Below are 122,686 nucleotides of genomic sequence, written 5' to 3' on the forward strand. Positions count from 1 at the left end.
TGCCAGCACCCCAGCAGCTCCCTGTTCTGCTTAATTAACCAGCAATTAAGGGCAGTGCTGGTATCTGCACAGCGTGGCCCCAGTCCTGCACGACCCTGAGCAAGGGCTGGAGCTCCCCAGGACGGGCCAGAGCTGCTCCTGCCCTCCGGCCCCCAGCCCCTCCAGCGCCTTCCCCAGCCTCCCATCAAACATAAACTTTGATCCCAACCAGCCTGCTGGGGAGCTGGGACTCGGTATTGATCCTGGCTGCACTACTGGTGGTGCAAAGGCCAGCAGTGGCCGTGTGCTGGCTACTCAGAGCTGCCCCAGCAGCATCACGCTGGGGCCACCGCACGTTCACCAGCTGGAAAATGCCCAGGCTGCCAAAACAGGGGGGGCTTGGGGACCCCCACTGACTGGGCATCATTGAGGTACCGAAAACACCCTGCCACATCACCCACTGTGATGTCCAGCCTGCAAAGAGGATCGAAATAGATGGAGGGAGGTATCGATGTGCTGCTGTGGAGCCGGAGGGACCCCAGGTCTGGCTGCCCTTGCTGCTCCCAGGCTGGACTGAGTCACAGCTGCAGTGGGCAGGGGCTGTGAGGGCAGTGCTGAACAGCTCAGAGTAAGGCAATTAATTATGCAGATTCCAGCAGGCCACCATCATCTCCCCAGAGAACCCAGTGAGCTCCAGGCATCCCTCTCTGCTCCCAGGGCCAAGCACCACCCCAACCTCACACCAAAGCAAACCAGTCCTTGCTCCTGCCACAGCACCGACTCAGCCCAGCCCAGAACCCTGGCACGGCACCCAGAGCACCCCATGAGCCTGGGATGACACCCCCAGCACCCCATGAGCCCAACAAAGCACCCCCAGCACCCCGTCAGGCCAACACAGCACCCACAGCACCCTGTGAGCTCAACACGGCACCCACAGCACCCCATGAGCCCAACACAGCACCCACAGCACCCTATGAGCTCAGCACGGCACCCACAGCACCCCGTGAGCCCAACACAGCACCTCCAGCACCCCATGAGCCCAACACAGCACCCACAGCACCCTATGAGCTCAGCACGGCACCCCAAGCACCCCATGAGCCCAGCACAGCACCCCAAGCACCCCGTGAGCCCAACACAGCACCTCCAGCACCCTATGAGCTCAGCACGGCACCCAGAGCACCCCATGAGCCCAGCACATCACCCAAAGCACCCTGTGAGCCCGGCCTGGCACCCCCAGCACCCCGTGAGCCCAGCACGGCACCCCCAGCACCCCGTGAGCCCAGCACGGCACCCCCAGCACAGCACCCAGAGCACCCCATGAGCCCGGGCGGGCCCCGCTGAGCGGCAGGAAGGTGAAGGACAAACCTCGGGACACAGGGCTGAGAAAAGCCAGCATAAAGCGTTTTTATTGCAGTAATAAAACTCGATACCTTTTCTGCGGTGGAGAGGGACGTGAACGGCGGCGGTTTCTCTTACCAACTCACTAGGCAGGGAGAGGGGGGCAGACAGGGCAGCAGCAGGGGAAGCTACGCATCGTATGAGACCAGCAAGCAGCGATGACCAGCATCAGGTGTCAGGAGAGAACGGTCAGGTGTGCTCAGACCGGGGACAACTGGGGTCTGATGTTTCCTTTCCAAGAGGGGGGGGAAAGAGGGGATGGGGGTGTTTTCTTTTGAGCTGACTCCCCACCAGCCCTGCCACCTGCCCTGGACACAGCACCTTCCCTTTGTCTGCCGTTTGTTTTTAAAGAAAACCCTGCTGGAAACCCATCTCCGTAAATCCCAAAGCGGGCTGGGGCAGGGAAGGAAGGTCCAGCGTGAGATGGCAGAGTGAAGCAAGGGCAGAGCAGTCCCCTCCTCCTTCTCAGGAGCAAACCCACCGTGCCCATCGGGCTGCTCTGCTGCACCCTCTCTGGAAAGCAGGGAGAGGACACGCTGCTCCCGCGCTGCCCCGGTTCCAGGCAGGGGCCCTAACACACAATCCTAGCGCTACTTTGCTCTCCACATCCATCCAGCCTCACCAGCCTCACTCTGCTATGGCTTTTGCAGCAGCAGCAGCAATTTCTGGTTTGAAAACATCAGAGAGATCTGCACCAAACCGAGTAACTACCAGGTTTCCTTTTGTTCCAGTGACTCCTATCTAAGGTCAGCCCATCTGCGTGCTACCAGTAAAACGTTGCCTACACCTGGAAGGAAAATAAGAGTAAGAACTTGACCCAAAAAGAGTTGAGGTTTACGGCATATAGTTTAAAAAGACATAAAAACACGATACAAGGAGGAAGAGTCAGACGCAAAGCTTAGTGACCAAAGGCATTCAATCGGGGTGTAAGGTTATACAATGAGTGTAGTGGACTATCAGGAAAAGCTCCGTACAAAGTCATGTGCACTCTTCTTGAAGCTGAGATTCTGGGTTCCTCCATGTGCCAAACCTGCTGGGAGAGAGGAGAGGAGGGGCAGGGTCATCACCCTGCCTGTGGAGGAGACCTGGCAGAGGAGGGAGTGTGCTCACCAAAAGGCCGTCCCACTGCAAAGCACGGCTTGCTTAAAGCAGAAGGCGAGCCCCAGTGACAGAGGGGTAACACAGCCCCATCCTGCCTGCACCACAGGACCTGCACAGCCCCATCCTGCCTGCACCACAGGACCCACAGCCCCATCCTGCCTGCACCGCAAGACCCGCACTCCCCCAAAGTACAGCCCTGTCCTGCCTGCACCACAGGACCCACAGCCCCCAGAGCTCAGCCCTGTCCTGCCTGCACCACAGGACCCACAGCCCCCAGAGCACAGCCCTGTCCTGCCTGCACCACAGGACCCACAGCCCCCAGAGCTCAGCTCTGTCCTGCCTGTGCTGCAGGACCCACACCCCCTCCAGAGCAGGACCTACACAGCCCCATCCTGCCTGCACCACAGGACCCGCACCTCCCCAGAGCACAACCTCATCCTGCCTGTGCTGCAGGCCCCACACCCCCCAGAGCTCAGCCCCATCCTGCCTGCACCACAGAACCCACAACCCCCAGAGCACAACCTCATCCTGCCTGTGCTGCAGGCCCCACACCTCCCAAAGCACAGCCCCATCCCCCCTGCTTCTACCCACAGCCAGAACCCTGCCCTATCTCTTTCATACCCCCCACCACCATTGCCTCTATCTCCCATAGCCTGAGGCAAAAGATGGGGGGCCTTAAGTCACACCCAAGCCCCAAAATCCCCCCCCCCAGCAGCTGGTGCCCCTCCTTACCCGAGGACAGGGTGCTGGGGTAGGTCATTCCAATTTCATGAGCTCCACGTCAAAAATTAGAGTGGCGTTTGGTGGGATGATCCCTGGGTGGCCAGTAGAGCCGTAGGCGTAGTCTGGGGAGATGGTCATCTTTGCCCGCTGACCAACACTCATCTGGGGGCAGGAAAGAAGCACAGGGATGTCAGGAGATGTGCACAAGCACCCCGTGAGAGACAGCAAGAGACAAGACCTGTTCTTACTCCTTTGCCTACACTGGGCCAGAGCAGGACCCAGGCTGGACAAGCCAGAGGGGACAGAAAAGGAATAGGAAGGACACAGAATCACAGGGGTGGGAAGGGACCCCCAGAGCTCAAGGGGTCCAACCCCCTGCCAAAGCAGCTCCCCAGCTCATATTGCACAGGGCGGCGTCCAGACGGGGCTGGAATCTCTCCAGAGATGGAGACTCCACACCCCCTGGGCAGCCTGTCCCAGGGCTCCCTCACCCTCCCTGGGGAAAAGTTCTTCCTCTGCTCTAACTTGCAGCCATTGCCCCTTGTCCTGTCCCCACAGACACTGACAAGGGGCTGCCCATTTCCCCCTGCATCCCATCCTTCAGATACTGATAAACATTAATAAGGTCCCCCCTGAGTCTTCTTCTCTCCAGGCTGAACAGCCCCAGCTCCCTCAGCCTTTCCTCATAGGGGAGATGCTCCAGCCCCTTCAGCATCTGTGTCCCTCCTCTGGACTCTCTCCAGGAGATCCCTGGCTGTTTGATCCCAGGGAGCCCAGCACTGGACACAACACTCCAGGTGGGGCCTGACCAGGGCAGAGCAGAGGGGGGAGGATCCCCATCTTCAACCTGCTGGCTGGGAAACGCTGGCATCAGGGGCTGGAAAAGCAGAGCTGGAAGTGTCCTTTCCCCAAGCGCTTTCTAGGACAGGCAGGGAGTGCCAGGCCATTCCTGACAGCCACCAGCATGCCCAGCAGCACGCGGAGCCGGCTGCAGCCAACGTCTGCAGGAGCCCAAGCCCGGCTGTGCCCACCAGCCCTCCCCTCTGCGTGGGCTCCGCAGCCCAGGAGACTGCTCCGTGCTGAGCAGGGGGGGCTGAGCATCCCCCCACCGCCTTTAACTCAGAGCTGACTCAGTGCAGAAATGTCAGCGCTGAGTCACCGCCGTGCTGTAGGTGTTGCTGGGGCCCGGCCCTGCTCCACGCCTGCCAGCTGGCAGGTGGCACTGCAGAAGGTGATATTCACACCCCCGGCTCCCAGCGCCGAGGGGGCGGAGGGAAGGGGGGAAAACACGGGGGGATAATGAGAAAGAAACAACCAGAAAAGCAAAGAACGAGCTGCAGAGAGTGATGATTTCTGCCCACGCCGCAGCTCCCTGGCTGTGCGCGGGGAGGCGGGGAGGAGCCCGGCACCTGAGCGACTCCTTCCTCCCAGCCGCGGATCACCTCCTGCTTGCCCATCACGAACTTGAAGGGCTTGTTCCTGTCACGGGAGGAGTCGAACTTCTTCCCATCCTCCAGCATACCTGGGGAAGAAGAGAGGGAGACGTGGTGACGGTGACACGGGGACAGAGCCAGCGCGCGCCGGCGTGAAGGAGGCTGGGACCTGGCAGCCTGAGCGGGTGACAGTCACCCCTGGGAGAGCTCACACGGGTGTGAGTCAAAGGTGTTTCTCAGCTCAGGCTGCTTTCCCCTGGGGAAACACCTGCACAGGGCAGCCTGGGGCAGGGGGGTGGAAATCCCCACCAGCACCCCCACCCCGGGGCATCATCCCTCTGGGAAGGAGCAGCCCTGGGGCAGGGGAGGATTGCTCCTGGCTGCTTTGCTCTGTGGAGAGAGGTGCTTTTCTGGGCTTGGACCAAGGGCAGATCACAGAATCAGACTGGTCTGGGTTGGTGACAGGGACACCAACCTCCAGGTCTGGAGCTACACAAGGTTGCCCAGGGCCCCAGCCAACCTGGCCTTGAACACCCCCAGGGACGGGGCACCCACCCCCTCTCTGGGCAGCCTGTTCCAGCCCCTCACCACTCTCTCTGCAAAGAACTTCCCCCTAATATCCAATTTAACCCTTCCTTCCTTCAGCTTCACTCCATCCCCCTTGTCCTGCCATTATCTACCCTTTTAACAAGCTGATTCCCCTCCTGTTCCTCTGCTCCATTCAGGGACTGGGAGGCTGCAGTGAGGTCCCCCCACAGCCTTCTCTTCTCCAGGCTGACCCAGCCCAGCTCCCTCAGCCTCTCATGGTGAGGGAAGCAGATGGTGGGGGACAGAGGGAAACATCCCCACCTCAGTGCTGCTGTCAACTGTTTTGCAGGCAGCAGGATCAAGCTGGGTGCTTCCCATCCCACCAGCAAATGCACCCCCCATTCCTCACCACAGTCAGGCATCTGTCCTCAGGCACCCAAAACACAAGCCAAGGGTCCACTGCCCCAGTTTGGCTGTTGTTGGCCTCCAGCCCTTCCCATGCCCCACTATACCCCACTGATCTAGAGGCACATCGCTCCCATACCCAGGAATGATGACGGGGAGAGGCAGCACCAAGTGCTGGCCACATGTGCCCAGGGCAGCCGGTGTTCCCCTGGCACCCAGGGAGGGCTGAGCAAGGCTGATATCCCCAGGGCTAAATATAAATCCTCAACATGAGCAAAGGAGGAATTTCCTCCCCTCCCTTGCTCCCTGCCTGACCTTCTTGGGGAATCTTGGAGCTGGAGCTGCCTTATAGGAGCAGCAACTCCACTGGCCAGGGGAACTGCTGCTCTTGTAAGGCAGATCCTGCTCTGCATTAACACAGCCAAGTGTCCTGTGCAGCAAGAGCAACATTAAACTCTCCTCCAAATGCTTCTCACTTCTTCACTTCCCCAAACAGCCCAAAAATCTGTCTATGTGGCTGGAAACAGCTCTGGAGTCTTGAATAACCAACCTTGCTGAGCAATGCATGGGGCACAGTGGGTTCCCTTCACCAGGGCACTGCCCCTGGGCAAGAGAAAATGTATCTGTGCTGAAGATGGGTCAGGACACCTCAGCCCTGGCTCCTGCTCCAACAGTGGCCAGAGGGAACAGTCAGTCACCAGAGGGAACAGTCACCAGAGGGAACAGTCACCAGAGGGAACAGTCACGGTGATGGGAGGTGCTGACAGAAAGAAGGGAATGGGGAATAAAACCCTTTGCAGGGGCAACAAGCACCAAAACCTCTGGGCTGCTGGAGATGCTGGGGTGGGGGTCAGCAGCCCCACGTTTCAGTCCAGGGGTGGAATTAAGCTCCGAATTTCCCAGAAAGGAAAAATCCTGCGCCTGGGCTCTGAGCATCAGCACCAGCTCAGCCGGTCGGGCTGCAGCCCTGGACTTTGGAATGGTAAGTCTGGAGTTTTCACGTTTCCTCCTTCCAGGATAAACCTCTTTGTGGCTGAACCTGCTTCCAGCTCTGTCTGGCACTGCTCCCCACTCCTGTCCACTGGCCCTGCTCCCACCCGGCGGGGAAGCTGGCAGCAGGGACACGGGGCTGCCCGTGCCGGCTGGCACAGGCAGCGCTGCCTGGCTGGGACATGAGCTGATCCTGAGCTCAGCTCTGAGCCCTCAGGCACCACAACGAGCCAGGGTGGCTGCAGAAGGACAGAGGGGACAGGTTGTGCCTGACACCCTCCTCCCCCAGGCACCCACCGAGGAAAAACCCCGGGGGTCCCACGCTGCACAACCCCCCCCGCTTGCCACAGCACACGGGGAGCTGCAGGGTGCTTGCAGGGCTCTGGGGTAATGCCCATCAGCAACACAGGAGATGCTGCAGACCTCGTGCTGGAGCAGAGAGCACTTCCCAACCCTGCCATGGAGCTCACCTGCCCAAATCCAGCCTCGGGAAGCGTTTCAGAGCTGGCAGCACCCTGCCTACAGAAGAAAGGGACTAAGAGAGTACAGGTGGCTGCAGCAGCCCAAGGAGGTGGATTACTCAGGCGTCCCCTGGGGTCGCACGTGGGTGCTCAGCCCCACTCCCCAGTGTGGGGCTGCTGTGCTCCCCCCACCACGCCAGCAGGGAAAACAAAGAGGCTCTGATGCTCCAGAGACAGCATCCTCATCTCAGGCACTTCCTCTGCCTGCCAGGCTCCCGGGAGATTTCTCTAGCCCCACACAAGTATGAGCAACATTTCCTCATCCCTGCCATCCCCGAACAAGGAGATAACAAGATATTAAAGCTATTATGGAGGCAAAGCATCCTCTGGCAAAAGCAGTTGCCTGGCCAGAGCCCTGGGAGCAGCAGCCAGCACCCAGCACATCCTGATGACTGCAGCCCCTGGCTGGGCCCCTTGCCCACGGCCGACACCAGCCCCACAAGGAGGGCAGAGCCCACTGAGGTGGGTTACAGGGACCCACCTGACACAGCTCCCACCCCGAGTAAAAGATCTGATTCCCCCAGGAGGTCTTGGTTGGGTGATACGGACACCAGGGAGTCATAGAATCATAGAATGGGATGGGTTGGGAGGGACCCCAACGATCACAAAGCTCCAACCCCCTGCCACAGGCAGGAACACCAACCTCCAGGCCTGGAGCTACACAAGGTTGCCCAGGGCCCCATCCAACCCTAATATCCAATTTAACCCTTCCTTCCTTCAGCTTTAATCCACCCCCCTTGTCCTGCCAGTCTCTGCCCTTTAACAAGCTGATTCCCCTCCTGTTCCTCTGCTCCCTTCAGGGACGGGAAGGCTGCAATGAGGTCCCCCCACAGCCTTCTCTTCTCCAGTCCTGGAGGTACCAGAGCAAGGAACGGCACAGCCAGGGCTGTGCGAGGTGGGAGGCTCCAAAAAGCAGCCCCAGCTCCAGCCTGGCAGGCAGCAGGGCCCTGCCAGGTCTCTGCCACACTTGGCAGGCAGCAGCCGGGAGACGCCGGCTGCAACGTGCGACTTGGCTCCGGTCCCCCCCGGGCGGGTAGAGGCAGCAGCGAGCGGTGCTGCAGCAGGCAGAGAGATAAAACCTGAAGGTTTGGGTTTTGCTGGAGGTGCAGAGCCCCACCCGCACCCCTCTTCATCCCCCCTCACCCAGGGTCCCAGATCCATGGCCCAGCCATTGCCCAGGGGTACCTGCTGGCCTCCCCGGGACAGGGAGAGATTGGAGCACTGGACAGGTGCCTCTGCTCCAGCTGGAGGAAGGGGGAGGATGGGAAACCCTTCCCAAAAGCCCTGGGATACCCAGCATGCTCCAGATCCATGTCAGGACAGGGGTGCCCAGCTGAGATTAAGTCCTGCCTCCACCAGCAACCTCTGCCAGATGAGTTATATCCCAGGGCCCAACCTGCCTGCACCAGCAAGGTACCTGCACCCATCACCCAACCCACCCCCACTGCCACCTCCAGATGGACGCAGGAGGGGGCTCTGCCCTCTCCCCTGAAGTGGAGGTGGAGGGATGCTTCAGAAGAAGGCACAGAGCTCCCACAAGCCACCGAAGCAGCAGTCACACGTGTGCCTGGGTAGGAAACGCCTCTCGACCGCAGAGCTGTCGAGCTGCTGTGCAGCGGGGCGGCAGTCACACGGCAGGTGCTGAAAGGACAAGTGGAAGAGCCGAGGCTGCACCCGGGCTGCACTCAGGTGCTGGGCAAGGACGGTGGTTCCCTCTGCACCACCCTGTCACAGAAAGGCAGTTTTCTTGAGCATCCCCCTCTGCCTTTCCATCCCCCTGCTGCGAGCTCACCTCCCCGAGACACAACGAGCTGTGAGGTTTGCTGTTCAGGGAAGGCCATTTGGCTAAGCCCAGTCAGACCTGCTCCCACTTCAGCAGTCCCCAGCACGGCCACAGGCCCCCACTTCCCCCTCCAGAAGCACACCAGGGTGGCTGCACACCCCCTTGGTTGAGTTTCCTTCGCAGCAGACCTCACATCAAAGGCTGTTTTGGGCACCCCACCGTGCAAGCTCCCCAGCAGCCAGCGCTCCCCTGCTCCCCACAGGCTGCAGGCACGACCTCCTGAAGGAGGGGGAAAGGGTCCAACTCCCCCAGCTCCCCCCACACGCCTCCACCACTGCAACCCCCAGCATGAGCAGCCTGTGTCTCCCCAGAGGTTGCTCTGCTCTCCACCTCCCTCCCCACGCTGGGGCTGTCTGTCTGTCTGTCCCTCACTCCTGGGATGAAATGGCTGCTCCCTGTGGGCAGAGACCCCACGGAGCAGGGGTCTGGGCACAGCCAGAAGCAGCAGCAGCCTTTGGATGATGGGTCAGCAGGATTGGTTTTCCCCCAACATGTTTTTTAACCAAGTCACTGCACATCCACAAGGCAGCAGGAGCCAGAGCTGAGCAGCCACACACCCATCACAGTGCACCACGGGCTGCATCTCCCCAGCACCAGCACGTTTCCGCGCGGGAGCAAAGGGCAGCTGGGGATGGAGCTGACACAGGGCTCTAGCAAGAGCCTCGCAGCACATCACCTCCCAGCCCCGATGCTGCTCCGGGCACTGTAACAGGGCTGGGGAATCAAAGGTTTCCAACGCTTCCTGAGAGCAAAGCCCGGCTCTGGCCTCTCACAGGGCAGCGTTCAGCAACCCAAACAGCGTCAGGGCCTGGAGGTGTTTGATTTCTGCTGCCTGCCGAGGCGAGAAGGGGGGGATGGGGGGGCAGAAGCTGCCTGCAGAGAGAACTGGAGGGGGAGGAGGGGGGGGGGGATAAAGGACAAAAGGAGACAATAGCAACAAACAACAAAAAAAGGAAACTAGAGAACCGCTCCCAGCGGATGGAGAGCTGCTGGAGAGGCTCTCAGGAGCCAGTCACCGCGCAGCGCTTCGCCCGAAGCGTGGGGATGGGACCTGGTGACCCACGAGCAGCTCTGCCAGGCTGGGGGCTGGAGCCGGGAGCAGCAGCCGAGCTCCGGCAGCGCTGCGGGAGCGGAGAGCCGGCGCTGGGAGCCGGCGGAGCTGGCAGGCGGCAGGGCTGGCCCACCGGGAGCCTCTTGACTGCCTGCCAGCCTCCCTTTGTTCTTCCACCGGCGGAGGAAACGGGGCGGCCGGGGAGACCGAGTCGCTTCCTCTCCCCCTCCTGACGACGCAGAACAGGCTGTGGGGAGGGGGGAGATGGAGGAGCAGCAGATGGGCTGGATGCCCACCCAGCCCTGCCAGCAGGCAAAGCTGCCCCGGCTGCCTCCCCCCAAGAGAGGGGCACCCTTGGCCTCCCACCGTGGGCGAGGGGAGGGTGTAAAGCACTGGGCTGGGAATGGGAATGGGTTATTACAGCAGGAGCAGCCAGAAATGGGTTGACTCGTTTTTAACCCAGAGGACGATGGCTACCCCGATGAGCAGGAGCTGTTCGAAGGGCGGCCTAAGGAAAGAGGAGACCCCCAAAGCATTTTTGGGGGATCCCAGGGCTGGTTTCTTCTCCCCTCTGAGCTCACAGAGGGCTGCTGGAGGACACTGTGCAGAGTATGAGCTTCCCTGGCTGTTGGGGAGCCCCTCATCAAAATACCACGCCTGAACCCCAAGAAGTGCCCGCATTACCCACACCAGGGGCCCTCTGCCAGAGCGGTGCCCCATACTGCCCAGCCCTAGAAACAGCCGGGGGGTGTCTGTGAGTCTGGGTCTGCCCCACAGACACCCCTGGTGTCACCCCCCCCAAGGGAGAAGGGGCTGGGGAGCAGGGACAGTGTTGGGGAGGGGCTGTACCCCTGCAGCTATCTCCGGCGGGGGGGCCCCGCTCTGACACAGCAAACCCCAAAGCTCCCGGGGCTCTGGCTCACTGGGGGCCCGGGGGGCTGCCAGTGTCCCATGGGACCACCCAACGTGGGGGCTCTGAGCTCAGCCGCTCCACAGCCCGCAGACCTCCGCTGCCCCAGGACCCCCCCGTGGGGTGCTGGGCAGGTGGGCTGCCTACCAGGGGTACCCCTGCCCACCCCTGAGCCGTTTCCTCGGTGGGAAACCACCCCCACCGATGGGGCAGTTGGAGATAGCTCTCACAGCGACCACCGGCACCCCCCCACCCACGGCCACAGGGCACGGCCAGACCCCCGCCCCCGGCCCCAGCCTCCCCCCGGGAGGTGCCTCCTGCCCCCCGGGTCCCACAGGGCGGGGCAGGCCGGACTCCCCCGTTTCCCCGGGGAGCTCCACGGCCCCATCGGGCCGCCCAGACGGGCCGGGCCCGGGGTCCCTACAGGCCGTCGGGGCGGGGGAACCGACCCCGCTCGCCCACGGCGCCCCTGGGTCTCCGGGTCGGGCCCAAACGCCACCCTCCCGCCGTGTGCCGGCGGCGGCCGGGCAGCCCCGCCCCGCAGGGCCCGCGGCGGGCAGCACTCACCCGTGTAATGCACCACGCAGGTCTGGCCGCGCTTGGGGAACGTCCGCCCTGCGGGGAGAGAACGCACCGTCAGCTCGGGACCGGGACCCGGCCCGTTAACCGGGACCGACACCGGAAAGGGCCCGGTCCGGAGAGAGGAGGGAGAGGGAGAGAGGGGAGGGCAGGGCAGGGCAGGCGGCTGCTCACCGTCGCCGGGGGCGATAGTCTCCACATGCACACCCATGCCGGTGCCGGTGCCGTTCGCGCACCCGCAGCGCCCGCAGCCCGAGGGAGGAGGGGCCACGTGTGCGCAGCCTCGGCCGCCGCGCCGCCATAGAGCCCGCCCGCCCGCCGCCCCGGCGGGCCCCGCCCCTCCTCCCCGCCGCCGCCATCTTCCCCGCTCCACCCCCCCCCCGGCACCCCCACCCCCCTTCCTGCCCGGCCCCGGCCGCCATCTTGGCACGCGCAGTTGCCGTGGAAACGCGGCCGTTGCCGTCGGGAGGCAGCGGCGGGACCGGGCCAGCCGCATCCCCGGCGCCCGGCCGGTTCTCCTCCCGAGCGCCCCGGGAAAACCCGCTGAGCTCCGCTCCTCGCGGGTTTTGCCCGTTTATCGGCCCGAGGAGCGCGGGGCCTGGCGGCAGCGAGCGAGCCCGGCCTCGGGTGCCTGGCCCAGCGCAGGCCGCTGCGGAGGCCGCGGGAAGCCTGAGGCGCCAGCGCACCCCGGCCGCGCCCGGGCCCCAGACAAGGCTTTTCATGATTTTAACAGTCCCCAAGGCTGGGCTGAGCCTAAGTGGAGAGTGTGGGGCACATGTAGCCTGCAAGAAGCGGAGATGCGGCGTGGTGGAGCTGCGTTAGAATCAGAGAACCAGCTGGGCTGGAAGAGCCCCTTCAGAGCATGGAGTCCCACCACAGCCTCCCCCTGCCCAGCCCACCTCCAGACCATGTCCCCAAGCACTTCATCCACACACCTTCTAAACCCCTCCAGGGATGGGGACTCCACCACCCCCCTGGGCAGCCTGTCCCAGTGCCTGACAGCCCTTCCAGTGCAGAAACTCTTCCTGATCTCCAATCTGCACCTCCCCGGGGGCAATTTCAAGCCATTCCCTCTCCTCCTGTCACTGGTCACCCCAGAGAAGAGACCGACCCCGACACCTCTGCAGCCGCCTCGCAGGGAGCTGTAGAGAGCGATGAGGTCTCCCCTCAGCCTCCTTCTCTCAAGACTACAAAGCCCCAGTTCCCTCAGCTGCTCCTCACAGGACTCGTGCTCCAGCCCCTTCCCCAGCTCCCTCTCTCTCCTCTGGACGTGCTCCAGCATCTCAACGTCCTTCCTGTAGTGAGGGGCCCAGAGCTGGACACAGCACTGGAGGTGCAGCCTCACCAGAGCAGAAGTATAATGGAACCATCACCATTAACACCACTGCCCACGTTGCTCCTGGTGATGGAGGTCAGCTCCATCCCTCTTCAGCAGAAGACCTGCAGATTCGAACACTCCTGCATCCAAAGGGCCTTTCTTCTGGGAACAACGGCAACCACTTTCTTTTTTTGGTAAAAATAAAGAATTGCTGCAGGCTCAGGCTTTTTTTCCCTCAAAGCGTCCTATTTCCTTACTTCAAGGAGACAAACTCGAGTGTTCACAAGGGAACAGAAGTTCCAAGGACAGCCAAGAGATGAATAAAAAGTCAGTATTCTCAGCAAGGGCGTTAAATGGGACACAAGAGGAGGAGAGTCTTAAAATAACAGATAATGGGATGAAGCAAATTTTAATTGCCTCTATTCCTTGCTTGTATCTTTTAAATACTGAAGTATCGAGGTAATTTTCCCCCCCTTCTTTATGGAAAAGCATTATTTTTTATGGTGAGTCTGCAACACACAGATGGTGCCTGTGGTCCCTGACTTTCCACAAACACACCCGTGAAATGAAAAATAGCAGGAGAAAAAGAGGCACAATCTCACCCCTCCTGATGAATGCTGAGGGACAGTGATAAACAAAGATCTGAAGATACTGCTGGGTGTATGCCCATGCTAGAGCCCCTGCCACGCTCGCTCAGGCATGCTTGTGCCAGTCAGACATGGCAGCTCTCACCCTGGGTGGGGTGTTTTGGGGTTGGTGGGGTTTTTTTTTGCTCCCTGGCATAAACTGCTCATCTCAAGCGAGGTCACCACAACAAAGAGTACATGAGTAGGGCCAAGGAGCTCAGCTAGGCTTGACCACCCCCTCACTGCTCAGGGTCCAGCTCGTCAAGACCCAGGCAAGGTTGAGGTCAGGTTCAGGTGTCTGAACTGTGGAGAAAGCGCAAAAACACTTGGAAAAAAACAAGTGAACTCTGCCCAAAATGCTCCCCGCCCTCTGGATCATTTGCAGAACTCCTGAAACAAGAAATCCCAACAGGGGAAAGCATGACTGTTCAGATTTATAGTAAAAAATAAATGGCATGCTGATACACAGAAGCATTAGCCCAGGCAGCAGCGGAGCTGGCAGGCATCGCGTGCGTCAGCAGCAGCTCCCTGCGCTGCACTGCGTCAGGTCTCGCTTTGCAACGGCCCGTGGTGCGTTCACGGGCCTCACCTCTCTCCCAAGGATTGCCTTTGAAGTCAGTTCAAGCCTTCTGCAGGACTTTCAGCTCTCAGCAGCGCGAGGGATGCTCAAAGGTACTTGCTTGTTCATAAATCCGCAGGCAGTGAGGCTGGAAGCGGCGTGGCGGAGGGCAGCGCATCGCATCCCCTGACGGCACATCCAGTCAGGCGATCCCGAGGAGCATCCTTCACACTCCAGGAAACAAAACATCACACACACAGGGAAAGAAAGAAAAGGAAGAAATTAAAAAGGCACCTGAGAAATCGTTCTGAATCCAGAGGGCTGGAGTGATTGTGCGGGTGACCTGAGGCAGTTCTGAAACACGACGTCCCTCACTGAGCACAGAGCTGCACCACCAGACTTACCCTTTTCAAGCTGAGTCAGTGCACAACTGGGGAGTAATTTGCTCAGCTCCTGCCAGTGTGCACCAGACTGGGGAGCTGCAAGGTCAACCAATGGTCAGATATAGCTCTAGCCCTAAAAATAACCAGCCTCACTCGCTGCCTCTGCACAAGGCTGAACCCGGCTCAGCACTACCAGCCACGGCATGGCTGATTTCTCCTCTCTCCCCCCCTCCTCCATTGTCCCCTCGCTGTTGCCAGGAGAGATGTGGGGGTGCTGAGCAGCTCTTGCAAGATGCTGCTGTAGGAGATGAGGCAACGGGCTACGATTAAAAAGCAACTCAGCTCTTCTTCATATTTATTTGAGGCTTCTGCCATAACCTCCCAACCTGGCAAACACCAGGACAGGCTGCCAGGAACCCGCCCAGCTGCTGAACGGGAGGAAGCACAGGACATGGGAATGGCCTCTTGCACCAAGCAGCTCCGTGTTTCCTCTGAAGTGACTTGGCTAACGAGGCCCAGACAGACAGACAGACGGACAGAGATGGCTGCCACCAGCCCTCTGCCAGGTGTCATTGTTTCCGCACACGCTTTGAAACACCGCTGGCATGAACTTCACCCTCAGTCAAAGACATTCTCCACTGCTCCCTGGGAAATGCTAGTCTAAACACAGAGACGTGCACTGTCTCCACAGTATTTTCCCCTAAAACCTGATCAAAAATAGTTTCCTCTCCAAAACAATCCCTGAGTTCTCTGCACGTGCTTCCCCACAATGTATAGCAACACCTCCGCACCCCAGTGTGCCCGAGCACTGCTCCCAGGCTGGGGGGCAGGGGGGCTTTCCTCCCCAGCACTGCCATCTCTCCCGGGAGGAGAGGATGGATCTGCCTTGCCCAGACCTGCCAGAAGGTTGTTGTGACCAAGCCCTGGAGAAAGCAGCTCTGGCGAGGTGGCAGGACATCCCCCCCCCACCCCCCCAGCCATCCTGTGCCTGCCAGCTGGGAGAGGGAAGGGGTCAGGATGCAAACAAGGCCTTTTGGATAGGAAACAACAGGAAACAATGACATTCCCTGAGAGCAGCACATCCTGACAGCCAGGCGAATCCACATCCTTCCCGATGAACTCACCCACTCCAGGCCTAGGTTAATTCTTGGCTCCTGTGCTGCCCCCGGCGCCTGTAGAAAGGCACAGGAGCGCTCATGAAATCTGGTGTGAAGTCAGCAGCCCCCCCCAAATAACCCCCAGTCCTTTGGGAAAGGCACCCCTGGAGAGGATTGTAGCCCAGCCCTGGGGACCTGGATGGGACACGCAAACTCCCTCCACTGTACCCCACTTCTGTGTCAGGCTGGGACTAAGGTCGGCACCCAGAATAGTGTGATGTGACCTGACTCCCTCCAGCAGCTCAAAGTTACCCTATTGCCTCCATCTCCATTCTCATCTGCTCCCTCCTCTCCTCATTGATGGGATGAAGGCAGAAGATGGTTATGGCAATAAGGAGCAGGCTTATTGGGACTGGAGCCATGAGAAGTTTTAGGGTGAGGATGACAGTGGGGTTGTACCTGCAGTCTCCAGCACGGTAACCTGCAAAACTAAAGAGGAGAATGGGCTTCCTGCCCCCAGACCCACCAGCTCACTGCAGAAAAGCAAGCAGGCACCTCCATTGCTCTCCTCTAGAGTCTATAAAAGGCCCAGTTTTGGGGAATACCAAAACCATTTGGTCCTCTTACTCCCAGTAGATATTGGAAAGGCAAATTTGGATACCCCTGTGACTAATTCCAGCACCTCCTGTCACTCTAGAAAACAGCAGTAGGAAGTGCCCGTGCTGAGCTGATAAAATAGGGGAGGGAGTGTTTGGGGCTTACTGTAAGCTCATTGTCGATATCCCCAAAGCAAGGCCACCTGCAAACTTGTTGAAGAAGACATAAAATGAGTAAAAGAGAGCCTCCAGGTTGAGGCAACTGGGGTTCCTCAGCATGAAGTCATCCACTGCATCCGGCAGCATAGACCTAAGGAGAACCAACCCCACAGACACGTTGGTGACACCCACCCACACTAGCTGAACCCAGCTGCAGCCCCTCCAAGGCATCTTCAGGTGGCAGAGAGACAGAAATCCCTGGCAGAACCCTACCCTGGAGACCGTGTTGTGCCTGTCCTCTGCTGTAGGCAGAGGCTGTCAGCTGCTTCAGAAAGAGAAAGCACCTCGTTCAATGCCTGTGCTGCTGCTGAACTCCATCGCAGATCCCAGAGACACAATGACCAGGTTGGAAAAGACCTTTAATATCATTGAGTCCAACTGTACCTGTCCTCTACTAAACCATATCCCTGAGCACCTCATCTACCTGTCTGTTAAACACACCCAGGGGTGGGGACTCAGCCCCTCCCTGGGCAGCCTGTGCCACAGCCCCACAACTCTTTCAGAGAAGAACTTTGCCCTCCCATCTGCTCTGACCCTGCCCTGGGGCAGCTTGAGCCCATTGCCCCTTGTCCCATCTCCTGGCCCCTGGCTGAAGAGACCATCGCCCACCTCTCTGCACCCTCCTGGCAGGGCAGGGGAGGTGGGGAGAAGGTCTCCCCTCAGCCTCCTCTTCTTCAGGCTGAACACCCCCAGCTCCCTCAGCCACTCCTCATAAGATTTGCTCTCCAGCCCCTTCCCCAGCCTGGTTGCCTTTCTCTGAACACATTCCTGGACCTTGATGCCCTTCTTGTAGTGAGGGGTCCAGAACTGGACACAGTACTCAAGGTGTGACCTCACCAATGCTGAGTACAAGGGCACAATCACCTCCCCAGACCTACTGGCCACACTGCCAGCTGGAACAATGGTGCTGGTGGACCACGGACCACATCTGCATCCCTTTCCAGTCCCACCTCCACATGTCCCTTCGAAGCTGAAAAGCCACCATGCTGAGTAAATGGTCAGTCTTGGCACATCACGGGTGGTGCTTTCCCCAAAACCTTCCCCTCCTCTCCAACTGGCCCGTGGCTCAGAGGTGGCTCTGCTCACCATGGTAAGAGGTAGAGCACAGCCATGCTGCAGCCTGCCATCATCACCAGGAAGACGAAGGCCAGGAAGTTGTGCCTCACCTGCGTGACGGCGACCAGGGTTGGGATCATCAGCTGCAAGAGGGAAAGTAAAAACCAAAACCACACAGGCCCTTCGTGCTGCTCGCAGGCAGCCTGCAGGCACCTGCCCAAGGAAAGGCCACTCTTGCCACAGCAGTGGCCAGGCACAAGGAGTGCAGAACTGCTGTCAACTGCTGGCTTACGTCTTGGTCACCTACAGTGCAGAGGGCACCGCACTTGGGGCCACCTCAGCCAGCTCTTCTCCCCAGAGTGGCTGGGCAAGGCAAGGCTATTTCTTCACAGGGCTTCTCAAGCCACAGCCATAACCATGGGCAAACTCACCGCCAGGCCCACTGAGGCTGCTGTTTTCTTCCCAAATCTCCTCAAAAAAAACTGCCAAGAGGGAACAGAGAGGGAAGCTGCGACCTGAAGAGGCAACGAAAGTAGGGGGGACTTAACAATGCACCCCAGGACTACCCAGTCTCTACCTGGGTGATGTCCTGGCTGATGGGCATAAGCAGCAGTGTGTGACTCTGCGAGGCTGAGCTGCCCACGCCTGAGGGCTGGGGTGACCTGGGGATTAACAGCCCCCCAGAAAGGCCTGCCTGGGGCTCACTTACCAACATGATCAGCACTAAATGCTGGAACTTCCCTGCCAGCCCCGCAGCATGAGTACAGAAGAAGGCAAAGATCCCCTGTGTGATCTAAGAAGGCAACGCAGGGTTTCATGGCTGGGGTCCCTGAGCTCACTGACCGGAGGACTTGCCCATACGTCTCATGCCTTAAGTCTCGCACCTGGAAGGCCAGGGATGCAGAGAGGAAGCCACACAGCAGCTGGGTGTAGGGCTTGTGTCTCATGATCATCCTCAAGCAGGTGGAAAAAGGCAGCTCAACCTTCCCCAGGGGGTTGAGGGGTCCTGAGAGGAGAGACAGCCGGGCTCGCACTGGAGCTGCCACAAACCAATGCAGCAGGGTGGGAGGCAGGGGGGGAATCGTGCTGCTGTGTCTGGGGTGCAGCTCGGGTGGGTGCAGAGCTATTGGGTTCTGACATCTCAGCACAGAGACAGCAGCCGTGGTGTCAGCTCCAGGGAGGGTTTCCCCTCCGTACACCGCGCTCCCGGGCTGGCTGGCCCAGCTCTGCAGGCCATGTGTTGGCGTGAGGCACTGAGCTGCAGGCCCTGGCCGTCTTCTCACAGGAGCTCCCAGGCAGGCAGAGCCTTCCTTCCTCCAGACCATCTCCCCTCTCTGCAGGCAAGATGCTGCCAGCGCAACCCGAGGATGGTCTCAGCATCCAAACGTGTGTTGTGTTTCTGAGCCCCACACCCAGGGAGCCCAGCTCCCTCTGCCCCACACCTTCCTTTGCATCCACATCCTCACCATGCACTGCCACTGGGCACCCTCCAAATCACACCGAAATGGGCCTTACCAGCCTGCTCCCTGACGCCAAAGATGAGAATCAGACAGGACAGGCAATAGATTGAGCTCAGCACCAGGGCTGCATATACATAGGCCATGCGCTGGAAAAGGAGAGGCAGTACACGGTGACAACACAGGCACCATGCCCAGAGCTGGCAGCATGGCCAGCAGCACCTCCCCAGACCTTGCAGGAGGAGCAGAGGGGCAGCCAGGCCAGCCCTTACCGTGTTCTCCAGAGAGTCCATGAGGCTGTAGGTGCTGGTATTGAGCACAGTCGCGTTTGACAAGTAACAGTCGATCACCATGCGGGCATGATACCTGCCCACAATCTGCCCTTGGATTCCTGACCCAAGGAGTGTGCTGAAGACTTCCATCCCCATTCCTGCCAGGAAAACCAGGAGAGAAACCTCAGTCCCACTCTCTGGCTGATAGGACACATCCCTCTGACAGGGGAAGAGACCAGCTTTGGGAATGGAATTGGAGGCACCGACACCCAGACCTGCTGCAGAAGATGATACCTGCTATTTCTACCTGCTCTGATTTGTTTCCCTTGGCTCCAGCAGTAAATGCTGGAACGTTTGGAAACAATAAATCCAGGGCCTGAGTCCTGTAGGGATGATACAGATCTAAGAAATGTTTCTGCAGGTGAATTTGGTGCAGCAGATGACTGGCTTCATCCCTCTTCATGTTCCTGGTTTACTCCATCCACTCTTCAGCATGATCAAGACCAGAGGAACTTACCTCTCTTCTGGGGAGCGTCTCTCAGGGGCGCAGGCACACAGGGCTGCAGGGCACAGCTACTTACTGTAGGCAGTGGCTGAGTCACGGTCTCTCTGGGTTCCTCCCAGGAACATTGTCAGAGAAGTGTAGGGCACATGGTGACACTAGGGAGAGCACAGTTCAAACACAGCTCCCACTGCTGCTTCCCTGCTTGTCTGGTTCTGACCCCCCTTGTCCCTACACAGGGCAGGTACTGCTCCTTTCCTTGCCACCTCTGCACACAGGTGGCTTTTCACCCTCTTGTGTGATTGTCTCTGTTCCCACAAACCAGTGATGGAGAAGTTCACATCATCACATACAGGCAGCCCAGCCAAACCCCCAGCATTAAAGTGCACCTCTGCATCTCACCATCCCTGTGGGGTTGTGACCCTCATCGCTCCCCAGCAAATCTCCCCCAGACTCTGCTCCAGGTCCTTTCCTGGAGAGGCTGAGCCTCCCCCCCCCAAGCTGCCCCTGTTTCTTGCTGTAGAGGATGATGTGTAAGGCAGTTGGCCCCAGGCAGCGTGTTCCTTACAGTAATACAAATCTGGAAGGAGGTGTACATGAACAGGTGCCACAGGAATTTCAGGGAGGTGGGGGTGGTATCCGGGAGCGTGAACCAGGTCATGAGGTAGCAGAACACCCCAAATGGTGTGGACCATGCAACCCTGGGGAAGAAGCAGAGCTGGTCAGATGTGACCCTCAGATAAGGTGGCCGCACTTCTCGTTGCATAAGCTGACCTACGTGACACGGCCTCTTCCCCATCTTCCAAACCACAGCCAAGATACCGAGATCTGCTCAAGTGAGCGTCCATCAGTCAAGCTGGGGTGGCTAAACACAAACCCTGGGACAGAGTAATGTCCAGGTTGTACAACAGTTCATATTGCTGGAGACAGGACAAGGGGCAATGGCTGCAAGTTAGAGCAGAGGAAGAACTTTTCCCCAAGGAGGGTGAGGGAGCCCTGGGACAGGCTGCCCAGGGGGTGTGGAGTCTCCATCTCTGGAGAGATTCCAGCCCCGTCTGGACGCCGCCCTGTGCAATATGAGCTGGGGAGCTGCTTGGGCAGGGGGTTGGACCCCATGGGCTCTCCAGGTCCCTTCCAACTCCTGTGATTCTGTGTGATTCTGTGATTCTCTTGCTTAACTACTTCAAGCCCTTGCCCTGTAGCATCACCCTGGGGGCAGCCCTAACCCTCTGCGTGCAGGATTTGCCCCTGGTTAAAGCCTGGTGGAGACCTGCTGGCACAGCAGGCTGCCAAGCTCTGTACCTGCCACTGCACAGGCCTCACAGAGCATTTAACCCCACAGCCTCCAAACCAGCGAGTGTACAGGTCTGCAGTACATTTCCCCTCATTCACTGTGACGACATACAGACCCCACCACAAGTTATCTGTAAGTGTCCTTGTGACGTTAAGGTTTTGTAATCCTTCACAAGCCACAGGCACGTCAGCCTCTGGTGAGGCAGCCCAGCTACCTGCTCCTGCTAGAACTGAGGAACTTGAGCCCAGCAAAGACCTCATGAGGCTCCAGCTCTGACACTCACCATGGAACCAGCTTGCCGTATTTTCTCCTCGGACTCTTGCTGACCAGGAGGCCAATAGTAGGGTCTGTAACTGCATCCCAAGCTCTCCCAATGATTATGATCAAAGAGACGTAGAATGGCTCCAGCTGGTGGGGAAATGGAAACCACAGCTCAGAAGGGAAAGAAGTCCTGGCAAAAAGCTGCAAACAGACAGCATGATACAGCTTGCTGTAGTTGATGCTTCATCTGCATCCCCTGGAGACCACTCCAAGCATTGGAATGGCCTGAAAATGTCTCCTGCACGCCCACCACCAATATTTACATCCAGTTTGAATGCTTAACTCTGATAAGCCACCCACCAAACTCTACCCTTGCCCCAGTCTGCTGGGCTTATGCTAAACCCCTCTGCAGGTAACCCCATCTCACGTGGCCACTCGCCTGCACAACGTCCAAGAGGAAGATCTGGAGGAAGAACCCAAGGGTGTTTCCTGTCATCTGGTAGGGAATGCCCCCAACAGCATAGCAGATCTTCCTGCAGAGTGGCAGTCCTGGCTTCTCCTGCAGCTGAGACACCAGGGAACAAGCCCACATGAGACACGATGCACACCTCTGGCTGACAGCAAACCTCCAGCCACTGCTTGTCCCAGCCACTGAAGTCTCCAAGTGCTCCTTCAACCCCAAGTCACTTGATAACTCTCACCTCAGACCTCATCAAGACACACATACCTGTCCTTTGGCCGGACATCACTCCATCTGATACCTACAAGCAAGGTGGAAATGACAGTTGGGGTGCTGTAGGGTGCTTCCCCACCTGCTGGTAATTGTGATAGGTGAGGGTACAGTGCTTCCTACACACAACCTGCCCTTGGAGAGCAGAGTGGTTCCTGAGGTCCTCCTCAGGATATAGAAATATAGATTTCATATTCATATTCAGCCTCCCTCCTCACTCCAGCCCCAGCCCACATCCACTCCTCCACCCAAAGCCCTAAGGCAGGAGCTGATCAGCTGGCATCTGTCTTGTTTGCTCCTCTTGTCACCAGGACCACATCCCTGGTGTTTCACCTTGGTTCTCCTTCACAGACTGCAACCCTAAGTGAGATCCAGATCTAATGCCAGGCACAGAGCTATCTGCTGAGCTGGGCTAACACTTCTTCTTTCCTCTTCTGTTGAGCCACAATCCAGTGGTTTGAGTTCTTTAATATTAAAAAGCACAAACTGCAGCAGGGTTACAGTGATGGTAACAGGAGCAGTCCAAGGAGTGAGACTCTTGGACTTCTCAAGGCCAGAGCCCAGGGGATTTCTATAGATCACCAGGGAAAACACAAGAAACATCTCTGCACAGGGAAAGGGCTGATGGCAAAGCCTCTATTTTATTTGGATGTGGTTGGCTTCAGTAAACACCATACCAAGCCTCAAACCTGGCACGTTCCCAGAGGCTACCTACAGCACTGATTTCCTCCCAGCCCTGACATGAACTCGCTGTCTGACACGTTCCAGGACAGGGAGCATCCTGCAGAACACAAGGTGAGAGCACGCAGCAAGCCTGGGCTTGGCTTTCCACTGGCCTGAAGCAGCGTGTGGCCTTGGTTGCAGCTCAGCTTTCCTATGAGCAGACCAGTCATGGTCATTCCTGTCAGGATAGGGCAGGCAGTGGTGGGGTCACAGAGCAGCTGCCTGGAGACCAGGGCTGACCTCCTGTCTCAGCACAGGCTGCTTTGGATGATGCTTGGGGCTGTCAGAGTCATCAGCCACCCAGGTTCCTGGCCCACACCAGGTTTCAGCTTTCCCAGTTGCAGCTCAGAGTGTGGCAGGCAGGTTGATGTCCTGCACCCAAAAAAGCACACAGCCCTTTCTGGAAAGGTTTGGGAGGCTCCCCTGTGCACGTGGGGCAGATGTCCATCCCAGGAGACAAGCCTGGTCCAGGCATGGCTGTAAAAGGCTGTGAGCTCCTCCCTCAAGAGCAGAACAGGGAGGGATGGACACTTGGCATGGGTTAGGCAACAAGAGGCTGGGTGGAGGGAGAGGCTGCAGGCTCACATCCACAGCAGGGTCACCGGGAAGTGAGTCAGGGATTGCTTCAAATTCCCACTCCCCCTCATCTCTCCTGGGGTGTGGGGGCAACCTGCCGGTTCCCCAGCTGTCTGGGCTGAGGTGGCTTGCTGTACCACTGACGTGACAGCCACCCTGGAGGGATGACAGACCTTCACCATGACACTACTTGGAGCAGCTTCCAAAAGCACAGGCACAACCCCAAAAAGCAGCATTCCAGAAAGCACCAAGTGTGTCTCCTTCCTGCAGCGCTCAGCAGGAACTCCTGCACAGCCCACGTCACAGAAAACACCCCGACACCGCTGTGCACAGCAGGCTGGGAGCCCAGCCTCTCCCTGCACAGCCAGGAAGCAGAGTGCCAGCTCTCCCCCGTGCTAGGTACCCACAGCAGCCTGCTCATACCTCTCCTTCCAGCTCTTTCTCTGCCTTTTTACAGCACAGTGAGAGCCGGGACCCTCGTACATCCAATTCCAGACCAACCTTGCCCCAGAGGGATGGCTGAAGCGTTAGGGTTGCACCACCCCTGAGGAGCACTTACTCATACAGCATCTTGCTTCCACAGCAGTTCCTTTTCTAAAATTACAGGGGCAGACTCCCTGGGCTGTGAGGTTTTTGTGGCAGCGTTTTGTTCTCTTCACACTCAGCAGGCAGGACCAGCGCTCCGCACGCCTCTGCCCGATGCGCTTGGGAGAGAAAACCAGCAGCGACAAACCAACCCAAAAGGCAAAGCCTGGCTGTAACAACGTGTTCCTGAGCTTGAGTCACAACCACTTGGTGACACCCCCACAGCCTGCAGCAGGCAGGCTCTGCGTGGGCGGGTGCACTTGTGTTAGCGTGTGCGCACGCGGGGCGCGTGGCTGCGTGGAGGAAAAGCACCCTGGGGCAGGGGTCTTACCTCCCTGCAGACCACGGTCCTCTCTGGAAGGTCAGCTTCTTGGTCTGAGCTGTGCAGCTCGGTGTCTTCGTGACCTTCTGGAAGTGTGACTTCAGACATGATGGTGTCTGTCGGCAGCTCTCAGAAGCTTCCTGGTTCCGGGCTCAGGGTGAGGAAGTTACTTCAGGTCTTATGGAAATTCCTAACAGAGGGTCCTGTATGGCCAAATCCTGGCTATAAAGGCTGGACACGAGACAGGCTGTGCAAGACAAGTGGAGGAATCCAACGCTCCTCAAACGTCAAGCTGGGTCCAGCACATCCACCCTATCCAAGGGCTACTCCCACACTGAGATCTGAGGAGTCTGGGGAAGAAGCCTTTAGCCAGAGCTCCAGATGACTGCAGGAACGCGTTCCAGCCAGCCCAGGACTGCTGCCTCAGCACCAGCAACACCCAGTTGCACAGAGCCAGCATGGAAAGCCCAGAGCGGGCAGCCAGAGCGGCCGGAGCAGCCAGGGAGAGGGCAGGGGGGACAGGCAAGTTCTCACCCCAGCAAAGCTCCTCTCTCCCAATGCAGTCCAGAAAGCCCAGGAGCTCAGCTCCTTATTTGGGGCTGTGAAAACTCCCTGACCCTTTGCTTTGCTGTCTCCTTAAAGGATACAAAACATTGGCACAGCCTTAGCCCAGAACAACATCAGTGGGAGTAGGAGGCGTGGGATACATTTTCCTTTCTCAATTAAGTAAGATCAGGAATTATCAACCACTTTCAGTGCCTGAGCTCCTGAGAGCTCTCCCATGGCAATGCAGACCCCACACAGTATGTTTTAGCTTAGTGACAAGAGCCATGCTTTTCTTAGTCCCCTTTCACAGACCCTTCGTAGCCCACAGAGCCCAGCAGTCTTGGTACCACAAACCACAAATTACTCCTACGTTAAGAGTGGTTGGAGCCTGGTTACTCAGTGCTGCTTGTGTGGGAGCAGCCAAGTTCCCAAGGCAGCGGTGCTCACAGCACACAGCTCCTCACCGTTACAGGCACTCAGCAAAGCAAAGGCAGAGGGAGAAACCTGCTTCAGAAGACAGAAGGCACACAGCAAAGGCTGGCAGGAGAGGGATCAGGCTGGCAGGAGAGGGATCAGGCTGCCCCTCGCCTGCTGATCATCCCTGTGGCACTGCAGGCTCTCTAAAACCAGGCTTGATCAAACTCAGGTCTCCAAGACTGAACTTACCTGCACCAACCAGGGCAGAAAACATGCAAAACGCTCTCCCTGCTCTCCTCCCCAGTTGGGAAAAGCTGCTGGGAGCGTTTGGTCCATGGGATTTCTCTGCACCACCCCTGGTACCCAAGGGAAACACCAGCACCCATTCCACAAGCTGCCTCACAACACCTTCAGCTCAGCCTTGCCTTGTCCAGTGGGGTTTAATCTAAAACCCCACGAATTTCACAGGCTGAGAAGTTAACAAGCCACATTACAACTGAGTCAGTGGCATCTCTCCTCACTGCTATTTTCCTGTCACCCCAGATAACGAGCATCACTCAGCGCTGGGCCGCAGCCAGCGCAGCCGGAGCCAAATCCCCGTCTCCCACCAGCATATCTAAGCACACATCTCTGTAAGAAAACAAACCAGCTCTCTCCCCACCCAAGAGAAAAGTGGAAACGCAAAAGGAAATAGAAAATAATTCATTTCTTTTTTAATTCCCAGGCCAGTTTGTACCCACTCACCCCTCACACTTTCATTTGGTCAGACACAAAGTACCTTTGGAAATTGTACTCAGCACTTAATCCTCTGGCTCTGTGGCATTAATTTACTCCCCAGGTGCAAATAGCTGCGTTTTCTGCTCACAGACAGAAAGCCAATGGATGACCAACAGTTACCTCCTGGAGCAGCAGCGCAGCTCTGGCTCCCTGGCTAGTTCAGCACACAGTTATCTTCAACGCAGGAAAGCTTTACTCCTGCTCTGCTCCTCCCACAGCCCTTTGTCGTGTGGCTCAGTGCCTTACACAGGAGAGCATCACCCTGGGGGTCTAGGCAGGATGTCACGATTGCTGGAGCAGCACGGGGAGCTCTCAGCCCACCTCTGCACAAGAGGTTTGTGCTGGAAAGGCAGATTTTGGTGAAAAGCACCAGTCTGGCTGTCAATCACAGCTATACACCGGGCTACCTGCTGCAAGCAGCCAGCTTTCTAATAACAACACGCACCAAAGCCTGAAATCTAACCAACCCAGCTCCCTGCACGCTGCACACCAGGGGTCTGGAGCAGAAGGATGGTCCCTTGTCCACCACCACGCTGTTGTTTTGCTCTCTGTTGCTTAGAAATCGGTTTTGAAAGCTTAGGGAAGCTGCAACACTGCAGCTACACCCATTTCTCTGTTCCACAAATACTCATCGAAGGGCTCTTGGAGAAGCCAGAGCTCTGCAGTTTAAGGTCGTGCTGGAGTTCACTCACTGCAATGGAAAGGTCCCTTCCCCAGAATTCCCTTCTCTGCCTCAAGAGTGTGACATCTTATCTCCCAAGGCAGCCCAGGGCCCAGGAATGTGTGACACAAACAGCCCCAGTCCCAGCCATGCTCCCTGAACAGCTTTTCTCAGGGTACTGTGACCTGGAGTCGGGCTGCTCGGGCAAGGGAGCCCCAATAAAAAACAAAGAAAGAAACCCCCAAAGATGTCAAAAGCCAGAAAATTGGAGGGTTTTTTGGCACAGAAACAAATAGCAGCATTGGAATACATTCTGCTAGTGAGTCCTCTGAAGGTTTACCCCTCCCTGGCTGCTCTGAGCACGGCCAGCAGCTCTCATGTTCCACCAGCATGGCCAGAAGAAACGTCAACTCGAAGTCCTTTTTCTTGATAAGAAATAATTGGTAAAGCAGTGCTGCCTTCAAAGGAAAACCTTCCTGTCTGAACTCCCAAAGAACATCCCAGGAGCAGAAGGACATCCTTTTGCTCACTCCTCTAAATACAGACACCAGGCAGATGAAGACTCACGAAGCTGCCATGGCCCAAAGGTCGTTTTCTCCTTCTGGAAAGGTTTAGCTTTGTCCATCAGTGAGAAGCAAAGAATAAATTAAATAATAATTAAAGTCCTGGTTCTGGCCAGGCCAGAGTTCACCTCCCCAGGCAGCCAGCACAGGTGAGCTGAGTTACCCCAGGCTGTTTCTACACCACCTGGCATCACTCCCCATAAGAGGGGCTGGTCAGAGCGGGGTGCTCCTGGGTACCTCCAGGGCAGTCTGAGGGTGTCCAGGGCACCCAGTCAGTCCTCACTTCAGTGCAGTTCTCTGTGTAATTTCCCACAGGCTATTATTGTTCCCCTTTCATGGTGATTTTGTCAGCCAACTGTCCTTATCCCACCCCACGGAGGCTCTGCCTGTTTCTCCTCCGGGAGTGAGCGAGCAGCGTGTTTGGGGCTGAACCACCACAACTAAATAACCGATTAAAACCAAAAGCATCGAGGAAAAAGAAACAAACCCCAACATTTACAGTCGCCCTCTTGCAGCTGCAGGTGTGCACTGAGATTTCTTGCTCCTTATCTTGTCACTCAGCTTCTGTTTATGGAAAGAAACAGGGAGCAGGAAACACCCCGCGGCAAAGGCGGCATTACAGAGGGGAGGCAGAGTTCCCAGGAAGCAAACCAGACCCTCAGTGAGGAAACACTATCAGCAAGCACAGGAGCTCAATCTTGGCAGTGAGGGTACGTGTAAAGGAAAGGGGGGGGAAGGAACTGTGTGCAAAGGATAAAAATCCAAGGAAGTGCTACGATTGCCAGTGTGAGGAAAGGAAAACTGTTAAAATACAGCACTCAGGCAGTGAAAGGCATCAGCCCCAGATAGGGCAGCAGAGCTGGCAAACCAGGCTGTGTCTTACCATACAGAAACTGAAGAGAAGCAGGTTTTCCCCTGAGATGTGGAGCACTGCCTGAGCACCCCCTGAGACCGGGAAGACAGGCAAGTCTCCCTGGCTGGGGGGGGAAATCACAGGGAAATAGAGTAAAATCAAGGTGTCAGTGTTTAGAAAAGCCCAAGCTCAGGCTGTGACTGTTGGGACAAAGGAAGGAGATTTTACTAGAGAGAAAGGCAAATTCACTAAGGAACTATAGGAGTGCAAGGAGTGAGCACTTACCTTCCAGCAGCGACACACCAAAGAGCAGCACAAGTGACAAGGAAGGTGCTATTTTTTACAGAAATAGTTATCTCTTTCCACCACCCCCCTTCTTCCTGTTCTGGTGTGTTATCCCCCTTCTTTGTTAATTAGCCTGTTTTTATAACAAAACATCCCAGCAGGAGGAGATAGCTCAGTACAGGAGGTTGCAGGCAGGCTGCTTTCGGGTTGTTCCACAGGCTCTTGTCAGCTTGGGAAGAAGATAAGTGTATCTTGGTTACTGATAGCGCCTCAGTGCTCCATTTGGGCACGCTTCAGATAGGCTGGCGCAGGGCAGAGCAGGTCCTGCTCCCCAGGAGATAAGGACTGCTCATTACTTACAAAAACAAACCACGAGGAAAGGATCAGAGGAAGAAGGAGCCGGGCAGCAGCACCCCAGAGGGGCTCGAAGATACAGGAGGAGAGGTGCAGCTCCTCTGAGACAGCTCCTCTGAGACCTGGCAGAGTTCCTCAGCTGGAGCCTTCGAGGTGGAGAGAGGCTTCTCTGCACCACTGCCACCCTCCGGCTGAGGGGAAAGTCGCTTTTCCTGGCAAAGCATCTGGGAAGCCCTCTGAATTCAGCACCTTTCCGTCCCACTGGCAAGCAAAGAGCTGGGAGGAAACTCAGAGGCGAAACTTCCATGGGTGAGCAGGATCTCCACCACAACCCCCTTGAGGTCAGCAGCTAGAGGAGTTGCATTTAGCTGCCAACCCCCATTTAATCTTGGGGAACCCAGTGCAGCCAGCTCACCCAGCCCAAGCCTGCAGATGTCAGCTAGTCACCACCTCACTCCTCTGGTGCCACCAGCCAGCCCAGGCAGAAGCAGGACACAACCCTTTTGTGTTTTCTCTGCTAGAGAAACTTTCTGGCCCTAGGGATGCATCCTGGCCAGCACTCTACATCCTGTCCCAGGTCCCCAAGATGGCACACGTGGAGAAGATCAGGATACAAGAACTCCTCTCTTGAGCAATGAAGTGACTTCCCACAAGGCAGCAGTGACTATCCTTAGCTCCAAGGGAAATTCCCGTTCTGATTAAGCTGTCACAACATCCATCCAGCCAGCGCTGCAGGCAGGCAACCCCCAAGCCCACCTGTCAGAAGAGACCTTTACAAACACTCCTGAGCTTTCTTCTTCTCACTTAGCTGAAGCCAGCTCAGCTCTGGGTTGCCTGCTCACACCCAACACAGGAAGAGCAGACATCCACACGTGCATCACCCAAAACATGAGACCAGAAGGCGGCTGCTGTTAGAAAGGGTCGAACGCTGGGTTCCTGTTTTGCAGGCTTTTAATGGGAATTTTCACAATCATTTACAGATTGGCTGTTACACACACTATGTATCCATTCAGTAACGAAAAACCTAAGTTAACTCAGCTCTCAGTTGAGAAACTCTTGTAAAAATGCCCTTGCCAAGCTCTGGGAGCTACTCCAGCAGGTTTGTGTTACTACAGGCAGCCAAGCGAGTTTCTCACGCTGAACCTGTGGGACCTGCTGGCCTTCCCCAGCCTCCACCTCCCCTGTTCTCCACTCTCCCACCAAGGTGAGGGCCTGGAAGCTTCAGAGGGCAGGAGAGCAGCCTTACAGCCGCAGGGCTCCAGCGTAACTAAGGCAGGAAGTGGGCAGTGTGCTCCAACCCAGCCTCTCCCAAGGGACGCGGCCGGTGCGGCGCAGCTCCCGGTGAGCTGGTGCCTGGAGGCCCGTGGTTCAGCACAGCAACAAGCTCTGCCCCAAACCCCTGGGCTGAGGCTGGGTTGGTGCAAAGTGCCGTGGCACAACGCTAGATGGCAACTCCTAAGTGTAACAGCTGCACCGCTGTTACCAGGCCCTCACACCTAGGTGTAAGGAATTCACCCACAGGATTCTGTTCAAAGGAAAGACAGACATGGAAACCTGAACCCAAAACACAAGACAACAGAACAGACCAAAGCTGGAGAATTCCAGGTGTTCAGCTAGTTTAGTCCTCAGCAGAGGAGAGGAAATAAATCAAAGGGTACTACAGCCTTGAGTTTTTCCACCTGAGCCATCTCCATCACCCCAAGAATTCACCTCTTAAAATAAAACCTGCTTTCCAGTAAGAGAAACTGTTTAACTTTCAGTCACATCGAAGCTGATTCAGCTTTGTGCCTTCTTGGAAAGAAAGTCAGCAGCAAGTTGGGTTTCTCAGAGAAATGCAGCACAGGGAATTAACACTGCCATCAGTCTGGAGAAAGTGCAGGCACAGCAGGTGGGCACGGCGCTGAACACCCCTACAGATCTGCTGGGGGAAGGAAAGGCAGCACTTTCTCTCTGGAAAAGCCCAAGAAAAGCATTAAACCTTGCACCTGCACACACATATTGGAGTTTTCCCCACGCTGAGCAACAGCTGTTTCACAAAGACTTCCCCCTGACCGCTCGTACAGTAGTGTGACCATTATCCTGACAGTCGGATCACCCATCCTGGTGGAGTTTCTATTTAATGTGAGAAAATACAGGGAGTACTTTGCAGCAGTCCCTGGAGGAGAGAGGAGAGCAGTCGACTGGCAATGGGCAGAAATGACTCCCTGGGAGCTCCCTTCCCCCTTGCCTTCCTCCCCTCTAAAGAGTGCAGTATTGTAATCATCAGAAGTAACTCAACTCTCCTGGGAGAGTCTGTGGCACAATAGGCTGCAGCTCCTTTCAAAACGGATTCGTTTGGTTTATTTATTTTAAAGTCCACTGATCATCATCACAAAAAAAAACAAACCCAAAAAACAAACAAACAAACAAAAAAAAACCCCATGGGAAATGCAACTAAAGAGGAAAAAAAAAAAGTCCAACCAAGACCTAAGAACCCAGAGCTACAAGTAGATGTGAGCCTGTGTCGCACGCACAGGATGAGGACACATGCGCCGTGCGGGCAGGCGTGTGGCCAGAGGTGGGTTCCTTTATGTTAACCGCTGAACAATGACAGCATTGAGCAGGTTGGCTTCCTTCAGGGTCTGGTTCTCATCTGTCAGCTCTTTATTTGGGAAGGTGGTCATGAGGACGAAGCTGGTGGCAGCCATCGCCGGCCGGGCATCGACTATGAAGAGCCGGATGTCTCGGATCCTGTCCGGAGGGATCAAACACACAAGGGTGATGCTGTTACTGAACATCTAGAGGAACACAGGGCAACCACCTAAATTCACCATTCCCAGAGCACACAGTGCTCAGTTGCTGCACTTGCTCTTCAGCTAACAGCAGAGGCTGCAGCCAGGCAAGCCTGATGTAACCTGCTCCTCCACAGGCTTCGTTCAGTGACACAGCACAAGCTGCTCTCTAAGTGACAGACCTTCAGCTCGGTTCTGGAGCCTTTGGGTTGAAGGCAGCTATTTAAACTGAAGAGTTTAAATCCTTCGAGATGAAGGGATTAATAAACTGCTTGGCATGAGCTGCAGGTGACTGAGCTCATCACACACAGAGGAAGCTAGGTGACCTTAACTCCCAGGAGCAGCCACAACAGCCACACCAGATCTACTCCCTGCACCCAATCACAGAAAGTCGTGTTTTGTTTTTAAACTTGTAGCATTGTGCTCAATCCTCTTACAGGAACTGGAGGAGTGGGTATGAACAAACAGCCACGCTCTCCACAGTGAGGAGAAGGACTTCAGGAGGCAAGTCTAACAAAGCAGCTGGGTATACAAGCCAGCTTTCCCTGTCCAAGGGAGCTAATCTGCTGTAAGAGATCCCTTGGGGCTCAGCACAGGGAGAAAAGGCTTGCGTGAGAGTCAGAACAACTGAACCATCTTCCTGATTATCTCACAGGGTTTTTTTAGAAATGATTCAGTTTTTTATAGCTGACATTAAGAAAAAGATCCACGGATGATACTGAAGCTCCCAGGTGCACTATCACTAGCTGTAATCCTTCGCTACTTGGAAAGCAAATCCCATCCTTCCACCACTTAATGACTGCTTTAAAACCTCACAGTAATTTTATTCCTCTTCACCTATATGGAAGGATCCCCAGAGCTCCTTTTAGCAGGCTACCCAGGATTTTAATGTCTGCTCCATCTGTGCAGTTGGCAGTGCCATTAGTGACCTGTGTTTCCTGTTGGGTTTGTACCTGTGGTTGTGGTTAAACTTCTGGACCAGGCGCCCTCCATCCGCAAGACGGATCTGGATGTTGGTGATGGGCTCCGACTCATCGATAGCGATGGCAGAACTGGCTTTGGCTTCATTCTCTGCCTGCTGGGCTGGGGAACTGGTGCCCATCACCTGGGGTGCAGTGCTGAGAACAGGGAGACACAAGGAGAGCTGTTAAAAACCAGAGGACTCACCTGGCTGAGGGTGCCAGGAGCGGGCAGCGAGTTCATCATCTGCTGGGCCCCACTGCCAGGGTTCCCAGTGCACCAACGCAAGCTGGAAGGGAGAATTTAGGAGTCTGCAGGAATTTGAGACTTCAGCCTTTGTCACAGCGTGTCACAGGTCTCCACACACCTGCAGGAACAGGGGCAGTGTCACTTGGAAACACTGCTTCCACGTCACATACCCCAGTGGGTCCAAACCAGGGGTCTGCCTCTGGCCATGAGAGGCTGAGCCATCTCCCAGCACACACCAGGAAGCCTCCTGCCCTCTCAGAGGAACACCACCCACACCACAGGCACCGAGCACCTTTCCTCCAGAACAACACAGCAAAAGGCATCACACATTACACACAGAGCAAACCCACACTGCTGTCTTCTCACCTGCCCAGCTTCTGTCCTTCTCCAGTAAAAGCTTTGAAGACACTTTTAGGCTTCACATACTCCTCATCACGATGATCCTCCATATCCAGGTTCACCTGCCCGCCCCGCGCTAACCTGCGCAGCTCTGCTGGGACCTCCCTGCAAAGACAGCAGCATAAGGCAGCTGCCTGAAGCAGCAGCCAGGAAAGCACAGAGCAAAAGCATCAGCCACAGACCTCTGGAGTTTCAGGAATCACAGCGAGCACTTCCTTAATTAAGAGGGCAGATCCACACCTCCCCATCAGCAGGCACGAACTGAAGGTTACTTCTCCCCAGTCCTCACCAGGAGTGATAGGACATTAGAAATTCCCAGCCAAAGGATAAATGTCGGTTCATTTCCAACTCTGAGGGCCCCAAATGAACCAAGGGCACTTCCCATTTATCTGAAGTAGATGTTCAAGTCTCCCAGAGTTTCCACATGAAGAACCTAGCTCTCATAAGAAAGCTCAGGTGCCACTGATCCAGCACCCTGAATTCCAGAATCGTTTTGTGTTTCAGAGAACAGCTATTTTACTCTCCCCCCTTGCTACATACCCTCTGCGGATATCATCAAGGAACTGGGCATTGGATGGATCCTGGTAGCTCCTCAGTTCTCCACTGTCCAGACTGAATCCACTCTTCCAGAGCTTCAGTACAACGTGCACCTGCAGCAACCCCCAAAACAACAATCAGCATCTCAGTAAGAACAAGGGATGCAAAGTGCCAAGTTCCTGACTGGCAGAGGCACTTCAAGCTGCACAAAACATTCCAGCAAGGTTCCTCTGGGCTGAGGGAAAACCCAAGGCACTGGCTGTGGAATGACCACACATCAGTTCCCAGAAGGTGGCATCACAGACCCTTTTTTGATAGATGTGGTTGAAGAGCCAGGAGCATGCTAGGCAAGGAGCCTGAACCAAGCTCCCACCAAGGCCTAGATGGGTATTTACTCACAAACCAAGGACAACAGAATCTTGTACTGATGCTGCTGGCTCCACAACTCTTCAATGGACAAAGTTAATGTCCCAGTGCTCTTTGCATGCTATTTCTCACTATCTGCACTCCTAAGGAACACTCAGATTCTCAATTAGAAGTTGATCAGGAAACTGCTTACCCAAGACTATTATTTTCTAGCCAGAAATCCCAGGAGAAGCAGGATTTACCATGCTTCTGTCCTCTTCAGGTTCTATCAAGCTTTATAACTCTCTGGGCTCACAAGCTGTGCAGCTACAGCAGGGAATTCCCTCGGGTGACATCTACAAAACAGAAGAGAGAGATACTCACATCCTGAGCTGAGTTCTGTCTCCTCTCTCCTGCCACATAAGCAGATTCCTCCTCTGGAGTAGCCCCGAGGCGATACCCTCCCCCGGCGAAAGGCTGCAAGAGAGAGGGGAGAGCAGAGTGGTTACAGAATGACACAAACCCCAACCAGCTTGTTCCCCTTTCCCCAGCACTGTCATGGGTGAACATAACGTGGCATCAGCGGCATCTATCGTCCTGCAGGCACAGCGACCAGCTTGAACTGGTCATAGGTAAGAAATACAGCCCAAGAAAGCAGCTCTTCCTGCCACTGGGACACAAGGACTAGGGGAGTCCTGACTCAGCAATCCTTTTGGGGTCACTGCAGGACCCCACAGCACCGAGCAGGGTGCTGTCACGGTGGGAGCCACACTGGAACAGGGAGCTGCTCACCTTGGGCTTGCTGGTCTCGCCGCCGCTCTTGGCCGCCCGGTCGACCGCCACAGCCCCGTGCTCCTTGGCCCCCTTGAACAGATCCTCCACCAGCTCGTTGGGACTCTTCTTCCTCGGGGGACCGACGATCTGCTGCCCGCTCCTCTCCGAGCCGCCGGCGTAAAACCTGCCAGGAGGCACAGGGCTTCAGGGAAGGCTGGACCACTGCTCCCCAGGGGTGCCCCTGACTGCACCCAGCACACCAGCTACAGCTGCCACCAGTGTAGCTCCTACTCCAGCCACTCAGGAGCTCCTGTACTGCAGAGGCTTCCTTTTTACATCACTTATCATAAAATTACCCACTGAGCAACAGCAATGAAGTGCTAGTAACTCTCTCAGACCTAGCAAAACAAAGCCCAGCCTGACAAAGCTCGGTTTCAAATGCTAGTACCAGCTCTACTACCAAGCTGGACAAAGCTTCCAGCAAGACTCTGACCTGCCAGGTAGAAGAAAATCTAACAAAGAGGTGTTTTGGGGGCAGGCACGTGCTCATGTCACACTGAAAGATCCACACACACACAGGATGGATCTGAACTGGAAGCAGTGAATGGAAAGGCAGCCAAGCGCAATTAAGCCCTTCTGGAAGGCTGGGTTTATTAGCTTCCAGCTGCCTTGTAACACAGACAGAGCAGGCTCACAGCTGTTTGCAGAAAACCAGGCAGTCTGCCTAGGCTGAGCCACCTTAAGATGCATCAGTTCCATTCAATTTACCTTGCCTGTTAACCTTAAGGGCATTTAACTACTTACAGCTGACACTGTAGATGACTCACGTGCCACATTCCCATTGAAAAGGGGACCTACATTTTAATTTCCACCACCACAATCCTTATTATCTCATTACATTACCCTTAACCAGCATTAAAAAAAACCCCACACAATCAAAAAACCCACAACAGCCCTACCAAAAAACCCCAGCCCCCAAAACCCTAAGCAGGAAGAAAACCAATCCCCACATTACTCCCACGTTTCCATTCTCTACAGACACAACAACGACCTGGGCTTCTTTCTGTTCTCCTAGGGCTTCCACACCCCACTTCAGGCTTTCTCTCAGCAGCACAATCCAGTGCTGATAACTGGGGCTTGTACAGCCACACCAAGCACGTGCTTGTGCACAGACTCAACCTCTCCATGTCAAACCTGGTGTTTTTCACTACAGGGATTTTGTATCAGCTCCAATCTGCTTCAACCCCCCCCCCCCCAAGCATGCACCAGTGGCAAGCCATCACAAAAGGGCAGGGGTACGTGCAGGGGGTTGAAGTCTTTAACTGGAAACTTACCGCTGTCCCTCCTCCTCTTCATCATCATCCTCCTGTGCATGAACGAGGTCTCTGAACGATGTGACTCTGTGGTCACTGCAGAAGTCAATCAGAGAAGTGTGTCAGCCTTGTGACTCGTTTCAACCACTCAGAATCACAGAATCCCAGACTGGTCTGGGTTGGGAGGGACCCCAAGGGTCCCAGAGCTCCAACCCCCTGCCACAGGCAGGGACACCAACCTCCAGGCCTGGAGCTACACAAGGTTGCCCAGGGCCCCAGCCAACTTGGCCTTGAACACCCCCAGGGATGGGGCACCCACCCCCTCTCTGGGCAGCCTGTTCCAGCCCCTCACCAATCTCTCTGCAAAGAACTTCCCCCTAATATCCAATTTAACCCTTCCTTCCTTCAGCTTCACTCCATCCCCCTTGTCCTGCCAGTCTCTGCCCTTTAACAAGCTGATTCCCCTCCTGTTCCTCTGCTCCCTTCAGGGACTGGGAGGCTGCAGTGAGGTCCCCCCACAGCCTTCTCTTCTCCAGGCTGACCCAGCCCAGCTCCCTCAGCCTCTCTCCATAGGGGAGCTGCTCCAGCCCTCTGAGCATCTCCATGGCTCCTCTGACCCCTCTCCAACAGTCCCACGTCTTCCTTGTGTTGGGCCCCAGCTCTGGACACAGGACTCCAGCTGGGGAGGGCAGAGCAGAGAGGGACAATCCCCTCCCTGTCCCTGCTGCCACCCCTCTGCTGATGGAGCCCAGGATCCCATCGCCCTTCCCAGCTGCAGGAGCCACTGCTGCTCAGGGGAAGTTTCTCATCCCCCTGACACCCAGGTCCTGCTCAGCAGGGCTGCTCCCCAGGAGCTCTTCTCCCAGGCTGTTTATCTGTCTGGGATTCTTCCAGCCCAAGTGTTGAACCTCATGAGGTTCACCCAGGCCCCACCTCTCCAGCCTGTCAGAATCCCTCTGGAGAAGCAAAAGCTTCTGAAGGCAGCAATTAGGTTGACTCTGCTCTACTTTTAGAGTCTGATTCATTACTCTATGAAATGCCAGGTCAGTGCTGGGGAGACTGGGTGGAGAATGGAGCTCCCTCCTCTCTGCCAGCTGAGCCAGCAGCAAACAGGAGTGGCCAGGCTGGAGGAGGCTCAGGCAGCAGCTGCAGACACAGCAAGAGCTGTGAGTCCTCAGTCCCCTTCCCTGCTCGTGGTTCTGGGTGTTGTCACCCCTCTGGAAGAGCTGTCACTTCCAAACAAGTACAGGTTTCTCTTCCAGAGCCCAGGGCAGTCCAGTCTGCTCACCCTTCCCCTCCTGTCATTTCTCTGGAGGCTGTTACAAACTGGAGCAGGGTTCTTCTCCAACATGGACTCTTATCTACCAAAGCCTGAACTGAGAGTACTTCTTGTGCAGGATGGTCAGTAACTCCCTCTCTCTCACTCCAGGCAGCGTTTCCCTACAGCACAGGGATTCCATACAGCAAAAACAGCTTCTTTTTGTAAAATGCCCAAACAGCTCAGATCAGGCTTCATACAAAATACTTTCCCTACCATTAACCTGCCCAAGTGAAGCCATCACCAGCTGGCAGGCCTCTAGCCTTAACAGTCAAATCAAGTTTTCCCCAAGCAATGATGCAAGTTGGATCAGTTGTGCAATCACATCTGCCCTTGCAGTGTGTAAAGGCTGAGGCTTTCACAACTCCCAGAGAGCCACAGGAGGGGAGGCTGATCCAAACACAGAGCTGCTTCTCCTGAAAATTAACATACATCCATGCTCTAGATGGACCTTGTGTCTGGACATAAATAGCTTCCACCACCAGGTCTACAAGCTGCCAAGAAAGAAACAGGTCTGAGCTGAAGCTCCCACCTCACCTGGCTGCAGTGCCTCTAGATACAGAGCTGGGTGTTGGCTGGGGCAGAGTCAGGATGTCCTCATCACCCCCGTCCTCGTAGAAGCTGGCAAGTGCAATCTGGAAAGGAACAGCACAGGCGCTTTTCAGGCTGAGAGCAGGCACTCCAGAAAACCAGGAGCAACTCAAACAACTCAGCCAAAGCTCCTGCCCTGCTGGATTTCTTCAGGCACGTCAGTGCTGAAGGTATTTCATGTCATCCCCCCTCTGGAGGCCCCAGCAAAGAGGAGGCCTCACCAGGGCCTGATGTTTCTCTCCAGCAGGCCGCTCACCCCATGGGACAGGCAGCCACAGCACCCTCCCCGGCCCGACACCCTTGTTCTGCCCCGGTTCGACTGGGGCTGTGCCGAAGCCGCCGCCCTGGAACCGCTGCTTGGGGGCCGCACAGGAGCGGGAGGCAGGCAGGGCCCTCGGAGGGGGTGGGAGTCAGGGGTGGAGCAGAGGGGCGGCCGCTCCCCTCCTAGGTTCGGGGCTGCTGGGGCGGCTGCCGGCAGCGCGAAGGAGGCGCCACGCCGGGCACGGCGAGCCCGGCACAGCCCAGGCGCCCTGCGGCGGGACCGGCGCCAGCGAGGGGCGAATTAACGGCAGAACCGGGACGGGCTCCGGCCCACACCGGCCCGCGGGGCCACCGGGGCCCGCCCGCCGCGGCCCAGCCACAGACCGAGCAGGGGCGGCCCGGGCGAGGCCTGACCCCGCGGGACTCCCCGCTGCCGGCCCAGCGCTCCGCCACCGCCACCGGCCTGCAGGCCCGCGGCGCCCACCCGCCGGCCAGGCCGCGCCCCGCCCCGCCGAGACAAGCCCAGGAGGAGCGAGCGGGCCGGGGCCGCGGGGTACCTGGAGGTCCCACCCGGCGGACTCCAGGAAGAAGCGCGCTCGCTCCTCCTCAGCGCCGGTCACGGCCACGAACTCCCGCAGCGCCTCGTCCCTGGCCGCCATCTTGCCGCGGTGCAGCGCCCAAACCCCGCCGGGCCCCGCGCCGGCCCCGCCCCCTGCGCGCCGCCAGCGCCTCCGGGCTGCAACACCGCGCCCGCCCCGCTCCGGCACAGCGCCCCCCTGCGGCGAGGAGGTGCGGATGCTTGCCAGGGCCACGGGCACCAGGCAGCCAGCGAGCGGGACCCCAGTGATGCACCACGCTCCCCCCGGCGTGGCCAGGCGGCAGCTCAGCACCCAGGGGTGTCAGGGGACACCCAGCCCTTGCCGGCAGGAGCGGGACACGGGCTGGTGTCTGCGGTGGAGCCGTGGAGCAGAGCTCGCCCAGGACGGCTTCAGCTGAGCCCCCTGCAGCCAGCTGGGAGCTCCGGCCGGCTCCCGGAACCGGGGCGGGAGGGAGGGAGGGAGGGGGAGCCGCTGCCCTGCCCCGTGCCCCGCTCAGCGCCTCGGGGTCGGGACGGACCCCTCGGGTGACGATGCCCTCGGGTGACGATGCCCTCGCGTGGTGACGATGCCCTCGGTGGGCGCAGCTCCCGGCCGGCTCTGCCGTCGCCCTCCGCCCGCCCCGGGGCCGGCGCTGGAAGCGGGACCAGCCCGCGGCCGCTCGGCTCCACTTCCTGCCCAGCTTCTCCTTTCCCTTTTCCTGCCCTCGGAGCCCAAAGTCGGGGCAGTGCCGATCGCTTGGCGAGCCGCTGCTCGGGCAGCTCAGCCTCTTCCCGCGGCCGCTCTCCGGTGAGTCCGGGGCGGGGCGGCGGCGGCAGCCCCCCGCCAGCCCTCCCGCTCCCCGGCCCCGCTGCCCGCTGCTGCCCGGGGGGGATGGCGGGGCAGAGGCCCGGCCGCCGCAGCAGATCGCCGTGCTGGCGGGCCGGGAGAGAGAAAGAGCGGCGCGGGGTTGGGGAGGGGGGGTCTTTCCTTCCTCCTCCGGCCCCTGCTGGGGCTGCCGGGGCCCGGGCGGGCGGCGTGCGCAGCGCCGAGCCCCGGGGTGCGCAGCGCCCAGCCCGCCGAGCGCGGCCGTGCGAGCCGCGGGCAGCAGCGGGCAAGCGGGAGCGGCGGCGCGGAGCAGCCCACGGCAGCTTGTGCAGCCCACGGCAGCTTGTGCAGCCCAGCCGCTTTATTTCCCGGCGCGCAGGACAAGAGCGGCGGCAGCCGAGCCCCGGGACACGCTCCCGGCGCTGAGCCTGGAGGGGCTGGGGGCTGGCACGGAGCGCTGGGCCGGGGGCGCGGCCCTGGCGAGTCCCTCCTCATGCCCCCCCGCGCTTGAAGAGGAAGAGGAGGAGGCCGCCGAGGAGCCCCTTCTCCAGCAGGATGCCAATCCACAGGACCGGGCTGGACAGGACGTTCACACCTGCGGTGGGCAGAGGGGACCTGAGTGGCCGGGGCTCCAGGACAGGCGTCCTGCAGCCCCCTGACACCGCGGGGACCCACCCTTCCGTGTCCCCACTCACCCAGAGCAGAGCCCACCAGGCTGGGCTGGGCTGGGCTGTGCCCAGCTGGCTGGTTCCCTCTGGGAGCCCCCTCACCGTGTACAGACACCACTGTGCCCTTTCCACGCTGGAACACCTCTACACCTGTCACTGTTCTGCGGAACTTCACACAGTAATAGGTGCCGGAATCCTGGGGTTGAGCGTTGCTGATGGAGATGCTGAAGTCTGTGCTGGACACACTCACTGCCCTCGTCACACGGGGGAAGGAGCCCGTCTCGGCATAGACAGTCTCGTTCCCACTGCCCCAGCCCTTCAGCCACCTCACGGGACCGATGATGGTTTTGTCTCCAGACACAGTGCAGGTCAGGTTGATCATCCCTCCCGCAGTCACCACCACCTTGTCCTGGGGCTGCTCCACCTTGAAGCCCTGACCCGTCTCCTGGGCACCTGCACCTGGTGAACAGGAACAGGAGGTCTGGGGGCTGATGAGGGGCACTGGAGCTCAGGGCAGGGGACAGAGACATGTCCCTGTCCTTCACTCCCCGCTGCTTCAAGCAGTGCTGGGCACTGGGAGGGCCTGTGGTTCCCGGGATTTGCTGGAGAAAACCACACTCTGGTTGGTTGTGGATACAAGCAAGCTGGAAGGGAGGCAGAGAGAAGAGCCCCAGATGTGCACAGGCACAGGGGAGGATTGTCTTCCAGCTGCACAGGGCAGCGTGCCCTGGGAAAGGTGCTGGGGCTCTGCAGGGCCCCCACTTACCTGGAGCTCTCTGGAGCAGGAGCAGCATCCAGCTGGTGAGGAAGAGTGTCCCCAGCACCGGAGCCATGGTGATTGCCAAGTTGTGCTCCCCACTGGCTCAGCTGGTCTCGGCTCTGCACAGCTCGGCTGGGTTAACTCAGCTGGGTGGGATGCTGTGCTCTCTGCTGGCAAAGAGGAAGGAAGGGGCTTATTGCAGGTCAAGTTCCTCCACTGACCACTTGCAGAAGTCGGAACCAGTTCCCCAGTGTTCCCACCATCTTGTGTCACGACACTGGTCCCCAGCAGTGATGTCAGTCCCACTCCCCTGCGGATGTTTGCCAGGGCCACGGGCACCAGGCAGCCAGCGAGCGGGACCCCAGTGATGCACCACGCTCCCCCCGGCGTGGCCAGGCGGCAGCTCAGCACCCAGGGGTGTCAGGGGACACCCAGCCCTTGCCGGCAGGAGCGGGACACGGGCTGGTGTCTGCGGTGGAGCCGTGGAGCAGAGCTCGCCCAGGACGGCTTCAGCTGAGCCCCCTGCAGCCAGCTGGGAGCTCCGGCCGGCTCCCGGAACCGGGGCGGGAGGGAGGGAGGGAGGGGGAGCCGCTGCCCTGCCCCGTGCCCCGCTCAGCGCCTCGGGGTCGGGACGGACCCCTCGGGTGACGATGCCCTCGGGTGCCGATGCCCTCGCGTGGTGACGATGCCCTCGGTGGGCGCAGCTCCCGGCCGGCTCTGCCGTCGCCCTCCGCCCGCCCCGGGGCCGGCGCTGGAAGCGGGACCAGCCCGCGGCCGCTCGGCTCCACTTCCTGCCCAGCTTCTCCTTTCCCTTTTCCTGCCCTCGGAGCCCAAAGTCGGGGCAGTGCCGATCGCTTGGCGAGCCGCTGCTCGGGCAGCTCAGCCTCTTCCCGCGGCCGCTCTCCGGTGAGTCCGGGGCGGGGCGGCGGCGGCAGCCCCCCGCCAGCCCTCCCGCTCCCCGGCCCCGCTGCCCGCTGCTGCCCGGGGGGGATGGCGGGGCAGAGGCCCGGCCGCCGCAGCAGATCGCCGTGCTGGCGGGCCGGGAGAGAGAAAGAGCGGCGCGGGGTTGGGGAGGGGGGGTCTTTCCTTCCTCCTCCGGCCCCTGCTGGGGCTGCCGGGGCCCGGGCGGGCGGCGTGCGCAGCGCCGAGCCCCGGGGTGCGCAGCGCCCAGCCCGCCGAGCGCGGCCGTGCGAGCCGCGGGCAGCAGCGGGCAAGCGGGAGCGGCGGCGCGGAGCAGCCCACGGCAGCTTGTGCAGCCCACGGCAGCTTGTGCAGCCCAGCCGCTTTATTTCCCGGCGCGCAGGACAAGAGCGGCGGCAGCCGAGCCCCGGGACACGCTCCCGGCGCTGAGCCTGGAGGGGCTGGGGGCTGGCACGGAGCGCTGGGCCGGGGGCGCGGCCCTGGCGAGTCCCTCCTCATGCCCCCCCGCGCTTGAAGAGGAAGAGGAGGAGGCCGCCGAGGAGCCCCTTCTCCAGCAGGATGCCAATCCACAGGACCGGGCTGGACAGGACGTTCACACCTGCGGTGGGGAGAGGGGACCTGAGTGGCCGGGGCTCCAGGACAGGCGTCCTGCAGCCCCCTGACACCGCGGGGACCCACCGGCTCTCACCCGGCTCTACCTGGCTGGGACGACCCCCTCGGTCCCTCGTTGCCAGGGGTGATGATCTGCAGGGTGGTTTTCCCATCTATGGGGCTCTGGCCATCGTGCACCACCCGGCAGGTGAACACAGTGCCGCCCTTCTCTGCTGTTGCTTGGACCTCCAACTGGCTCTTCTGCTCAAAGAAGCCCGAGGGGAGCTCCTCTGGCTGGGAGGTGTTTCCTGCCTTCACCTCCGTCCCGTTCTCCAGCCAGGTGATGTTCACGTCTCCTGGGTAAAACCCTTCCACGTGGCAGGTGATGGTCACGGTCTTGTTCACCTCCACAGGGCTCGGTGGGTCAGAGGACACGCGGATGCTGGGGGAGACTGGGAAGAGAGGCAGAGCCTGCTGACAGGGTCCCCCAGCTCCAGTGCCCGCAGGGTGCCCCGGCCCCGCCTCAGGACCCCCAGCCCCACAGGATCTGGACACCCCGAGCGCCGGTCCCCACCCAGCCCTCACCTCGCAGGACTCGGCTGAGCTGGTGCTCTGCCCTCAGCGGGTCCTTCAGCGTCGGGTGCCGCACGTCACAGATGAGCCGCGAGCGGACATCGTCCTTCCGCAGCGTCACCTTCACCGTGCTGGACATGCTGTAGGAGGAGCTTGTCTGCCCAGGGGTGATCTCTGTCTGCTCTCCTGAGATCCCAGACTCGTCCTTGAGCCATTTCACACAGATGTCTTTGGGGAAGAACCCTCCGGCCGTGCAGGTGAAAGTCACCGACTGCCCTGGCTTCACTCTCTGGCTGGGCCCGGACACGACCGGGTGGGTGGGTCTGGCTGCAGGGAGAAGCATGGGGCCATCAGACCAGGCTCTGCCACCCCTCATGGCCCCAAAGCTGAAGGGAGTGCGGTGTCCTGGGTGGGCACAGATGGGCCTGGGCATGGCCCATGGGACCCTCTCCTGGGACCAGCCCCTGAGCCCCTTCCCTGTCCCACTCACCCAGAGCAGAGCCCACCAGGCTGGGCTGGGCTGTGCCCAGCTGGCTGGTTCCCTCTGGGAGCTGCTCTGGGAGCCCCACTCACCGTGTACAGACACCACTGTGCCCTTTCCACGCTGGATCACCTCTACACCTGTCACTGTTCTGCGGAACTTCACACAGTAATAGGTGCCGGAATCCTCGGGTTGAGCGTTGCTGATGGAGATGCTGAAGTCTGTGTCAGACCCACTCACTTCCCTCGTCACTCGGGGGAAGAAGCCACTATTGCCATAGACAGTCTCGCTCCCACTGCCCCAGCCCTTCAGCCACATCACAGGACCGATGATGGTTTTGTCTCCAGACACAGTGCAGGTCAGGTTGATCATCCCTCCCGCAGTCACCACCACCTTGTCCTGGGGCTGCTCCACCTTGAAGCCCTGACCCGTCTCCTGGGCACCTGCACCTGGTAAACAGGAACAGGAGGTCTGGGGGCTGATGAGGGTCACTGGAGCTCAGGGCAGGGGACAGAGACATGTCCCTGTCCTTCACTCCCCGCTGCTTCAAGCAGTGCTGGGCACTGGGAGGGCCTGTGGCTCCCGGGATGTGCTGGAGAAAACCTCACTCTGGTTGGTTGGGGATACAAGCAAGCTGGAAGGGAGGCAGAGAGAAGAGCCCCAGATGTGCACAGGCACAGGGGAGGATTGTCTTGCCAGCTGCACAGGGCAGCGTGCCCTGGGAAAGGTGCTGGGGCTCTGCAGGGCCCCCACTCACCTGGAGCTCTCTGGAGCAGGAGCAGCATCCAGCTGGTGAGGAAGAGTGTCCCCAGCACCGGAGCCATGGTGTTTGCCAAATTCTGCTCCCCACTGGCTCAGCTGGGCTCGCAGCTCAGCTGGGTTAACTCAGCTGGGTGGGATGCTGTGCTCTCTGCTGGCAAAGAGGAAGGAAGGGGCTTATTGCAGGCCAAGTTCCTCCACAGACCCCTTGCACAAGTCAGAACCAGTTCCCCAGTGTTCCCACCATCTTGTGTCACGACACTGGTCCCCAGCAGTGATGTCAGTCCCACTCCCCTGCGGATGTTTGCCAGGGCCACGGGCACCAGGCAGCCAGCGAGCGGGACCCCAGTGATGCACCACGCTCCCCCCGGCGTGGCCAGGCGGCAGCTCAGCACCCAGGGGTGTCAGGGGACACCCAGCCCTTGCCGGCAGGAGCGGGACACGGGCTGGTGTCTGCGGTGGAGCCGTGGAGCAGAGCTCGCCCAGGACGGCTTCAGCTGAGCCCCCTGCAGCCAGCTGGGAGCTCCGGCCGGCTCCCGGAACCGGGGCGGGAGGGAGGGAGGGAGGGGGAGCCGCTGCCCTGCCCCGTGCCCCGCTCAGCGCCTCGGGGTCGGGACGGACCCCTCGGGTGACGATGCCCTCGGGTGACGATGCCCTCGGGTGCCGATGCCCTCGCGTGGTGACGATGCCCTCGGTGGGCGCAGCTCCCGGCCGGCTCTGCCGTCGCCCTCCGCCCGCCCCGGGGCCGGCGCTGGAAGCGGGACCAGCCCGCGGCCGCTCGGCTCCACTTCCTGCCCAGCTTCTCCTTTCCCTTTTCCTGCCCTCGGAGCCCAAAGTCGGGGCAGTGCCGATCGCTTGGCGAGCCGCTGCTCGGGCAGCTCAGCCTCTTCCCGCGGCCGCTCTCCGGTGAGTCCGGGGCGGGGCGGCGGCGGCAGCCCCCCGCCAGCCCTCCCGCTCCCCGGCCCCGCTGCCCGCTGCTGCCCGGGGGGGATGGCGGGGCAGAGGCCCGGCCGCCGCAGCAGATCGCCGTGCTGGCGGGCCGGGAGAGAGAAAGAGCGGCGCGGGGTTGGGGAGGGGGGGTCTTTCCTTCCTCCTCCGGCCCCTGCTGGGGCTGCCGGGGCCCGGGCGGGCGGCGTGCGCAGCGCCGAGCCCCGGGGTGCGCAGCGCCCAGCCCGCCGAGCGCGGCCGTGCGAGCCGCGGGCAGCAGCGGGCAAGCGGGAGCGGCGGCGCGGAGCAGCCCACGGCAGCTTGTGCAGCCCACGGCAGCTTGTGCAGCCCAGCCGCTTTATTTCCCGGCGCGCAGGACAAGAGCGGCGGCAGCCGAGCCCCGGGACACGCTCCCGGCGCTGAGCCTGGAGGGGCTGGGGGCTGGCACGGAGCGCTGGGCCGGGGGCGCGACCCTGGCGAGTCCCTCCTCATGCCCCCCCGCGCTTGAAGAGGAAGAGGAGGAGGCCGCCGAGGAGCCCCTTCTCCAGCAGGATGCCAATCCACAGGACCGGGCTGGACAGGACGTTCACACCTGCGGTGGGGAGAGGGGACCTGAGTGGCCGGGGCTCCAGGACAGGCGTCCTGCAGCCCCCTGACACCGCCGGGACCCACCGGCTCTCGCCCAGCTCTACCTGGCTGGGACAACCCCCTCGGTCCCTCGTTGCCAGGGGTGGTGATCTGCAGGGTGGTTTTCCCATCCATGGGGCTCTGGCCATGGTGCACCACCTGGCAGGTGAACTGGGAGCCGTTTTTCTCCGCTGTTGCTTGGACCTCCAACTGGCTCTTCTGGTCAAAGAAGCCCTGAGGAGGGTCCTGCAACCAGGAGATGTTCTCAGCCTTTATGTCTGTCCCATTCTCCAGCCAGGTGATGCTCACGCGTCCTGGGTAAAACCCTTCCACGTGGCAGGTGATGGTCACGGTCTTGTTCACCTCCACAGGGCTCGGTGGGTCAGAGGACACGCGGATGCTGGGGGAGACTGGGAAGAGAGGCAGAGCCTGCTGACAGGGTCCCCCAGCTCCAGTGCCCGCAGGGTGCCCCGGCCCCGCCTCAGGACCCCCAGCCCCACAGGAACTGGACACCCCGAGCGCCGGTCCCCACCCAGCCCTCACCTCGCAGGACTCGGCTGAGCTGGTACTCTGCCCTCAGCGGGTCCTTCAGCGTCGGGTGCCGCACGTCACAGATGAGCCGCGAGCGGACATCGTCCTTCCGCAGCGTCACCTTCACCGTGCTGGACATGCTGTAGGAGGAGTTTGAGCGCCCAGCAGTGACCTTGAGTGGATTATATGAGATCCCAGACTTGTTCTTGAGCCATTTCACACGGATGTCTTTGGGGAAGAACCCTCCGGCCGTGCAGGTGAAAGTCACCGACTGCCCTGGCCTTGCTCTGCGGGCAGGTCCAGACACGACTGGGTGGGTGGGTCTGGCTGCAGGGAGAAGCATGGGGCCATCAGACCAGGCTCTGCCACCACTCATGGCCCCAAAGCTGCAGGGAGCGGGGTGTCCTGGGTGGGCACAGATGGGCCTGGGCATGGCCCATGGGACCCTCTCCTGGGACCAGCCCCTGAGCCCCTTCCCTGTCCCAATCACCCAGAGCAGAGCCCACCAGGCTGGGCTGGGCTGGGCTGTGCCCAGCTGGCTGGTTCCCTCTGGGAGCTGCTCTGGGAGCCCCACTCACCGTGTACAGACACCTCTGTGCCCTTTCCACGCTGGATCACCTCTTCACCTGTCACTGTTCTGCGGAACTTCACACAGTAATAGGTGCCGGAATCCTGGGGTTGAGCGTTGCTGATGGAGATGTTGAAGTCTGTGCTGGACCCAATTACTGCCTTCGTCACACGGGGGAAGGAGCCCGTCTCGGCATAGACAGTCTCGTTCCCACTGCCCCAGCCCTTCAGCCACCTCACGGGACCGACAATGGTTTTGTCTCTGGACACAGTGCAGGTCAGGTTGATCATCCCTCCTGCAGTCACCACCACCTTGTCCTGGGGCTGCTCCACCTTGAAGCCCTGAACTGTCTCCTGGGCACCTGCACCTGGTGAACAGGAACAGGAGGTCTGGGGTCTGATGAGGGGCACTGGAGCTCAGGGCAGGGGACAGAGACATGTCCCTGTCCTTCACTCCCCGCTGCTTCAAGCAGTGCTGGGCACTGGGAGGGCCTGTGGCTCCCGGGATTTGCTGGAGAAAACCTCACTCTGGTTGGTTGGGGATACAAGCAAGCTGGAAGGGAGGCAGAGAGAAGAGCCCCAGATGTGCACAGGCACAGGGGAGGATTGTCTTCCAGTTGCACAGAGCAGCATGCCGTGGGAAAGGTGCTGGGGCTCTGCAGGGCCCCCACTCACCTGGAGCTCTCTGGAGCAGGAGCAGCATCCAGCTGGTGAGGAAGAGTGTCCCCAGCACCGGAGCCATGGTGATTGCCAAGTTGTGCTCCCCACTGGCTCAGCTGGGCTCGGCTCTGCACAGCTCGGTTGGGTTAACTCAGCTGGGTGGGATGCTGTGCTCTCTGCTGGCAAAGAGGAAGGAAGGGGCTTATCGCTGGCTGAGTTCCTCCACGGAACCGTTGCACAGGTCCTAGTCAGTACCCCAGTGTTTCCAGCACCCTGTGGCACCATGCTGGTCCCCAGCAGTGATGTCAGTCCCACTCCCCTGCGGATGTTTGCCAGGGCCACGGGCACCAGGCAGCCAGCGAGCGGGACCCCAGTGATGCACCACGCTCCCCCCGGCGTGGCCAGGCGGCAGCTCAGCACCCAGGGGTGTCAGGGGACACCCAGCCCTTGCCGGCAGGAGCGGGACACGGGCTGGTGTCTGCGGTGGAGCCGTGGAGCAGAGCTCGCCCAGGACGGCTTCAGCTGAGCCCCCTGCAGCCAGCTGGGAGCTCCGGCCGGCTCCCGGAACCGGGGCGGGAGGGAGGGAGGGAGGGAGGGGGAGCCGCTGCCCTGCCCCGTGCCCCGCTCAGCGCCTCGGGGTCGGGACGGACCCCTCGGGTGACGATGCCCTCGGGTGACGATGCCCTCGGGTGCCGATGCCCTCGCGTGGTGACGATGCCCTCGGTGGGCGCAGCTCCCGGCCGGCTCTGCCGTCGCCCTCCGCCCGCCCCGGGGCCGGCGCTGGAAGCGGGACCAGCCCGCGGCCGCTCGGCTCCACTTCCTGCCCAGCTTCTCCTTTCCCTTTTCCTGCCCTCGGAGCCCAAAGTCGGGGCAGTGCCGATCGCTTGGCGAGCCGCTGCTCGGGCAGCTCAGCCTCTTCCCGCGGCCGCTCTCCGGTGAGTCCGGGGCGGGGCGGCGGCGGCAGCCCCCCGCCAGCCCTCCCGCTCCCCGGCCCCGCTGCCCGCTGCTGCCCGGGGGGGATGGCGGGGCAGAGGCCCGGCCGCCGCAGCAGATCGCCGTGCTGGCGGGCCGGGAGAGAGAAAGAGCGGCGCGGGGTTGGGGAGGGGGGGTCTTTCCTTCCTCCTCCGGCCCCTGCTGGGGCTGCCGGGGCCCGGGCGGGCGGCGTGCGCAGCGCCGAGCCCCGGGGTGCGCAGCCCCGCTGGGCTCTGCTTGGGGCAGAGGGTTTTGGGGGCTGGGACGGAGCTTTCGGGCTGTTCATCCTTGTTGAGAGATGGCTCCTGGCGGGCTGAGCACAGCCCTGGCCTGTGAACCCCCTTTCCTTGCAGACCCCGGTGATCCTGGTTCGTGTTGTTAGCTCAGTGCCGGGGTATTAATGTTTAACAGCGCTTGGGAGTTTTTCCCTGCCTGGAATTCCCCTTGACTCCCTCTATACCGCTCTGAACTACAAACAGCTGCAGTGACTCCTCTTAATACCACGACAGGGGATGCAAATTAGCCCCTTGTTCATTTTTAACCTGGCTTCTGCAGCTCCCAGTCCTGCCTCTTGTGTCTGCCGTATCTCAGCTGCTGCAAGCTCGGAGCAAGCTGGGGCTGCTCTGCCCGTGCCACTCGGGGGGAGTACAACAAGCCCTCACCTCGCTGCATCGCTCAGCCCCTGCCCTCCTGTCGCTGCTGCCAGGTGCAGGTGCCCAGGAGATGGGTCAGGGCTTCAAGGTGGAGCAGCCCCAGGACAAGGTGGTGGTGACTGCGGGAGAGACGATCAACCTGACCTGCACTGTGTCTGGAGACACAACCATCATCGGTCCCGTGAGGTGGCTGAAGGGCTGGGGCAGTGGGAGCGAGACTGTCTATGCCGATCGGGGCTCCTTCCCCCGTGTGACGAGGGCAGTGAATGGGTCCAGCACAGACTTCAACATCTCCATCAGCAACGCTCAACCCGAGGATTCCGGCACCTATTACTGTGTGAAGTTCCGCAAGTCACTGACAGATGGTGTTGATGAGGTGTTCCAGCGTGGAAAGGGCACAGAGGTGTCCCTGCATGGTGAGCGCAGGCCAGCAGGACACTGCTCCTGAGGACCCCTCCCCACGGCCCCCACCCTGCCTGCGGTGGGGTCCCACGCTGCCCTACACCCACCACCCTCTCCTTGCTCTGCCTTGTATCTCCACAGGGTCAGCCCTGGTTCCCATTATGGTGGCTGCAGCTGTACTTCTCTTCCTCCTCCTTGTCCTCTGCACCGTCTTTTACATGCACAGGAGGAAGTGCAGGGACAAGGCAAAGAGACCATGTCCAGCCAGTCCAGCAGCTGTGCGCAACTTCTCCCCGATGCCAAAGCGCCGTGAGACCAACGGCACCCCCAGGTTTGTACCCAGCACCCCCAGGTTCACACCTACCTCATCTTCCTTCTGCACCTTGAGATGTGTGATCTACCTTATCCACCTGCCTTATCTTGGTTTCCTCTCCCTCTGGAGCAGTAATTTTCCCTAGAAATGGTCCTTTACTCACAGGTGCATCACTGTGCTCCTCCTGCTTCTCTCTGTGTTACACAGGAGCACACAGCAGGGAGCACCCAGCACCAGGCAGCTCCCTGCTAGCCCCTCACCACAGTGTCTGAGCCCAGCACAGGCATGCAGACATTGTCCCTCTCTTTTGCCTTCTGTGTGGGTGTCATGTGTGGCCACGTGCTGCAGAGCCCAGCTACAACTCAGGAGGGCAACTGAGGAGTGCTGTGCTGAGTGGCAGGGGGCTGGGAGGGGCAGAGCGGGGGCAGCTGCCTTTAGCTCTAACAGCTTTCCTTCTCTCCCAGCAGCAAAGTCCTGGATGCAGAGACCTCACATCAACCCAGCCAGGTATGAGCTGCCTGTCAGTAGAGGGGAAGAGCAGCCTGTGCTGATGTCCTGCCATACAGGGACTCTGCAAGGCTCTGGGGCCAGGGTGGGCATTGGCTGAGCAGCAAGCGGCCCTGGCATGCTCTGCACCGTGGCACCACTGTCACAGCTCGACCCTGCTGTTAGGGTGATTTTTGCGTGATTTATCTTGGGCCAGCACTAACCATTCGTGTGCACTTCTGCAGCAACGCAGCAAGGAGGACAGTGACATCCAGTATGCCGATCTCCAGCTCCTGCCCCAGGCTGCAGGGCACGGCAGGAGCCCCGGCGCAGCCTGCTCCGAGTACGCCAGCGTCATGGTAGCTGCCAAGTGATGTGTGGCACTGCAGCCTGCGCGGCCACAGAGCCCGTTTCGGGGAGGAGGCAGGGCCGTTTCTGCAGGGGGCAATAAAGATGTAGATCTGTTTGCATGGCATACTCCTGCCCAAGCTTGTCACGCTTGGCAAAACTCCCTCCATTTGTTGCCGTCTCGGTGGCTGCGCAGGGCAGGGTGAGGCTGGGGGCTGGACCTGCCACGCTGGGGCTCAGCAGCAGCTCTCCCAGGACACAGTGGCTGTCTCCAACACAGGATCAGGCCGTAGGGATGAGCACCTCTGCCTTGTGCAAGCTGTGCAGTGCCAGTGGCTCCAGGAGGACTCCAGGTATGCCTTGTCTCTACCAGCACGAGCCACCACTGGCACCTTCCCAGCTCAACCTGCCCATAATTTCTGCTATTTTGTCCTTGCATCAAGCCCACCCTCATTACAGCCAGCAAACAGCCATGCCATCCTGGCACTGTGCTCAGAGCAAGAGCAATAGTGCTCGTCTTCTGGGGTCCTGGGAGACACATGCCCTCTGCAGCCCCGTGCCAGCTCACCCTGTGCTTGTGCAGAGCCCCACGGGCAGCTCCCCCCTCCCAGCCTGTCCCTGGGGCAGGGCAGCTGCCCGGCTCCCACCAAACCCGCATCTTCTGACCATGTGTGGGGCAGTTCTTGGGAACAGCCCTTGGTGTTGCTTTGCTCACGGGAGGAGGACCAGCCCTTGCCTGCCCTCCCAAAGGGGCATGCTCCGTGCATGTTCCCTACTCCATGCAAATCTCCTGCTCTCTGCTCATCCCCTGCTCCACACCCCCTGCTCCGTGCTCCTCCCCTGCTTCATGCACATCTGCTTTGTGCACATCTGTCACGTGTGCATCACATGCCCCATGCACGTCTCCTGCTCTGTGCACTTCTGCTCTCTGCATGTCTCCTGCTCACATCTCCCGCCCCATGCGTGTCTCCTGCTCACATCTCCTGCTCTCTGCATGTCTCCTGCTCACATCTCCTGCCCCATGCGTGTCTCCTGCTCACATCTCCTGCCCCATGCGTGTCTCTTGCTCACATCTCCCGCCCCATGCACGTCTCCTGCTCACATCTCCCGCCCCATGCACGTCTCCTGCTCACATCTCCTGCCCCATGCATGTCTCCTGCTCACATTTCCTGCCCCATGCGTGTCTCCTGCTCACATCTCCTGCCCCGTGCACATCTCCTGCCCCGTGCACATCTCCCTGCAGACATCCTCAGTCCTCACCTCCAAGAGGAGCAGGCCCTTGGCTGAGGATGGACACCCTGGGTTTGCCCGCTCCACACCAGGCTCCGCTGCAGCACCCAGGCACAACCCAGCACGATGGGCTCCCACACACCCACCCGGGGTGGTGGGTGCTCCCGCCGCACGCAGACACCCCCCTTTGCGGGTGTGGGCTGAGGGTGAACCTTGCTTTTCAGGCAGAGGAAGCTGCTCCTCCTGCTGCTGCCCGTAACCTTGAAAGCTGCTGCTCTTGTCAGTTCCCAACTTCAGCTACTTTTTACCATGAAATTAAAAAAAGGAGAAGTGAAACAAGACAGCGTGAAATAGCGTGTGTGAACCCAGGGGAGCCATGTCTGCCAGCACAGACCCTCTCAGAGAGCTCCTACCAGGGGAGAGGAGTCACTACTGAAATTCGTTTGCATGCCTGGGTAAGTGTCCCCTGCTCTGGGGGGGACGTGCCCTGGGGAGAGTTTTGAGTCATTTCTTTCTGGAGGGGGGCACTCAGAACCCCGTGGGGACAGTGGGGAACGGGGCAGGAGGAAGTTTGTGAGGGCAGGGATTTGTCACCCTCAGCACACACTCCCAAGCCTGGTCCCTTCTTGCATCAGCCCCAGCAGAGGGGCTGCAGTGTGGGGATACCAGCGTGAAGCCCCCAGCAGTGCTGCATCCCAAACGGAGCCTCAACCCCACTGGGAAGTGATTCATTTGCTGGTCCAAGGCGGTGGCTGATGGGTCTCTGGGAGGGCAGGACACCGAAGCCGGCACAAAGCTCACGTCAGGCTTGCAAGAGGGAGTATGTAAAATAGGTGGGTGAGACGAAACCAGGGATAGACCTCACAGGCATGGGGAACTGAAATTCAGGGGGATTTAGGACTTTTTAAGTACCGTCTGGCTTGGGGCGGGGCGGGGTGGGGGGAAATCCAGTTTGATATAAGCATATGCAAAGCGAGCAGAGCACCATGGAGCGCTCTGCACCTAGGAAAGGGCCCAGGTCTGCAGCTTACTGCCCAGAGGAGGGATTTGGTGGTTATTATAGGAAAATCCTTTAAGCCACCAGCCCGGGGTGTGCCGGCAGTGAAAGCACAAACAGGCGCCTGAGCGTGGACACAAGGTAGGAGTGTGCTGGGGGGGCACCTGGCTTGGGGGGCACCTCGCTTGGGGGGCACCTGGCTTCGGGGGGAACACCTCTCTTTGGGGGCAGTGCCGGGTGGTGCCAGGGCTGGGGATTGACTGCTTTGTCCATGCTGGTTTCCTGGTGCCGTTGGCTGTCCCGTCCCAGTGAGTCACCCTCCGGCTGCGTGAGCGAGAAGGGCAGGAGCTTGTGCTGTGTGCAGAGCTGCCGTGGCTGGGGTGGGCGTGGGGCAGTGGTGGGGCTGGTACGTGATGGGTTCCTCCTGCCTGCAGCCGGGACCCGGAAAAGGCAGCTTCAGCGTGTGGAGCAGCGGTAGTGGCTGTACATGTGGTGGGGAGAGGCTCAGCGTCCCAGTCAGGGAGGGACACACCAGCTCCAGACAGGGTTTGGGCTGTGTCCCAGCACCAGACCCCCTGCATGGGCACCCCGGAGCAGTGCTGTGCTGGGCCAGGGTACAGTGGAATGGGTGAGGCCGTGGTGGTGTGTCTGGAAAACAGGCCTGGCAGTGCCCACTGCCACGATGAGAAGCTCCCGGCACGGGGGTGGTGTGGGGGGGTTAGCTGGGCTTTTGGGTGAAGGGATGGGACCTTGTGGTCAACCAGAAGGGCTGGGAAGAGGCTGAGCTGGGCTGCACTGTGGTAGGGGTCTGCGTGGCCCCATCCCAGGGAGAGGTAGAGAGTGGGACCCAGGGAAGAGCCAGGGGATGCTCAGGGGCTGCCCGCTCCCAGCGCTGGGAGGTGGGAGGTGGCTCCTGGAAGTTCCAAGGCAGGAGGGCTGGTGGAGGCTGGAAGTGGTGGTGTGTGCCGTGCTGTGCCATGCTGTGCTGTGCCATGCTGTGCCGTGCTGTGCCGTGCTGTGCCGTGCCATGCTGTGCCATGTGATGCTGTGCTGTGCCATGCTGTGCCGTGTTGTGCCATGCCATGCTGTGCTGTGCCATGTGATGCCGTGCTGTGCCGTGCTGTGCCATGCTGTGCTGTGCCATGCTGTGCTGTGCCGTGCTGTGCCATGTTGTGCCATGCTGTGCCATGTTGTGCCGTGCCGTGCTGTGCCATGCTGTGCTGTGCCATGCTGTGCCGTGCCGTGCTGTGCCATGTTGTGCCATGCTGTGCCATGCTGTTCCGTGCCAGGGAGCTGGCGTGGGAGACACAGGCTGTGCCAGCAGGGAGCACAAGCCTCAAATGGAAAACATGGAACAACAGGAGCGATTAGTCTGGAGAGTGTGACTGGTGGATGAGGCTGGCCCTGGCACCAAGGGACGGGGGACAATGGTTTAATTAATGCTGAGAAAGAGCATGGTCTCACCTAGCATGTGGGGTGGCTGAAGCAGGAGGGTGTGGGTGTCTCCTTGGTGTTTGGAGGGACAACAGGAGAGGCCTGGCAGTGCTCACTGGGGAGCAGGACAAAGCTGAGCTTGTGCTGGAGCCAGGGCTGAGCAAGGAGAAAAGGGGAGAGATGGAGATAAATGCCTCATGCCCTGCCCTGGGATGCTCCAGCTCCGTGGCAAGCAGCAGAGCCCCCCAACACTGGCAGTGCCTCTCACAGGGACGGGTGCCCAGGGGCCATCGTGTCTCCCAGTATTGCCTCAGCTTGTTCCCCCCAGCCAGTGACCCAGCCAAGGGCGTGTGGCTCTGTCAGCGAACCACAGGCTGTTTTGGGTTGGCAGGGACCTCAAATCCCATCTGGTACTGGGGACCCAAGAGCTGGATGCTGTGCTGCAGGGGTGTCTCACCAGAGCAGAGCTGAGGGGCAGAATCACCTCCCCTGACCTGCCACCAAATTAGTTAGGCACCCTTAGTGAAGCTATGCTGGCTGTCATCAATCACCTCCTTTCTTTCCATGTGCCTGAGCGTAGTTTCCAGTTGTCCCAAATGCCCTTGTGCTCCTGCTGTGTCCCCATCCCTGTCTCCATCCTTGTCCTTGCCACTGTGAGACCATGGTGGCCACAAGCCCTTCCCAGGGACAGACAGGCTGGTCCCTTTGCACATCAGCACTGGCCAAACAGCCATGGGTCCAAGAGCATCCGATGGCACAGGGACCCCACGGGGCCCACATGATGCCACAGGCACCCAGTGACACCTTGAGCACCCTGTGATGCCACTGGAGACCAGGGGATGCCGTGGGGACCCTAACATGCCATGGGGACCAGGTAATGCCATGGGAGCCCACGATGCCCAGGGGGTTGCTCTGACTGTGCCAGGACACTGATGGGAGCAGCATGAGGAGCTGGAGGAATGCCTGGGGTGCTTTAAGGGGTTTGGAAAGGGCAAGAGGGTCACAGGGACACTGCGAATGTCTCCAAGAGATGCCACACGGGTCTCTCTTGTGCCTGCTGACTGCTCTGAGCTGAACTGGAGAGAGAAGCCCTGGGACACTGCATGGCCAGACCAATTCCAGCCCCACCAGTTCCAAACCCAGCAGCTCATCCCATCCCTCTGCAGATGCCCGTTTCTCCTACTTTCCCTCAGAAGGCAAGGGACGAGGACGAAGTAAAACGGTGACATGCTTTACGCTGCTCCTGATGTATTTCACGTCTTACTTATTGAATCTTATTCCCCAGTTTCATGGTTATGGTGGATTTTTATTAAAGGGGATAAACAGGTCTGGGATTTGGGGTTGTCATAGGAACTGTTTCGGTGCCGCAGCCTCCCTGCCAGCCCTGTCCTTTCCCTGGGTTCCTGATGCAGTGAGGGCTCTCAGCAGCAGAGCAGAGATTTCTCTGGCTGCCCAAATTATGGGACAATCACGGCCTGGCACAGGGGCAGCCTGTGAGACCACCTGGGGAGGGGGTTCTCTGCAGCCTGGCCCTGGGAAGTGAACCAGGGCTTTAGGCTGCAGGCTGCAGTCCAGGGCTTTAAGTGGAAGAGAGGTGGAGGTGTGTGGAGGATGCTGCCTGCCCGTGTGGATTCTCTGGTGTCTAATAGGAGGTTGTGGTATCACAGGCATTGCTTCTGGGAACCCCTCTGCCCCACCTGGCATCATTTCCATTTAACCCTTGGAGCTGAGGGGGGCACGGGGCAGACTGGGAGCTGCCCTCTGCCCATTCCCCATCTCTCCTATCGCAGGCAGTGAAAATGAAAAGTGTCAAAGGCATTTTAAACCTGCAGATTGAAAAGGAAATCCTTTGCACCCAACACTCCTTTGGCCCATGCAGCCCTTCGCTGCAGGATGTTGTGGAGGCCAAAGTTCTGGTAATGATTAAAGAGGGATTTCCAGGACCACGGGATGAACAGGAACATCCATTGCTTAACAAAGACTCGCTTTGTGCTTTTGGTGTTTGACAGGACTTTGCTCAGGGACAATCACCCTCCAGAGCTGGCACGGGGTGAGCAGATCCAGCTGCCACGCTTGGTGCTGCCAGCACCTGAGAGAGAGTCCCAGGGTGGGCAGGAAGAGTGTCCTGCCTGTGCTGGGGATGCCTGGGGGCTTCTCGTGTTGGATCAAACAACGATGGTGTATTTGAGTGGTCCTGGTGCCCTGATATCCACACATGCATCACACCCCAAGCAGGCCACGTGTGCTCCCAGGGATGCTCCAGTGGGTGTCACTGGGGGGGGGGGCGGGGAAAGAGACAGGGGCTGCCTCCCAGGATGGGGAAACTCTTTGGGGGTGCCCCTTCTTGTGGTGGTGCAGGGCAGGGTGCCAGCAAGGGCAGGATGCTGTGGGTTTCCCCAGGGCTCCCCACTCCTCCCGGCACAGAGCGACCTTAAAGCTGAGCTGCGCTTGGCCACAGCCCCGGTGCTGGCAGCGGCCTGAGCGCGGCACAGGCATCGCTCTGAGGAGAAGAGCAGGGAAAGGAAAAAATATTTAGAGAGACAGGAGAAGGGGGAAAGCAGGCGCTGCAGGAGGGAGTCACGGCGCGGCCTGAAAGCGGACTCTCAGTTGGCTTTTGTTCACCCGGGACGTGCCCAGCGGTGCTGCCAGCACCCAGGAGCTGTGCCGGCGCCGGCGGTTCCCAGCATGGTGTGGCCAGGCCAGCCCGCTGCTCCAGCAGCCTGCACGGCGCCTTGGCCCAGCGACCAGGCCCATGGCCAGGCCCGTTACCAGGATGCGGCCCCTGCAGCAGGGAGCTCCATGGGCCCGGCTCGGCCCGGTGCTGCGGGCCATGGGGTGGGCAGTGCGGCAGGATCAACAACGCGCCTGCTAAAATAATTGCTCCTGACAGATCCATTTCTTCCGCAAGCTTCAGCCTTAATTTTATAATGGCACCGGTAACCATGGCAACGTGTAAAAATAACGGATCCCCAAGCCCAGCAGATTCTCCGTAAACAGCTCTGGGAGCCCAGGGAGTCCCTGGCTGGGTGGGCAGCAGCAGCCCCTTGCCCGCGGCGCTGCCATGGCCTGGCTGCCTGTGCCTGGGGTAGTGTTTGGGTTGGGATTCACCCAATGACTAATTAGTAGTGTTAACTGCTTAGGCCCTGGGATGATGATTTCGTTTGCTAATCCTTGAGGCTAGGCAGGGCTCGCAGGGACTAATTGGGTGGATATCATTAATGCTGGCGGTCAGGAGCTGCTGTTAAAGGGCTGCAGTGAAGGCTGGAGCATCCCTCATGCGGGTCGCAGGAGGTGCCTTGCCGCCGGTTCTCCGGGTTCCCTCTTGGCACCCAAGACCCAGCACGGTGCTGGCGGCTGCCGGAGGCTGCGCAGAGCTCAGACCCTGCAGAGCCCAGAGCTCAGACCTTGCCCCGCTGCGCAGGCATGCACATGTGTGCACACACATGCAAACACATACACATGCGTGTGCACACACGTGTATATGCGTGCCCACACATGCCACACGCGTGCACCCTCCCCTTAGCAGACATCAGCTGGTGATGACGCGTACCTCAGCTCAGATGTCTCTGCCCACCACTGCCAGTAGATAATCCCAGGCAATAGTTTCTGCCCTGCAGACCCTCTAGCCCCCTGACCCCCCTCCGCTGCCCAGCCCCATGCTGTGCTGGCCCCGCCAGCCTCCAGGCCCAGCTCCGCAGCAGGATGGCACCGCTTCACAACTCGGATTTGCAGCTCCTTATCGAGGCCAGGCCAGACCCTTGGGACCGCTGCAGGCACCAGCAGCGTGGTGGATCTCGCGGAGCCGGAATTAATTCTTGTGCTTTTTGTGGCCTGCAGCTTAAAAAAACCCCAAACAACCCCCAAAAAAAGGACAAAGCGACACAAGGGCCTTGCAGAAGCATTATCCTCAAGCTCCCAGCAGCAGGACCAGCATGACCCCAGTCCCGCAGAGATGGCAGTGCTGGTTCAAGCAGCATGGATGTGCCTGGTCTCAATGGGGCCAAAACAAACAGCCCCACGCTCTGGCACACGGCCCCAGGCTGCTGCAGGGACAGCATGGGGTCAGGGACAGCACGGGGACAGGCACCATGGGGAAAGCATGTAGACAGGGACAGCATGGGGATGGGGAGAGCATGGGGACAGCCACCACAGGGACAGCCCAGTGTCAGGGCTGGGGCTGGTCCTGGCAGTGCTGGAGGCTGGTCAAGACAGCATCACCTCCCTCCAGGGCTGAGGCTGGCCGTTTTGGGGGGGGGATTCCCCCCTACATCCCAGGTGCTGTGCAGTTGTGGTTTCTGCTTTGACATGTTACATACAGCAACTTTCACACATAACCTCAGTAAAAGCCCTCACTGGCCCACAGCCAGGCTGTTATCTCTCATCACTGTCAGCAGCACCACATCCCCCACACCCAGTTCAGTCTTCCCACCTCCAAAGCAGCGAGTGCCTCGCTGACCAAGGTCCAACAGCACAAATTCCCCCCCCATCTCATTTCCCCCCTTCCCCAGCCTGGGCTTCAAAGCCCCACAGCCACCCCGGTGCCTCCAGCCAGAGCTGTGATGAGCAGGAAGCGATGCCCTGAGATAGCTTAACTTGATAAATCCCCTCACATTAGCATTTTTCTTTCCATCTGCAGCTGCCGCAGGACTTATCAGGCAGCCCAGCCTGCAATGAGTTAGAGCAGCCCTGCCTGGGAGCGTGCAGAGCATTATCTGCTCTTGCAGCACTGGATGCGCTTTCATGATAACAATTTGCAATCAACAAAGAACTATGAGATGATGCAGAAAAAAAAGGAAGAAATAGGCAGAAGAAAGCTGAGATGATATCACTCCTCCTTTGGCCAGGCTCCTCACCCTGCCACGGTCCTAGCAGTGCTGCCAAGGGGAGAGCAAGGTCTTCTCTAGCATCGCTCTGTGAGGCTCCAGGCACCCACCGGTCCCTGGTGCATGCCTGCGCCTGCGTTAAGAGCAGGGGGCAGCTGGAGGAGGATGGGCTGTGTCTGACACAGGGAACCAGCAGCAGCAGGGACCTGGCCTGCTGGGGAGAGCCAGCCCTGCAGGGGCTGGAGAGGGAGGAGGCAGTTTGCCTGGTAGCAGTGTGACAAGGAGTCCTGTTAGCCCCTGGTACACAAATTTGGCTGTGGGGAGCTGCCTGTGCATCATGAGACTTTGGGTACCGGCACTGCCACCGCAGCCCCACGGGGCAGCACGGTGCCCAGCAGAGCTGGGCCCCTCCAGAGCAGGGATGGAGCTTTCAGCCCAAACAGCTCCTAGGAGCCCACCAGCAATGAACACCCAGCTCTGAAATGTCCCCTGCATGGCTGGAGCTCCCTGCCTGCCCTCCTCTCCCCACCACTTTCTCCTCCACAGCACCACTGCTCCTGGTGCTGAGCACCCCCTCCTTGCCCAGCCCAGGGAGGGGAAGGGTCCCAAAGCAGGCACGGGGGCTGCCTGTGGCTCTGGACCCCACGAGAGCTGGGACAAGCCCTAGCCATGCCCCCAGGCACTGCATCCCCCACAACCCCTAAGCTTTGCATCTGCTGACACAAGGGGTGCAGGATTGGGGCCACCCTGTGCCCCGCAGTGAGTTGCCCTGGGTGGGAGCTGCCTCATGCCCTGGTCCCCATCCCTGCACCTTACACACTTTGCAGACACAGGAGGCTGCAGTGTGGGACTGCTTGGGCTTTGCTCAGCTGCTGCACCCATGGCCAGTGAGCAAACAGTCCTCCAGAGCAAGGGGCAGGACCCTGCCTGTGAACAAAGGTCATCACAACCCTCCAAGTACTGACTGCAGCTAACTGGGCAGCACAGCCAGTCCTGCCAGGCCCCATCCTTCCGAGCCCCCCCCCCCCCCCCGCAGCCAGGGCTTCCCAGCCTGTCAGCAGTTTCCCCCTAGACCCCTGTCCCTCTGCCCATCACCTTCAGGTCAACCGGGGCTGCTCCCAGACCAGGCACAGGATATAAACCACCTTTCCTGCTCTGACACAGCCAGGAGGAATTCCCCCCCAGTCGGAAGTGTTCAGGGCTGTGTTAAGGAAGCCTGGCTGAGTTACCAGGTTTGCAGCTCCCTGCGGGGTGCTGCTGCTGAGCAGGAGCAGCCCAGGAGCATTGCATAGCCCTGGGACAGGTGAGCTGCAGTGAGGAAATAGTCCCCACTGCAGCCCACGTGCTTCTTGCTTTGCTCGGTGGATGGTGGTAGATGGTCTGGTGCCAGCTGGGCTCTGCCACCGCTGCCAAATGGGCTTTGGGCAGTGGTGTGTGAATGCCACGAAGGCACTTGGAGCATTGTTCTGCCCCAGTGCAGGTGAGCTCCAGGCAGGCAGTGCTGGCATCCATCCTCCGTCCTCCCCGAGAGTCAGTTTATGGACTTAGAGAGGACCGACTGATGCCAGCAGAGCACTAAAATCAAGTGGGTTGCAATTAGGAACCCCCCATCAAGGAGCCTGTGGTAACAGGCGGTGGGTCCTACCAGCACAGGCAGAGGTGGGCCCCTCAGTAAATCCCCTGCACTCAGGAGGGTCTCCTCCCTGCTCGTCCCCAGCACCATCTGCACCACCGAGGCCCAAGAGTTCAGACAAGGACTGGAGACATCTCAGCTCAGCCCCAAATCGTGCAATAAAAGCTTGACCAAAGCAACCACAGGCAGCTCCCACAAGCACAGCTGCCCCCTCCCCAAAGATCCAGCAGCCCCCACTGCCCTTTCACTGGCAATCACAGCCTTAACGAAGCACTTGCAGCTCGTTCCCCACCCCCAGGGCCTCTCCCATATAAAGGGGTGGCTGGGTGCCCTCCACCTCCAGCTGTGAGGTGTTTGTGGTGGTGGGTCCTGCAGCAGCAGCACCAGCACATGGTGACCAGACAGGTATGAAACACACCTTTCCTAAACCAGTGTTTGCAGGGCTGGGGTGCTCTGGCTGTGGGTGCCTTTGCCCCTTCCCCAGGTCCTGGTCTGGCTGCTCCTCATGAACAGGCTGTGGGTCACTTCTTTCTGTTCTCTGTTAACATATTGCTTGTTACGAGTTAGCATCAGATAAACTAATTTAAGCTCCTTCTGTACTGGATGTCTTGGATTAAATTGGCATGGTACCTAATGAAGCTGAAGCTCCATTTGTTGTGCTGGAAGCCCTAAATATCAGCAGTGTAATTGGTGCTACCTACTTTACAAGACATTTGTGTGGGGTTTTTTTGTTCCCCCAGCTAAAAGCCCTGTGAGGGCGTTGACTCTGAAGCCTGAGGGTTGTAGGATGTGTTCACCTGGCTCAGAGGTTGGAGTGGTCTTGAAATGTGGCTCTGGAGCTGGGGGAATAGGTGGGGTGAGTGTCCCCAGCCCCAGGCATGTGCAGCTCTCTGGTTGTGGGGAGGGTGTGCTGGCTTCTGTGCATGGGAGCAGCCCTCATGTGGGTGCTGAGGCTGAGCTTCCCGCTCTGATGTGGCTTCGCACCTTGTTTGGTTGGGTGAACTATGAAAGCAGCATCTCTTGGGTGCTGGGCCACTGGATGAGATTGGATTTCCCCAGGGCAGCACTGCCTTCATGGGGGTGTGGGGTGGGTTATTTAGGCTTGCTGTGGAGGACTCCTGTGGGTGCTTGCTGCTCACTGGTGCCTGGGCAGGATTCCCCACCCATGGCCCCAGACCAGCACTACTGGATGCTGGATTTAAGGAGCTTTCTAGACCGATGTCCAGAGCATTGCTGTTCTTTCTATGTTGATACCCAGGCTTTCCTTGCTGCTTGGGATTTTGAGGCTGAACTGAGCCCACGAGCTCTACAGTTCAGCTGGTATGACATAGCTGGGGGGTCAGGCCATAGGTAACCTTCCCAGTGTGCTGCACAACGCTGGGTGGGGGAGCAGGGATCCTGAGGGGAAATGTTCTGATGTTCTGGGCAGGGAAAACCACGGTTACCTCCATCCACTCTTAGTGGCTCATTAACAGGCCCAGGTTTGGCTCTGCAGGGCAGGAACTGAAACCTCTCCCATTTCCAGCGCCTGTGAATCCCAGTCTAGCAGAGGAGCCACCTCGGGCTATAGGTGCTGGGAGGGGATCAGACAGGTTGTTAATTAGGGAGATTAAAAAGCAGTCTGGGCAAAACCAGTGCTGCAAGACTTTCAGCTGGGATGGGGGGTGCTGCTGCCCTGGCTGGGGGTCTCTATGTGGGGAAGGATGTTTGCACAACCGGTCTTGCTGCCCATGCACAACTTCCCAGCTGAAAATGGGGAAATGGAAAAACCCTTTGGACCCTGGTTCCTGCAGTGACAGCTCTGGCTGGACCCTGAGGAGTGGACCAGAGCCCTGTGGGGGTGGGTGAGCCCAGCCCACACCACCCGCAGCATGTGCCTTCCCTGAAAAAGTGCTGTCAGCGCCGTGCAAGTTCCTCACTGGGCCTCAAAGCTCTGACAGTCAGCCTGGCCTTAAAAAAATCCCTCCTGAAACGCTGCCCCAGATTCCCTGTGTGTGCTGCTGAGCAGCTCCTGGGGCCAGGGAGACCCGGGCTCCAAAATGGCCCCTGCGGGAGCGGCGGCTTTGATCTGCAGCGTGAAGAGGCCGCGAGCGCGGCCTGGCAGCACCTGGAGCCTGGCAGTGCTGCCCGCCCTGCCAGGCCACACAGCAGCCCCTTGCTCGTGGTGGGTGTTTGGTGCAGAAGGGAGCTGCTAATGATGGTGGCGTGTCTCCCAAAACGCTGCACCCTCCCTCTGGCTCGGGCTAGCGAAGGAGTGGAGCACTCCTCTCGCTGAGGTTCGTCGCCAGCCTGAGGGGGAAAGGGCTGCCCTCCTGGGGTGCAGCCTCCAAATCCCCCTCCCCACCTCCGTGCGTGAGCAGGTCCCCGTGATGCCGAGTGGAAGGGCCGTGGGCAGGAGGGGAGGCAGCTGAGCCTGCCCATATGCTTCCTAATGGGGAGCAGTAGCAGCCTTTGCTGGGAAGCTCACGCCGCACCATCTGCTCTGCTGCGGCACCTTCTCTCACAGAGCCTGCCTGCTTTATTTTTTTCAAGCTCTAACATTCCTTCCCCAGCGCTCTGTGGTGGCTCCTTACGTACAGGCTGGCTGCGCTTCGTAATCGCCTCGAAACAGGTTGCCTGAGCCTTCCGTGCTGAGTGGGAGAACAGCCCAAGCAGGCTGCAGTCGGCCAGGTCTCCAGGAAATGTGCTGACGGAGAAAAACAACCAGGAAAGCAGCGGTGAGCAGCTGCGGCGTGGCCCCACCACCTTCCCCCTCTTGCTGGGCTCCCACTTGGTGCTCCCAGATGCAGGCTAGCTGGGGATGCCCTGCCCACGGCAGCGTAGTTGCAAGGTTACTACTGCTAATCCCACATCCCAACCCAAGTGATGATTTCCACACCGCGCTGTGTGTGCCAAAGGCCAAACCCAACTGCTCCGCTGGGTCCCTGCTGTTTGCTCATGTTCTTGCCAGCTGTGCAAGGGGAAATAAAAGCAACTGCTGCACTGGGCTCCCCAAGAGCAGCACTGGCCTTGAGTGCTTCTACAAGTAGTAGCAGCAGCGCTTGGCTAGTGTAGTTGAGTGCAGCCTCCACTGCACCTCCCTTTGGGACCCCCCCAGTGCAGCCTCCAGCTGCACTGGGGGGGTCCCAAAGGGAGGTGCAGTGGAGATGACTGGGGAAGGAGGCAAGTCCCAGCTCCCAGCAGCAATGTGAGCTAAATTAAGGCTGGATACAACACACGGGCGTAGCTGGGGCTGAGGGGGAGGCTGGTGGGGATGGGAACATGCTCAGGCTGACACTGTGTGCGGGTTGATGGTACCAAGTCTCTCTGGATATCTTTGCTGTTTGTTTGTGAGAAGCTCTAAATAAAGCTGATGGCCCCAGTGCCTGCCTGGGGAAGGAGGAGGAAGCCAGCAGCCAGTCCCCCAGTGTGGCACCCAGTGCTGGCCTCAGGGCCTGGCTCGGTGTGGGAGGGTAGTTGGGTGTGATCTGGGATGCTGTGGTATGGCTGGGTGCTACTGGGTGTGCTGGGAGTCCCTGCTTAGCCTTGGTTTGCAGAGTGTCTACCCTGTCTTGGGGTGGGCAGAGGGGAAAGGTGGGTGGTTTTGGGACCTGCCAGAGCTGTGAGATGCCAGCATCGCATCAGGCTGCATGTGAACGTGCCCATGCAAGGCATGGGGGAACAAGCTTGTCCCTGTCCTGGCCTTGCTAAAATGCTCACAGGTGGTGTGAGAAGCTCCCAGCAGCCACAGGAGAACATGTCCCTGTGCCTACCCTGGGAGGGACTTTGTCAGGGAGAAGTGGGGTGGTACAGACTGGCATCCCATGGGTGCTCATGCCTGGATGCTCTCCCTCAGCCCTATCTCCAGTTGTAGCTGTCTCATCCTCTCCTCTCCCTTCCATCCCACTGTCTCTGCTGCTCTAGAGTCTCCTCCTTGCTGTGACCCCAGCTGGTCTGTCCGTGTAGCCCCTCCAAAATGCCACTTATGCCTCTGCCATGGGCTCTGCTGGCTCAGCTGCTAGTCCTGGGGTGGCACAAACTCAGGACCTCCAAGGCTGCGTGTTCCCTGGCTCAGGGATGAGGGTTGGGTGCTGCGGCCGTGGCTGTGCCGACCCTGGCTCAGGATGCCCTGGGGTGAGCGGGTGGGATCCCCGCCACCCCCTTCGCAGCCCCGGGGTGAGCCCTACGGCCACTGAACCATCCTTCCTCTCCCCCCAGCTGCTTCCTCTGCCCTGGCCCTGCGTCCTGTCTGCTTCCTGCTTGCCCCACAGGCACGGCTTCGACCCGGGGCGTCCTGGCAGCCCTGCCCGGGGTGTGTGTGTGGGGGGGCATCCCCCAGCCCACCTTAAGGCAGCCGCACACCGGGCACGCCGGGGTGACCTTGCCAAGAGCAAGTTTGCTGGGGGCCGGGCGCTGCTGCCTTCGGCTCCGCCGCCGGGGGAGCGGCCTTAAATCGGAGCCGCGGGGGGTGTGGGAGGAGGGTGTGTGGGGGTCTCCGAGCCGGGGCCGGCCCCATCCCGCCCCGGTGCCAAGGCAACGGCGGCGGGAGGCGGCGCGGCGGCGGCGGGGAGGCAGGCGCGGCTCCGCTCGGCACCGGGGCATGCGCCCGCCCCGGGCCCCGCCACGGCGGCCCCGTCAGCGCCCGGTGGCGGAACCGGGGCCCGGCCAGGTCAGTGCCCGCGGGCGGCGGCGGGGCCGCGCTCTCCGCCTGGCCGTGTGTCTGCGCTCTCCGCCGGGGAGGGAAGCAGGGAGGGAGGGAGGGAGGAGGTAAGGGGGGGGGGGAGCCCAGCCCTCCTTCCTCATTTTGGGGCTGAGACGACTGATTTCCTTCTCCAGCCGCAATTCTGCCCTTCCCACCCCCCTCCCTTTGTTTTTGCCCCTTCTCCTTTTATTTTTATTGGTTTTTTTTAAAATCTTATTTAATTTTTACAAAGCAACCCCCCCCCCCCCCCCCCCCCCCAAATAAACCCCGGGGCTGCGCTCAAGCCGCTGTAATCTCTGCTTCCCAGAAACGGTCGACGATGGAGCTGGTTCCCCGCAGCCCCGGCCGTGCCGCCTGGCCGCTGACCTGCCTGGTGCTGCTCTCCCTGCGCGGCTGCCCAGGTAAGCCCCGGCCCTGCTCCTCTGCCCTGGGCTTTGCTTTGCCGTCTTTTCCCACCCCCTTCTCTCCCCTCCTCTCCCCGCACACCTCCCGTGGGGACGCGACATGGTGCCGTCTCGCTTGGTTTGACCTTTCTTGGGGGATGACCTAGAGCGCGGTGATGGCAGAGGGGAGCGGGGAGGGGGGCTTCCCTCACACCCCCCCATCCCCCACCCCACCCCGGGCTCTTGAAGCAAACTTCAAGGCATTCCCCTTCCCGGCAAGACAAGGGAATTAGGCAGGGGCATGAAGAGGCTTGTTGTTTCCACCCATTGCTAGCACCCCCTGCCAGCTACGTGAGAGCTGAATCTCTGCAGACAGCCCGAATTCCCTCCGGAGGCATCCCCGAGATGGAGAGGGTGGTGGTGTGGGCGAGGGGAGGCTCTGGGGATGGCTGCCCGTCTCCTCAGCCAGGACCTTGCTTTGCTTGTTACCCCCCCTGCTTTACCCCCCCTCCCCAGTGTGCAGCTCTTGCTGCTCTACCCAACTATCGAGCACCAACGCGATAGGACTGTGCACCCACCATCCTGCCAGGGACCTCCAGCCACCCATCCCTGCTGTGAGCACCCACCCTGGGTCACTCCTCATCCCTCCCCGCGGCTGGTGGCCCCTCTGGTCCCTTACAAAAGCTTGGGGGGGTACAGCATGAGAAGGGGTGATCAGAGCCCGAGCTGCTCCCTGGCTGCTTCCCTTCCCTCGCCAGCAGCGGGAAGTTTCTCTCCCTACCAAGAACGAAGCCCTTGCGGTGGCTGCTGCTTTCAAGGATGTTTCCTTTCGAGGGTGTTTCATTTCAGTGCTCTTCATCTCGGGTGATACCACTCAGGAATTGGTCTCCTTCCTTCCCATCGGTGCCTGTGCCTCTGGAGAGGGATGGGGTGGGGGGGTGGTTGTGCAAACCCCCTGGGGCAATAGCAGTGCACATTTGGGAGCACCTTGCTGCTGAGGTGTTTGCCTGGTCTGTCCAAGTTTCACGCCTTCCAGCTGGATCCCACTGTAAATAGCCCAGCCCAGGCTCCCACATGGGTGAGACACCGTCCTGTGTGGAGGGAAAGCCGTGCTCTTCCAGCCCCATCAGCAATATTTACTGCTGAAGCTTTACTTGAGCAGAGAGTTGAGTACAAACTTGAGCAGAAAGCAAATGTGTTCCAGCACAACACTCCGTGCTTTGAGTTGCCCGATCACAACTGAGAAGTGTTGGCCCCAAGCTGAAAACTCCTGGTTGCTGGGAGCCAAGAAGGCTTTGGCGGCAAGCACAGCTCCTCAGAGAACCGCTGCGATTTCCTGCCATGAAAGGATGGCTCCAGCAAAGCTGTTGAGTTTAATTAAACATGCCCTTGGAGTAAGAACCCTGTTTTTCCAAGCCAGCTATAGGAAAAGAACCATCCTGGGACAGAGAGCTCTGGGTTGTGAGGTGATGTGTATCCCTGATTTCAGGTGCAAGCATGCAGGGCTTTTATTATTATTATTATTTCTACTACTATTTATTGTTCCTCTTCTTTTTTCCTCCATGAGATGGAGACCCTGCAGTGAACCCTCCTGGGCTACGGCTCAAACTAAGCCTCAACTCCAGAGGGGCTGGCCCAGGCTGCTGCTCCTGGAGGGCAGCTGCTCTGGCAGCCCTTCTGCAGAAGCAAAGGGGGAAAGTCCTGCAGATCTTCAAGTAGGGAAAGAGAAGCGAGGTGCTGGGAAGCTGGCTTGCAAACCCCGCTGCAAAGTCTGCTGCTTGCAGAGCCCTTCCATGCTGGTGTGTCATGACAGAGCGTTTCGGCTGCGATTTCCGGAGCCTCCTCTGAAGGGGAAATCAGTTTGGTTGTGGGGCTTTGGCTTTCAAGCTGAATTCCAGCTCATGCTTGTAGGAGGGAAGCTCACAAATGGTGGCTGTGTGTGATCCCAGGCATCCTCTGATGGCACGTATGGAAAATATAGCCTCTACTATAACCATCCCCAAGCCGCTCCGGGATCTGCGTGGTGCTCAACAGCTATCCCAGGGTCTTATTCCTTGTCTTCCCCCCCAAGCTGCAGATTCCAGGCCCCTTTTTATAGGCAGCACCTGTTAGTTTTCCCTGCAGATAGCCCGGGCTGCAGGTGAAATTCCAGCAGGATTATTTTGGGGCTTCTCTTGGCCATCAGTCTGTCCCTTTGGCAAGTGACCGTGGGGGCTGTGGATGCCGGTGACCAGCTGCGTGTTGCTTCTGGAGCATGCAGCCCTTCCCTCGCCATCCCTGGAGTTCCTTATCTGGCTCCTTCAGTAGGGAGAAAAAAAAAAACCCATCTATTTTTACCAGGAAGCATCCAAGCAGCCTCTCCCGAATTAAACCCCAGTCCCTTGCAATCTGTTCGGTATCAAATACTTCAAAAGGTGGAATAAAGGGGGGGAAAAAAATATGTGTCACCAAGATGGAAAAACTTACACCACGGGGAGAGAGAGCTGGGGATTATTTTGCTCTCAAATTAAACTGGATGAGGGGAGGGAGGCTCTGCCAGGCCAGGCGCAGCACGATGCCTGTGCTCGTGTCTCTTCTCTGGGCTGGAAGTGCTCTGGATCCGCGTAGCGAGGGTGCTCCCACCTACGTGGGGACTGTCAGGTGATGATTTTCAGGGCTCTAAAACCCCTTTGCTAATTCTGGAGTGTAGGATAGAGCAGATTAGCGGGTCAGAGCACCTAAACTCCCCTTGATCTTGGGGGCAAAGGGATTGCACTCGGACTCTGGGTGGTTTGAAGCCTCAGACAGTCGTGTCATGGGGTGGCAGTGGGAGTGTGGAGGTGGGGAGCAGAGGCTGGCGCTGAAATGGTGCTTTGCAGTTTGAAATTGTGGCGTGTCCTGTGTGTTTGCAGCATGGAGACGACTTCCCCCCCCTCGTGGTGCACAAGCAGGTCTTGGGCAAACAGGGCTCACGCTGCCAGCAAATACCTGCTGGGAAGGGGGCTGGTCCCACCGCTCCTCAGGTCCAGCACCCAGAAAGGGGAAGAGGGAGAGAGAAAGATCCTCTGGGTGCAGGGAGAAGCTGCGTTCAGGGGGAAGAGAGGAAAGGAGCTTCAGTGGAAACTTTGCATTTTCTAACTTGCATATTCTGGGGTTTTGTCTCAACTTCCCCTTCTTGCTTTCCCATCATGCGGGGGGTGCGGGGAAGGCTGGTGACGGAGTCTGGAGAGGTTTCGGCCACGCGCTGGGTCACGTTGGTCCTGGCGTGGGGCTGTTGGGTGCGGAGTAAGTAGGTGGGGGGGCTGGTGGGACTGACGGGGACTCGTGCTGGGAGGTGTGAGCTGGCCTTGTTGTGCCAGGGTGATGTTAACCCGGCATATCGTGTATGACAGGTCTCCTGCCAGCCCTGAACAGGGTGATCTGAGGAGTCTTGGCTGGGCAGAGCCATGTGTGAAAGTCTAGAGTAGCTTGGTGGCTCACATGGGGAGAAATACACCACAGCCCCAATTTAGCTGGACCTGAGAGGCTGCCTAGAGCCACCCAGTGTTGTCTGCAGTGACCGAGAGAGAGAGAGAGAAAGCTGTTGGTGAAGCCTCCTGGCAGGCAGCACCATGAGCAGCGGGAAGCCCTTTGCTCCCTGGATGCTCTCAGGGCCGTTCTGGGAGCAGCAACACCATTAGCAATGCCCTGGGAGTCGGTGGCCCCGCTGCAGCGGCACGTCGGGCAGCCTGTCGCTGGAGGACAGCACAGGCACTGCCTGCAGATCCCTTGGTGCAGGGAGCAGGCAGGGTGCTCACACGCCGCTGCCTGGCAAGGAGTGATGCGGGCTCAGCAGTGAGTGCTGCACGCAGACCGTCTGCAGCCCTGCTGCAAGCGTGGGCTCTGGGAGAGGCAGCCCTGCTGCCTGCAAGGATAAATCCTGGGTGACCCCAGGAAGGCAGGAGGCTTGTGTCGAGGTGATGGCGAGCTACAACCCCCCACTTTGCACCAGGCACCCAACCACGCTCAGTTTAACTGCTTTTGCGGATGCTGCTCGGAGATCCTGTTGCTGCAACCAACAAACGTGCTCTGGGGTTGAGCAACGTCCCTGCCGCTCGCCCTGACCACAGTCTGGTGGTGGGGCTATGTCTGGGACCCCAAAGCAGGTACTTCTGCCTGCTCTCACCACTCCGGCACGACGTGTGCCTTGCAGGGAGGTGGACAGATGGAGAGAGGGAGGATGGAGAGGAAGGGCTGGGCTTGCTGCAGGCTGGGCTGGGCGCTGCGGGGTGGAGCAGGGCAGGGGATGTTGGGGCTCACCAGCCTGTAGAAGTCTTTTTTTCTGCAGGATTGCAGAGGAGAGCAGTGAGCAGTGTGTTCATCCCAGGGTGCAGAGGCCCTGTGGCAGGGAGGGGACGTCGTTCATGGCCACTCACTTCCCGTGGGCAGTGCCACCTGCTAATGAGTGGTGAGGCAACACAGGCCTCATTTGGCCAACTCGGTGGAGTGAGCAGTTAATGAGTTAATGGGGTGTGTGAAGAGGCCAGAGGGTCCATGTGGCAGGGGGTTGGGGTGCTGGTCCATGTTCCCAGAGCAGCCCAGTACCTTGCCTGTGTCACATCCCAGCGTGGGGGCTCTGGGAGAGGTGGATGATCGTTCTGTGCTTTCAAACTTCCTCTGTGCGTTTCTCAGCTGCTTCTTGCGAAAGGTCTGAGAGCAGCAGGTGATGATGGAGTATCTCAGGAGATAGCAAGGCAGCTGAGCTGGCTGTGTGTGCCCTGTGTGACCGCTGTGCTCTGCACAGGGAGTGCCTCTGTCCCTGCCAAGGATTTGGGTGCCACCTGAGAAACACGGGCTCGCTTTGCAGGAGCCCAGACGGCTGCTGCTCAGGCAGAAGACTGAGGCTCAGCATGGATGATGCACTGGGACGTGACACAAACCAGGTTTCCGTCCTTCAGTGCTTGTCTTCTGGGTCAAAGTTGTCTCTGAGTCCAGTGCTGGTACTGTGTTAGCCTGGATGTGGCTTTGAAGGGTAACACTGGGGGCTGAAGGGTTTGGCTATTGGCATCAGCTTATGCTGGGGATGCAGCAGACTAATACCCTGGGTAAAGAGCCGTTAACTTGGGGACTTTGGCAAAACTGTGCTCTTGGTAACTCTGGCCATCAGGACTAAGTAGTTGTGCAGGCAGTGAGAACATCTGTGGGTACATCAAATACTGCTGGAAGTCAGAAGGGATTAACAGCTGCCAAAAATCCTCTCCAGTCTCTGTGGAAGCCAGAGGCCAGGAGGGGTCAGAGCAGTTTGTCCTACAGCAGGTCCTCCCAGGAGCATCCAGAGCCAAGGATTTTGTTCCATCCTGGGGATGGTTACAGTGGGGGCTGTGGGGATGCTGAGGGCAGCCTTTGCAGGACTTGCTGCCCTGGTTTTCTTTCTGGTGCAAGAGATGTGGGGTGCAGCTGCAGCCCCCCAGCCAACAAGGTTGAAGAGCAGGCTGTGCTTACACAGCCCCCAGCCCGTGGGATGGTAGTCCACATGCTCCCAAAGCCACTCAGCAGCAGAAGATACCTGCTCAAACATGATGGTCCCTGCATGACCGTGACATGGGCTCCGTGTGCCACTCACCAGCTCAGGATCACAGGAGCCAGCAGTGCCTGGCCCCTGCTACCAGCCCAGGGGTGTAGGAGGTTCTCCCACCTCTCTCCCACACTGTTGAAAGTTCCTTTACGAAGTGACCTGTATGGAAACCTCAGTGTGACTGAATTGAGGAACTCTACTTGCAGGGAGAGTATTGCCCAAATTAACCCCTCGAGGAGCAGTGTCAGCTGCAGGCCAGCTCGCTCTGCTGCTGTGGTGGTTTTTAGGGAGTGGGGAGCAGCTGCATCACCGGTTCCTCTCGGGCTGAGCCAGCTCTGGGTGTGTTTCAGACTCCTGCGTGGCCGTGAGCTCAGACTCCTGTGTGGAGCACAGCGATGGGCAACACGCAATTCCATATGGATTTTAGGTGAAGCCATTTATGGGGTGAAATCACAGGGATTCTAGACATTTCTTACTGCAAACGTGGCAAGCTAAAACACTGGTAATTGGTTACACACACTGTTTACACCCCACTGATTGGTTAGTGATTATAACGAGTTCTGATAAATGTATCTGATAGCTAAATATCCTTAGTTTACCTTTGGTGCCTAAAGACATCCACACACCTGCTGTTCTGACCATCTTACTCTAGCTGGCTCTTAACATGTTCCGTTACTCCCAAGTACCTTCCCATAACTCCTTCTTGGCTCAGGGCAGTCTGCACCCCTGTCATCAAGGCCAGTGTGTTTGGAGAATGTGATGATCAAAATCCTCTCAGCATGGGGAACTTTTCCTGTCTCATGGGAACGTTGTCAGGGCCTGTGTCTTTGGTGAAGAGAGCTAGGCTGCTGGCAGGCTTGCTGCCTTCCCTGACACTCCTGCCCCTGCCAGCTCTGGCTGCAGGTCCATTCGTGGTGGGGTTTGGGTTTTGCCTGCCCACAGGGAGAGTGGAGCCCCTGTGGTTTTCCTGCAGACCTCGGGATGTCTTCCCTGCCTGACTGTGTGGGCAGGAAGGTGGGTGGGCACCCATGGGTGCACAGGCAGGGCTCGCTTGGGACGGCAGCTTTCTGTTTGGGTGGTGAAGTGCAGCATGGTTAGCTGGGTTAGGGAGTCTCACTACTGAGGTGCTTCAAAGGGAACTGTTCTCTGTGACACACAGGAATAGCAGTTGCCTGACTGGTACCAAATTCAACTAATGGCTGGGCTCCACTGGGACAATTTGGGGCTTGGATTCAGTGCAGAGATGGGACAGATTGGGTGCAGAAAACATGGTATCCCATCTGCATGTGGGAGGGGAGCTTGCTTTTTGGAGTGCCTTGTATTTTGTGCCCTTGTTTGCTCCTGATGGACAAAGCCAAGAGGCCGTGGGAGACAGCACAGCGTGCCAGCAGGCATGGGCAGCTGGGATGCGCTCGATGTACGAGCTGTACAGAGCAGGACGTGTGGTCATCTAGCAAAGCTCTGTCTGGCTCCAGTTTGGAGACATGCAGGCAGAGCTTGGTGCCCGCTGCTGGACTCGTAGCTGCTCCTTGGTGCTGGCACAGCCCTGTCACCTGTGGTCCCTTCAAATGGCCTGCACAGAGCTGGGTGCTCAGCCTGGCCCTGGGACCTGGGCTGGGCGTGTGGTTCCAGATGAGACTCGGACTGTTATTTCTCTAGGTGTGGATGCCCAGGAGACGGGTCAGGGCTTCAAGGTGGAGCAGCCCCAGGACAAGGTGGTGGTGACTGCGGGAGGGATGATCAACCTGACCTGCACTGTGTCCAGAGACAAAACCATCATCGGTCCCGTGAGGTGGCTGAAGGGCTGGGGCAGTGGGAGCGAGACTGTCTATGCCGAGACGGGCTCCTTCCCCCGTGTGACGAGGGCAGTGAGTGGGTCTGACACAGACTTCAGCATCTCCATCAGCAACGCTCAACCCCAGGATTCCGGCACCTATTACTGTATGAAGTTCCGCAGAACAGTGACAGGTGTAGAGGTGTTCCAGCGTGGAAAGGGCACAGAGGTGTCTGTACACGGTGAGTGGGGCTCCCAGAGCAGCTCCCAGAGGGAACCAGCCAGCTGGGCACAGCCCAGCCCAGCCCAGCCTGGTGGGCTCTGCTCTGGGTGATTGGGACAGGGAAGGGGCTCAGGGGCTGGTCCCAGGAGAGGGTCCCATGGGCCATGCCCAGGCCCATCTGTGCCCACCCAGAACACCGCACTCCCTGCAGCTTTGGGGCCATGAGGGGTGGCAGAGCCTGGTCTGATGGCCCCATGCTTCTCCCTGCAGCCAGACCCACCCACCCGGTCGTGTCCGGGCCCAGCCAGAGAGTGAATCCAGGGCAGTCGGTGACTTTCACCTGCACGGCCGGAGGGTTCTTCCCCAAAGACATCACTGTGAAATGGCTCAAGAACGAGTCTGGGATCTCAGGAGAGCAGACAGAGATCACCTCTGGGCAGACAAACTCCTCCTACAGCATGTCCAGCACGGTGACGGTGACGCTGCGGAAGGACGATGTCCGCTCGCGGCTCATCTGTGCCGTGGGGCACCCGACGCTGAAGGACCCGCTGAGGGCAGAGTACCAGCTCAGCCGAGTCCTGCGAGGTGAGGGCTGGGTGGGGACCGGCGCTCGGGGTGTCCAGATCCTGTGGGGCTGGGGGTCCTGAGGCGGGGCCGGGGCACCCTGCGGGCACTGGAGCTGGGGGACCCTGTCAGCAGGCTCTGCCTCTCTTCCCAGTCTCCCCCAGCATCCGCGTGTCCTCTGACCCACCGAGCCCTGTGGAGGTGAACAAGACCGTGACCATCACCTGCCACGTGGAAGGGTTTTACCCAGGAGACGTGAACATCACCTGGCTGGAGAACGGGACGGAGGTGAAGGCAGGAAACACCTCCCAGCCAGAGGAGCTCCCCTCGGGCTTCTTTGAGCAGAAGAGCCAGTTGGAGGTCCAAGCAACAGCAGAGAAGGGCGGCACTGTGTTCACCTGCCGGGTGGTGCACGATGGCCAGAGCCCCATGGATGGGAAAACCACCCTGCAGATCATCACCTTGAACAGTGAGGAGTCAAGGGTGTCATCCAATCCAGGTAAAGCTGGGTGAGCTTCTGGGATGTGGTCCCTGCCAGGGAGGCTGTAAAGTGTCACCCCCTTGAGAAATCTCCCACCAGAATCTGATTCAAGAACACAGAATCCCCATTCCGGTGGGGATGGTTGTGTGTGATGCTGGCAGGTACCACGCTGTCATCCTCAGTGCTCCAGGCATCACCAGACCACTCCCAGCTGTGAGGCTGCAGGGACTGGGTTGGTACCTGTGTTTTCAGGCCTGTTGTGACCTCTCCCATTCGTGTTTCAGGCAATCACCTCATCTATATCGTGGTGGGAATTGTCTGCAGCATCCTGGTCCTGCTGGTGTTTGCAATTCTTTACCTCATCCAGGCAAAGCAGAGCAAGGGTAAGGAAACCAGATGTGTGCAGGGAAGCAGCTGCTCCCAACACCCTTCTCCCTCTTGGGTGCTGAATTCACAGCCGTGTGTGCACAGCTCCTGCCCGAAAGGGAAGACAAGAGCAGAGCTCTCCAGGTTGCTTACAGGCTGCAGGGAAAGCTCTGCCTGGTTGCAGGGTCAAACATGCTCATTGTTCCTTGTACCTAAAATGTTTGACAACCCCCCTGCACCTCCTGCCAGGAGCAGTCCTGCAGCAAATGGAGTGAGACCCCAGCAAATTGCAGCCCCTCCCTCTGGGCAGAGATGGGTATCTGCAGCAGTCCCTGCCTGTGGGCTCCCTGGGGGAGGGTGGGGCCTTATTTTGCTTCCTGAACTACTTGATTCCTAAACTATTTCTCTTCCAGCAGGTAAAAGCTCACCGTCTGCTAGGTAAGTGCCCGTCTCCTCTAGTCACTGAGTAACCTGTGGGCACTCTGAGCTGGACACCTCCAGTCTGCAGACAGGGTCCCTTGGGATCTGGATCCCCAAAAGCTTCTTGTCAAAGGGGAAGCAGGAGCATGGGCTCTGCTGATCTTCCTGGTTGTGGTTCTGCCCCCCACCACCCCTTGGTGGTACTCAGATGTTGGGCTTTTGGTGAGGCTGAACAAGTGGTCTCCAGCCTGCAGAGATGTAGCTGGACCAGCCCATGGGCAAATCCTCACTTGGTGAGGACTTTGTTACTCATCTGAACCCACCAGCTGTTCCACTGCTGGGGAAGAGGCGAGAGGGAACTCAGTCTGACTTGGTTTGTTCCCCTTTTCAGGTTACATGAGCCGGAGAAGAGCAGTGAGGCCACTACCCAGGTGCGTTGCACAGCTCCCGGGACCTGGGGAGGGAGAGGAGCTGGGAGGCAGCAAAAGCCAGAGTCAGGGGTGGTGGTTCCTGCAGGAAACATCTCCGTGTCTCCAGTGGAGGGTGACGGTTCCCCTGTGAAACACCTCAGTGTCTCCACACTGTGGCAGGAGATGGAAGAGAAGCTGCCCCAGGATGGGGTAGCCACTTCCCAGCAGCTTTTCTGCCTTCACCCTCCCTCCTCCTCCTCCTCCTCCTCCTTCTTCTCCTCCCAGGAAAGTCTGGGTTTGTGTTGCCTGGAGAACCAGCTGTGTGATAGCCAGCCAGGCTATTCGGGGAGTTATTTTTGCTCTTGATGATGCAGTTACAAGCAAAGTCGTGATCAGCAGCAATCTGTCCATCCCACCCAGGCGCTGCCAGCTCCTGCGTGGGTATCTCTGGGCAGGCTGGCCCCAGCCCATCCCTACCAGGATGGGGCGACAGGGCGGTTGCAGTGGTGGCTCTTGAATCGTGGTGGTGGCTCTGCAGCCTGTCGTGTGGCAGTGGTGGCTGGTGGTGTGACAGTGTAGCACGGGGTGAAGCAGTGTTGTGGGGTCACCCCAGCCAGCTGCTGTACAAGCAGAGACCGAGCTGTCCCGGGTTGAGCTGCAGCGGGGGGGCTTTGTGTTGGTGGATGGGGGGGGGGGGTCTCCTCACTTACGCTCCCAGAGGAGGAACTCTTGGTGTCTCATGCAGGAGTCCGACCCCAACAATCTGACCTACGCGGACCTGAACTTCGACAGAGAGAGGAAGACCATCCGCCGGATGGAGATGAACCAGCAGTCGGAGTACGCCTGCATCCCGAGCAGCCGGGCACCCACCAGCGATGACAACCTCACCTACGCTGACCTGGACATGGTGCACCTCAGCAAGGCACCCAAGCGACCGGCCCCGCACCCTGAGGAGACCGGCTCAGAGTATGCCAGTGTTCAGATCGCAAAGAAGTAAGCAGGGGGCTGCAACGGCTGCCAGGACCCCCCCCCCTGCCCCGTGGGGAGCAGCTGAGCTCCTCCCTGGGAAGACTTTCTTGGAAGCACTGAGAGTGATGTGAAGATGCCCTGTGGTACCTGTGTTTTACAGTGGAAAAGCAGCCTGTGTTACTGTGGGGCTCAGCTCCCATCCAGAGACATGACTTTTGGAGGCAGCTCCTTCCTGAGGCTGCTGGCTCCATCCCTTCAGGATCCCACTGCGCCCACGGGGGCTGCTCAGCCTTGGTGCACCCAGTTTGCCCACAAGTGGGTGAAGCCAGCAGAGCATCAAGCAGCTCCTTGGGAAGCTCCAGCTGGGCTAGGGGGGATGGAGACACTGACCCCACGCCGGCTCCCGTGGGGATGCTGCTGCCTGGCCAGGCTCACAGAGCTTCCCACATGCCCGTGGGGACTGGCTGGAGCCCCTCTGCTGCCTTTTGGGCTGTCTCTGCTGCCAGCACCTGGAAAACAAACTCTGGCTTTAAAGGAAGGACCCAAGTGTCCACCTCTCTTCCCAAGTGTCCCTTCTGCGGGACCTCCGTCTCGCACCAAGGCCAATGAGGCTGGCATGGCCGGAGAGCTGAGGCCACCCTGCTGCGGGCTTTCCTCCATCCTGCTGCCCAGGGAGGCTCTGGAACGGCTCCCCAGCACCAAGCATCCTCCTCCTCTTCCTCCTCCTCATCCGCACAGCCTTTTGCCCCACACCGGGACCCACCAGCGCTGCCCCAGGGCTGTACACAGCGTGGCAGCTCTGTGCTGCCTGGGCTGCAGGTTCCCCCCCCTCCCCAGCCCAGCTCCCCCTCCCGGGAGCTCCCTGCAGGTACCGTGTAACATGTTTTGACTGTTTGACATGTAACTGTTAATTTTTAGAGCTAAACCCCGATGTTTTGTGTGTCTGTGGGTGTACTGCTGTGTACCTAACACTAGAATAAGATGTGCAAAATTAAGCCTCAGTAAAGAGTCCCCTAAAGCCTGTAGAGTTTAAAAGACTTACACAACCCCCCCACCACCCAGCTCTGCCGTGGGGGCCAGGCACGCTCTCCCCCAACCCCTACCCCCCCCTCACCCCTGGGGGCTACTGTCTTCCATGTGGCCCCTCCCTGGGACGCCGCATGGGGCCACCACCCTGTGTTGGCTCCCACAGCACCTGGGTGGCCTTGCAGCAGTGGGCACGTGTGGGGCTGCCCCCCCCCCACCCCCAGCTGCTGGGGGGGGGGGCTGGTGAGGTGGGAGGGGTCCTGAAGATGCTTTGGAAATGATGTGACTGCCTGTACAGACTATTTTTTTTTTTGGTTTTTTGGGTTTTTTTTCTCTTTGCTTGCAAGATATTTTTATAATAAAAGTGAAGAGTCCTGTGCTGCTCCTGCACATCAGCCTGTCCCAGTGCTCAGGGGTCACCTCATCTGCCCCGGGGGTGTGTGATGGGGATCAGCACATCCTGCAGTGTGGGCAAGAATGGGGAGGGGTCTTACCCTGCACAGCCCCACCCTGTGCTGCAGAGGGAGAGAGGGAGAGGGAGATGGCAGCAGGATGCTGGTCATGGTGATGGTCCCTCTGGGCTCTGAGCAGCTCTCCCCATGCAGCCCTGCTGCATCTTTGGGTCTTTCCCTCCCACGGGGAGCTGGGGTGCCCAAATTGGGGTGCACGCAGGCTGGGTGCTACTTGCAGCCTGGGCTGTGGGTGAGCTGAGCATGCCAGTGCTCTGCAGCAGCCTTCCCTCCTTCCCCACCCTGGAGCTGGTAGCTCAGCTGGGTCTGGCACACAGGTTGTGTCATACCTGGGCCAGGGACCGTGGGGAGAGGTTTTCTGGGGTGATGGGCAACATGGAGGGTGGGGCTATGAAGGAGAAGGTCCACAGTGAGCTTGGTGCCCAGGCTGGGCTTTCTCAGCCCTGAGCTGCTCCCAGTGGGGTCACACCACCCTCCAAAGCGGGAGTGGGAAGGGGACAGCCTGGCCGCTGCCCTTGGCACAGCTGCTGCTTCCCAGCTGGGGCAACTACTGGGATTCCTAAAGGACCCTCCCCTGGGTGCTGCTGGGGGTAAGAGGGCAGCTCCCAACACTGCTGCTCTGCAGGGGGGTCCCTGCCAGCACCCCACTTGCACCTGGGCTGAGCATCCCTGCGCTTCCTTGGCTGCAGGGCCCAGCCTCCCCTAGTACCCAGCTCCAGGGGCAGCAGCAATGGGCTGCAGGGGGTCCTAGATCCTCTTCAGCATCCACAGTGCAGGGAGGGTACCCCCACATGCTGCCTGCAGGCTTTGTAGCTGGCACCCCTGACCCCACCCCCAGCCCACCCCCAGCCCCGGGTCGGTGTGGATCTGCCCTGCAGAGAATGCTCAGCACCTGGCACCGCTTTGGCTTGGTTGGCATCTGCCTTTTATTGGCTGGGGTGGGGGGAGCAGGGGACAGGGTGTGGGTCCGACTCTGCCTCTGGGGCCGTTCTCAGAAGGGGAAGCTTGTGGGGGAGGGGGGACACGGACCAGGCAGGTGCTGGGGCAGGTGGGATGCAGTGAGCAGCTTGGGGAAGGGACTCGGGGTTGCGCTCAGCCAGCTGCCTGTGCTGGTGACGGTGCCACGGTGCCAGCCCTGCCCGGCCACCTCTCCCTCCCTCCAGCAGTGCTGGCTGCGTGAGCCATGGCCCAGCCCAGAGGGCCCGATCCTGCCCCAGCTCATCCTTCCTGGTGCTCAAAGGCCATTGCCTAGTACATCGGCTGTGATGGTTTCCAGACCCTGCTGCGCTCCTGCAGCCGCAGGAGGTGGAAGGATAAGCACTTCCCCCTCTGGATTTGCCCCCAGGAGCTCTGGGGCTGGACCCGCAGCCGCACCGCCAGCAGCTGGGGGGGGGGGTGGCACTGCCCCTCAGCGCACGGGGTCCCTAAGGGATGGGCAGAGAGGGACAACGGGGGATGAGGACACATGGTCACCCGGAGGGACAAGACGGGGAGGAGGTTAGCCACGCCGGGCTGGGTAGGGGATGGGGCCGGGGGTGATGGCACAGCCCACGCTGGCAGCGTGGGGACCACAGGGTGCTGCCCGTCCCACGCCTGGCTCTATAGGTCCAGGACCTCCCCTGAGTAGGCGCTGGGGTCCTCGTCCGACCGTGTGGTGACCTTGAACTGCCGCCTCAGGAAGCCCCCGTAGCGCTTCTGATTGTCCCACTTCAGCTTGGGCCGGATCCGGCGCATGAAGCCACCGTAGCGCTTGTGCAGCTCTGCCAGCTCTTGCCCCTCCGGCCCGGCACCCGTGGGCTCCTCAGCCCCATCTCCAGCCGGCTCCGGGCCTGGGTAGTCCTCGGGGGCTGCCCGCTCCCCCGGCTTGCGGCCAAAGCCCCCGAACTTCTTGCTGAGGCCGCCCTTGCTGTGGGCGTTCTCGCGCAGGAGGGAGAGCAGCTTCCCCTTGGCCATCTTCTTCATGAAGCCACCGTAGCGCTTGGCTGGTGCTGGCAGCAGCTCCCCAGGACCCAGCTCCTGCCCCGGCTCTGCCTCGTCCCCCTCCACGTCCCTCAGGGATGGGTCTGTCCCTTCAGCCAGGGCCACCAGCGGGGCCAGGAGCGCCAGTGCCTTCCTGCACGTCTCCCATTCGGGGCCGGGGGGTGAGGAGCCCTCGCACTCCCGCAGGCACATCTGCAAGACAGCGGCCCCAGGGAGCCCGCTGGTATCACCCCACTGCTTGGGGTGACCCCCCCCAACCCATCCCACCTTCTTCCCACCCACCCCGGGCGTGTCCCCACCCCAAGCCTGGAGCTCTGCACGCACTCTGCTGACAAGCTCAGCGAAAACCCTAAGCCTGCACGTTCCCAGCACCCCACGATCACCGCCCCAGCAGCACCCAGTTCTGCCAGCCATGCGCTGGTGCCTGCGATGCCCCTGTAGCTGTGACCCCCACACTGCTCCTGGCTGCATGGGGCTGGCACTCACCAGGGGCCGGATGCTGCTCTCTGCGCCGCGGGCCTGGGCCGTGCAGAGCGAGCACTGGGTCACGCAGTCCGCAGATGCCACCGTGGCCAGGGAGAGGCAGAGCGCCAGCGCCAGTGCCCACCGTGCCATCTCACCCCGCAGCCGTCGCCTGGGGAGGGCAAGACAGCACAGAGCCCATCACCTTCCCTGCGCCAGCCCCGGGGAGTCCATCACCACCCCTCAGCATGGGGCACCTACCGCCTGCACGGCTGCTCCTGGGGATGGGCACTGGGACCTGTCCCTGCACGACTCACCTTTGGGAGCTGCTGCTGGCTCCCAGGGTAGGGAGAAAAGGGCACGGGAGTGACCCAAGAGGACACCATGGGCTGCAGCTTGGTCCTTGGCACAAACCCTGAGCCACAGCCAGGCTTCTGGGGCCACCAAGGTCCCCAGGGTAATAATCACTGGGATTCCATCCCATCCCATCCCATCCCATCCCATCCCATCCCATCCCATCCCATCCCATCCTATTGTTCCTTCCACACCGTTAGAAAGAAAAGCCCCTTTTTCCTTCAGCACCGAGTTTCTCCGCAGTGTTTCGCCGCGTGGTGTGGCACTGAGGGGATGAATCACCAGCTCTCCCCCTCGGCCTTGGGGAAGAAAAGCTCAGCGCTGAGAGCTGCCGGCAGAACGGGGCCAGGAAGATGCCATCACCTGGTACAGCCTCACCTGGTACAGCCTCACCTGGTACAGCCTCACAGCCTCGCCTGGGTGCTGCACCGTGCACCAGGGCAGCACCACCTCCTCTCCATCCCACCTGCCGCTTCTGCTGGGCTGGTGCAGCAAGAGGCAGGGGGAAAAGCAGCCAGATTTCAGGTTGGAGCCTCCCCACAAGCCACAATCACTGCCCAGCCTGCCGGGAGCCCTGGCAGAACCTCTCACCTCCACAGACCAGGCCAGGGAGTGCTGAACTCCCCCTGCTACGGCTGGGAGAGGGGCTGTGCCAGCAGCAGAGCCTGGTGCGGCTCCAGAACCCCCAAGGCGAGATCGGAGGGGCCCCCAGCTGCGGTGCCACTGGACCACGATGCCCCCAGGACCACGGTGGCCCTGGGAACAAGAGCCGACCCTAAAGGGGTGCGCTGGCAGCCAGCCCCCTCCTGCCTCCGTGGCTGCTTTTATCTGGGGTGGAGAGGCATGACCCAGAGGGATCTGTTACACATTAATGACGCATATCAGAGACTATTGTATTCTCCAGCAGTATCTGCTAATGTACTGTAATTGGCACTGATGAAGAAATGTTAATGCCACAGTATTAATTCATGCTAGATTAAAATTTAATTTGAGTTATCTGCACCGTGGTGTGTGGAGCTGTCTGCGTTCCTCAGCTGCACTGAGCGCCCCGACCAGCCCGGAGCCCATCACCTCAACTCACCCTGGCAGAGCAGCAGGACCCAGGGCAGGGAGGTGCCCAGGATGGGCACAGGCACAGCAGGACATCAGCGAGCTCCCCTGCTGCTGAGACAAGGTGATGGTCCCTCATTGCCTCCCCAGCACCAAGACAGCACCGATGAGTGAGGACTCCCCAGCCACGGCAGGTGGGTGCCAGCTGCAGCACCGAGGGGAAGGAAGCTCCCAAGAACAAGCTGGTAGGAACCTTTTCCCCCTATTTTTCCCATCCACTTTCCCTCCCTTGCCATACTCCGCTGTCGGCAGCCCCGTGCCCTGCTGCAGCTGAAGAATCAGGGACTTCACATGCTCAGGAGCTGCGTCTCTCCAGGGCACAGTGGGGCCAAGGACCCTCCGTGCCCAGGCACCCTGGGACACCGCTGCAAACGTACCTTGTCCAGGCAGTGCCACAGATACCCCCACAGCACTCTGCCTGCTCCTGAGACCGGGGCAGGGGACTGGCAAAACTGGGGCAGGAAAAGGGGAGGAAGACAAAAGGGAAGCTTTGGACAAAAGCAGAAAGCAGCACACAAAGGGAGGAAGAAGAAAAGCAGAGTTAGAGCGTGATGCCCTGTTACCTGGAGGAGCCCCGTGGCTCTGGAGCCATCCCTCCTGCAGAGACACGACGGGATTGTGGCAGCATCTGGCAATGCCAGCGGTGGGTCCTGGCTGCCTCGGCTGCCCCATAGCACATCCTACCTGGGCCAGGCATCTGCTGGGGTCCCCTCTTTCCCTGTTGAATCTTTCCCCAGGTATTCGGTGCCCAGGCTTTGCTCGTGTGTGGAAAAGCCCTGAGCTCTGTCCGTGCACCTCAGGAGCCCGTTACAGCCTCGGTAAGCCAAGGAAGGATGGGGAATCGGGGCTCTGTGTCTGCGCAGCAACACAGGGACCGACCTCCCCAGCTATGATCAACCTGGGATCGTTTCTGGGGAGGGATGGGGACAGATCTCCCAGGCTGAGCAGGTCTCTCCTCCCACACAGGTCTAAGTCAGGCAGGTTAGGATCCCACAGGTATTTCTGGTGAAGAAGAAGAAGAATCACCTTCCTCACCTGTAAAAATTACCTGGGCAAGCCCTCAGGGCAGGGCTTCTCAATGACTTTTGGAACAGAATCGCATCAAAACCCAGCACTGTGCCCACCGCTGCTGCCCGAGCCAGGTGGGGGGAGACAGAAGCCTCCCACCTGCCCTCCCCTTTGCTCCCTTTGCCTCTCCCAGCCCCAGGTGTCCCCACTGCCAGGGTGGCAGACATGGCATCGGCATCCACACGAACCCCAGCAAAGCTCTGGGTAGTGGTTTATGAGCCACGAAACCTCTCGAGGGACAAGAGGAGCAGCTGTGGCCAGGCGGGAGCCCATCCTGAGCCACTCTTGGCACCGTGGCTTCGGGGGGAGGAGGGGGGTGTGTTTTTAAATGGGGTGACTCTTTGGTGAGCAGGAGCTGCCCCCCTGCCCAAGGGAAGAGGAGCGGGATGGAGACCCCGGCAGCCCTACCTGCTGCTGCTCCCCGTCCCGCCGAGCACCCGCTGCGCCAAGTGGGGACGAGCCGTGGCCGGTGGGTGGGTGGGTGGGTGTCCGTCCGTGGGTGGGTGTCAGGCTGAGCCGGTCATCGGTGGCCAGGCCACGCTGGCTGGTGGCCCTGTGGCAGTGCCCGGGGTGCCCACCGGACTCAGCGCCCGCCGGCTCCCACCCTGCTTTTATGGCCACGGAGTCTCCTCCTGCAGCGGGGCCCGGCTGCGCTCGGCGCCGCGGAGCCAATCGGGGCGAGGGAAGCTGTGAATAATCAGCCCCGCAGCATCTTCGCCACCTCCCCAGCAGCTCTCCTGCCGCGCCGGGGTCTCCCCGCAGCCCCTCAGCTGGCCTGGGGACCGGGGTGCACGTCCTGCCGCTGTACTGCCGTCGGCTGCATCCCCCAGGGACCCCCGTCGGGCACAGCCGCGGTCCTCAGGGCCAAAGCCCCGAGCACAGGAGGTGGCAGGGGACTGGGACAGGGTCTGTCTCCCTCCCGAGCTGTGTGTTGGAGAAGTTTGGCTGTCTGGGGGTGTGAATTCCCCCTGTACACCAAATTCAAATCCTGCCCAAGAAGGGGAGGGAGGGATGAAGCTCTGAACTCCTCCCTTCATTGCTCCCCAGGCTCAGGACAGGCACCATCCTCGTGGCGACGCTGGGAGAGGAGCAAGCCCAGCCAAAGCTGATGGGAAGGGTGAGAGGGTCTTCAGGCCCTGGGAAAGGCTGGTACCCCCCAACCCACCCAGCCCAGCTGCAGTCAGGCAGCAAAGTCCTTGCAGGTAACCACCCCCAACCTCTGCATCGATGGGGCTCAGACCCGCTGGGCTTCTCCCCACTGCCCTCTCTCTGTCCCCCTACTCCTGGGGGCAAACCCAACGACATGAGCCAAAGGGGCAGGGGGAATGGGGCGGGGTGACAGAGAACCCCACCCCAACACACACCTTCCCTGCTCAGCCCCAATTCCTGTTCACCCATTTCTGAGCCAAATTTGGGGGTGAAGGAGGGCAGTGCTGGGCGTGCCAGGGCACCCCCTGAGCCTGAGCACCACCATCCCCCAGCACTGTGTCCCAACACCCCTCCAGCACCCACCCCACTGGGGAGATGCAGGGCTAAAGAAGGGGCTGGGGGACCAACCCCACGGGGCCAGACCGGCCCGTCCCGTCCCCTGCAGCCCCGGCAGGTGTGAGCACATCCCACAGGCTGCCGCCAGCGCAGCCCGTCCTCTGGCTCTGAAGACACAGCTATTTTTATCAGAGCTCAAGAGGGATGTTTCCCAGCAACCTGCCTTTCTCCCCGGCTCGCACACCAGCTGCCGGACCCTGTGCCCCCTGCGCAGCCCTCCCAGTGCTGGTGAGGGACAGGAGGGGCCTCTAGCTCAGCTGGGACCAGCAGGATGGAGTGCTCCAGTTGCTTCACGGTCCCCTGTCCCCAAGGCTGCTGGCTGCCTCCACTAGCACCCACGTTTGGGGTGCCAGGCTCTGCTCCCCACGTGGGACCCCGCAGCTTGTGCTCGGAGGTGGGGTTTGGCTCAGCTGGGTGGGGGTTGTGCCAGCACAAAGGGACTGAGGGAGCAGGGAGAGCCAAGGGCAGAGCATCCAACAGAGATGTCTCCTGCAGGACCCTCCCTGGGATGTGGCAGAGCTGTGAGGAGGAGGAATGGAGCCCAGGCCTGGAGGGGTGAGGGGGGGCATGGGCAGAGGGCAGCCATGACCCCCCCTCACTTGGTGTGCTGGGCTCAGGACAAAGCTGAGGAGAACAAAACAGCTGCAAACCACCACAGACACCCTGGCCAGGAGCTGGAGGGACCCACCAGGCAGGTTTAATCCTTGCTGCTAGGGGCTAGCACTCCTGGGGGCACCACACACACCATGGGGAGGAGCATTTCCTTCACTAAACCCATTATTTCTATCAACCAGCCCCCCCCCCAAACCCATGAAGTCCACCCCTAAAGCCCAGCTTCCCTGATTTAACCTGTCATTATACAGGCAAACGGCTCCATCCAGGAGTCTGTGTGAGAGCAACAGCATCACCCCAAAAGCTGGTGCCTGCCCAAGGACCACGGAGCGCAGAGAAGAGCAGCGTGGCCACGGCCACTGGCACATCCCCCATCCCAAAAGCTTGCAGCATCCTCCCAGAGCCCAGCAGCCTGGGCTACATCCCCCTCCCCGTGCAGGGTAATTGCACCAGAGGGAGCAATTGGAGATGGAGCTTCTGGAGATGGAGCAAACCCCAGGGGCCCAGAGAGAAAAGTCCTTGGTAATAAGGTCCCTTCCTCACCCTTTGCTCCAGGAGGGAGGTTGAGTTACTCCTGTCTCTGGAGCAGTTTTATTTTCTACAGAGATGGGCGAGAGGGTCCTCCCTGGGGCTGGTTGGGGTCCAGGCAGGTGTGTGACAGGGTGGCAGGGTGGCTCCCCAAGAAAGGAGCTGGGAGCAAACCCACTCACCAGCAACTTTAATTAATATTCATCTGTCGCTTCCTAATGGGAAACTGTCTCTGAGTCACACTGACATTTCCCTGGGACAATGGTAATTAAGCACCCTGGTAAGAGCAATGAGCAGTAATAGAAAAGTTAAGTTTCCTTAACTACAGGAGTGCAAAGCGGGGAGGGGGACGAGGGGGACGAGCGTGCGGCGCCCGCGAAAGCAGGTGGGAGGTAATGGCAGCTCACGTCACACAGCGCTGCCACTCTGCCCCCCACGCCCCCAGCCCATCCCTGGGGACTCGCTCCCAGCCCAGCCAGGGCACCTCGAGGGTACCCAGCTCCCCGTCCTGGGATGGATGAGCTCATCCAGCCATTTGGGATGTCCCCTGAGCAGGGGGGACTGCGCGACCCAGCCCTTCCAGTGGGAGCATCCCATGGGAAGGCAGTCGTTCCGTGGCAGCTCCTCCAGCACAATCCGCTCCATCCTATGGAGCAGGACAGGGCTGTTCCAGACACAGCCCCGCTGCTCAGCCAGGCTGCTGCGGGCAGGGCGGGAGGTGCAGGCAGGCGCAGGGATGGGGCAGAGAGGGATGCTGGGGCTGCGGGGCGAGGGATGCGCCAGGCTCACTCCATGGGTCCCAACAGCTCCGTGGGGACAACTGGGGGGGCTAAACCTGGGGGTCTGCTCCCAACTGCCCACGGGAGCTGTGCGGTCCCCAACTGACCACAGCAGCCAAACCTCTGGTGGCTGCGACAATGCGACGCGGAGGCGGGTGCCAGGTGGATGCCCGGTGGATGCCAGGAGGATGCCAGGCAGATGCCAGGTAGATGCCAGGTGGATGCCCGGTGGGCAGCACTGAGCAGGGGCAGGTCACCACTGGCAGGGTCAGTGGGGCTGGGAGCCCACCGAGCCCCCTGCCCACGTCAGGCCACGGTGGCTCGAGGTCACCGCGCAGCCCAGGCGGGCGCACGTGCCAGCACGCGGCGACCTCCCTGCGTGGGCAGGAGGCACAAGTGGCCACTTGAGGCTGGGATAGAAAGCTGAGCCCACGTAAACAGGGCGAGTCATGTCCCTGCCATCATCCCTGCCACCGCGCCGGGCTGCAGAGCGAGTGAGTGAGCGGCACCGGGAGCACGGGGCTGTGGCACAGCCCCCACACCTCGCCCCCTCCCCTGGGAAGTGGAGTGGCTCCATTTGAAAGCAAATGGAGTTAAAGCCAGGTGAAGGATGGGCAGCGTGCACCCTGCCACCCCGCTGCAAAGGGCCAGCTGCACTTGGCCCACCTGCCAAACCCTGGGTGCCGGTGGCTCTGGGGGTCTGTGGCCCCTCCATGGGGAGCCCAGCATGACGCAGCGCTGAGCAGCTGCAGGCTGTGTGCTCAGAACAGCACAGAAACCAGTCAAGGAACAGGTAATTTTTCGGGCTCCTCTGTAAATGGGCTGTGCAGATGCTCTCCTTGGGCTCTGCAGATGCTCAGGTCCCTGACTGTCGGCAGAGCGCTGCCAGCATCACCCACACGGGGGGCAGGAAAACACGGGGAGAAGCGGCTGGAAAAACCTGGTGGGATTTGATCACCGTCCCCCCCTGCAGCCCGCGGGAAGCCCCACGCCCTGGGTGTTGCTGGCTGCCCACCCCCGGCAGCATCAGACCACACAGCCCCACACCAGGATGGGACCTCTGGCACCACGCAGGGTGGATGGATGCTCTTGAAATCCCCGGCCAGGGGGCGAAGAGCAGTTTGGGGACGATGTGGGGGCTTGGGACCCCTGTGTGTGGGCACAGCCATCGCACGGCACCCGCCTGCCCGGGCCCCGTGCCACGGCAGCCCCTGGGGCACGGGGGATGCTGCATCCCGGTGGACACACTGCAGCCCCACGGGCTGCTCTTCCCCAATTTTGGGGGCTGATGTGTTTCCCATCCCAGGGGCAGCCAGTCTGCGGGGCCCCAACCCCCCCCGCCATGCCAGCGACCCCCCAGCACCGGCCCCCCGGCACCTCAGCCACTTTCCCGGGCAGCTTCCAGCTGGGAACCCCCCGCCGGTGAGCCCCGGGAGTGGGATCAGGCGGGATGAGCGCAGCGCCCAGGAGGGACAAGCCCCCCCCCGCCCCCCCCGGATTCCCGGCGCCCACCGAGCCCGGCGCGCCGGCCCCGCACGGCTCCCCGCAGTGCGCCGAGTCCCTTCTCCCGCTGCGCGGCCCCCGGGGCGTCACCCCCATCCCTCCCTCCCTCCCTCCCGGTGCACCGCCCCTCCTCCCCATCGCACCACCCCCTCCCTCCCGGTGCACCGGGCACGGCTGCACGGCCCCGCCGGACGCCGCCCCCCCCTCCCCCCCGCAACCCCCCCCTCGCTGCACCGGCCGTCCCGGCGCGGTGGGAGGAGGGGTTGGGGAGGGGGGGGAGGGGCGGGTCACCCCCGCCGTTACATAAGGGGTTACGTCAGGGCGCGCGGCCCCGCTCTTATCCCGCCGCCCCCCCGCCCGTTCCCACGCCGCCGCGCTGCAGGTAAGCCCCGTGCCGGGCCTGTCCCGGGCCCGCTCCGCCTCTCCCGTGCCGTGCTGGGCCCTGCGGGGAGCGGGAGGACCGGGGGTGGTGGGAGGAGGAGGAGAGCGGAGCGACCCCCGGGCCGCCGCCACCCCCATGAGCAGCCTGTTTACACCGGGGCGGCGCGTACCACGGCGGCAGGGGGGCGGCGGGGGCGGCCGCCGCGCTGAGCCCCCGCCGCGCTGAGGCGCCCTTTGCGTCCCGTTTAACGGCGCCGCTACCGGGGCCGCCGGCACCGGCCCCTTCCCTACAGTTTGTGGCGGGGGGTGGGGGGGGAAACCGGTTCCCGGCGCCATCCCCGCCGCTCACACACACACACACCCCCCCCCCCCCCCCGGCGCCGCCGTGGTTCGTCCCGCGGCGCCGTGATTGGCTGAGCGCTTAAAGGGGCAGGCAGGGCGCGCTTTTCCGCCCTCCGACGCGGCGGCGCGTGCCCCCTCGCCGGCGCGGCGCTCCGCGGGGCGGGGGGGGGGGGCGGCCGGGCGGCCGGAGGGTGCGCGGCCCCCCCCATAGCGGCACCATGGAGACGGCGGATGGCGGCCGCCGCGGGACACAAAGGGTGACGAGGCGGCGGGCGGCCCGGAGGGGCCCTATGGCGGCGGCGGCGGCGGCGGCAGCGGCGGGGCCCGGCGCGGGTGGTGGTGGTGGTGGTGGCGGCGGCGGGGCCCCGCGGTACAGCCTGCTGGCCGAGATCGGCCGCGGGGCCTACGGCGTGGTGTACGAGGCGGTGTCGGGCCGCAGCGGCGCCCGGCTGGCGGTGAAACGGATCCGCTGCGACGCCCCCGAGAACGTGGAGCTGGCGCTGGCCGAGTTCTGGGCCCTGACGAGCCTCCGGCGGCAGCACCCCAACGTGGTGCGCTTCGAGGAGTGCGTCCTGCAGCGGCACGGCCTGGGGCAGCGCATGAGCCACGGCAACAAGCGCAGCCAGCTCTACCTGCGCCTCGTCGAGACCTCCCTCAAAGGTACCGACACCCCCGACCCGCCCCGGCAGCCCTGAGGAGGCCCCACTTGCCCCTCCTCTCCCTGGAGACCCCCTCACACCTCCCCCCTTTCCTCCCCGAGGCCTCCCCAAGCAGCATCCTCAGCGCCCCAGCCTCATCCCCCACCCCCCGGGAAGCACCCCCCTCCCGCCCCGTTCCCAGGGCCTCCTGCCCCCCCCCTCCCCCCCCCCCCGTTATTCCCCCAGCACTCGGGCTCGGCCGCCTCTGTGCTGTCGTCGGGGGTGCCCCATGTGGGATGCCCTGGGGTCTCCCTTCCCCGGGGATGCCCGTCCTGGACACCCCCACGCCAGGTGCTGCTGCTGCTGCCCTCCCTCCCTCCTTCCCTCCCTCCCTCCTTCCCTCCCTTGCTTCACAACATCCCCCATTGCTTGGATCACTCCTGTGCCTCACCTGCCCTCAGAGAAGCACCCAAAGACCCCATCCCCCACCCCAGCTCTCACAACACCCCTCTCTCCATCTTAAATCACCTTTTTTCTGGTATAGCCCCCCCTGAGCTCCCCCCACTGCACCTCTGGCTGTCCCAGACTCCTCTGTCCCCACTGCTAGTCTTGGGGTCCCACTGCTCCGTCCCCTGACTCTGTCCTGTCCCTCTGCTGCACAGCACCCCTGTTTGCTGCCACACACCCAGAGAACCCTGTGGGACCCCTGCACCACGCTGTGCCCTGGGGGTCTGTCTGTGTGCCCATTCCACTCCCCATCCCCTGCGTGCTGCTCCCCGGGACACCCTTCCCTCAGCCCCATCCCCGTGACTCTGTGGGTCTCATTGTGCTCTGTGGCACCCCAGCCCTGTGCCTCTACTCCTGAGGGACCCTGTTAGCACCTCCTGGCTCAGACCCAGCCCTGCATGTCCCTCAGCCCTTCCCTGCACCCTCTGCCAGCACCTACCTCCTCCTCCTCCATTTCCCCCCCTTCCTGGGGCTCCCCCAGCTATCCTGACCTGTGCCATAGCCCATGCATTTCCTCTGGGGACCTTCACCAGTCTACCCCAGTCACACCATGGGGACATCTGTCCCTGCTTTTTGCCTCCTCCAAGCACCCTGAGGCTGCAGCTTCTTAGGGTGCTGTTCCTGCTTCCTCAAGCTCTTACAGCTGTGGGACTGTTCTTTGTGCTCTCCTGTGCCTGTCCCCCTCCCAAACGCTGGCTCTACGGGACAGCCCTGGAAGCAGCAGTGCCTGTAGCCTGGCCTGACACCCCCTTCTCCCCCTGGGGTCCCTCAGCAGCAGCATGGGGCTGCCAGGGGTCACCTTCTCCTGCCACAGTCGGTGGCTGTTGTGGTGACATCTCCGAAACGCTCCCTTGGCTGCCTGTCAGCCTGAGCTCTGCCAACGTGCAGTGAGGATGTGGAAAAGTACTGCAGCCCTGGATCCCCACTGCCCCCTGCCCACCAGCCTGTCACAGCCAGAGCCAGCTCCCCCCAACCCTCCCACCCAGTAACTTGGGCGTTAGGACCCCTCTGTTCTCCTCGGGGGGCTCCATCTCCTCGTGCTCCCCCCAGCTCAGCCCCCAGCCCAGTGTAGGCAGCCTCCAAGCTGTGTGAGAGGCACAGACTTCGTGTGAGGATGCTGAGGTGCATCCTGTGAGCAGATGCCAGGCTCTTGGGCTGCCCTGCCTGTCCCTGCCCTGCTTTTGGGGGGGAACATGTCCTGGAGGAACATGTCTGTGCCTGCCCAGCTCTTCCCCATGCAGATTGCTCCTGCTCTCCCTCCACACTCCATGCACAGACACTCCCTGAGAGGGGATCTCTGTACAGCCTGTGTGTGCTTCCTTTATGTGCTGTGGTGGGCACACCTCCCTGGAAGAGCAGCTGACTCTGGGACCCCCTTCTCATGGTGCACACCCTGGGAAGAGGTGGCAGGGCTTGGGGGAGAAGCTCTTGGCTCAGCTATGGGTGCCCCCTGTCTCTAGGTGGGGAGAAACCCCCCCCAACTTGATGCTGTGGGGAGGGTTTTGCCTGTCCCTGCCCTGCTTGCAGCCCTCTGGAGATGGGAGCAGAGCTGGGCTCTCCATCCCAAGGCCAGAGAGGCAGAGTCACTGCCCAGCTCAGAGTCACTGCCCTGGCCACAGGCTGGGGCAGAGGCTGTGTTTGCTGCCTTCCCAAGCTCTGCCTCTGATAAAACACTGGTAAACAGCTTCCCAAGACAGTGTGGAGCTGGGTGAGCCTCCCAGGGCTGCCTGCTGCCCCCTGCCCTGCGTGCAGCACGTGGGCTGTGTGCGTGGGGCGGCCGTGCCGCTCTGCACGCCCGCAGCTGGGCTATTTCTGGGCCTGCACAGATGCTCTGCCAACCTGCTGAGGGCACAGGGGGGGATTAGCCAGGGAGCTTTTATCAATGGGGAGCACAACTCTTGGGCTACCAGGCGATGGTGGGTCCCAGCCCCAGCCTGGAGCCTGCACCTCCTTCAGCTGGAGATGGGGGAGAAGAAATTTAAGGACAGAATCATTTATTTTTCAGCAAAAAAGGACACTGAGAGCCCAGCACAGAGCCTGGGGGGGAGGGAGAGAGGCACAGCCTTGAGCAGTGTGCTTGGTGCCCTGGTCCACGTGCCCCTCCCAGGCTTGTGCACAGCCATGTGCTGCTTGTTCCTCACCCACAGCAGCGGCAGAGCCGCCTCACCAAGTGAGCAGGAGTGAGGTTTCCCTTCCCAGCACCTCACCCACGGGGCCACCAACTTCCCAGCCATGCCCAGCCTCGCTGGGTGGGCTGCCCTGCCATCACCCCCCTGTGTCAGCATCAGCCAGCCCTGGTGTCTGGTGCAGCCCCTGTGTGCAGTGCAGAGGGAGGCAGAGGTTACACGCAGCAGTGGGATGCTGCTGCTGCTGCCATTAGATCAGCTTTTTTTCTCCCACCCCCCCCCCTCCCTGTGTTGCTAAGCAAATTAGCAAGCTGTTAACGAGCTCCCAGGATAGGTTGTGGGAAGGCTGCTGCAGGGATGGGGAGGTTGAGGTGTGCTGTCCTGTGCTGGGGCAGGGAGCACAGGGGGGGTGGTGGGGAATGGCTCGGGCTTGTCGGCTGCATCTCTTCATCTCTTGGCTGCTTGGCTCCAGTTTGCTAACATGTCAGCTTTAGGAAGCGGCTCCCCAGCTCTTTATGTTTCAAGCTGTTTGTTTTGAAGGCAGGAAGATGATTTAACAGCTCAAACACTTTCAGATTATAGAAAGAAAATGAGGAAATATTACTCTTGGCTTAAGCCTCTCCTAGCAGCGCTCCACCCAGAGTGGAGAGCATGGTACTTGCAGCTACTACTGGGTCAGCAGCGTCTTCCCTGTGCTTGCTGAGCTTCAGGAGCCAAGTTTTAAATCAGAGCCTTTCTTTTTATCCTAAAAACAAACCTTGGATTGTCAGAGCCAGCAGGTCCTGGCTGCTGGTGAACTGGTTTCTGAGCAGCTTCCCCGTGGGAAGGGGCTGTCAGCACTGTGAATGCTCCCACCCTCCCACCTCTGTGTCCTGGCCTGATGCTCCTGGCCCTGTGTGATGGGCTGGGGGCTCTGCTGTGCCCCCCATCGTGGTGTAGCTCCTGGCTGAGAAGAGCCAAACCCTCCTGCCCCCCATTGCTGGGGCTCTGTGGATGCTGAGGGGAGTGGGGGAGCCAAGCCCCGTGCCCTGCTGCTGTGTCACTGGGGTTTAGCAGGCCTGAGGTGGTGGCAGCAGTGTGAGCTGGGGCTCTTCTGGCTGTGCAAAGGTCTCTGTGCCCGAAATGAGCAGCTTCTGCTTCAGTTTCCATGCTGTCATGCCAGTCTCACCCTCCTTGCACAGGAGGAGCTGCTATTCCTGGTTGGCGTTCTGCTCTCCAGAGTCAAACTGCCCTGCTCCCAGTTGTTCCTTTGGCTGATGGGCTGAGCCCCACTCCAGCACTGCAGGGTCTCATCTGGCCCCTCAAAGTCCACCCAAGTGCCCTGAACCTTCAGCCTGTTCTCCCTCCCTCCCCATCCCCCTGACCTAACCCTTCATCTCCTGCCCAGGGCAGGGAGGTGCAGCCAAACCCTTGTGTTGTGCAGCCTTTCATTTCCATAGCAGTAGCCATGGATACAGACTGTTTGTGCAAATAACCAATATTTCCACCCACACTGATCACTGACCAGTGCAGACAGGGGTGCTGGGCAGCCCAGGGCTTGGTGTCCTTGGCTTTACCTGCTGCTGGAAGTTTGCTTTCCCAGATGCTCTCAAGGGCTTTGCAAAACAACCCCCCAGCTTTGTCAGATGGGTGGAGTTTTATATAACTGCTTTCAGAGCACTTGGACTCATCCCTGTGACTTGTTTGCTGTGCCAGAGGCCAGGGGTGTCCTCAAGCTTCTCCCTTGTGCTGCTTGAGTGTAAAAAAAACCCCAGTAAATAATCCTGGTTCCTCCAGCAGAATGATGCCCTGGGTTGTGTGTGCAGCTCTACCTGGCTGCTCTGGCAGCAGGGTTTGCATCCTGGCATTGCCTGGCAGGGCTGGCTCTGCTGCCAGCGACTCCAGGATGCTCTGGGGAGCACCAGCAGCAGCCCCAGCCCCGTTACCCAGTGCCACACTGTTCCTCTTCCCCAGCCTGGCCAGTTTATGTACAAGAGAGGGGTTTGTCTTGGCAAGGGGTTTGCGGAGTGAAACCTGGATGCAACAAATGGGACCTGAGGTCCTCTGAGTCTGAGGTCGCTGTGTGGTGAGGAGAGGATGGTGTTTGGCCCATGGTCTCCAGCAGCAGCGCTGAGGAGAGAGTGTTTATATCTGTGAGCACGACTGAGGTTGCCCTTCAACCTTGTTTGCTACTTGGGCCTCCAGTTTCCCCTCTCCAAAGGACTTGTTGGCACTTCACAAAAGCTGTGTGAAGTGGCAGAGCTGCCCCAGCACAGTCACAGGGCTCAGGTGGATGCACAGACACAGCCTGAGAAGAGGCACTGGTGTGACTGCAGTTAGGCTGTACTACACAGTGTGAAGGGCTGTGATTTACTCCCAAACTGGGGTTGCACTACTGAAGTCTCAGGGACAAGCTGGTCTTTGCCTCCTGTGGCAGAGCTGGGGTGGGAGAGCTGCTGGTCCCACAGACCTGGTAATTGTTGTCATGCTAATTGTGCTTTTAGTGTCTGTTGTTTTGGCTTCTGGAGCCTGGGGAGGGTTGTCTGGTGGTGGTAGTGGAGGATAATAACCCCCTGCTTTCACACTCCCTGCAAAGGCTTGGGAAGATGGGTGCTTGGTCTCATGCTGTGGGATCCTGAGCTGGCCACCAGGCAGTGGGCTCAGAGAAAGGTGGTGCTGGGGCTTGGCAGTCAGCAGGATCCTAAACCACCTGAAGCCACGGCAATGCTGGCATCACCTCTGGTACCCTGCAGGTCCTGGTCATGTTCCTAAGGCCTTTACTACCTGCATAAACCAGACCCATCCCTTGTCTGTGCTGAATTAGTGTGGATGTTCTGTAAGATAATGAAGGGGCTGGAGCATCTCCCCTGTGAGGAAAGGCTGAGTGAGCTGGGGCTGTTCAGCCTGGAGAGAAGAAGACTCAGGGGGGACCTTGTTAATGTTTATCAGTATCTGAAGGATGGGCTGCAGGGGGAAATGGGCAGCCCCTTGTCAGTGTCTGTGGGGACAGGACAAGGGGCAATGGCTGCAAGTTAGAGCAGAGGAAGAACTTTTCCCCAGTGAGGGTGAGGGAGCCCTGGGACAGGCTGCCCAGGGGGTGTGGAGTCTCCATCTCTGGAGAGATTCCAGCCCCGTCTGGACACCGCCCTGTGCAATATGAGCTGGGGAGCTGCTTTGGCAGGGGGTTGGACCCCATGAGCTCTGGAGGGTCCCTTCCCACCCCTGTGACTCTGTGACTCTGTAATGTGGCTTAAAAACCTACTCCTGCTTTTGTCCCTCCTGGCCAGGTGAGAGGATCCTGGGCTATGCAGAGGAGCCTTGCTACCTCTGGTTCGTCATGGAGTTCTGCGAAGGGGGAGACCTCAACCGGTACGTCCTGTCGCGGAGACCCGACCCGGCCACCACCAGGAGCTTCATGCTGCAGCTGACCAGCGCCATCGCCTTCCTGCACAAGAACCACATCGTCCATCGGGACCTGAAGCCAGACAACATCCTGATCACAGAGAAGTCTGGCACCCCTGTTCTCAAGGTGGCCGACTTCGGGCTCAGCAAGGTCTGCGCTGGCCTGACCGCTCGGGGCAAGGAGGGTGGGCATGAGAACAGAAGTGTGAATGTCAACAAGTACTGGCTGTCTTCAGCTTGTGGCTCTGACTTCTACATGGCACCTGAGGTTTGGGAGGGCCACTACACTGCCAAGGCTGACATCTTTGCCCTTGGCATCATCATCTGGGCCATGATCGAGAGGATAACGTTCATCGACGCCGAGACCAAGAAGGAGTTGCTGGGGACCTACATCAAGCAGGGGACTGAGATTGTGCCCGTTGGGGAAGCGCTGCTAGAAAACCCAAAGATGGAGCTGCACATCCCTCAGAAACGCAGGACTTCCATGTCTGAAGGGATCAAGCAGCTCTTGAAAGACATGTTGGCTGCTAACCCGCAGGATCGACCCGATGCCTTTGAGCTTGAAACCAGAATGGACCAGGTTACATGTGCTGCTTAAATTCAGGGCAGGGCACTGCTGTGCTTTGCAGCTGGGTAAGTGATCTGCAGTTCTTGTGTTATTCTGTCTGCTGTACCAGCCCAATAATGTACTTTGTAGTGACACAAAGGAGTCTTTTATGTTCCTGGAGCTATTTCTATAGTGACTCATCAGAGCAATGCTGCTGAGGGCTTTTTCCCCACCTATTCTACTGCAAAAATAAAATAGAGGTGAGAAACAGAATTAGCTGCATGTCCAAAGGGCTGGCAGGGCTGGGCAGGAGCCCTGCTCCTCAGAGACCCTGGCCAGTGGCTGAGACAGGCTGGTGCATGGCAGAGACACCCCTGAGCACCCTCTGACCCCAGCTTTGGGTATGTCTGTCTCTCCCAGGGGCAGGGAAGTTGCTGCCAGTTCTGTCTCCTGGGCTGGGTGGGGTATTTCAGTGGTCAGTGCTGTCTAGCAGGGTCCCTTTCCCCTCTGGGACTTGGACAGGACACCTCAGGGCTCAGCTGGCTCAGTGAGCAGGCACTGACTGGAGCAATGGGTCCATCTCAGCACAGACAAAGCTCTTCCCTTTGCTTTCACCTCCAAGGCACATGGATCTGTCTCGTTTCGTTTCCTTGCTCAAGACAGGACTTCCCTTTGGTGCCATCTGCAGTTGCCCAGACCCAGGAGGATGATTTGGTCTCCAGCATCTGAGGTTGTAGAGCTGTGTCTGCTCAGGAAGGAAGCTTACAAAACAGTTGGGTCCAGACTAATCTCAGCTCCCTTCAAGCACAGTCCCTTCCCTCCTACCCTCCAGCTCAGTTCCTAAATAGCCCAAGCCCAGAGGTCCTGGTCCTGAGATGTGGGTGGTCACGCATGGTCTGGAAGCCCCCCCCCTTCAGGGATGTGGGGTGGCTGGTGATGTCACTAAGCTGTGACACCAAATGACTGGGAGGTCTTGCCTGCATGGCAAAGCTGCCTGTAAACAAGAGCTGTTACTAGGGATTCTCCTGGCCAGGCAAACAGCATCACAGGAAAATGACAGATTACAAGGGGTGAGGCCGACTCCTTCCCAGCCCAGGTCCTCCTTCAGCTCCTGCAGATCTCAGCCCTTTGCTGGTCACAGGAGACTTCTGAAGCTGGTGCTGGCACTGCAGCTTGGGCTCCCAGCCTTTACCTCACCCCAAAGCCACACAGATCCTGCTGGACCAGAGCAGACCACATGTACAAGAGAGCAGAGAGGGACAAACTGGCTGCCCAAGCCAGCGAACACCCGGCCTTCAGCCTCATGCCTGATGGCTCTGTGCCTGTCCTGGTCCAGAGGAGCCTCCAGCAGCAGGCTAGTGGGGAAGGTTTGGGGCATTTTGGGCAGGTTTTGTTATAAAAACCCTTGTCACTGCCCACCTGAGGGTTCCTGATGTTACGTAAAGCGATGTGCTGCCTGTCTCCTCTCCATGCCTGTGCCCAGGTGAGCTTTGTGCTGTTTGCAGAGGAACAGGAGCGTAGGAATGGAAGGGCCCGTGGGGTAGGTGTAGTTCTGTCACTGCTCATCTGTCCAAACCCATCCCCAGACCATCCCCTCCTCACACGGATGGGAAATACTTAACGCCCTTCAGATCTCCAGCCCAACTAACTGATGTGACTGCTCCTGCCTGGGGCTGGGGCTTGGTCCTGGGGTGGGTGTGGGCTGGGGATCAGGGTGGGGGAGTGAGTCTGCAGAAATGTCAGCCCTTAAGATGGGTGTGAGAAAGCCCTGGGGCCAGAGCCTGGCACCCCACCTCGTGCCCCAGGGTGAGGGAAATGGATCTCCAGTGGCTTTCAGGAGCAGCTCTGCTGTTGGGGGCTGAGGGTGGGGGTTCTGGGGCTTCCATCTGCCATGGCTCTGTGCTGCTGCCTCTGTGCTGCTGGCTCTGTGCTGAAGAGCCTCTGCTGATGCCTCTGTGCTGACACGATGCTGCTGGGTTATGCAACCAACCCCGTGCCCTCCGGGGAGAACTCACCCTGCGCAGAGCTGCAGAATAGTACATGCAGGGATAACAAACACCGAGGGGACAGTCCTACCCCGGGGCTGTTTGCTTAAAACCCAGCTGCCTTCTGCAAACCGACCCCCCCACACACACACACCCCCCTCCCTTCACCCTCCATCCTCAGCTGGAGCCGACCGTGAGCCGGCACGGATGGGCTGGGTGGGTGAGGCAGCTGCAGGGAGATGGATGTGCTTATATAACACAGCCTGGCTTCCACACAGAGCAGGGCTGCTTGGCCCAGATCAGAGCCCAGCACTGGCCATGTGTTCCCTGCAAACCCCGAGCCTTGTGCTGTGGGGGAACGTTCTCCTGGCTGCTTTATGGGGCAGCAGAACATGGGGTGTGCGTTGCTCTAGGGGCTCTTCTCCTGGTGGGTTGTGGCTCTGTGCATGTCGGTCACCCTGTGGTGCTGTTAAGTGCAAATCTAAAATCGGAAACCTGCTCTGAGAAGCTTAAAATGGGATTTAGAGCAGGGCCTGAGTTCTGCTCTCAGGTGATTTCAGCTGACCGAGAAACTCGAGTAACCTCTTCAACCCTGAGTGTGGCTCTGGGGTGGAGCTCTCAGGGCTGCTGGGTCACACAGTGGGCTCCTCTTGCCTAGGACAGCTTCCAGCCCTGCTCAGCCTTGGTTCACATCATCACATGGAAAACTAACCCCCCCCTGGCCCCAGCAATCAGTTCTGCTCACTCTTCAGGCTGCTCTTCCACTCTGGCTTCGTGTCCCCACAGCTTTGCCTTTCCTTCTGCTGGGGATGCTGCTGCTGCACCTGCCTGTCAGAGGCTTCATGCTCTGCTACCCCTCCAGAATGTAGACGTTAAATGTCAGTTCTCAGCCAGAAGAGCGATCCTGGCTTGTTTTCCTGCCGGGTGTGGAGCCAGAGCCTGCTTATCTCTGTGCCCTCCTCTCCATGCTGCTGCTGGCCCTGGGGCAGAGGTGGGCAGCGTTGCCCTGGGCAAGACAAAGATCTCCTCTTCCTTCTGTTGGAGGCTGTGCTGCCCCACCTCCCGCACAGGAGTTTATCTAGAGACATCTCTGTTTCCAAGAACATGTCTTTGGGGCAAAGAGGACAAAAGCCTTTCTAGTACCATTAGGAAGTGGCCGATTGTGCTGGGTACCTGCTGATGGTCTCTTGATCGCCCTGGGATAGCCCAGCCCTGTGTCTGTATTTCACACGTCCTCGTTGGTATCCGGAGGTTGGAGCTCCTCCCCTCTTTGCCTGCCAAGTACATCGTAGAATCGTGATTTAAAGATCTCTTTCCTTGCCTGTCTGTTCTGTACCTGCCCCCTGAGTTCCCTGGGGCAGGCGAGGGGCCTCCCACGGGCACTGGGACCCTCTGGCCTTGTGGGTTCCTGCAGGGTGGGTTGAGTTGCCCCTCAGCCAGGTCTCTGGGGTGTGAGGTGCAGCAGGAGCATGTGGCTGCTGCCTGGAGTGGCCCCAGGGCTTGGCTACAGAACCAGAGGAGCAGGAGGCAGCTGCTGCCCATCGAGAAACTTTGCAACTTTACTACAAACTGCAGCGGTTGGGGCAGGTGGTTAAAGGTGCTGAAGGGGCTGGAGCATCTCCCCTGTGAGGAAAGGCTGAGGGAGCTGGGGCTGTTCAGCCTGGAGAGAAGAAGACTCAGGGGGGACCTTATTAATGTTTATCAGTATCTGAAGGATGGGCTGCAGGGGGAAATGGGCAGCCCCTTTTCAGTGTCTGTGGGGACAGGACAAGGGGCAATGGCTGCAAGTTAGAGCAGAGGAAGAACTTTTCCCCAGGGAGGGTGAGGGAGCCCTGGGACAGGCTGCCCAGGGGGTGTGGAGTCTCCATCTCTGGAGAGATTCCAGCCCCGTCTGGACGCCGCCCTGTGCAATATGAGCTGGGGAGCTGCTCTGGCAGGGGGTTGGACCCCATGAGCTCTGGGGGTCCCTTCCCACCCCTAAAATTCTGTGTGATTCTGTGGTCACAGGGTAGGAGGCAGCTTGTTCTAGCAGATCACGTTCCGTGATAGTTCCATTGTGGATACAGTGGGGTTGGGGTTGATGCTCAGGGTGAGCAGCAGGAGTCTCTGCGTGCAGCGTGGTGCAGGATGCAGCATCTCAGGGCTGGGGGTTGTCTGCCAGCTGGGGCCAGCATGGTTCACTCAGCATTCCTCCTCCTCCTCCTCTGTTACTGGTTTTGATCATTCCAGTTTCAGCTGTGAGTAACTGCATTTGCATTGTTCTTCTCTCTGCACTTCCAAACTGCAGCTGGACTCAGTGCTGAACAAGCTCCTCTGCTCTCCCTGCCTGGTGGTGGGGGTACCCTGGGCAGTGCTAACAAACTGCTGCCCTGTGGAATTTCAGAGCTGGAGGGCAGGGTCAGAGACACGTAGTGGTGTTTGTGTGGGGAGCTGCCTGCTAGTGGGGCTGTGGCATCCAGTAAGGTCTGGTCTGTTGGCATCTCTTGCCTCCTGTGTGGTAACAGGGCCCTGGCCCTGCTGGATGGGGTCAGGTGAGCCAGTCAGGGAGAAGGATGGTGGTTTCTTTTCTGATATAGTGTTGTTTTTGACTGCAGACTGTTTCCAGTGTGGTTTGTGAGTCTTGGCATGGTCAAAACAAGCCCTGGGGCAGTGAAAATACAGTCAGTTCCTCTGGGCCATAGCAGAGGGTGCAGCCTTGCAGGGTCACCCTGCAGAGTGGGGACACCTTTCTGGGCAGTGGTGGTTCTGCACGGAGAGGAGCATGATCCTGAGGGTGAACTGGACCATGTCACCTCTGGCCAGATGTGTTAGCTCAGCATTGCCCTGCTCTCCATCCTGGGGGAGGCAGCTGCAGCTGGATATTAGGGATCTCCAAAGGAGTGTGTACCGAGGGCGAGGAAGAACTTGGGAGCTAAAGCAGAGTCTCAGCCCCCTTCCCTTGTTCCCCATGTTCCCACGAAGGGGCAGACAATGTGATTAGCAGGAGAAGGTGCTGGGTTATCTCCACCTGCCCTGAGTCCTCTGCTGCCATGCAGACACCTCCCATCCCTGCCATGACCCACACGTTGGCACCAGCCCCCTTTGGTGCTGGGTGAGGGCTCCATGGGCTGCTGGCTCGTACCCTCCCGATGCTGAAGGAGCGTTGGAGCTGATTAAAGCTGTAAGTGGCATCAGTGGAGGGATTAAAAGCTCTTGACCAAGCCCCTGAGAGGACGTGCGTCAGTGGAGCGCGCTCTCCTGCCTCAGCGCCGAGCTGCGCAGGCAGGCGCCGGCCCTGAAAAGGCTCCTACTCCAGGGGAGCTGCTTGCTAATGAGGAGGAATCTTCCAGAAAATTCCTTGTGCAGTTGCCCCTGACCTGCTGTCCTGGTGCCTGTCCCAAGCCCCCCTTTCTCAGGCAGAAGGGCTTTGCTCTGAGCGCAGCCTGCAAAGGCAGCGTCTCCTCCTTCACCTCTGCTGAACAGCAGCGTGCCCACGGCCACAGCTTCTGCTCCAGGCAGCCTCTGCCTTCAGAGACGTGTTCTTCAGGCCTGGATTTCTTTAATGAGATTTCCTGGGCCGAAGGGATTGGAGTGATTTGCTGGGCAGTGGCAGTTTTTAGGCAGCAGGTCTTTACACGCTGCTCTGTCGCTGATGCTCTGTGTCTCTGCAGAGCCCCTCTCCTCCCTGGTGGGAGAGGACCTGCTGCTGTGGAAGGGGGGGAATGAATTCATCCCACCCCCACATTTTTCTCCATCAGCTTCAATTTTAAGTTAAGAGTTTAAGACTGAGCTCAGAGCTTAAGTTTGGGGGGAAATGAAGTTGCTGTTAACCAGCTCTGCAAAGCGTGAGGGGTGAGGAGGTGAAGCAGGGCCCTCCCCTGCTTTGGGGGGGACTGGATGTGTACCCACCCTGACAGCATCTGGATTGATAACAAAAGCACTGTGGAGACATGTGGCAACACCCATCTCAAACTGACTGGGACCAGTGAGCTGGCTGTGGGGAGTGACACCCTCTCCACTGTGGTGTCCTCCAGCCTTTCCATGCAGCAGCTGGATGACTCCAAGCTCCAGTCCAGTTACCACCTTCTACCTGGTGCAGGAGTTTGTGGGCATCACTGCTGGTGGTCATTGTTTGGGGCTCTGAGGAGAAGGCACACACTCATCATTCTCCAGGCCTTCTAATGATGCTTTAATTCAAGCTTGGGAGTGGAAGAGCTGCTGCCAGCACACCAAGTGCTTGCTCTGTTCCCCTTCAGTCTGGCTTGGCTGGTGGTGGGAGGGCTGGTGAACTGGGACAAAACCACTGACATAACTGACCCCTCTTTCTCCTTTTGTGTTTTTTCTTGCAGGTTTATTTACCAGGGACCCATAATCTCCATTATTTACATGTAAGGAGGGAAGTCAAAGATAAGGGAAGATGATGATACAGAAGACTCCTGGTCTGCGGGATCTCTGGCAATGTGAAATCTTTGGGTGTTACTTTGGGGGTGGTTTTTTTGGGATGAGGTGTTCTGGGGGTGCAGGAGGGGGCTGCTGGGGCCTGTAGAAGAGCATAAGCTGCCAGCTATCGTGCTCATGAGACTTCTAAACATCTGAAGGGTACAGCTTCCCCTGCACACCCCTCCCTGTGTCCCCTGTACTGCCATCGCCTCGGTAGATGCTTCTAGAGAGTTGCTGTCTCTATAAGGAGGTGGGAGTCAGCAGCCCAGCAGTGAGGTGTGCTGCCAGGCACCAGCTCTGAGCCTGGCTGGGCTCAGCTTTGGGTTTTAAGCTATTTTACTTTTGCCTAGGGAGAACAGGAGCAAGGCTGATTGCTGGGCTTGCACTGGGAGCACAGTGTGTTGGGAGAAACGAGGGTCTCAGCCCACGTGTTGAGAGCAGCTAAATCATTTCACAGCCAGGCAGCTTCTGAGTAATAGGTGGGTGCTGCCCAGGCTCTGAGCAGTTGACATAGGATCCTGTAGCATAAACAAGCTGGAAAGCCATTTGGCAAGGCAGGTCTGCTGGTGCAAGGGGCAGACACCTTCCTCCTCCCTGAGCTGGACCTCACTAGTGCTGCTGGTTCCAGTCTTTCCAACACAGAAGGCAAAGTGGAGCCTGTAAGTTCATTTTCAGGTGAACATCATCTATATACAAGAGAAACAAAGTAGTTTACAGATTCCCTTAGTGCCAAACTTCAGGTGTTAGGAACAGTACTTGGGAGAGGAGGAGGTTTGGCCTAAGTGGCTCATGGGCTGGATTCTCACCTCCCATGAAATATTCCCTGCTGGATATCGATGTTCAGGAAGCAACAGGCAATGCTGCTGTTTAGGTTTGGTTACAGTACAGCTCAGGTAAGGAGATTGGAACCTCAGGCTGAGCAGTTAATACTTGATTTCCTTGCCTATTTTTAGAGCAACACTAATGTTCTGGGGCTGACCCTGTGCTGATGGTCTTTATACTTTGCTCACTGTAAATGCAATGTAAAGCACCTCCTCTTCTCCACCCTCCAGGTTCTGACCCAGCTAAAACATTCCTCACCAAGGTAGAATCACCCAGGGAGCAGCTGGGGGAGTGGGCTGACCTCACCCAGCTTTGCCCTTGAGCTGCCCAGGTGCTCAGCCCTTTCTGCAGCCAGCCAGGGCAGAAAGAGGGTCCCTGTGACCCCCTTTTCCCTGGCTGTGGGAACTGCTCCTTGCCTCAGGCAGGCTCCATGTGTCATCACTGGAAGGTTCCTGAACTGGCAGCACTTCTTGTATCAGCTCAGTGGGTGAAGGCAGAGCTAAAGCAGGGAGAGGGCGGAGGGATTTTTTTCTCTTCCATCTATTCCAAGACACAAAACTAAGTCTGTCACTACAGGAAAGCCAAGTTCCTCTTGGGAGGATGATGCCAGGAGGCTCCAAACCGTCTGTCTGTGACTTGGGAAGGTTCAGACAGCTCAGATTTGGCACCAAGCCCCCAACCCCATGCTGCTCTCCTGCTCCTTCCCAGGGATGCTGCGGCCAGCCACAGCCTAGACCATGACCCTACCACCTCCTTCCAGGCTGGTTACTGGGGTTGGAGCAGCTGGGGCTTGGTTACAGGCCCTGTGCTCAGCAGGGCACTGGAGGGGGGGGGCTTGGAATGGCATTTTGGCTGCTCTCCTTTCTCCCCAACTCGCAGCAGGTCCCTGTGCTGAGGAGCCGTAGGTGTGTTTCTCCCCCAGCTCCTGGGGGGCTCACAGAGCCCTGCACCCCTCAGCAGGGCTGCAGGGAGGTGAGAGCCCAGCCCTGTGAGTTCACAAGCGCAGTGTTAGTGCCCTGATCACTGGACCACCCTTCCCTCACCCAGCAGAGACTTTGCTCCTGGCTGTTCCCACTGCCACAGCCGAACCCTGGCTTGAACTGAGGTGCACTGAGGGCTTCACCCCCCAGCCCTGCTCTCTGGCTTTCCCTGCTGGAAGGGCCCCTCACCCAGCATTCACATCCCAGCTGCAGGGAGCTTCCTAGCCAGGAGGTTTCCATGTGTGGAAACCAAGTCTGAAATGCAGGAGGTGGGAAGGTGGCAGGGAGGGGTTTTTGCTCACCAGGACCCCAGCTGCCTGCACCCCGCTCCTCTCTGGGGACAGGGGCCAGCCTGGCAGGCAGCAGCTCCTGTTAGAGCAGGCAAGCTGGGGCTCCAGGCAAGCCCTGTGAGGGTCAACCCTCTCAGTCCACCACTGTTTCAGGCTGTCTCCACTGCAGGTGTGTTGTAGAGCAGCTTGCTGTTAGTGAGCTAGACCGTAGTGCCTTACCCAGCGTTTAGCAGACACTTCCAAGGATGAGTCCCAGGGCTGGTAGCCCTTGGCCAACGTGGATGCTTCCCTTCCTTAGTTTGTCCTTTGAAGAGCATTTGTCCCTGATGATTTTGCTGCTGTTTGTGCTCGACTCCTGTACTATAGGGGAACCTGCCTCATGTTTACAGCTCCTAGCATGTCTCTTCCCAGTTCCTTCAGCCCAGCACTCCCTCTAGAACAAAGTGGGAACAGAGAATAGCTCAAAACTGCACGTGCTGTGGGATTGGGAGGGTGGTTAGGCTTCTCTTCCCAGCTGGATCCTGCCCAGCTCCCACAGGCTGAGCTTCTCCATTCACCACTGTGGATGTTTTTGGCATTAGGATGCGTTGCTGGGAAAACTCAAGCTAAGGAAAGCAGCACCAAGCCTGCAGCCTGTTGCCCAGCCAGGGCCAGGCTGTCTTCATCTCTTCCTGGCCACAGTGAAGCTGAGCAGCCAGGAGCTGGGATTGGGGGGTGCCTGGTCAGTGTGGGGGGAACCAAGCACCCTCTCATGAAACTCTGCTGCCCTCTGTGCTTGCAGGGCCCCAGCTGGTGCTTGTATGATTGTATGAAACTGTTTACTTCTGAATATGCTGTTTACAGGAGGGATGTGGGGTGGGGTGGGGGGGAAAGCCAAGCCTCTGGAGGGTTGGGAACTGTGTTATCTGCACCAGCCTGCAGCAAGGCTGACACTGCTGGCATCGTGCAGGTGCCACAGAGATCTCCTGGCCTGGTTTGGTCCTTGGGGAGGAGAAAGCAGAGGGTGGCTCTAGCACAGAGGGGTTAGATTAGCTTTCCCCTTGTCCCCTTGCTGCTGTATTTGAGGTTCAGCGGTGCTAGTGACAGATAAGAGTTACCCCTGTGGTCTTCCTTTACTCCTCAGGACCCAGCTCCTTCACATATCAGAGGCTCCCAGAGCCTTTCTGGAGCAATAAGACTTCAAACAAGCATTACCATCCTTGTGGAAATCCTCTGTTGTGTGTGTCCTGTGTCACAGTTCCATGTGCAGTACCGAGTCTGGGTTTAAGCCTGTCAGACGCCACAGGGCACAGAGCTGGACAGGTGCTTCCTATGCTTTCCCCTGTGCTTTCTGCAGGTCACAAGAGCAGGGGAACACAGAAACGCAGCTGCTTGTCAACTCCAGGCGTGCCCAAACCTCATATTACAGCTGCCTGGGCTGGGGGAGATGCTCCTGGTCCTGTTTTGGGGGTGATGCTGCAGGTGATGCTGCGGGGCTCAGCCCTGTGCCAGCTCAGCCGTGCTGCAGGATGCGGCCACGTGCTTTACCCTGGCTCTTTGGAGCCTCCTGTGCCATCAGAGAGGCTGGGCAGGTCCCAGGCTGGGCAGAGGGGCAGCAGCTGGAAGGCAGAGCCCCCCTGTCTGCCTTGGCAGCAGGATGTGGCTGCTGCTGGTGCTGAGGTGCTGCCAGGAGCCGGCGCTGTGGTGGGGAGAGCTGTGCCGATGGCTGCTCGGTGGGTCACTGGGCACATCCCAGCCTGTGGCTGGTCCCATCCAAAAGCATTTCACACATTGGAGCAGGCTGTTGGGCACATCTGGAAGGAGAGTGCAGGGAGCTGCTCCCTTCCTGTTGCAACCTGCCCTTCCCTGTGTCTCTGCAGTCTGCCCAAGCGCCTGTAACCCCCAGGGTGATGTCTGGGCTGTGGGAAGAGCTCGAGTGGCTGTGCTTGGTGTCCCCATCCCAGTGCCTGTTCCCTCCCCAGCAGCTGCCCAGCCCACCCTGGGCCTTCAGCTCACTCATCCAGCAAATCCCAGCAGCTTCACAGCCACAAGCTGCATCTCTGCCCTGCCAGGGAGGTGAACCCAGCTCCGGGCTGCCCCTGCTCCCTGCAGTCCCTGGGCTGAGTTAGTGATGGCAGAAGGCTTAAACCCAGACTCCAGACTAAAGATAATTATATTAGTAAATAAATTTGTATTTTTCTTTCTTTTATTTTTTGCACAGAAGCTGGTAATCCAGGACCTATGTGTGAACAACTTTATATAACTATTTTTTGTACTTGGTTTACTGGGGTTGGTATGAGACGTTCTATTTAAGTTCTTTGAACACTGTGGATACCCTGATGTGTATGAGTGGCAGAGGCTTTGTAAGTTAAAGAGACGTTTGTGTGAATAAAGCTATGTGATGGGGTTGAAAAGCCACACACCCAACTTGAACCATGAAGAACTCTGTGTGTTTGTCCTCAGGGAGTCTCTGAGCAGCGGGGTCCCTACAGCAATATCCCTGGCAGCCCAGAGGGTGGGTTTAGCTGAGCCAAGCCTAGACTAGTCAGCCTGACCCTGGGGGCATAGGGCACTGAACCGAGGCACAGGGGCTGGTGCCAAGCAGAACGTGGCTCCTGGCACACAGCACCCAGGGCTGTTCATCTGGCCCTGGATTAGGATTAGCCCCGTTCTCGCTGCAGGCACCACGCAGGCCAAGGTGATGAGCTCAGCCTCTGCTTGCACACTGCTGCAGAATCCCCTGCTTATCCTGCCCCTTCCCTGGCAGCCCCACCGTGTGGGAGCCAAAGGACCAGCAGCTCCTGGCCCTGGCACCTGCTCCAGAGGTGGCTGTAAAGCAGCAATGAGGACACCCTCCACAGCTCCAGCTTTAATGAATGAATACTTTCTCCCTTTGCCCAGACTTTCTGCCCCAAATCCCAGCTGCACAGCCCAAACCAAGCCAGTCCCAGCAGCTGGCAGCCCCAGTGCTGGCCTGACACCCACGATGGGCATAGCACGGTGGGGCTGAGCTGCATCCTGCAGTGACAAGTTTTCCTTTGGGCAGGGGATGATTCCCGGGCTGCTGAGCAGCTTGGGGCCACCCCAAGCCAGTGTGGGACACGCTGTCCCAGCACACAGGGCCGTGTGCTGCTGCTTGCCAGCCCTTGCATAAGAGCTGCAGCCTCCTGCCACCCAGGGCAGCCGCAGCACCGAGTGGGGACGTGCTGGGTTGTCTCTTCTCACTCCCTGTCTGGCTGCCCAGTGCAGGCTCCCCCCACCCCCATGGCTATCAGCATTGTGCTCCCTAATCGCTGCTGACAGGGGCCTGAAAGGAACGTGTCCAGCCCAGCCAGGCTGCAGCGATGCTGAGGGGCCAGAGCTGCCCCACTCACCAGCAGGTAGGTAGGGGGGAGGCTCAGGCTGTGTCTCCCCATCCCCACAGCTTCCAGCTGGGTTATCTGAGGGGCACTGGCTGCACAGCACCCGCTGTGAAACCAACCCAGCCCCATGGGCCTGCCTAGAGCATCCTGCCTGCAGGCAGGGAAGGGGCTGTCAGCTCCTGTCGCCCTGGCAGCGGGTCTGGGACAAGCCTGGAGACTGTCCCTGTCCTGGTGACACGCACTGGGGCTCCCTGGCTCTCCTTAGCAAACTGTGATGGAGATGAAATCCAGCAGGAGCTTGGGGTGGGATCCTGGGTCATCTTGCACGTGTGCCACCACGCTGCAGGCAAGAAGCAGGTAAGGGCAGGTGGCCCCACAGCACAGCCAAAAAGCTTTTAACATCATTAGTGGGGAGAGGTTGGTGTCTGTCACCAGGAGGAATGTTTCACTCCGGATTTGCTCTCTGGAGACCTGCTGTTTCATATGCAAAGAGGGCTGTGAAGCTCCAGGAAGACTCGATTACTTGATAGCTGACAAAAGTACCCCAGCACCAGCCATCCCCTGCCCTGCTGCTCCTGGGGCACGTGCTGGGGTGGAGCTGCACGTGGCAAAGGCCACAGCCAGGCAGCGGGGCGAGGGTGGGATAGACAAGGACACCCATGGCAGCCACCACGGTCCTGAGGCCAGGCACGGTCCCAGGTGCCAGCTGGGCAAGGGCCAACCTCACCCCGGAGAGCCCTGACGTCCCAGAGTCCTGAGATGCTGCCAGCAGCGTCACCCCCCCCCCCGTCCCAGCATCGTCACACGTAAGAACATTTCCAAGAGCCTCCTCTCCAGAGGGGCCCTGGCGCTGCCTTTCACCGTCAGAGCACGAAGTCGTTCAGCACACACCATCAGGCTGTATGTCTTTTAAGACCTCTTGAGCTCCTCAAGGAGCAGCCACTTCAGCAGCCCTTGCTGGGCCGCAGAGAGACACCAGCTGCTCGAGGAGGAGGCGAGCAAGGTCTGTTTTACTGGCACAGGACATTCAGCCGCCTCAGCCCCACCTTGATGCATCGCTCTGCTTTACCCCGTGTCAGGCTCCAGCAAAGCAGAGGATGAACAGCTAAAGCTGCGCTGAGCCCACACACTCCACTTAGCCGGGAGATGACTCAGAGGCGGCTCTCGGTGCGGGGGGAGGTGACGCTGAAGTGTGAGGGTACCACAGCCGCGCGCTGGCGAGCGGGGGCTCCGCTCTCCCCTCCGGCCGCTGCGCTGCGAGGCAGGGGGGATGCACCCTCCTGACCCTCTGCCCACTCCCCGCTCGGATGGAGGACAGCTGTGAGCGTCCTTGGCACGGGGGCAGCCCCTCTCCCAGCCCCTCTCTGCCGCAGCCGGGGCTGTGGATGAGCTCTTGTTTATTAAACACATCTATCCCATTGCCCACAGCACCCTGACAGCTCTCCAGTGCCAGCCTGGGCAGGAGCAGTGCAGCCCTCACCATGTGTGGAACAGTCACGATCACCCCATCCTTCCCCCCTGCAGAAACCCCTCAGCAGCAGCCCCAGAGCTGCAGGGGGGGCTCGGGGGACCTGGGTGATGAAGCAGGGGGAGCAGCATCACCCAAACCACCTCCCCAGCCCAACCAAGGCTTCTGGAAAGACAGGTGGCAAAGCCAGAAAGCCAAACCCATTTTCTGCCCACTGCCCTGGGCACACACCCATGGAGCCAGGCAGGGTGCCCACCCAGCCCACCTGCCTCCCCCCACCGCCGGGCCCGCACGTGGCAGAGGCAGCAGCTTCTCCCAGAGCTTTTTCAGGTCAGTCTCACAAAAGCCACTTCAGCTCATTTCCTGGCAGAGCTAATGGCCTGCGCTCCTCTGGGGACCCAGGCAGCAAGGGAGGGAATGAAGACCTTATTTCCTCTGCCAGAGACAAGAGCTTTAAACGAGCTTCTCAGCCAAGAACTTTAATTTTTTTTTTCTTTTTCACAGGTTTTTGAGAGAGAATCTTGTTCTCCAGAACTGCATCCGCCTCCAGCCCCACTCAGAGCTGCCAAAGCCTCTGCGTCCCCGGGGACCAGCCTGCGGAGCGCTGGAGATGGATGGGCTGACATGGGCATGACATCAGCCTCGCTGCCCTGCTGCTGGAGCTGCCAGTATTCCCAGAGTGACGTCCCTGCTCTGCAGCCCCGCCAATCCTCACGGATCAAGCACACGGACCACCCCCCCCCCCATGCAGTGCCACAGCCCCCTGCCCCAGCGTCAGGGCTGGATGAGGCCCCCCCGCCCTGGGCTGAGCATCCCTGGGAGCAGCAGCAGAGCCTGACCCAGCCTCACACTGCTCCAGGCTCCAGCTCTGCTCCCTCTGCACGTATCCAGCGCCACGGCTGCTCCTGTTTTAGCCCAGGCAGGGGCAGTGCCTGTGGTGTTGCCAATGGTGCTGGTTGTCCCCCTGCAAAGCCTTCTGGACATTGTGGAGGGGGCACTAAGCTGGCCACACAGGGTTCACCTCCCCTCTTCCACAAACCCAGGCAGGTTGCTCTCTTACCCTGAGCCTCAGTTCCTCCTTGTGGCACAGAAATGCCCTGGTACTGCCCCTGTTTGGGGAATGCAGATGTTCCCCAGCCCCCCCCCCCCCCCCCCCCAGCCTTCAGTGGCAAGAAAAACAAGCCCCTGCCTGGCTCGTGCCCTGGGGGGCTGCTGGCCCCTTGTGCCTGGAGGGAACACACACTTTGGGGGGTTTCATCCAGCACATGACATTGGTGCTGCAGATTAACATGCCGGCCCCCAGGGATGGGAGTGTGAGCCAGGCAGGAGAGGAATCCCAGGACACAGAGCTCCAGCTCTGCCTGACAGGCTAAAGGTGCTGGGCACCGTGTTCCCAGCAGGATGGATGCTGGAGCCTTGGGGCTGGTTTTGTGTCCCCTGCTCTGAGGAGGGTGGGCACCAGGCTCTCTGGGACCACCAGGTCCTGATGTTATCCTGACTGTGTTCCCCACCAGCCTCAGCCCCAAGCCAGGACTGAGCACAGGTGACAACCAGGGGACAAGGCTGCAGGCTCTGGGGTTTCCCATTTTCCATCTTCAGTCTCCCTGAGGAAGTGAGACCCCCACCCTGGGAAGTTCTCCTGGAGAAAGGGGGACGTGCAGCTGGGCTGAGCCAGCACAGGCTGCCTCATGGGATGTGGGACACAGCAGCCTGCTTGACCTCAAGGGTGTCTGCCTTGTAAAGTGCAGCACAGCCCAAGGGCAGCTCACCAGGCTTTGGTGAGCTCCCAGAAAGAAAAATGAGCTTCCATGACCCTCCTCCATCTTCCTGAGCTTGATGCTCAGGGTCCTGGTCTTGGTCAGGATGGAGTTAACTCCTGCAGCAGCTGGTGGGATGCTGTGTGTGGGTGTCAGGATGGGAGCAGTGCTGGTTACACCCTGATGCTTTCAGTTGTGCTCAAGCAGTCAAGGACTTTCTCAGCTCTTCATGTTTCTCTATTCATGAGAAAGGAGGGGTGAAGCCAGGACAGGTGACCCAGACTGCCCAAAGAGACTATTCCATGCCAATTCCATCCTGCTCAGTGTGAAGGGGGCTGATGGGAGGAGGAGGGGATGGGGCTTTGGGGGACAGTCGGGTTCTGGGACGGCTCTGGGTGGCAAAGCCTGAGCTGTGGGTTTGGTGAGACACTGCATTGTGCATCACCAGTTCCATAGATATTGTGCTCTAAAGTCCTGTCAGCATTGTTGTATTTTATCTTTCTGCTAGTCTAGTAAACCATCCTTATCCCAACCCACAGGCTTTGGGTTTCTTGGGTTTAGGGGTTGTTATCCGCCCCTTCCTTTTCCCTTCCCTTCCCTTCCCTCACCCCCCTTCTCCCCCTCCTCTTCTCCTTTACAGAGCAGGCAGCTGTGTGGATCTCGGCTCTCAGCTGGGGTGAAACCACCACACTCAGTTAACCAGCCTCTGCTGAAGCCTGCAGCTCAGAGGAGCTCTCACCTCTCCCATCCCACACACCTGCCTGGGAGAACGGAGGGTCTGTCCACCTTAGGACTCCCTCTCTGGGCTGTCCAGCCACCAAACACTCAGCAGGGGAGAGATGAAGGCTCCTTTCCCTGCCCCAAGGACACCCTGAGTGCTCAGCCCTGGGTAGAGCAGATCTCATGGCTGGGCACAGACCAGGGAAGATTTTTGCCCCAAACCCACAAAGAAGAAGATTTTTTACCTCCAAACCCACAAACTTCTCAGGCTGCTGTAGGCAAACAGCTTACCCCAAACTCCAGCAGGTCCAGGCTGTGGGGCTCCCTCCTAAGGTGCCATCAGTGGATATAACGAGCTGGAGATAATTGCTGCCTTGGAGACACAATTAACTCCTTCCTGGCCTGGTCCAGCTGGGGCTTTTCCATCTCAGGAGGGCAGTACCCCCCTCAAGTGTCTTCAAAACCTTCAATCCCTCTTCCCTCTCAAAGTGAGCCCTCTGAATCACAGCCTGATGAGCAAAGTGAGTCCCCTGATGTGTGGTGATGATTTAGATTGGGGATATATCTGGAATGCATAATTTATTTGAGGTATATGAGGCACCAGTGAGACTGGGAGCAAGCAGTGAGTAAACCAGTGATAAGCCCCTTGTGATAACGGGGCTTGAAGCAGCTCAGTGCAGCCAGGTGACTCCTGCTCCCTTGGGGCAAACACAAGTGCAGGGGTTATGGGTACCATTGGGGGCTGCAGGGACACAGTTGGGAAGCCTGGAGGACACGGTGACATCAGGAGACTTCTATGACAGCGCTGCCAGCCACAGCCATGGTGCCACAACCTCTGGCAGAAGGTCCATGTTGACCAGCCCTGTGTCCCTGCTCCAAACCCACGCTGGCTGACACCCTCCTGCACCCACGAGGTCCCATCTGGAGGGGGCAGAGGAGGAACTGGGCACCACGTCCATCCTCCTCCCTGCCCCTGGGGTGGTTTCCTTCACAGTGAATTACTGCTGCACCCATGAAACATGAAGACAGAAATTGCCAGCGACTTTTAATTTGGGTTCTGCCAATTTCTCTGTTCCAGCTATTGATTTTCCATAAAGATGAATCCCTGCTCCCAGGTCTCTCTGACAGGCACTATCTGGGTGTTCTGCTTACCCTGAGAGTGGAAATATATGTTTTATTAAGTGTCAGAGCTCACTAACGAGAAGAGGGAGGAAAATCAATTGTCTGCTTATATCTTGATCTCAAAGACAGGGCTAACAGGTGCTTCCTTTTGATGCTGTGGGCAGGAGGATGGGGCAGAGTGACAAACGTGGCTGTCAGCTCTGCTACAGAGACAGCTGGGCTGATGGGGAGGGGGGAAAGGGGTACCTGGTGGTTGAAGGCTTCAAACAGGTTTGTGTTTGTATTAATTCCCAGGGAGCTGGGGAATCCTGGAGCTGCACTGGTCCCTCCACTGAGAACTGAACCATCTCAGCTTCCTGTGTCCAGAGCTGGGGCCCAACACAAGGAAGATGTGGGGCTGGTGGAGAGGGGTCAGAGGAGCCACAGGGCTGATCAGAGGGCTGGAGCAGCTCCCCTATGGAGAGAGGCTGAGGGAGCTGGGCTGGGTCAGCCTGGAGAAGAGAAGGCTGTGGGGGGAACTCACTGCAGCCTCCCAGTCCCTGAAGGGAGCAGAGGAACAGGAGGGGAATCAGCTTGTTAAAGGGCAGAGACTGGCAGGACAAGGGGGATGGATTAAAGCTGAAGGAAGGAAGGGTTAAATTGGATATTAGGGGGAAGTTCTTTCCAGAGAGAGTGGTGAGGGGCTGGAACAGGCTGCCCAGAGAGGGGGTGGGTGCCCCATCCCTGAGGGTGTTCAAGGCCAGGTTGGATGGGGCCCTGGGCAACCTTGTGTAGCTCCAGGCCTGGAGGTTGGTGTCCCTGCCTGTGGCAGGGGGTTGGAGCTCTGGGACCCTTGGGGTCCCTTCCAGCCCAGGCCATTCTATGATTCAATGATCACCTGTGGACCATCAGCAGGCTCCTGCTCCTATTCCTGCAGTCTCCCCAGAAGCTTGGCCAGCTCTTTGGGACAGGGGCAGCCAAAGGGGTTCCAATTTCCTGTGCTGGATTTGGGGTGAAGGGCAGCATTTATGGCAGGCAGAAGGGTGAGGGAGCTTGGGGCAGAAGTCTCTGCACAAGTCCAGCAGTGAACCCTGACACGCACACAGAAGGGGCTCAGGGGACACCTCAGGAACGAGAGGGGAGGTGGGCTGGACCCCAGAGGATGCCTCTCATGCCCTTAGACCCTCAGACCACCAAGGCCAAGGGATAAGGGCAGCTCCAGTCCCCAGCACACACAGCCTGACCGACAGGCTTTGGCTCCATGAAGTGAGCACAAACATTTATCTTCTGCAGAAACTCGGTGTTATTACCCAACACTGATCCCTGCCACCCCCCACCCCCTCCCAGCAAGGCGATCAACCTTCTTTCACTCATATTTGTTATCTTCCTTGTCTGTTGGGAGAATCACACCTGACAATTGTCTAGTTAATCTCTTGGCAGCTGTGAAATGAAACAGTAAGCTCTGGCTGCCTTGAGAAGACACATTGATTTCTTAAAATGACAGATTGCCTCCTCCCTTGATGTTCAAGCAGAAGCTCAGGGCTGGTGCTCTGCATCTTGCCCATCATTCAATTAAGAAGGCTTAGCAAAGGTGGACCAGCTAAGCGTACGAGACAGCATTAAGGCTAAGCCCTGACCCAAAGATTTAATCACAGGGAGTATGGAGGCACCTTCAGACACAGGACGCCTGTCCTGCTTGCTGATGAGCACCCTGAGCATGGTATTGAGCTTGACACCCTGAACCAGACGAGCCAGTCTCTTCTCACAGGGAAACAGCCGATGGGCCAGTCGGGTCCCACAGCAAAGCAGAGCAGGAAAAACACCCTAAAGGAAGTTTGCTGTACTTAATGGAGCAGTTCACATCCTATTCCAACACATCTCTTTAATAAACATTATGTGTTTAAGTTAACACCACTCCTGGCACTGTGTGAAACAGCCTCAGTCTCCCTGCAAAGCATCGGGGAGTGTAAAGACTCCAGGACTCGCCCTCGGAACGTGGGAATCCCCTCACCCCGCAGCATGCCCCAAGTTGGAGCACAGGGAGTTCTGCACCAGTCTGGGGAAGAACTTTTTCATGGTGAGGGTGAGGGAGCCCTGGGACAGGCTGCCCAGGGGGTGTGGAGTCTCCTTCCCTGGAGAGATTCCAGCCCCATCTGGACGCCGCCCTGTGTGACCTGTCCTAGGGACCCTGCTTTGGCAGGAGGTTGGATCCCATGAGCTCTGGAGGTCCCTTTCAAACCCTACAATTCTATGATTGTGCCTGGGTACAGCCCTGGCTGGGGACAGACCCTTCTCACACCTGGAAGAACCCAACCCCCAGCCCAGCGCCCGGGGATACGCCGCCCTGTGATGACAGCAGCAAGGCATTGTGTGCTGGCTCCCTGGAAGCGCCCTGGAGTTGCCCTCTCAGTAGGAAGGCAGCCACAGCTCAGTAGGAAGGCAGGGGAGCAGGCAGCCAGGCTGCTCTCCTCACGCAGCCGAGCAGCTTCTCCTCGGGGCTGGCCAGCTGCCACCAAACGCCCAGGGACTCGAGGTACCACATTGCCCAGGGGACTGGAGGGCAAAGGGACTCAAGGTACCACATTGCCCAGGGGACTGGAGGGCAAAGGGACTCGAGGTACCACATTGCCCAAGGGACTGGAGGGCAAAGGGACTCGAGGTACCACATTGCCCAGGGGACTGGAGGGCAAAGGGGGGCAGCTGAGGACTGAGATACATCCAGAAGGATTTGGGGGCTGGTGGTCCCATAGACACCTGGGGTATGTCCCCACAAACCACTGTCACCAAAAGCAAGAAGCAGCATGGTGAAAAGAAGGGGACTGAGGGAGGAGTTGGTGGGTGCCAGGGGCTCGGACCCGGTGGTGGAGTCCAGCTGCAGGGAGAGGGAACAGCAGCCTTGTCTGCCCAAGATGCTGGTGCCCCGTCCCAGGGCAGTGTGCCCGTGGCTCCCCAGGCCTGAGTGGTGGGGAGGGCAGGCAGGGACAGCCCCAGGCAGGGGCCGCTGGATGGAGCTGCCCAGGGGCTGCCAAGGAGGGTCTGGGCCCGATCTAAGGCAGGCTGGGGCCTTCCTGGGAATGGCATTTGCCAGAGGGGACGGAGGTTTGTACCCCCATCCCCGGCAGCATGAGGTGGTGGCAGCTCTGCGGTGAGGGGCTGCGTTCGAGCCGTGGGGAAGGCTGTGGGCTGCCCCCAACTTCCATGGGTGCCCCCTGCCACCTCCTCAAGCCCTGGCCTGGGTGAGCCTGGGGCCATGCAGCCCATGGGTGTGCAACTGCAGCCTCCCAGGCTGCCAACACAGCAGCGGGACAGGGAATACAGCATCTCTGGCAAGGCAAAAAAGGGATATAAAAACAGAAAGGGAAAACAAGCCCAATCACAGCTCTGTCTGTGGGCAAACAGACTGCTCTGGAGAGCCAAAGCGCTGCGAACGCGGGGTAAGGTAACCTGGTGCATGTGCTGTCCCTGGCGCGCTCCATACGGGATGCCAGGGACTGGCACTGCTTTGCCTCAGGGTGGCATTTCTTGCTTCTATATTTTGGTGGCAAGGAAAAAAAAGAGTGAAAAGGAAATACAGCTTGTTTTTTTTTTGAAGTTGACAGCTCTCTTGGAAAAAAATTAATCTGCTGTGAATGAGTGAATTAGTACAAATTGCAGTGCAGTGAGGGGCCAGACGTCTGAAGGGTTCACAAAGGCAGCTCCCACCAGGCAGTATTATTAGTTCTGGTATGTATTTTGGGAAAATGAAGCTCAGGAAAAAAAAAATCACTTTGTCAACTAGATCTCACCAGCCAGCTTCTACAAGGCATGGGAGAATTCTCCCAGTTAGGTACTACAAGAACTCGGAATAATTAAGCCCAGAGAATTGTGTAGAATGCTGGGAGTTGCCTGTGGCTGGGGCATCGTGGACTGACTGGGGGCACAGGATGGGGCTGTGCAGGGTTCTCTTCTTCTTTTTCAAATGAAAGATGTTCAGGTTGTGACAGGCACGGGGGGTTTGTTCCACGTCAAGCTGGGTTCTCATTACAGTATCACCATATTTCGTTTCTTTAGTTAATTTCTGTTTATGAGACACAAATGGGGTGAGCACGGGAGGGAAACACCTTCCACTTCGGCTCAGCAGGCACCACCAAGCAGGGCACGGCTTTGTCAGCAAATGAAAGAGCCAAGACTAGGACAGAGGGCAGATACGACCTTGCAAAGACCTGTTCCCTCACCTCCTCCTTACCAGCAAACCATTACCTGTTCCTGGGTGCTTCAGACGTGTTCCATTCTCTTCCTGTACGTTGCTTGTGGAAGAACAGGGTTGTGCTGTGAGAAAACAAGCAGCTGCCGTGGGTCGAGGTGATGATGCAAATGCAAACCAGAGAAAGGGAGAGCAGCACGTTGCTGAAAGCATTGCCAGGTTATGAATGTCAAGCTGCTGTTGAAGGTAGAGGTGCAAGGGGAAACGTTAGAGCTGCTCTTGAAAGCTGCTGCGAGGCGGCACTCAGCGTGGCTCTGCCTGCTGGGGACCAGCTCGCCTGGGGGGGGCAGAGGGTTAATTTGAATCACCAAGGTGATTATGTACCAGTAGAAATTGGCTTGGAAGATGGGTCTCAAACCTCGACAGCTTGGCAGATTACAAAGAGAGAGAGAGAGAAATAGACATCTCCAGAGAGGCAGAAGAATTGAAAGAGATTGCTTACAGGAATACAAAGGCATCTGATTAGAGTGAAACAGAAGATAATAAGATAGGGAGACATTTTGGCAGAGTGTATCAGAGAATAATTCCTGACAGGGAATCTATTAAGTGGAGGTAGAAACTCTTGGGAACAGGGTGGGGGGACAGGGAGCAGAATCACAGAGTCACAGAGTCACAGGGGTGGGGAGGGACCCCCAGAGCTCATGGGGTCTAAACCCCTGCCCAAGCAGCTCCACACCCCCTGGGCAGCCTGTCCCAGGGCTCCCTCACCCTCCCTGGGGGAAAAGTTCTTCCTCTGCTCTAACTTGCAGCCATTGCCCCTTGTCCTGTCCCCACAGACACTGACAAGGGGCTGCCCATTCCCCCTGCATCCCATCCTTCAGATATTGATAGACATTAATAGGTACCCCCCTAGGTCTTCTTTTCCAGACCAGGTGGTTGGGGTATGTAAGAGCAGACTGTACAAAACATTAGAAACTATAAAGGACAATTCCTCTGGGACTGCAGCTAATTAACAGTTTTTCCCCTCTATACATTTCTAAGCTGAGCTTTATGCTTAGAAAGGAGAGGAGAGTCACAGCCATGCTTATGCTCCCTCGCAGATGCTTTTCCTTTGCCTCTCAATGTTGTCATCCCTGTTTTCTTACACAGCAACTGAGCTCTGGGATCATGGCTGTGACTTTGAACGGATTTGAAACCAGTTCAGAGACCACCGTGTTCAGCGAAGAGCAAGACGATGCCAGGAGGGAGCAGTACCTGGAAAAGAGGAACCTGGTTCTGCAGTTCCTGCAGTCCAACCTGAGCATCCAGCACCTCCAGCACCACCACAACAAGATTGAGCTGATGAAGAAGTGCACCTTCTACTTGGAGGCTGAGCCCAAACACTGGAACACGAGGAACCACAACAACGAGATGTTTTGTGTTGACATCTTGCAGGTCATTGACCTCTGCCAGTTCCAGAGGATGAAGAAGGTGGCGAAAAACCAGATTGAAATCCAGCTGACGCTCCTGACCGAGCTGCTGGAACAACTGCAGCGGGGCCGGGTGGAGCTGAGGCGCTACACAGACACCTGGGACATGATGACCTTCCTCTCCCGCTGGGACTTCATCACGCAGAGACTGGCCAAGCTCTCGGAGTTTCTGGAGAAGCTCATCTCCTTGGAAGTGCCAGGAAGGCTCTATGTCAAGCACCACTTAGTGTCGCACGCAGATCTGCGAGGCATTAGAGCCCCTGAAATCAAGCTGACCATCTCCATGAAGGTGCCGCTGATCTTTGACCGCAGACAGTCATTTGCAGAGAGTGACTGGGCCAGGCTCGTGTGGTTTACTGAAAACCAAGAGTCCCCTGAACCGTGTGAGCTGCTCCTGTTGCTACAGACAAACGCCCTGAGAGAAGACAATTACAACAGGTTTCGGGTGGTCAGCTCCAACACCTGCTTAGTCCTGGACCTGCAGCCTGGCAGGTCCTACAGGTTCAAAATTCGAAGAGCTCACACTGAGAGGCTTGTCTGTAGCAAATGGCAGGACACCATTACCTTGACGACAAGACCTAACGCCACTGAAGGTGTGGCCAAGAGCGTTTGCACACCAGGAAGTGGTGGCATGTAAGAACATATTTCTCATGTAATCCCTTTGAAAAAGATTAATAATAAAAAAAAAAACTTAAAGGAAAACTGTGTTTTTAAACATTTTGCCTAAGCCTGAACAGAATCCCAGAATCCCAGGGGTTGGAAGGGCCCTCCAGAGCTCATGGGGTTCAACCCCCCTGCCAAAGCAGCTCCCCAGCTCATATTGCACAGGGCGGCGTCCAGATGGGGCTGGAATCTCTCCAGAGATGGAGACTCCACACCCCCTGGGCAGCCTGTCCCAGGGCTCCCTCACCCTCCCTGGGGAAAAGTTCTTCCTCTGCTCTAACTTGCAGCCACTGCCCCTTGTCCTGTCCCCACAGACACTGACAAGGGGCTGCCCATGTCCCCCTGTGTCCCACACTTGAGATACTTCTCGTTCTCTCTTAAGCAAGTCCCTTCCCCAAATCTTTCCAGGTTCACAGCAACACAGTCTGAATAACATCCTTAGGCAGCAATTGGGACAGGACACTCGCTCCCCACTCATGTGGTGTGGGGGGAGCAGCTACCAGCAGCCAGACTCACAGGACACCTCAGATGCAAAGCACAGGAGACAGAATCCTCTCCATCACCCAGTGCTCTCCAGCCACCCACAGATGCCCAGTTCCAGCTTCCTGTCGTTATGTTGGTTTGGTTTTTTTAACCACAAGTGATTTTCACCCTTCCTCCTAAACACCTGAACTGAATCCTAAGCTCTTCAGATCACTTCCCCCACCTTATCATAGAATCCCAGCCTGGTCTGGGTTGGAAGGGACCCCAAGGATCACAGAGCTCCAACCCCCTGCCACAGGCAGGGACACCAACCTCCAGGCCTGGAGCTACACGAGGTTGCCTCTTACCTTCTACACCCTGTGTAGAGTTACTTCAGCATGATTTCACGCTCCCCCCATCTTACAAAGAGCCCTCTGAGTACAAAAAACCAACAAAACCCCAACAAAACCCAGCAAAACCCCAACAAAACCCAGTAAAACCCCTCCAATTCCCCCTCTTAAGCCCCCCCACCCTCCCAAACAGGGAAGGGCAGTACATCCACATGAGCAGTATGCAGAGCACAATCCTTTCTGCCCTGTACTGCATGCAATGCTCTTTTATTTTACCCCTTGGTTCAGCCCAACTACAGCTGCTCCCCCCCCAGTCAAACCATCACATAACCAGACCCTTCAGTAATAAAATTTATTCTTTAAATTCAAATCATTTTTACAATTATGGCTTAAATATCAAAAAAACAAAACCCAAAACAAAAGGAATGTTGAGGTTCATTCTTAGAAACAGTAGAAGCAGGTAAAAATATTTGTATCCAAAACAAGATTTGAGGTTTGTTGCGAGTCACAGACATAGAAAAGATAAAAACCTGCCACATTTAAAGTTCCATAATTTACACTTCATGACACTTAACATTTCATTCCCATTAAAAAACCACACCCAACAAAGCAACGATTTATTGCAGTAAATTGATCGTCCTACAGAAATCTGTCCAAATCCTCAAAACCAGCCCAGTGGGCACCTCCTGTGGCAGCTGGAGCCAAGGAGAGGTTCCCTACTTCTGGCTGTGTCCATCCTTTCCCCACCAACCTGAGCGGGATGCAGGGCGATGGCTGCACCCACGCCGAGCATCACGGGCTGACGCCTGGCACACCAGGTGCCTGGTGTCCACCTTGGGCTCCAGCTCTATCCAGTGCCAAGGAAATGAAGTTATCCCCTTGGGTGGACAGACATTTGTGTCCTGCACCAACGTTCTTCTGTTGGAGGAGCGTGGAGCCCATGATGGGACAGATACATCCTGTGCACCGTGCTGTTTCCTCCTGGAATTACCAGTGGTTGGGTGGTTTTGGTTTCTCTTTTCTAAGCATTTTAAGAATATGTGCTTGAACATAAAATTCCTTCAACAGTGAATTCAAAGCTCTATGTGCAAATGAAACCAGACTGCTTGGAACCTTTTTGCCCCTCTACTAATTTCGATGATTCTCTCTAACCATGAGCATTAAGGACAAGAACATGATATCCAGCTGTCACTAACAGTCTATAAAAAGTTTGATTAATTGCACTTTCTGCCATCCCTGACTATTGCAGCCACATGCCCAACTCTACAGGTACAAACACAACTCCCAGCCCAAGCAGCCCAAGAGTCCAGCCTGGCTGTTACTGCTGCTTGGGTGGGTCTAGGGCAGCATCCTCTAAACACCAGTTACAAAATGCATCTTCAGATGAAAAAGGAAAAGGAAAAGTAAATGTATGTTGTCTTTGCAACACAGAGGTGACCAAGCAAGGCATTTCAGGCTAGGCTTTACCCTCCAAGGAGGAGCGCTCAACCTTTTTTCCCCACTGAGGAAGGAGCTGCTTTGTGAGGTCTCTCTCTTGGTCTACACAAAACCCCCCACAAAAGCATTGGACTAAGCTGCTCTGCTTGGGATGAGTCTCCTCACTTGTGTCACAGGCAATGAAATAACCAGCAAATCAAACCAAATCAATGAAAGACTCTTCACTTCCATCGTCTCACGAACACGAGACCCGCTGGTTCTACATGGACCCAGGTGACTTTGTTAGGACGATGCTGGCACCATGCCAAAGTACTGCTCCCAACAACTCCAGCACCTTGGAATTCTCCACATCATAACTGCTTTTCAGTACTCCACAGAATGATTCCCCTCCAAACTGACTCTGAAACTGCAATCATGCTTGCAAAAGCAGGCTGGTGCCAAAGAACTTTTAAGATCCCAGCCGGGATGGCTTCAAAGAGGAACAGGGAACTTGACATCTTATCAGCTTTTATCAAGCATCTTTAGAAGCAGCAGGAAGTTCTTCCTATGGGCTTTGGTCCCTCAGGGAATCACCAGCCATACGTCCATTATTACGCTTCAGTAAGACAAGAACAAGCCTGGGTGGCCTCTAGCGCACAGATCACACCCGCCAGATGCAGAAGGAAGAGAACAACAAAACTTCCCCATAGGTTCTTGAGTCAAGTCTAATACAGTCATGAGAAGAAACACAGCATTAAATAAGGACTTCTCCAGCCACAACGCTTTCTTATTGCACATTCCTCCACACTGAGACAGCCACACGCTGCATCGGGCGGTCGTGATCGAAGGACAGAATCCATCCCTGCTACAGTGCTGTGAAGTCCCAGGGACCCCTTGCTTATGCCAAGGAGGACTCATGTCCCAGCACAGTATATACTTGGTGCAAAACCCACCGTGATGGCATCTTGGCTCCATCCCACGGGAACATCTAGAGTCAGCCGAGCGTGTGGTCTTGGGGAGAGCTGAGGCAGGCACTTCATACATTCAGAATTGAAATGAGATAAAAGACACCCCCTCCCTCAAAAAGTATCATGCTTCAAAGGAGAAGCTCCACGATTCAGCAGAGAGCACCGCTTCGCACCTGCATCAGCCTTTCCTTCTTGGGCAAGAGCAGCCTTCTCTCCTGAACCTCAGCTTCCAGTTCACAGCAGTTTGGCTACTTGAAATAAAAAAATACATTCCACACATCCACGCTGCGGTACATTTATCAAATCTCCATCACTGCTCTAAAAACCCAGGCTGTAAGACTGTGAAACAAATTCACAGA

General features: G+C 58.9%; 10 protein-coding genes across 14 annotated transcripts; 4 read left to right on the forward strand and 6 right to left on the reverse strand.

The window, feature by feature from the left end:
* Window positions 1-1,359: 1,359 nt before the first annotated feature.
* Window positions 1,360-11,745, reverse strand: FKBP1A (FKBP prolyl isomerase 1A). 2 transcript variants are annotated; one of them, XM_084271346.1, is made up of 5 exons: window positions 11,636-11,745; window positions 11,450-11,497; window positions 4,611-4,723; window positions 3,211-3,363; window positions 1,360-2,407 (listed from the first exon to the last, which is right to left on the reverse strand). In XM_084271346.1, the coding sequence occupies exons 1-4, from the start codon at window positions 11,670-11,672 to the stop codon at window positions 3,235-3,237; spliced, it is 327 nt and encodes a 108-aa protein (XP_084127472.1). In that variant the 5' UTR covers window positions 11,673-11,745; the 3' UTR covers window positions 1,360-2,407; window positions 3,211-3,234. The 2 variants fall into 2 exon arrangements, with proteins under 2 accessions (XP_084127472.1, XP_084127473.1); XM_084271347.1 differs by having other exon boundaries at window positions 1,360-2,410.
* A 2,330-nt stretch (window positions 11,746-14,075) lies between these two features.
* LOC311197690 (sodium-dependent lysophosphatidylcholine symporter 1-like) lies at window positions 14,076-24,145 on the reverse strand (the record flags this gene model as incomplete). The annotated part of the gene is made up of 15 exons (XM_084271483.1): window positions 14,076-14,195; window positions 15,472-15,519; window positions 15,757-15,933; window positions 16,207-16,350; window positions 17,346-17,458; window positions 17,747-17,830; window positions 18,025-18,108; window positions 18,200-18,321; window positions 18,831-18,921; window positions 19,045-19,202; window positions 19,626-19,704; window positions 20,115-20,247; window positions 21,124-21,248; window positions 21,541-21,666; window positions 24,047-24,145. 14 exons carry the CDS (start codon window positions 24,143-24,145, stop codon window positions 15,483-15,485), a joined length of 1,572 nt encoding a protein of 523 aa, XP_084127609.1. The 3' UTR covers window positions 14,076-14,195; window positions 15,472-15,482.
* A 6,656-nt stretch (window positions 24,146-30,801) lies between these two features.
* On the reverse strand, window positions 30,802-38,674 carry NSFL1C (NSFL1 cofactor). The gene is made up of 9 exons (XM_084271629.1): window positions 38,569-38,674; window positions 37,697-37,794; window positions 35,863-35,937; window positions 34,547-34,712; window positions 34,139-34,231; window positions 33,413-33,522; window positions 32,840-32,977; window positions 32,218-32,382; window positions 30,802-31,223 (listed from the first exon to the last, which is right to left on the reverse strand). Exons 1-9 carry the CDS (start codon window positions 38,668-38,670, stop codon window positions 31,061-31,063), a joined length of 1,110 nt encoding a protein of 369 aa, XP_084127755.1. The 5' UTR covers window positions 38,671-38,674; the 3' UTR covers window positions 30,802-31,060.
* A 1,070-nt stretch (window positions 38,675-39,744) lies between these two features.
* Window positions 39,745-41,499, reverse strand: LOC311197824 (signal-regulatory protein beta-1-like). 4 transcript variants are annotated; one of them, XM_084271644.1, is made up of 4 exons: window positions 41,480-41,499; window positions 40,849-41,009; window positions 40,110-40,541; window positions 39,745-40,009 (listed from the first exon to the last, which is right to left on the reverse strand). In XM_084271644.1, exons 2-4 carry the CDS (start codon window positions 40,913-40,915, stop codon window positions 39,906-39,908), a joined length of 603 nt encoding a protein of 200 aa, XP_084127770.1. In that variant the 5' UTR covers window positions 40,916-41,009; window positions 41,480-41,499; the 3' UTR covers window positions 39,745-39,905. The 4 variants fall into 4 exon arrangements, with proteins under 4 accessions (XP_084127770.1, XP_084127769.1, XP_084127771.1 ...); XM_084271643.1 differs by lacking the exon at window positions 41,480-41,499 and adding an exon at window positions 41,103-41,358 and having other exon boundaries at window positions 40,849-41,012; XM_084271645.1 differs by lacking the exon at window positions 41,480-41,499 and having other exon boundaries at window positions 40,185-40,541; window positions 40,849-41,127.
* A 597-nt stretch (window positions 41,500-42,096) lies between these two features.
* Window positions 42,097-47,919, reverse strand: LOC311197691 (uncharacterized protein). The gene is made up of 9 exons (XM_084271484.1): window positions 47,495-47,919; window positions 46,831-47,187; window positions 46,265-46,579; window positions 45,111-46,131; window positions 44,412-44,984; window positions 44,166-44,257; window positions 42,940-43,857; window positions 42,462-42,806; window positions 42,097-42,361 (listed from the first exon to the last, which is right to left on the reverse strand). The coding sequence occupies exons 1-9, from the start codon at window positions 47,559-47,561 to the stop codon at window positions 42,258-42,260; spliced, it is 3,792 nt and encodes a 1,263-aa protein (XP_084127610.1). The 5' UTR covers window positions 47,562-47,919; the 3' UTR covers window positions 42,097-42,257.
* Window positions 47,920-48,142: 223 nt separating this feature from the next.
* Window positions 48,143-52,222, forward strand: LOC311197692 (uncharacterized protein; the record flags this gene model as incomplete). The annotated part of the gene is made up of 6 exons (XM_084271485.1): window positions 48,143-48,343; window positions 49,043-49,520; window positions 49,648-49,837; window positions 50,284-50,326; window positions 50,551-51,006; window positions 51,897-52,222. 5 exons carry the CDS (start codon window positions 48,143-48,145, stop codon window positions 50,677-50,679), a joined length of 1,041 nt encoding a protein of 346 aa, XP_084127611.1. The 3' UTR covers window positions 50,680-51,006; window positions 51,897-52,222.
* Window positions 52,223-65,349: 13,127 nt separating this feature from the next.
* Window positions 65,350-77,990, forward strand: LOC311197693 (tyrosine-protein phosphatase non-receptor type substrate 1-like; the record flags this gene model as incomplete). Its single annotated transcript, XM_084271486.1, has 9 exons — window positions 65,350-65,418; window positions 65,759-65,852; window positions 73,027-73,383; window positions 73,635-73,949; window positions 74,083-74,427; window positions 74,694-74,792; window positions 75,192-75,213; window positions 75,587-75,626; window positions 76,351-77,990. 9 exons carry the CDS (start codon window positions 65,350-65,352, stop codon window positions 76,600-76,602), a joined length of 1,593 nt encoding a protein of 530 aa, XP_084127612.1. The 3' UTR covers window positions 76,603-77,990.
* Window positions 77,991-79,669: 1,679 nt separating this feature from the next.
* On the reverse strand, window positions 79,670-80,996 carry PDYN (prodynorphin; the record flags this gene model as incomplete). Its single annotated transcript, XM_084271487.1, is given in 4 exon segments — window positions 79,670-80,242; window positions 80,537-80,684; window positions 80,774-80,901; window positions 80,907-80,996. Coding segments are annotated over 4 exon segments (939 nt in total).
* Window positions 80,997-88,937: 7,941 nt separating this feature from the next.
* Window positions 88,938-95,984, forward strand: STK35 (serine/threonine kinase 35; the record flags this gene model as incomplete). The annotated part of the gene is made up of 2 exons (XM_084271727.1): window positions 88,938-89,394; window positions 95,272-95,984. Exons 1-2 carry the CDS (start codon window positions 88,953-88,955, stop codon window positions 95,982-95,984), a joined length of 1,155 nt encoding a protein of 384 aa, XP_084127853.1. The 5' UTR covers window positions 88,938-88,952.
* Window positions 95,985-118,166: 22,182 nt separating this feature from the next.
* FNDC11 (fibronectin type III domain containing 11) lies at window positions 118,167-119,105 on the forward strand (the record flags this gene model as incomplete). Its single annotated transcript, XM_084271488.1, has 1 exon — window positions 118,167-119,105. The coding sequence occupies one exon, from the start codon at window positions 118,167-118,169 to the stop codon at window positions 119,103-119,105; it is 939 nt and encodes a 312-aa protein (XP_084127614.1).
* Between the last annotated feature and the right edge of the window lie 3,581 nt (window positions 119,106-122,686).

Source organism: Gallinula chloropus (genome assembly GCF_964237585.1).
Source record: "Gallinula chloropus genome assembly, chromosome: 16".
In the NCBI taxonomy this organism is placed as follows: domain Eukaryota; kingdom Metazoa; phylum Chordata; class Aves; order Gruiformes; family Rallidae; genus Gallinula; species Gallinula chloropus.

Bases quoted from the DNA above. Each gene is read 5' to 3' on its own strand.
- LOC311197691 (XM_084271484.1), bottom strand. From the start codon at position 47,561: ATGGCTCCGGTGCTGGGGACACTCTTCCTCACCAGCTGGATGCTGCTC. The intron at 46,580-46,830 runs GTGAGTGGGGCT...TTCTCCCTGCAG, and splicing joins CACAGAGGTGTCTGTACACG to CCAGACCCACCCACCCAGTC. The intron at 44,985-45,110 runs GCGGGGGGCTGC...CTCCGAGGGCAG, and splicing joins GCCGGGGAGCGGGAGGGCTG to GAAAAGGGAAAGGAGAAGCT.
- FKBP1A (XM_084271346.1), bottom strand. From the start codon at position 11,672: ATGGGTGTGCATGTGGAGACTATCGCCCCCGGCGACG. The intron at 11,498-11,635 runs GTGAGCAGCCGC...CTCTCCCCGCAG, and splicing joins GACTATCGCCCCCGGCGACG to GGCGGACGTTCCCCAAGCGC. The intron at 4,724-11,449 runs GTGAGTGCTGCC...CTTCTTCCCCAG, and splicing joins CTGCGTGGTGCATTACACGG to GTATGCTGGAGGATGGGAAG.
- LOC311197824 (XM_084271644.1), bottom strand. From the start codon at position 40,915: ATGGCTCCGGTGCTGGGGACACTCTTCCTCACCAGCTGGATGCTGCTC. The intron at 40,542-40,848 runs GTAAGTGGGGGC...CCTGTTCACCAG, and splicing joins CCTGCTCCAGAGAGCTCCAG to GTGCAGGTGCCCAGGAGACG. The intron at 40,010-40,109 runs GTGAGTGGGGAC...TGCCCACCGCAG, and splicing joins CCTGGTGGGCTCTGCTCTGG to GTGTGAACGTCCTGTCCAGC.
- NSFL1C (XM_084271629.1), bottom strand. From the start codon at position 38,670: ATGGCGGCCAGGGACGAGGCGCTGCGGGAGTTCGTGGCCGTGACCGGC. The intron at 34,232-34,546 runs GTGAGCAGCTCC...TCTCTCTTGCAG, and splicing joins GCGAGACCAGCAAGCCCAAG to CCTTTCGCCGGGGGAGGGTA. The intron at 31,224-32,217 runs GTACAAACCCAA...CCCTCCGGACAG, and splicing joins AAGTTTAACCACAACCACAG to GATCCGAGACATCCGGCTCT.